Source organism: Monodelphis domestica, chromosome 5 (assembly GCF_027887165.1).
Source record: "Monodelphis domestica isolate mMonDom1 chromosome 5, mMonDom1.pri, whole genome shotgun sequence".
Taxonomy (NCBI): domain Eukaryota; kingdom Metazoa; phylum Chordata; class Mammalia; order Didelphimorphia; family Didelphidae; genus Monodelphis; species Monodelphis domestica.
In genome coordinates, this window is record NC_077231.1 from 256,583,017 (window position 1) to 256,727,195 (window position 144,179).

The 144,179-nt window shown below is 35.3% G+C and overlaps 1 protein-coding gene and 1 long non-coding RNA gene across 3 annotated transcripts; both read right to left on the bottom strand.

The window, feature by feature from the left end:
• Positions 1 to 9,908: 9,908 nt before the first annotated feature.
• On the bottom strand, positions 9,909 to 117,023 carry WAC (WW domain containing adaptor with coiled-coil). 2 transcript variants are annotated; one of them, XM_056800063.1, is made up of 14 exons: positions 116,517 to 117,023; positions 116,117 to 116,153; positions 114,254 to 114,446; positions 74,340 to 74,452; positions 66,229 to 66,344; positions 64,160 to 64,272; positions 58,897 to 59,205; positions 27,884 to 28,129; positions 24,026 to 24,148; positions 23,541 to 23,689; positions 20,560 to 20,678; positions 16,853 to 17,039; positions 15,504 to 15,631; positions 9,909 to 11,369 (listed from the first exon to the last, which is right to left on the bottom strand). In XM_056800063.1, the coding sequence occupies exons 1-14, from the start codon at positions 116,555 to 116,557 to the stop codon at positions 11,300 to 11,302; spliced, it is 1,944 nt and encodes a 647-aa protein (XP_056656041.1). In that variant the 5' UTR covers positions 116,558 to 117,023; the 3' UTR covers positions 9,909 to 11,299. The 2 variants fall into 2 exon arrangements, with proteins under 2 accessions (XP_056656041.1, XP_056656042.1); XM_056800064.1 differs by having other exon boundaries at positions 116,555 to 116,637.
• A 12,768-nt stretch (positions 117,024 to 129,791) lies between these two features.
• Positions 129,792 to 142,084, bottom strand: LOC130454633 (uncharacterized). The gene is made up of 2 exons (XR_008912417.1): positions 141,500 to 142,084; positions 129,792 to 141,092 (listed from the first exon to the last, which is right to left on the bottom strand). It is a non-coding gene; the product is annotated as an uncharacterized LOC130454633 (long non-coding RNA).
• Positions 142,085 to 144,179: the final 2,095 nt, after the last annotated feature.

Here is a 144,179-nt window from a genome sequence, read left to right on the forward strand (position 1 = left end):
AAAGAGCAAGAATTAATAAAGCAAAGCCAAAATACCAAGAAATTAGAAGAGAACATAAAATATCTCACCGACAAGGTGACAGATCTGGAAAATAGAGGGAGAAGAGATAATTTAAGAATAATTGGACTTCCAGAAAAGCCAGAAATAAACACCAAACTCGACATAGTGATACAAGATATAATCAAAGAAAATTGCCCAGAGATTCTAGAACAAGGGGGCAATACAGCCACTGAAAGAGTTCACAGAACACCCTCTACACTAAATCCCCAAAAGACAACTCCCAGGAATGTAATTGCCAAATTCCAAAGCTTTCAAGCAAAAGAAAAAATCTTACAAGAAGCCAGAAAAAGACAATTTATATATAAAGGAATGCCAATCAAGGTCACACAAGACCTTGCAAGTTCTACTCTGAATGATCGTAAGGCATGGAACATGATCTTCAGAAAGGCAAGAGAGCTGGGTCTTCAACCAAGAATCAGCTACCCAGCAAAACTGACTATATACTTCCAAGGGAAAGTATAGGCATTCAACAAAATAGAAGACTTCCAACTTTTTGCAAAGAAAAGACCACAGCTCTGTGGAAGGTTTGATACCGAAAATCAAAGAGCAAGGAATACCTGAAAAGGTAAATATTAAGGAAAGGGGAAAATGTTTTCTTCTTCTTTTACTCAAACTCTCTTCTATAAATGGTTCTCACACAAAGATTCACATGGGAAGGGGAGGGGAAGAAAACTCCTATAAGAAGGAGAGGAAGAGAGGGTTTTTTACTTAAACCTTAATCTCAGGGAAATCAACTCTGAGAGGGAAAAACATCCAGATCCATTGGGATCTTGAATTCTATCTTACCCAACAAGGGTAGGGAGAAGGGAAAACCAAGGGGGGGAGGGGGAGAGGGAAAACAAAAAGGGAGGGTAAGAGAGGGGGGAGGGGGAGGGAAGAAAAAGGGAGGGACTAAAAAGGGAAACATCAAGGGAGGGGACAAGGGGGACTGATTCAAAGTAAATCACTGGACTAAAAGGTAGAGCCAAAGAAGAAAAGGTTAGAATTAGGGAAGGCTATCAAAATGCCAGGGAGTCCACAAATGACAATCATAACTTTGAACGTGAATGGGATGAACTCACCCATAAAACGTAGACGAATAGCAGAATGGATTAGAATCCAAAACCCTACCATATGTTGTCTTCAAGAAACACACATGAGGCGGGTTGACACCCACAAGGTCAGAATTAAAGGATGGAGTAAGACCTTCTGGGCCTCAACTGACAGAAAGAAGGCAGGAGTGGTAATCATGATATCTGATAAAGCCAAAGCAAAAATAGACCTGATCAAAAGGGATAGGGAAGGTAATTATATTTTGTTAAAAGGGACTTTAGACAATGAGGAAATATCATTAATCAACATGTATGCACCAAATAATATAGCACCCAAATTTCTAATGGAGGAACTAGGAGAATTGAAGGAAGAAATAGATAGTAAAACCATATTAGTGGGAGACGTAAACCAACCATTATCAAATTTAGATAAATCAAATCAAAAAATAAATAAGAAAGAGGTAAAAGAAGTGAATGAAATCTTAGAAAAATTAGAATTAATAGACATATGGAGAAAAATAAATAGGGATAAAAAGGAATACACCTTCTTCTCAGCACCACATGGCACATTCACAAAAATTGACCATGCATTAGGTCACAGAAACATAGCACACAAATGCAGAAAAGCAGAAATAATGAATGCAGCCTTCTCAGATCACAAGGCAATAAAAATAATGATTAGTAATGGCACATGGAAAACCAAATCTAAAACCAATTGGAAATTAAACAATATGATACTCCAAAACCATTTAAAGAAGAAATCATAGAAACAATTAATAATTTCATCGAGGAAAATGACAATGGCGAGACATCCTTTCAAACCTTTTGGGATGCAGCCAAAGAGGTAATCAGAGGTAAATTCATATCCCTGAATGCTTATATTAACAAACTAGGGAGAGCAGAGATCAATCAATTGGAAATGCAAATAAAAAAACTCGAAAGCTATCAAATTAAAAACCCCCAGCAGAAAGCCAAACTAGAGATCCTAAAAATTAAGGGAGAAATTAATAAAATCGAAAGTGATAGAACTATTGATTTAATAAATAAGACAAGAAGCTGGTACTTTGAAAAAACAAACAAAATAGACAAAGTACTGGTCAATCTAATTAAAAAAAGGAAGGAAGAAAAGCAAATTAACAGCATTAAAGATGAAAAGGGGGACAGCACCTCCGATGAAGAGGAAATTAAGGCAATCATTAGAAATTACTTTGCCCAATTATATGGCAATAAACACACCAATTTAGGAGATATGGATGAATATATACAAAAATACAAACTGCCTAGACTAACAGAAGAGGAAATAGAATTCTTAAATAATCCCATATCAGAAAATGAAATCCAACAAGCCATCAAAGAACTTCCTAAGAAAAAATCCCCAGGGCCTGATGGATTCACCAGTGAATTTTATCAAACATTCAGAGAACAGTTAATCCCAATACTATACAAACTATTTGACATAATAAGCAAAGAGGGAGTTCTACCAAACTCCTTTTACGACACAAACATGGTACTGATTCCAAAACCAGGCAGGTCAAAAACAGAGAAAGAAAACTATAGACCAATCTCCCTAATGAATATAGATGCAAAAATCTTAAATAGGATACTAGCAAAAAGACTCCAGCAAGTGATCAGAAGGATCATTCACCATGATCAAGTAGGATTTATTCCAGGGATGCAGGGCTGGTTCAACATTAGGAAAACCATCCACATAATTGACCACATCAACAAGCAAACCAACAAGAACCACATGATTATCTCAATAGATGCAGAAAAAGCATTTGATAAAATACAACACCCATTCCTATTAAAAACACTAGAAAGCATAGGAATAGAAGGGTCATTCCTAAAAATAATAAACAGTATATATCTAAAACCATCAGCTAATATCATCTGCAATGGGGATAAACTAGATGCATTCCCAATAAGATCAGGAGTGAAACAAGGATGCCCATTATCACCTCTACTATTTGACATTGTACTAGAAACACTAGCAGTAGCAATTAGAGAAGAAAAAGAAATTGAAGGCATCAAAATAGGCAAGGAGGAGACCAAGTTATCACTCTTTGCAGATGACATGATGGTCTACTTAAAGAATCCTAGAGATTCAACCAAAAAGCTAATTGAAATAATCAACAACTTTAACAAAGTTGCAGGATACAAAATAAACCCACATAAATCATCAGCTTTTCTATATATCTCCAAAACAGCTCAGCAGCAAGAACTAATAAGAGAAATCCCATTCAAAATCACCTTAGACAAAATAAAATACCTAGGAATCTACCTCCCAAGACAAACACAGGAACTATATGAACACAACTACAAAACACTCGCCACACAACTAAAACTAGACTTGAGCAAATGGAAAAACATTAACTGCTAATGGATAGGACGAGCCAATATAATAAAAATGACCATCCTACCCAAACTTATTTATCTATTTAGTGCCATACCCATTGAACTACCAAAATACTTCTTCACTGATTTAGAAAAAACCATAACAAAGTTCATTTGGAAGAACAAAAGATCAAGGATATCCAGGGAAATAATGAAAAAAAAACACATATGATGGGGGCCTTGCAATCCCTGACCTTAAACTATATTACAAAGCAGCAGTCATCAAAACAATTTGGTACTGGCTAAGAAACAGAAAGGAAGATCAGTGGAATAGACTGGGGGAAAGCGACCTCAGCAAGACAGTATACGATAAACCCAAAGATCCCAGCTTTTGGGACAAAAATCCACTATTCGATAAAAACTGCTGGGAAAATTGGAAGACAGTGTGGGAAAGACTAGGAATAGATCAACACCTCACACCTTCACCAAGATAAATTCAAAATGGGTGAGTGACTTAAACATAAGGAAGGAAATCATAAGTAAATTGGGTAAACACAGAATGGTATACATGTTAGACCTTTGGGAGGGGAAAGGCTTTAAAACCAAGCAAGACATAGAAAGAATCTCAAAATGTAAAATAAATAATTTTGACTACATCAAACTAAAAAGCTTTTGTACAAACAAAACCAATGTAACTAAAATCAGAAGGGAAACAACAAATTGGGAAAAAATCTTCATAGAAACCTCTGACAAAGGTTTAATTACTCATATTTATAAAGAGCTAAATCAATTGTACAAAAAATCAAGCCATTCTCCAATTGATAAATGGGCAAGGGACATGGATAGGCAGTTCTCAGATAAAGAAATCAAAACTATTAACAAGCACATGAAAAAGTATTCTAAATCTCTTATAATCAGAGAGATGCAAATCAAAACAACTCTGAGGTATCACCTCACACCTAGCAGATTGGCTAACATAACAGCAAAGGAAAGTAATGAATGCTGGAGGGGATGTGGCAAAGTAGGGACATTAATTCATTGCTGGTGGAGTTGTGAACTGATCCAACCATTCTGGAGGGCAATTTGGAACTCTGCCCAAAGGGCGACAAAAGAATATCTACCCTTTGACCCAGCCATAGCACTGCTGGGTCTGTACCCCAAAGAGATAATGGACAAAAAGACTTGTACAAAAATATTCATAGCTGCGCTCTTTGTGGTGGCCAAAAACTGGAAAACGAGGGGATGCCCATCAATTGGGGAATGGCTGAGCAAATTGTGGTATATTTTGGTGATGGAATATTATTGTGCTAAAAGGAATAACAAAGTGGAGGAGTTCCATGGAGACTGGAACAACCTCCAGGAAGTGATGCAGAGCGAGAGGAGCAGAACCAGGAGAACATTGTACACAGAGACTAATACACTGTGGTATAATCGAACATAATGGACTTCTCCATTAATGGCGGTGTAATGTCCCTGAACAATTTGCAGGGATCTAGGAGAAAAACACACTATTCATAAGCAAAGGATAAACTATGGGAGTGGAAACACCGAGGAAAAGCAACTGCCTGAATACAGCGGTTGAGGGGACATGACAGAGGAGAGACTCTAAATGAACACTCTAATGCAAATATTATCAACAAAGCAATGGGTTCAAATTTTAAAAAAGGCAAAAAAAAAAGCTAAACAAATGCTTTCCCTTCATTCATTCTTTTGAATGCAACAGGGAAGGAACCAGTGGATAGGCAGGGATGAGAGAGGCAGAAAGAGATGGATACAGAGACAAAGAGACAGGATGATTAAGGGGGCAATCTGCTGGAGCTCACTTCATTATTTGAGAATGGAACAAAAGAGTTGGGGAATGGGATAATGTCCTATAGCCAAAAGGCCAAAATTAGGCTTTGGTGAATAGGGGGAGGAGAACCTTGGGCTTTGCCAGTCCAGTGATTGCCAGAGCTCCTTGGATGGTGTAGGCTTGAAGTGAATTGGAAATATTTATTCAGAAATCCTCCGACTGCCAGTTGGAAATAGCAGATAAATTTATCATATTTAAGGTACTGTTGATCCTCACCTCCCTTGGCAGAAATGGACTGGATGGTGAAAAGTCCAGCACTACATGTCAAATTTTAGGAATTTCAGAAACTCAAGACTATGTGGAGAATAGATGAACTCCAGAAGAGCAAAGGTAAAAGAATTCAAACTTAAGGGGTTCACATAGCAAAGAAAGGAATGGAAGAAAATGGTCACCCTGAGAAAGTTTATAATGTTGGATGCCGAATCGTCATTGGTGGTCCTACAACAATGTCTATGGAATGGCACAAATGGAAATTAGATTTTGAGAATTTAATAGTATGGTTGCAGACCATCCATTTTTGAAAGTTTAGCTATGAAAAGTTTTGGGTTTTTTTAAGCATAGGGAGATGAGGGATCATCTTTCATGACAGACAAAAGTTGGAAAGAACCTACTGAAGTGACTGAAAAATGTTCAAGATAGAGGGTAAAACGGGTTGAAGAAGATCTAGAACAAAGGATGGCATCAGAAAATAGGAATGATGTTATCACTTGAGTGCTAGCATATGAGATGTTTGCTTGCTTAGGCTTGATGTGGTGGGCATGACGTCTAGTATCATCAACTCAGCAGCAGCCAAGTGAATGAACAGGCATATTCAGCTCAAATTGAACTGATGCCTTCTAGATGTTGGAATGGGACAGTTGGCAACAAGAAGTGTCAGACACCTGTCTCCAACCAGCACAGAAGAGGCTCTCATTTGTGCATGGATTAAGGGGACGGTATTTTGACTGAATAAGCCAGGATCCTCTTAATTCAAAGCCACAGTCCCCAAAGGGATACATGGAATGAGGAGACTATCAATGAGGTAGGATTCCTTCCATTCAAAAAACAGACTAACCTGTAATACAAGAGGTAAAAGATCTCTTCCCCACCTTTGAGGGAGCTGGTTAAGGAATAGGTTTGTATAAGGCCCAGAAGGAACCAAGATGAGCTTTTGACCTAACTTGAATGGCAGTACTGGGTGTAGCTTCAACATCCAAGCTTTCTGAGGTCTTTTCTTGACCTTGTTCTCGTCTCTTCCAGTCAAGAATAGCAGCCTCTTGGCTCTTGCTCTAGTCTTGTTTTTAGCTCTGGTTGGGGAAAAGGAGTGGCGTTTTCCATCAGTCCTCTCCTTTTCTCCTGGAATAGTAGGGGATTTCTCTGTGAGCAAATGTGGATAGAAGGCTAGTCTTTTGGCAGGAAAAGGAATAATCTCTAGGTTCTTTTCTCTCCCTTACTCATCCCCCACCCCCAGTTACAAAGTCCAAAAGGCTGCAGCAAGTATCAATTATTAATCCATTGCCACTTATTTTCCAGAAATATTAGGATTAGCCTATTTTAATTAAACAGGAATTTTGATATGGGCTTGCAGCACAATGCTAGTCCATTACCTTGATGGGACTGTTTCTTCTAGATTTACACGCTACTAAACTACAAAATTTCTAAACCATGTGCTTTTTGGATCTCATTATAGCAAGCAAAATTTGGATCATAGCCAATGCCTACCAGGTCTTAACTGGACTAGTCGCCTAACATTTTGTAGTCTACCCAACTCTTTTTGGCTACAAGAATAGATGAGAATATGAATACAGCTATAGTACTACCTTAAGATAGAGAGGGTACTAGGTGAAGGCTGGGTACATGTGACAGGCAAAGATATGGCAAATGTAATTTGATAACAATATCAATCAGGAGATACTTCAAGACTATCCAGTCTGCCCAGTACCACAGAGCAGGTCAATGACTGATAAGAATTAATGAGGATATTCTGATGATATATGACCCAAATCTACGCCATTTTGAATTGATTGACTCAGTCCCAGAATTAATGTTAAAGGCAAAAGTATCTTAACTATGAAGAATTATGCATTTACCCTAGGGTCTATGAATAGGAGAACCAGATTAATCTGTTTATTTCATTTTGCATAGATTGATGATAGCTCTTTCCTTGATCTCCTACTATTTCTAGTTTAAATAAAAAACAGAAAAATTGAGTTGCTTCAAAAAATTACCAGGCTTTAGGTATACAGGGATATAAGGAACTGTAATTATTTGTAAATCAAAGTGAAGTCCTAATAGAACATATAAAATAGGCATATAAAAGAAACTTTCAGTACTAAAGAAACCCAGAGTTGTGAGCAAACATTTTATTAAAACTATAGCTAAACTAGTAAATTATTTTAGCATTTTGGTGCATACTACCATACATAATGGACATCAAGCTATTACCTATGGTAAGTGACAAATACTAATGAAAAATATGTTTTAATACTAATTCATTGTCAAAATGTACTGAAATAATCGCACAACATAGTCAAAACATATTTATTACTTTTTAGTGTAATTTTATACACTCCATTACAGATACAAGAATATAGCCATATTTACAGGTAATTGAAAATAAATCAGCATTTTCAAACCCCACATCTAAAAACAATAATTTTAGGTCCTAACTACAATTGTTGTGGTATGCAGAGTGAATTACTTCTTCCCCTTAGAAAATAATTCCTTCAACACTAGGGTTAGGCTTATCAGTAGAACAAGAACTGATTTCTTTTTTTATTTTATTTAACTCTTTACAATCATTACTTCCTTCTCAAGGCAGGAAGTTTTAAGTTTTAGTGGAAGAATATGGAAAACAGCTGAATTTCACTAGTAACAAATTTTCTGGGGCACAAATATTCCATCGCTTGGATTAAAAATCCAAGAAAAAAAAATCATCCTATTTCTTTTCCTTGCCAACCCTACCCCCTAACCCTCCCAGAAAAACTTTTTTAAAATCTCTAGTTATAGCTTGATATAGTTTTCAGTTCTTGGGCAGTTGTAAAAACTAGGTACTCCAGAATTTATTACTAAAGATTGATCTGGAACAGTCTATAAGATTTTAACTTAAAAAAAAAAAACTGGAATAATGTAGAAAACAAAATGTTCCATTGCTTAAAAGAAAAAGGATGAGGAAATTTCTCAAGAAATCTTCCACAGAAAGGTCTTTAAAGAGTGAAAACAGAAAATCTCCACAAAATTCAACTTGGTTCCAATATCACCTAAAACTCTATTTTCAGTGTTTAAATCTGTATTAAGTTCCTTTAAATTTAAAAAAAAAAAAGTTCCCAAGGGCCACTTGGTAATTTTCTTTTTGAACTGTCAATAATGGTGCCCATCAAAATGAGACACACTAATGGCACTGGTGTGTAAATCCAAGACATCCACATAGGAGAAATAAAATGATGGTGATACTACAGATGCTGACAGATGAGCTAAAAACCAAAATGGGTTACTGTGACTATTTTAATAGCACTCAGATATTTCCAGGTTGCTAAAAAAAAAAATGCCACTGGACACCATGTCTTTAACAAAGATTTAGAGCCGTAGTTAAGACTACATATAAATTTTATGGAACTAATAAGTAAATTGGAAAAATATTCCAACTTAGACATTTTAATTTTTGTTATTAATCTTAAAAAGTATACCATTTATTCAACTGTAGGTTAGCTTTTTTATAGGTGTTGTGGTTATCACTTCATTTAGAGGCATGAACATAAATATATATGTAAATATGTGTATATGTATATACATATACACACACACATTTTAAAGGGGAGGTTACAAAGTGGCATAGGTCAATAAATGTTTCACATTCAAAAGCCATATTCAAATTTAGCTTAAATCACAAGAGAAATCATCCACTTCAATGAACATTTGTGAACTACATCACAAAATAAATTACCTACTTCTTTTTAGGAAAGGCACAGTGCTGAAATAGTAAGGAGTAACAGGTCTAGATTAATATAACTCTTAAAAATTACATTTGAATGAACTATTTCCAAGTCTAGTGTATATAGTACCAGTCTCAAAAGTATGAACATTTCTTGTAACATTTATTTTTTTGTTACAATCAGAATAATGGGGGGGAGGAGGGGAGAGATGGAGGGGGAAGAGAACGGACCCATAAAAACTACTTTGTACTCAAATAGCAAACAGTTTTCTAAAGATTCAATACAAATTTTAAATTTATATTACAACTAGGATTTTGTTGCATTTTTGATTACCCAATGGAGCTTACATTTAAAAATTTAATTAAAATGAAAAGACTGAACCTTTAAACCGTCAGAGACACTTGATAAAGAAACAGCTTAATGTATCAGAAACAAGTGATTCTGGTACTCTCAGTCAGTATCTCATAATGTAAAAATATTACATTAGTGTCTAACATATTAAAATAAGCCCTTGGTGCTGGCAGTTGTGAAAGCACATGAGTGTATGCCCCAACAGAAGAAATCTCTCTATGGAGAAAAGTATTTCAAGTTGAGATTTTGAAATAAAAGATTTTACTGCATACAAAAACTATTGAGATTTAGACATATCTGGCAGTGTCATGCTAATGCCATGTGAAGACTAATGAGGTTATTTTAGCAAAGAAAAAAAAGCCAAGTTGATTTTGTAGTAGCAATAGTTTCTTTTTTTATTTTTAATATACTTTAGGAAACAATATACAAAGCTGAGCTTTCCACCATTTCCAGATAACAGTGGGATGCTCCAATTACACAAATTTAGCGTTTTGTGATGGCTAAGAACAGCAGTCAGCACCAGACTTGAACAGTTAGCTACAACACAAACATCCTTCCAAATGAAATGTCATAATAGCAAGACAGGTAAACCAGGGTTTAACATATGACACCCTTGGGGATGTTCTGATCATTCTTGTTGAATGTCATATTTCATTAAATATTTTATACAGAATTTCTTGTTTACAAGCTAAAAGAAAACTTCTCTTGAGGAATTATTTTAATTAAGTATAAATGTTCAACAAGAATAGTCCTGATGAAGAATCCCCAAGTAGTCAAATTCTAATATGCACTGACCGAAGGAAATGAAAAGTAACCATTTTTTTGTTTTTGTTTTAACATGTTTATTACAACAGATACAATTCACATCTGACTAGGTTTTTTTTCCTCTTTCCCCTCCCACAACCATGTTCATTGGGCTATTTCCTTATATTTGAGCAATCAATGTACTTTCAGCACACATGCCCAGCAGTACTATTAAGTCCATTCTTACAGGGTGCAAATGGAAATACATTTCAATAATTTATACAAACAAGTGGGTTATGCTCAATCACTGCAATTTTAAGCTACTGTACACAGGAATGAAAAGATTATAGAAAAAGTGCCATAGCAACAGTGCCTTAAGAAAAGAGAAAATTAGAAGCATTAAAAAATGGATAAAATCAGATCTAGGATTTCAGAGGGGAAATGGAACACTGAAAATGAAAAACATTTCTCTGCAAAAACAGAAATGGAGAAGCACTGCTCTTGATTGGGTGCAAGTGTGGAAACAGTTGTTTCATGATATTTTTGTACACTGCCCAAACTGTTCCAAATTGTTGCAGCCTTAGACACAGATCGCCTGGCGCCTGCACTGTATTTTCGGAAATGCAAGATTTCTGAATGATAAATTAACCCCCAAATTTAAAAAAAAAAAAAAAAAGCTAATTTTGCAGACAGGTTTACATGTAAAAGGCTAGGTATTTAGCCACCTCAGCATTGATTAGTTTTGGATGTCTAAGCTCTGATACACATGGCTTCCCATGGCTTCACTCTACAAAACATATTTACAACGTGAAGAATACATCTACAAGAAATCTACATTTCAGGGGTTTTACAAATCAATCTTGTAGCTTCCCCTGAATTGACTTTCATGTCCCCATCCCCTTGTCATTTTCCATTGCCCAGCTTAACGGTCCAAAGTCTACTCAAATGCAGCTCAAAATTGTTAAGATTGGGCAACCAGTTCCTGTACTCAAAACCATGTGCAATTATTCACATCTTCACACCATGAAGGAATTCTGATTCTTTAGCTTTTCAAGTTCTTTAATTTGTTGTCTCAAAAATAGTATCCTGAAAAATAAAATAAAAGATTAAACTTATTTACCAGATATGACATTTTATTTATTCATCTTTGAATTACAAATAAAACTTCTTAGTGAATATACAACCTCATACACCACAATCAGAGAGTATCTGATAACCAATCAACCTATTAAGTATAATTATGTAAATGAATTGCCTGAGCCTTTTAAAGTATAGACAGTTTGATAGATGCTCCATATACTATTTCACAGTGTTGAAGTCAAAAGTTAGTACCATGATTATCAAACTTTTTTCTTAAACGAATTATATTGAAATACCATAGAAAATACAATATATATTGGGTATACTTGGAAGGCAACAATACAATTCTACTTAACCCACAAGGAATGGGTTAACTGTCTTTTCCTTTTCCCTCTAACCCTTCTTATTGAATCTAAAAATCATTAGCCTCCTTGACTACCTTAAATACAACATAGTCAATATGAATAAAATAATTCTTTTATAATAGGGTCCTTCTTTCAGAAATTTAATTACATTGTTTGGCAGAGAGAGCCCAAGACAACCTTAGGAAGCAGTTTGGGGTAGTAAAGGCCCAAAAAATCTCCGGTCAAATCTGTCCTTGAAAAACTTGAATTGATTGGCTTTGAATTTCTTCACAAAAGGTTATTTATTCCTTTTTAGTAGAAAGTTTGAGTCGAAAGGGAACATTCATTTTTTTCTCTTTAAATCATTAAGAGAAGTATCAATAAGCTTCATCAGACTGCTAACTATTACTGACACAAAAAAGACTAGGAACCCCTGCCCTAGGGGACAAAGGTTTTCTTTTTTTCCTTTTTTCTATTTTGGTTGCAATCCAAAGGCAAGAATTTATGCTCAAGGGAATTTCAGAATTCATTAATGCCTTTTAATGACCTAACATTGCCTTTACTTTCTTATTCACATAGCATTAGCTCTTCCTTACCTACAATCCAAAGGCCACACAATGGAGGAAAAGGTGAGGTTGATAGGAATAGTGGGTTTAAATTGTGGGAGACTCTTTCCAAAGAAGACAGAAAAAAACACATAGCAAAAGCCTTTTCTTTTGTTCAATGGGTAGGGAATAGGGAGGGAAATAATTCAAAACTGAAGAGGTAATATATTCAACAAAAATTTAAAAATCAGCAAAGAAAAACCCTCCCTTTTCTGCCCCATCCTTCTGGGCTTGCTTTCCCACCAAGGAAAACTACAGGGTTCACCAGAATCTAGTACTAGGAGGTGCCTGTGTTATCACATACATTTTCCTGGGAATGTAAGTACACAGTGTTGAGGAAAAAATAAAAGTTGAGAAACCAATAGCAAGTCCTGAGATGGGGTGGGGGTAAAGGTGAGAGGAGGGAGATTACCATACATTCTTGTGCCCTTGGCTACTAGAAGCAGCTCAGTCAATGCTATGGAGAGGCAGAAGAGGAAAAGTCACAGTACTGTCCAAGAAGATGCTGCCTTGATTAAGTATATACAGCTAAATGTTCCTATGATCCAACAGTACTGTAACTAACTCCTCACTACTTTGGAAACTTTGCCCACATTGACCACCTCTCCCTTCTTTTATCATCTATAAATATTCATTTTGTCATTTATTTAGTGGATAATGCTGTTATTTCATACATGAACACTTTTCTCCACAAAGCTTGTTAAAGGGGTGTGTGTGTGTGTGTGTGTGTGTGTGTGTTGTGTGTGTGTTGTGTGTGTGTGTTCAGGAGTGGGTGGTTGTCTGTCACGTAAAACACCTTTGTAAATCAGCTAAAATGCCCTGAAACAATGCAATAAATACTAAAAGCTCAAAAAAGAAAAAACCTGCTGAATCAAATGAAATGATTTTAAGATAAATTAGTTCAAGGAAAACAGCACAACAACTTCAATGAAAGATTTCTAGTTAACTGAGGTTAAATTTAATAGCTGGCATATTATCTCTGTATTTGTCTAATAAAAATGAACACCATTTAAATGCAAATTAGGACTAATTTTACATATCTCCCAGATACTTCAGTGCTTAGGGTGAAATATCATTCTTTCCTCAGTATACCACAAATAGCACATAAGTTTCTGTAATATTGTATTGTTTTTCAGTGTTCCATGATAAAATGGAATGCATCCGGAATCTTTACATCAAAGAAAAAAAAAACATCAAGCCTGCTTTTGTTTTACTGGAAGCATTTTTTAGAAAGTCAACAAAGTTTTATTATGCAACATTTACCTAAAATTCTTTGGTAACTTAAAGAGGGTCAGAATATATTTTACTAAATTGCAATATGCTAAAATTTCCACATGGTTTTAATCAAAAGGAGTGTGAATAGTGGCCTTAATTATAGAATCAGTGGATCTTACATTTGAAAAAACCCTATGAAATTTTCTACTCCAACCTGAAACAAATATCTAAAAAAGTAGTTGCGGTCAAATACACAGGTACAAAATGGAGCAATATGTTACATGGGCTCTCTTCATCCCTAAAATAAGCAGAAAGTCTGAAATTGGCATTATCTGTGTTCTCTAGTAAGAGTCTGCATATCTCAAGGAAATTCATAAAGTTGCTGTACAAGACAGACAACATATTTCATATAATGTTGATTTTGAGTTGAATTACATAAAAATAAAGGAGGCAATATTCTTAGTGGCATAAGATAAACATGTACAAATTAGCATGACCAAAGTAATTAAATTTATTGACTTATACAATATACCTTACAACTTTTCCCATCTTTAAATGTAAAAACGTAATGTGTCCTAATTTGCCACAATCATTTACATGATTGGGCATCAGATTCAAAAGATTGACACATATTCCTTAATTCTTCATCATGAAATGACACTTATCACATTGGATATTAAGCATACCTTTGATGAATAGTCCATTTTTCCAAGTCTAGCCTTGATTACATATAGCCCATAAGTTTTCATTGGGGTTTAAACCAGGCAAGTTCTCAGGCCACTGAAGCATCTTTATCTCCATCTCTTGGCATGATGTAAGGCCATGTTGCAATATTCCATTTCCATTTGGAAGTTATTATTATAATTCTGCTTCTTAATTTATGAATATATCTACCAGACTTTCTTATTCTCAATGGTAACAAGATTTCCAGGAGAACCAAAAAGGAAAAAAATCCCCAAAACTTGTTGGGATGGGTTGGGGTGGGGGGGGAATCAATATTTTACAGTCTGATGAAGATGCCCTGATCTTATAGGCTCATCTGGATGTCTTCTGACAAGAGTTCTGTTTAGGCTTGAATGAAAATCTGCATTTCATCAACAAAAATTTCCGATCTTTTACTCAACCTTCAGTTCTCTAGTCTTTATATTGTCTTGACTATAACAAAGAGTTTTTCCCCCCTTTACTGCAATGAGTAGCAGGTGAATTTAATTTAAAAAACAGCATCTTCTCACTACTCTTCCAGCTTCAAGAAGCCTATGTTGCACTGTAGAGTTATCAGGTTCCTCTGAAGACCTTTGCTTGTTTTCTGAGAATTAGACTCTTTTTCCGCAACAGTTTGTCAGTTGTTGGCATTGCCTTATGTTTTTGATGGTATTTTCCTTTGTGCTTTGATGTAACTGATCCTGTTTCATTGTGGGCTTGATCATTTAAATGCTTGACATCCCCACATCAATAGCAGCTGCAAAATCTAACAGTCATTGAAGTGTGCTCTCTTAAGAGCTATAATTTTTGCATGTTTCCTTGGAGTAATATCCATTCTTAAAAACCACAGAATTAAAAACATAACAAGAGAGCAATGAAACATGTGTATTGCAGGAAATTCAGAACTCAACTGAGACAACTAACAAATGGTGGAGAAATCAGCTCAATCTGATTTCAGGTGATCAATGACAAACGTTTTGAGTCAGCCTAATGTCAACGGAAGCACACACTCATGACCTCTGCTGTCACTAAATGACACCATATCAAAATTATGTCTCAAGTAATATACACCATTGTATAACTGAAAAAACTGTATAAACCTAAGTTTAGTTATGACAGTTAGAATGTTATTTAATTACTGGAACATGATAAAATTATGTCAATAGAAATTAGAATTTAAAATTTCAATAATTTATAATTTATGGCCATCAACTTATTAGAAACAAGGCATAGGATTTTTTTTTAAAAAAGACAAACACTATGCAAAATCTTACCTTTGCTCACGCAAAGTTGCTTGAATTTCACATACTCGGACTAAAGATCTTAAGTTTTTTAATTCAGTACAAATTTCTGACATATGAACACTTCCCATGTTATGAGCTTCTTCACGCAACCTTGATGCCTAAGTGTACATAAAAATTATTTTTACTATTAGGAAAACAAATGTTCTCTTACTCAAAAGTATTTATGGGGTTTCTCAATTATCAGCAATCTGTAACATGGGACTATAAAGTAATAAAAAGGATTATCAAAAGAGAGAGCAAAAGTTTACTAAGAAATATCTATGTTAATCATCTGTACATGAAAGAATGAGCTTCATTTTACAAATTCTATCTATTCCCCCCACCTCCAAAAGCATACCAGATGGGATTTTAAGAAAGAAAGATTATAACACAAGGAAATATAAATGAATGACAGGGTACCAGAGAGTCAATGGCTGTCTTTTGAGGTTGTTGAATATCCAAATTTCAAATAACTATTAAGAACCAAGATACAGGCCTTCATTTTGAAAGCCATATTCTCATTAATAAGCAACTAAAGAGTAACTCAGCGAGGTTGAGGTAAGGGGAGGAGAAAAGTAATAACTTTACCAGCTATTTGTAAAGACGTTCATATAGATACAATCAACAACCTCATAAATCCTTCTGATTATACATACATTTCCTTTGACCTCTTTTGAGGATTCTTTTCTCCTTCCAAGCTGTCCTTGGAATACATTTTAATACAGATGAAATAAATTGTCTATGAAATGATTATTAACAAATCCTACATATTCCAACTCTGCAATAATTTTTACATTTATATACTACTTCTCCACCTGCTCCATCATTCTTTGTAGCACAATTCAGATACCATCATTTTTATGAACTCTTTCCCAAAACCCTCACATCAGGAATGACTTCCTCCACTTTGAAGTCAAGTACTTGGCCATCACTGTTCTTATGTACCTGTATATTAAGTTATATGTATGTGTCACAACTCTACTACTAGATTTTAAGCAAGTAGAACCCAGATTGTCTGACTCTCTGTTTAGTGCTATTTCCAGGATAATACAATGCCTCCTTTAAAATGACCACATAGATATTCCACCCCTCACCCTACCCCATCTATATAATGAATTTAGAAACCTGTTTCAGTGAAGGTCAGGTCTTACATGATTTTCTTTTATGGATTTTGATTATATTAAATATAGTTAGAAATAATCAAGCCATCAAGCAATACTTCAAAATTTGTTTCTATAAAGAGCTTTATTTTTATAACAGTACTGTAGAACTGAACTTACTATTTTTTAGGTATTCACCCCAAGGATCTAAATATTCAGACATTCAGAACATGCACATACCTGTTTCTCTGCATGATCTGCAGGCCAACCTTGAACATGTTTTATAAGATTTTCATTGAAGTGTGCTGCTAGGGTAGGTGTTAATGAACATGTAGGTCGGGTAGATGAATTCTGTGGTACAACTGTTGCATTAGATGCATTACTACTAGAAGTATGATTTGGACCAGGAGATGGACTTCTCTGACTACTGTAAGATAGAAAGAATATTTCAGTTTGTTTCTAAAGAGTAAGGCATTCTGAAATAATCATCAAATGTCACCATAAAACACCATATATATTAAGCTCAAGAAAAACATAATTTACATAGAAAATATTTAAGACAAAAATGAGGATGCCGCCCATCGTACTCTATTTTAAATCTGTATTCCCTTCACTCCACTTTAAAAAGAGTGCTTTAGCCAAATCTCAATTTGAATGAATATCTAATTCCTTCAATAGAACATTTACATACAAATATAAATTCAGACTTTCTATGGCATTGCAACTAGAATTATTTTCTTCTTCTTGTTTCAGTCATGACCAATTCTTTGTGACCTCATTTGGGATTTTATTGGCAAAGATACTGGAATTGCCATTCCCTTCTCTAGCTCCTTTTACAGATGAGATACTTAAGCAAAGAGGGTTAAGTGACTTGCCCAGGGTCACACAGCTACTAATAAGTTTCTGAGGGGAGATCTGAACTCAGAAAGAGTAAGTCTTTCTGACTCCAGGCCCAGCACTATCCACTGCAGCACCTAGCTACCTCTTAAATGAATCCATTCCTAGTACCATCTTCAATATAAAAAGCAAAAGAATATGCCATCTTGCAAAAAAAATCCAACTTAGGGTAAAGGGGCAAAGATCCAAGTTGACAAAAATTTACTGAAGACACTAAGTAATCTGAAGAATTAGTCAACTAAAATTTCTATTGTTTTAATCATTAAAAAAAATTCAAATTCAGTTGAGTCTACTTTTTTAGAGCATTGTTTTGAATTAATAATGAAAGATTTGTGTGTCTGAAGTAGTGAGGGAGATGTTTCCAAATAGTATTGGTTGTAAAACAATAGATATTTTAATTAGACATAAAGATGGAATTCCAAATAAAACATATAAAATGAATAAAGCCTACAGTGTTTATTGGCATATTATCACCAACTTGGAGGCGCAAATAAGAAACTTTTTTCTCTGTGAATAATAGGTTCCCATATCTCTTAAGACTAGAAGAATCACTATGAAATCTTAAGAATAGCTGTGACCATGACCAATCACGGAGCAAAAATAAATGCTATGGTGATTATATATATATAAAAATATAGACATAGATATGGATAATAGATATCAGTAGTTGAAATTTAGCATTTAAGTTTATATATAATACACATAATTACTCAGGATCTTAAGTTATTGCTTTGAATATCAATGGATCATTATACTGATGAAGTATAAAAGTGCTGATTAATCGAAAATTTAAAATGCCAGAATGCTTTCTCTATACCACCTTTCAATGGTATGGACTGCTCATGTTTGAATCATTTAACTGGTTTTTTGTTTGTTTTAACCAAGGGTTTAAAAAAGGATCAAATGAGGGTAGATTTGAGCTCTAGATGGCAGCACTTCTGAAGACATTCCAGTTTTCAGATTCCCTTCCACCTTGCTCTAGGATGTACCCTCTATCTTCCAGCCCAACCCTTCATAAGCACCTTCACCAAAACAGTTGCCAGCCAGATGCCCTAGGTCAGCTCTCTGTAAAGACAAACCCTTGAGGGCAATGTTTACCTAGCTAAACGAATTTCTCAATGATTAACATATTTATACATAGTTGCCTGCTTGTTTAAAGATTTTCTTTTGTATTCTGAGGGCTTAACACTGTGCCGGTCATATATAGTAAGTACTAAATAAATGCTAGCTGTCTTATAAATGACAGCAATAGACCCACATAATTTCTATAATCAATAGTATACTGTGAAAAGGGAATTCTTTGTTCCCTTTGTCTATTCTAGGTTTATACTTGTGAAAGGGAGTCCTTTATTCCCTTTGTATATTTTGAGTTAACACACCTTTTGATTGAATTAACAAAAGCTTGAATAGGTGGAGGAGCTTGCAAACCACTTAAGAGAATTCACACCCTTTCAACTCAGTCAGCCAGGAATCTGTGAACTCTTTTGATGAGTATTCACCTCTCCAGAAGGTGACAAGAGGTTCCCACAAACACTGGTCTCTGGGCAGTGCTGAGCAATTTGGAAGCTATGATTGGTCCTTGTGAAAAGGGGAAGGGACAAGAAGTCACTATAAAAATTCCTGAATTTCTGGGGCTAGGGAAGTCAACTCCAAGGTAGTCATTTCAAGGAAGGTCTGCTCAAGGAAGAAAATCAGCCAAGAGTCACCTTCAGTTTGAGTCATCATCTTGACATGCTTCTTGGAGGGAACTTAGGTAAGTGGATAGCTGGCTTTCCCTTCCTGTCTTCTGGAGAGTTTAATTCCGGTTGAAGGTCAACAAGCCCTGGTTGATTCCAGCATCAGAGCAATTATTTGGTTAGATATAGGCTAATGTCTTCTCTACCCTTTTGTATTTCTCTGCGTTCACTCTTTCTACCTCTTTTGTAAATAAAAGCTATTAAAGGTAATTTTTTGGCAACCATCACTATTATTTATAATCTTCATATATTTTAGTCAAACCATTAATTTTTAACCCTTACATTTTCAAGACTTGGTACAAGTCCTGGTTCTACCACTTTCTAGCCAAGTGACCACAGACAAGTCAAAAAACCTTTGGAACTTCAGTTTTCTCAATTATGAAATGTAAATGATAAATATAGCTACTTTCCTTCACAGGGTTTTTGCCAAAAGGGTGCTTTATAAGCTAAGGTACTACAAAAATATAAATAACCTATACTGTCATGACATTTAATTAATTAAAAATATTTTTAAGTATGACCAATATATTTGTTAGACATCTAATAATAAATTGCAGAGAAAATACTTATTTTTTTGGTAAGAAGGGAAGGGGAAGTAGATTTAAAAAGGAAAGAAATGAATTGATTTTTAAAGGAAAAGAACAAAATCCTCAATTCCTGGCAACATTTATGAGATGATTTTCATATATCCTGATGTAAGTTTTACTCTATTATGTAAAAACTAATTTTTCTGGTATTACACTAATGAACAGTTAGTATTAGCCTTTTGGTGTCACTGAAGTGTAAAATGACACTTAAAAAAAGATGTGTGATAGCCTTGGAAAGAAATTTCAAAGAAGTTCTGAAAAAAAATATTATTAATGAAATATGTAGCATCTCAACAAATATATTGTGAAAGGTATGGCATTCATTCAGATGTAGGAGTTCTGAGAGGAAATGCTTGTCCAAACTATCAAAGCTACTGGGGGATCTGAACTGTTGGCTTCTGCCTAGCTGAGGTATGGAATTTCAACTTGCTTGGTTTCTCAAAAAGGTAATAGCAAGATCCCATAATAAAGATGCTAATGATACTATCCAATGTTCTGTGTATATCTACCAGCCTTTTAATTCAAAAACATACATTTCTAGTTGATCGCACAAAATTTTATTATTTTATATTTTAGAAATTGAATAGTCTTCCAAGCAAGATTCAGCAAACTATATGTGTGTGTGTGTGTGTGTGTGTGTGTGTGTGTGTGTGTGTGTGTGATGAATAAAACAAGGTCATCTTAAATAAGAATAAAACAAAAGATAAAGACACAATGTTAAATATACCTTGACCGTTGAAGACTCCTAGGAGATGCTGGTTCATGACCTTGTTGCTTGTCAGCAGTTACTGGCTGCTGAGAGGCAGACTGGGAGACTGGTCCTTGCTTAACACCTGGAGTACTAACCTAAAGTTCAAAAACATGTTTAGAGTGTTCTATCACTTATAGGCCACAAAAATGTAAACTAAGGTCAGCAAAAGAAGAAATTGATGATGACGTTGATAATGGTAAACTCTTATTTATAATGTTTACTCTGAGCCAGGCTGGCACTCTATTACATGCTTTACAATTATTATCTCATTTGATTCTCACAACAACCTTGGGAGGGAAGTACTGCTATTATTAGATGAGGAAACTAAGGCAAACATGGTTTAAGTGCCTTGCCTAGGGTCACACAGCTAATAAGTATCTGATGTCATATTTGAACTCAGCCTTTCCTGACTGTACAATAGAGCTGCCAATAATTAAGTCTTTCTAACTTTAAGCACAGTTTGTGCCCAATTTAGATAGAAATGTGACTGGCTGCAACATCACCATTATGTGAAATGGAAAAAAATAATTCTCATTATACCTCACTTGGTCTTTCTTATTAAACATTCCATGATCTAAATTAAACATGATGAAGGGTACAATAAGTATAATACAAATCTTATGAACATAGTTTTTGACTTATGTTAATGGTTTGAGAAGACATTATATAACACCTAATTATGTACACATGGATTGTCCTTCCATTTTGGGTAGTGCTTATATAGTTTCAAACATATTACAGGAGTGTTTTAACAGTAGATTGACTAATAGAAGAAATGGAATTATAATCCTGATTCTGCCATTAAACAGCTGTATGATCTTGGCCAATTACGATTTTCCTGAGCTTCAGTTTATCTTTTTAAAAGGAAAGAATCGAATTAATGTTTTCCAAGATACTTGTTCGTCTCTGAAACTGCATTACCTAAAGAATCACAGTTTTCATAGATTCCAATAATTTAAAGATAAGTACTGAAAAATATTAAGAAGCACATGGGACTCAATTGTAAATAAAATCTACTACAGAAACATGTTTAAGTTTAATCATCTAAATACTAGTCCTCTTAAGAAAAATTAAAATTTTAGATAATCTATTCTACACTATTGATTTTGCAGATGAAGATAGTAAAGAACTCAGAGAGATTAATTCATCTGTCAATAAAAAAGGAGGCTATTTCTCACATGACCACTTATAATCATTCCTAATCCTAAATATCTCCCAATGCATTAGTGTATATTGAAAGAGTTCGACTCAATCTCAACTCTGTCCTTTACTATACATGGTACAAACATTTAATCTCTCTAGATCTTAAGTTTCCTCATCTGTAAAATGAGATCTTCTCAGTAAATCTTAAGATCTTATGAAATAATTCTTTTAAACCTAAAACATGGGTGTAACCGACCATTCTCTTCTAAGGCAAGTAATTATTCATATTTTTATAACCTCTAGATCCTAAACTCAGCAAAATTACACTTTTTCAGATTAAAAAGTTTTAGTGAAATTTGCTTATGGGAACTTGAGATTATTCAAAAAGATGATTCCACAAATGAACTGTCTGCTGAGTTTAAGGTAAAATAAAGAAATATTACAGAATGCTCAGGCTTTGCAAGAGTTAAATCTGGATGATCTTTTATGAAGTCAATTCTCCTTTGTGTCTTGTTAGATGCATTCAACTCAAGGTTTTTTGTCTAAAAGAAATGAGTTTTTTGACTTCAAGATCAGGAATCTGCTCTTCTGTGGAAAATACTCTTTACTATCAACAAACTCCTAACAGTGTAGACAATTAGATTTCAGGTTTATTCAGGGGCAGATTCTGAATTTGATGTAACTTCAACTGACAGAAATTGTACAAAGGCAAAATAAAACTAAAAAAAAGTTAAAGGTTATGAACCAAATTTAATTAGAACACCAAGCTTTTAAAATAAAGTTTTAAATAATACTCTCCTAACATGTTATTCATGTTTTATAATCACTCATAACTTGTTTTTCAAAGTAATAAAGTAATAAAAATTATGAGAGAAGGGGTTACATTTTGGAGCTACATGATAAAAATTAATGGATATATATAGATTTGGGGCTTTATAACTTATTAGAACCAACAAAGTATCAATAGTGATATTTCTTGGTCACCAAGGCAAGAATGAGCATGACCAGGCCTTTCTTATGAATGCAAGTTCATTGAGGAAATTTCAAAGTTTTCTAGAACTCTCAGTGAAATAAATGGTGGTAAAAAACAATAACCTGGATTTTAATCAAGATTTTGCCACTACCTAGCTATGTGACCACAGGAAAAAAAATCACATAAATTTTGTAACTCAGTCTCTTCAACAACCAAAGGAGACCAATGAACCAGAAAGATTGATTTTTCTGCTGGAAGTGTCACATTCACTGGTTCAAACTCCTTTCATTTTATAGGTGAGAAGAATGAGGTTCAGAAAGACTGCTCAAGAGCACAGTTAGTAAATGGCAAACCTAGTATATAATCCCACTCCTCTGCCTGCATAGCCAGTGCCCATTCTCCTATTTTCGGCTCTCCTTGAGCTCTGAACTTTAGGAAGCCTATTTTCTTTGTTCCTCCTCTCAAAGTTACAAACTCCTTCAATAAAATACTATGAGGAAAGGAGTTCTGGATGTAAAAGAGATTTGGCATATCTCAAGAGCCAGAATGTCTACTGCTTCTCAATCCCATAGTGAGAATCCCAAAAGACTGGCAATGCTCTAAAGATCTTCAAATATTTCTCAGCTACCCAAAATAACACCTCTATGTTGAATTTTATGCCACTATTTCCCTCTGGCTTGATGGGTGCTCTCTATTTGGGTTTCATTTTATAGAGGTTATCTCCTACAATCAAGAGATTTAAGAATGCATAATTAGATTCCAAGAAATAATATTATTTTTCTCCAAAGTACTAACCAACAAATAATCACCACAACTTAAGCATACATTTTAAAGAACATACCTTTGGCTGTGATGATACAGGAGGTGTATTTATCAAAGGTTTAATAGGAACTGTGTTAGTTTGAGGCGTGCTTATCCTTGGGGATACATATGACCTTGGGGATGAGGCATCAGATGTTAAAGACATGGGAGACTGATTAGAAGGCTGAGCTGCAATAGAAGAAAAGTATTCTCTATAAATACATATGAAAATTTCTATTTTGAGTGACATATCTAAAAACAATTCAAGTTTCCAATAAATTTAAATCAGGATGGGCTTTATTATGTATATTATATATAAAAAGGAATACAGAATAGCAAAATGAAAAGCAAAAGACTTTAGCTAATAAAAATCCTCAAATAGGCTAGCTATCTAAATGCAACTCTAGAAAGTAATGTTACATATCACAGGGACTTCTTAAACCTAATTTAAACTACTTATTCACACAATATGCAATGAAATCTAGAACACAACTAGGAAAGTAAAGTTCTTAAGACTTTAAATACCTTGTGTAGAAAGCTGTGCAGCTTGAGAAATCAAAGAAGTTATATTGAAAGCAGATGGTCCAGCAGTAAGAATCTTATGGAGTATAGACTGCAGTGAAGCTTGTGTCACAGCTGCTGTAAGAACTGAAAACATCCAACCATTATTATTCCCAAAGCTAAGATTTTAAAAAAAAAATGATACAGTTCACACTTCACTAAAACAACAGATTTCAATAAATACACAAGTTTTGGGTAATACTCATGTTTTTGACTGTCAGCCTGCTAAATAGCCGACTACATTGCTGGTGTAAATTCACTGTAAGTTTTTAATAGGATAAAAATCCATCTATCTGGGAAATTTTTTCTAGAATAGCCATTTCAAGTGTATTTCTCAAGAAATGACAAGCAAAAAACCAAACAACAACAACAAAAAACCCAAAACAAAACAAAAAACCCAAAATGACTAAAGTGGAATCTAACATTATCTAGCTACAAGAGAAGAATGATTTTTAAAAGTTTTATTCATGCCTTTTAGTAGACATTACTTGATAAACAATATCCCCCCTATCAGCCAGTCTTTCCACAATCCCTTGTCAAAACAAAACAATATTAAGCCAAACCAACTGACAGTGTGTGATACTCAAAGATTCATATAGTCTTCCATTTTTCCTAAAAATACAAAGAGGTCCATTTCTCTTCATTTCTTCTCTACGCTAAGCTTGAATATTAAAATTATAAGACAGATAACTGGCTTTTAGTGTTCTTTTCATTTATGCTTTAATAGTCAATGTAGACACAGATTTTCTGGTTCTTATAAGTTCATACAAATTCCCATGTTTCTCTGAATTACTAATATTAATTTTCTTATAGTACAATATTACACTTGATCCATATAATACGATTTGGCCATTCTCCAATCAAGGGGACCTCATACTTTGTTTTCTGTTTCTTAATGGTACAAAAAGTGCTACATTTTTATACATAAGACTTTTCTTTCTATCTGGTTTATGCTTAAACTATGGCATCTCAGGGTTATCAATTTTTCTTGCCCAACTCCAAATTGTCTTCCAAAATAACTTCAGAGTTCTGTCAATATAGTGATTCATAGTCTCTTCAATATTGACTATATCTGTTTTTTCTAACATTTACCAATTTCCTATGCATGAAGTATAATTTCAAGACTGATTTTGTGTGTGTACATATAAGAGCCTGTAAGAGATATCTACCAGAGACATGTGATATATTTCCCCCTATTTGATACATGTTTTCTAGGACCTGATCAGGGAAGAATGATTCCTCTAGTCACACTCATCTACAGGCTCTCCTGCTACTCTCCTTTAACTTTTTAATATAGTACTTTATATTTAGGTCACATATACAATAACATATTGTGGTACAAACTGTCAATCTCAACCTATTTTCTGATAAATTTCCTTCCTCTTTTCCCAATGGTTCTTGCCAGATGGAGAGGAACTAGATGAAGTCCAATATAAAATTTCGAGGCAACTATAGAGTATAATAAGGATTTTGTTTTCAATTGTGAAAGGATGAGCATATTTGAAAATAGAAGGGAAAAACAGTGTATTGGGAGAAAGGGTTTATCAGGATTTTTTGCACTAATATTCCTTAGATTTAATAAAGGGGTATGTTCAAGTATCTGGAAAAATGACAGGATACCTCTATTTTTGCAAATACAGTATATAACAGGGCCCCCTTTATCTGTGGTTTTTTTTCTTCCCTAATTATTTCAGTTATCCATGATCAATCACAAAATATTAGGTACCAAGGTACACATGGTACTATGGTTTCAGTTACTGGCACCTGTGCTAGAGATCTCCCACCCATTCTGCTTTCACTTTTGCTTTTTAAAAGGGGGGGGGGGGGGAGGAAGCAGGAGGGCGTGGGGTTTGAGATTATGTTCCTAAAAAAGACAATGACACATTTTAAAAACACACATAAAATAGAGAAGAGAAGAAAATGAGAAGAGGATACAAACAAGTAAAGCTTTCTCAATACCACTGAACTAAGGCCTTAGTTATTTACTAGCTGTGTGGTTCTGGGTAGTCACTTAACTTGTCCATGCCTGGGTTTCCTGATCTTTAAAATGGGATAATAATACCTATCATTCAGGGTTGTTGTGAGGACCACCTCAGAAAATATATGTAAAGTGTTTTGTAAACCTGTGCTAAATTTAATATATACTTAAACGGAACATTCAAGAGTTTTGAGGTTTCATGTACAATGTCCTTTTGGTGTCTTTTGTAGATATGAATGTTTATTGATGCTTTTCAAGTATGTAATAAAAAATGCCCAAGATGGCTGTGCTAAAAGTGTGAGTCATCTACAAAGAGATAATTAAACCCGTGGGATTGACACAATCATCCAGGGAAGTATATAGAGAGAACACAGCTCAATGACAAATCATTCTGGTATGCTCAGTTAGGGCTTTATATATGGACAATGAGTAAAGATGACCGAGGAGTAAAATTGGTAAAATGAGAAACAGGAGAGAGGAAGGTCAAAAACCCCCAGAAGAGAGAGTATTCAGGAGGATTAGATGGTAAACAGTGTCTAATTTTGAAAAGTATGAGGACTTGGGGGGGGGGGGGGGGGGAGAGAAGGGGGGGCAGGGAGTTTAAGTTTAGCAATTAAGAAGTCATTGGTATATTTGGAGAGGGCAATTTCAGAGATGAGTGATAATGTCAAGAATCAGATTACAAAGGATCAAGAAGTGAATGAAAAGAGAAGCAGAAGGATAGAAGAAGTGAAAACTATTCTCATTAGGAGTTTGGGTATAAAGAGAAGATATATGACAACAGGAAGGTGACTTTTGAGAATGGCAGTTGTTTGGAGATAGCAGGGGTGAGGACAATAAATAACAGAGTCAAGGCATAGCAGCTAAAACCTAATTTTGTTCTCTGAGATACTGTGAGGTTTGAGACACAGGACTACAAATGATATACTCTAGGTCAAGAGAAGGATAATTATCCTGATCTACAAGAGAGGGAACAACAGAACCTAAATAGAAACTATAGGATACTGAGGCTTACTTTAATTTCTGCAAAAGTTCTAAAACATTTCCAAAGGGCTAATTAAAAAAGAAAGTTACAGAAGAACAAGCATGACTTAATCAAATGCACATAAGACCATTCCAGAATAACCTTCTTTCTTTCTTCACAGGGTTATTAAAATGGTAGGTCAATGGAATGTTATATACAGAATATACTTAAGAATATTTTATAAAACTAACTTATACTATTATTTTAGACAAGATGGATCTTATACTATTATAGACAGATAAATCATGACAAGTAGGATTCAGAACTAGATAAAAACCTGAGTCCAAAAAACAGCTATTAATGGTCCAATGTCAAATTGGAATAGGTCTCCAATGGAGTTCCCCACAGATCTGTGCTTGGCCCTGAACAATTTAACATTTTAATTAGTGATGTGGAAAATGAATGTTTGTCAAACTAAAATATTATATAAAGCTAGAAAGGAAAACTTCTAGAAGTATGGAAGAACCAAGATATGTAAGGAGGTAGATAAGAAAATACTAAAATTCTGAACTGAACCTAATAAAATGAAATTAAAGCAAAAAATGTAAACAAAGTCTTAAATTGATTTTGCAAATACAAGTCAGGAAATATATTGAAATAGGAATTCATCTCAGTAGACTTAAAATTTAATGAATCAACACATTTGATAAGGCAGTCATAAAAGCGAATGTGAGAATATACTAAGGTAGTATGTAGGACTTGGATAGTGATGGGTTTTAAGCACCCTGCTCTGGTTAGAGTATTATATCAAATTGTCCCTACTAAATCATTTTAGATTGTGCAAGTTAATTTTTCTTTGCATAAAATATTGTTGTCTTACCTTCATTTATTTTAGATATGTCCACATTAGAATTATTAAGCTGCAAGGTGGCTTGCAAAGCAGGAAGCAGCTGTCGAAGAAGATTTGGGTCCTGAAGTAATGGAGGTATTGGTGACTGTGGAACAGGTGAAACAGGGACTGTGGAAGCAGATGTTGGAGGTGCAGAAGTGGGATTTAGCCCAGAGGCAGATGATGTGGAAGGAGTTGTGCAAGAATGGGATACAGATTTATCTCCTGATGTAGATTCTAAATGCAGAGAGATGAAGAAAAAAATAGTTATTCCTGTTAGCTCATAATTTTTCACACATTGAATAGAGAGGATATTAAAGTCACTAAAGGATTTCAATAATTATTAACACCTAATATTCAGAAACTAAACAAAAAGACAGTCATCTTATCTATCATTTTAATATTTTTAAAATATTAGCATTTTAATACATTTAATACATTAAAATCCATGTATTTTTAAACAATCTTTCCTATGATTATAATCAATTCTATTAACAATAACAATAAAAAACAAGCAGTTAAATAAGTAGGGTGGCTAAAATCCTTTTAGTCTACTTAGAATATAAATTTGCTATTAAATTTTTATCTGAAAACTAAAAACTGAAGTCTGAATTAAGTATCCAGGGAGTGGGAGAGGAAAGGAAATTATCTCTATCATTGGTTCCAACTCTAAAATCAAATAGTTCCATAATCTCTTATTACTCATTGGTGGATTCCAACTCCACTACAGGAGAAAAAATGGGCTGAGGGCATTAATGAAAGAAATTAATGAAAGAAAAATGAAAATGTAGGCAACTTAATGAAAAGAGTGACTGTATTTATATTTAAATGAATTCAGATTTACTACCAAAGAAATTGTTTTGAATATGCAAATAGAGGTGTGATTTCATTGATGCGGACATTTCATCTAATGATGATCACAAATTACTCATGCCTGCCCTATCTGATAAAACTCTAGCTCCATAACTTCTATCTGCCTTCCTAATTTGCAGGATGCTTTCCAACAGTTATCTCTTGCATTAGCTGCACAAACTAATTATTCTTCAATACACAACTTTTATGACAACCAGTTTTTCTTTGAAGTTTGTTGTTGTTCAGTCATATCCAACTCTTTGTGAACTCATTTGGGGTTTTCTTGACAGACAATCAAGTGGTTTGCCATTTCCTTCTCAAGTTCATTTTGCTCAGAATTGAGGCAAATAGGGTAAAATGACTTGCCCAGGGTCACATCTCCTAAGTGTCTAAGGCCAGATTTGAACTGAGAAAGAAGAGTGTTCCTAATTCCACTGTATCATTTGCTACTCCTTCTTTGAAGTTATCTGTTGATATCAGCTCACATTCATCACATGAGTTTTTATTACTAAGTAATTCTGTGGTTTACATACAATCCCACCAAAGAAATGGTATTGGACCAACAAGCTCTTCTATTCAAAGAGAAATTTTCATTAAAGGTGTGCAATTTCCCATATATTATTGCGATAGTTATGTATGTTCATCTAACTGCATTCCATAGTTCAAACAAGCATAAACTTCATTTTTACTAGGCTGTTTGGCCCAACTAATTTTTAATCAGCTCATACAAAGGATGCAGCAAAACTCTGGGACGAACAAAGCCAGCATGTTATCGTCTGGCACAAGAAACAGGTATGAGAACTTCTCTTCTAATTTGTCCTCTGCACTGGATCTCCTTCATTATAGTGGAAAACACACATGGCAAGCATTTATCTCCCAGTTGTATTGCTCACCTGATTTCTTTAATCAAAAGTTCAAAAAGATTATCTGTTCTTATATATTTCAAGGAATATTTAATGCTCTTAATGATCTGACATCTTGTTAGAAAAGTCTTTAAGGTGACATTTTGTTCTACCAATGGTCTTTTAGAATCAACAAAAGCACTGAGATTTGATATTCTCTCCCATGTTTCAATCACTTTTGCAATAATATAGTGCACTATTAATTGCAAAAACACCTATTCACCGATACTCTGAACAAGAAAGACTCAAAGAAGTTTATACATTATCCTAAAAAAAAGGATATAAAAGGGAAATGAGGCCTATTGGTGTGTGGCTGATGATTTCCTATCAGTTGGGGGGGGGGGAAGGGGGGGAATGGTTGTGATGAAAGTCCTATCATAAAAATGCCTGAGATGTTCTTTATCCCCTCAGTCAAACACCTTAGAGAATCAATTCATCCATGCCATCATTACTGGGTCATACCTGGCATATATTTTTTTCTATTTATATTTCATCCCTCCCTTTGGTGTCATTTCTCCTCCTTCCATAAGTACCTAGCAGTGACTCTAATTAAGAAAACTGACATGGTAGCACCACTTTCCTCAGGGGCCAAAGTTTGTGATAAATTTTTTCTCCAATGCAGTAAAAACAATCAGTCCTCACTAAAAAAAGGAAATAAAAAAATCATTTTAAAAGTTTTAGGCAAATAGAGGGAAGCACCTCTCCCCCAAGTCTCAAGAGAGTCCAATGAGAAGGTTGGTAGAGTCAGATGTCTGTTCAATGGCAACAAGAAATATTTCATTTGCTACAGTTTTATCTCACCAGGGATGCTTACCCAGAGCCAGCAAAAATGAGCTGAATAAGGTGGAAAATATTTTAGTGATCACTTTGTTCAATCTATACTTAAATATCTCCTTTACAACCTATAAAACAAGTTTATATCTTAGCCTCTGAAAATAACTAAAACTTATGGATTAAATTCGAGTGTAGATGCTAAAGAGTATATTTGACAAGATCAAGAGTCTTCAATCTTAGTCAAAAAATACAGTGACTTCATTATGGTATACACAGGAAAGAATGGTGAAAAATATTGGAAAATAGAGTGAGATTAAGAAATAAAAGATTTTAAAATCTTGTAAATATCTCAAATTCTGTTTGTAAACGAGTATTTTCTTCAGTTATAAAAACAAAGAATAATAAGACATGGCAAGCAAGCAGCAAAACTGATTACAAAATATTAACTGGAAATAATAGGTTACCAAATTGGAATCATTTCCAAATTTCTAACTCTGTATACAAAGGCAGATTAAAGACCAAATCCACGAGGATCAAAAAAAGGCAATTACAACAGCTTTAACTGAATCCTTCCACCAAAAACAGGGAGAATACAGTGTAACAACAGATATTGTCCTCAATTGAGAGTTAGGAAAATCTGGGTTCAAATACCATCTGAAATACTTATTAGCTCAAATCACTGAACCACTCCAGACTACAATTTCTAAATGTCAACAATCAACTGTGAGTATTCACTATCATTACTACCACAATCTCTGGAAACACAAAAAAAAATAAATGAATAAATTTCAGGGGGATGAAATGGCATCAGAGAAGATGCACAATGAATATAATGGGGCTGTAACAGATTACCAACAGTGACTTGTAAGAAATAAGTAGAACAAAGGAACTGGGAAACACAGGATGGGAAAGGTAGTCATACAGTAAGAGTGAGGGAAGACTGATGGACAGCTGGAGGGCTTCAATGGTCCCTACAAAATGTTAAACATTACAGCATTTTGTAGAACACCGCAAAACAAAATGGGGTGATTTTAAAGGAATGAGGTATAGTACAATGGAAAGAACATGAGAATTGAAGGCAGTTGGGTAAATAAAAGTAAATGCTTTGGGTACCTTGGACTGCTCCATAAATGCAATTTTACTATATTACTACAAGGATAATCCATTTTAAAATACACATGAAAATGTATAATTCAAGTGTATTATAGAGTAGGAACTAAAAACAAAAACTTTTAAATAATTGATAAGCTTACAGTGGTGAGAAAAACAAAAAAAGAACCTTACTGAGGGCAGGTAGGTAGCTCAGTGGATAAAGCCAAGCTTGGAAATGGGAAATCTTGAAGTCAAATCCAACTTCAGGCACTCCCTAAACTGTGTGACCCTAGGCAAGTCACTTAATCCACTGCCTAATCCTTATACTTATACCTCTTCTGTCTTAGTACTTAGTAAGGATTGTTTGTTTTGGTTTGGGTTTTTAAACAAAAAACATTGCTGCTATTGTTCAAAATATTTTAGCAGCATAAATGGAACTGTTTTCTCTTTGTTTAGATCTTAACAAATTTGCATGTTCTGATTTTTACACAATGAACTAAGTATAGTGGTGATCTGGCTAAAGTATTATCTAAAAACACTAAAGTTTTAAACATGATATTGTTGTTCTTGCAAGATTTTTCAACAATTAGGCCAAAAAAAACTGGGGCAAAAAAGTCTTTTGAAAGCCATTTTAGTCTTCCATGCCTTCTTATTTCACCACCAAACAATGGGAAGTGATAGATGGGTAGAGCTTCTCAAAGTGCATGATTTCAAGATCAAATGATTTTAATTTGAAATCTCCTTCTGCATTATCTCACAATAAAAGTATCAAATGATACTAATACACTTATAATCTATGGCTAAGGTTTTCTTTCTTAGTTCTATAGAACTTCTTTTCCCAGAATAAACACATTTAATTCACAGTAAAAAATTCTTGATTAATAGATCTACCTTTGATTATTGTCTACAAAACATCAGGATATTTGGCTAACTCATCCTTAGCTATAATAGTCACTGAGAACTCTAGTAATTCTAACATTATGCAACTGAATTTGATATTTAAAGTAATCAGAATAAAAAAAACACATTTAGTAAAAGCTTCTTCACTATCTCACTACCTTTGATATAATTGAAACTTTTATCCAAATATCTGCTCCACTAAGATGTTTTTGATGCAATCTTCTATCCAGAGGTAAAAGATGTTCTATTTCTATAAGTATGCTACAAAAAAAAAGCATTTGCAACTTTGACTTTATTTTGCCGGTGTGTTTTATAACATTCCATGTTCAAATATTCTGATATCTTGTCCCATTTTAGAGATATTATGGCTATGTAACTACTATTCAATTATATTCCATTTTTGTTCTGATGTGATCAACAAGCTTCTTTTTTTATTGGTAGTGTTTCTATAGGAAATATTCTTCCTTTTGTTCATTTTTTCCCAAATATATTACCAAATGATGGTAATATAGAATGCAGCAGCAAAGCATATTCATATGGGCTAAGTAGTAATTTCAAATCCTTTAATTTTGATTATGTTTAATGAAAAAGTTTCATCACAAACAAAACTAATGTAACCAGGATTAGAAGGAAAGTAGAAATCTGGAGAAAAAAAATTTACAATAAATTTCTCTCATAAAGATCTGATTTTTCAAATGTATAGAGAACCAAATCAAATTTTAAGAATAAAAGTGATTTCTCAATTGATTAATGGTCAAAGGGTACGAACAGTTTTCAGACAAAGAAATCAAAGCTATCTATATAATCCTATGGAAAAAAAGAGAAATGCACATTAAAACAACTCTTGAGGTACCATCTCACAGCTAGCAGATTGGCTAATATGAAAGGAAGGGAAATGATAACATTGAAAGGGATATGGGAAATTTGGGTCACTAATAAACTGTTAGCAGAGTTCTGGACTGATTCAAGCATTCTGGAAAACAATTTGGAAATATCCCCAAAAAGCTATAGTTATGAACACCTTTTGACCCAGCAATACTAGTTAAGTCTGTACCCTGAAGAAAGAAAAGAAAATGGAAAAGGATCTATGTGTACAAAAATATTTAGAGCAGCTCTTTTTTTGTGATGGTGAAGAATTAGAACTGAGGAGGTGTACATCAATTTGGGAATGGCTTTAGAAGTTGTGATATGATTAAATAACATGGTTTATGATTAAATACTGTGCTATAAGAAATGATAAGCAGAATGATTTCAGAAAAATTTGGACAGACCTACATGAACTGATGCAAACTGAAGTAAGTAAAACCAAGAGACCAAAGACAATCAACTATGAAAGCTTGGTTATTCTCAACAATACAATGATCCAAGACAATTCCAAAGGACTTATGATGAAAAAAGCTATTCGCCTACAGAGAAAGAACTGATGTTGTCTGAATGCAGATCGAAATATACTATTCTCACCTTATTTTCTTCATATTTTTGGTTTTATGATTTTTCTTCCACAACATGATCAATATAGAAATGTTTTGCATGATTAATCATGTATAACCTAGATCAAATTGATTACCATCTCAGAAAGGGAGGAATGAATGGAGGTAGAGAAAGAATATGTAACATAAAATTTTAGAAAATGTTAAAAATTGCATAATTAGAAAACACACACACACACATATATATACAGAAATATATCATCTATTTAAAATCTTTGACTCACTTTCACATGTCCTATTCATTGAATTTGGGCTAACATTAAATGAGACATGGTATAATTTTATAATTTGCACTAAATTATATTTCACACTATTTTAACTTGCATTAATCATAAACTGGCTGAACTATTTATTAGTCCTGCTACTGCTATGAGGATATTTTACTTAAAAAGGAAAGACTGAAATTTTAGATTTTTCATATGTTAAGAAATAATGACCTTAGTCAAAATATTTATCCCTTTCTGCATCTCTCCATTTTCTCATTGATGAAACAGGGGTAATAATGCTTACCTTGTATTAAGAGATTATTCATTCTGATATAGGGATAAACTAGAAAGCTTATACAGTTCTTAGGAGAAAATGCTTCATTGCAAACACCCGGATCTCTGCCATGCATGGCAAAATGCTTCATTACAAACACCCGGATCTCTGCCATGCATGGATAAGAGTCAATGAATGACAAGACAACCAGAGTGCTGCATTTGTAGTTTACAAAACATTACATAAATGTCAGCTATCATTATGATTATTAATATTATTATTACAGTATGATTAAGTCTACACCAAAAGAGTAGATGGAAATGTGTTTACCAATAAGAATAAGATAAAAGATAGGGCAACAGACCTAGAGAAAGGAGTCCTGGATTCAAATATGGCTTCAGACACTTACTAGCTATGTGATCTTGGGCAAGTCACTTACCCCCCAAACACCTAGCTCTTACTGTACTTTTGCCTTGGAACCAATACTAGTATCAATTCTAAGACAGAAGATAAGGGATTCAAAAAAAAATTATGTAAGCATATTTTTAGAATGAATATACTCAAATTATCCAGAATGATTGTCTGCAGTATTAATTACCCAGAAAGGTGTGTATATAGAAAACCAAACGCATAAAAACAGAAAGTTAATGTAAGGATTTGTTCATGTGATTTTTAATAGAGGAGAATTTTATTAAGCTTGTATTAGAAAAGAATGGGGAAAAGAAAATCAGAAGTCTAAGGCTTAAGAGGTTGGAGGTTGAAAAAGAAAATTCTAAGGAATGAAGATTATTGCAAAGGCATGCAAATGAGAGATCAGGTGTCATGTGTAAAGAATAGTAAAAAGAATAGGAAGACTAGACAATGTGAAAGAAGAATTAGAAAAATTTGAAGAGGCTAAGTTGTAAAGTTTTAAATGCCAAACTGAGGATTTTTTTATTATAAAAACCATGGGAACCAGACTCAGTCAAGCCTACACTTTAGAAAAAAAATTTTAGCCCCAGGAAAATAATATCTAATATAATATAAATAGTCCCAAAACACTAAAGATAATTTTTATAAATATGATTTACATAATGCCAAAGACAACTCATCTAATTTAAGCCTTGCTGGCCTCTCCAAATAGCAGCAGAAGCAATAGCAACATATTTCCACTTAAACACATACACATAGCATATATTAGGAACACCATCTGCCAGTAGTAACTATAAGGTAGGAAAGGCAGAGCACTTCTTTCCAGTGACTGCCCAAATCCCTGCCCTGAGTGCTTTAGAGACAGAGATGAGAGAAAGAGACACACAATAACAGAGACAAAGACAGAAGAGGGCCTTGCTCTTCCTGCAAAATTCACAAATTCCGAATATAAAGAGCTGCTGGATACAAGAAGATTCCTAGAACCTGTTGCCACTGCTTCCACTTCACTACTCCTGAGTATGTTTTGTCTTATAATTGTCCCTAAATAGAAAATGAGAAAGAAGGGAGAGAATTCTCATATAATAAGATGCTTTGCAATTGACCAAGAAGCTGCAGGGGGATTTGAACAAATAAGTTTCACCTATCTTCTTGGAAATAAGAACCTTTCTATATATTTAAAATCTCTCAATGTTTCAGGCAACTAAAACTTAATATAGAATATTTGCATTGAAGAGGGAGCTTTCATCACCTGCAACAGTTTTCTACATCAAGAAAATCAGAGCTCTAGAAAAAAATGCATAAACATATAGCTGTATAATTGTCCTTGCCAATTTGTTAGAGCAAAGGATCTAAATTAGTAGAAAGCTAAAATATTTTTTAAAATGAAAGGGATTAAATAATATGCATTTAAAACAGTTTGATCCTGACATATTCAAACAAATCAATAAATATTGAAAAATAGGCAATGGACAATAGAAAAGATACCAATTTTAACAAAATCTTGATCTTTAACCAATGTAAATCAATTGCCACAACAAAGAAGCCATGAAACCGAAGTGTGCCTGACTTAGCAAACACCTGAGTTACTTGCCAAAGACAGGGAGATGGCAATCAAAGGGAAAACTAGTTTAGAAAATAAACATGTAGAATCTTACAAAGAAGGCTGATAAAAGATTATGAATAACATCACCCAAAAAGCAAAGTAAAGTAGTGGGCTTTACAGTCAATTTACTGTGGGCTCTACTGTAAGTAAAACTTAAATTGCAAAGTCAACCCAAGTAATCCCTAGAATATATGAGTGAAAATTAAAGGCGGGCAAAAGAATAAAAGTCATATTTTTAAAAATTAATGAGCAATCACTTTCACTATCCAAGACAATAATATCAGTTTTAGTTGTGTTTATACAGGAAGTCAAAATGTTACTAAAGAAAACAAAGATGAGAAAAAACAAAACTAAGTGTACAGAGTAGGTCTGTGCTGGAGAAAACACAATTGTGAAGCTGTGAAAATCAGATGTTGATGTGGGAAAAACATCAGATCTCATAAAGCACCCCTCCAAAAAACACTGAGAGATGCTATCAACAATTATAGCATTTTTCTTGCCTATTTCCCCCATATACAAAGCACTGGCACATATAAAGAGAGCATCCTTCATTAACATACTAGCAAAGAAAAAGGTAGGCTTGTGCCACATTTTTATCATCGTACAATTGATTAAAAAATGAAAATTTAAAAGTCTGTTAATGTCATTGTTAACTATAAAGAAGCCTTCAATTCAGAAGACCCCTCCAAAGACTTTGCAATAAGGCATGAATCATAAATTCCTTGAAAAATAGAAAAACTGAAATATTCAAATCACTTATCTCAAAGTTTACATGAACATAAAATAGGTAAAGACACTCTCGTCAAGAGTGTTAACCACCAGGATAGAAACAATTCAGAGAAGAATCTAATTTACAGAGGATTTTCTAGGGATGGTGAGGTCTACCAGATACTATTGCTAGCAGATGCATGCTAACTGTATCAAGTCCCAAGAATTTGGCTTAACCATACACAATGGGAAAAGCAAATGGATAGACCCCAATTATGGCAGTCTATAGAAATTATCAACAAAACTCTTCATCTTGTATAGAGAGTTAAAATGGGGAGTAAGTTGAGTCCAAAATTAAACCAGGAGGGTGAGATGGATTCACCTTTAGGAACCAGCAGTTTCTTCAATAACCTCAAAGTTTTCCCCAAAAAGTCCATAAAAAAATAGTTTGTCCATCTTGCTGTCTGCCTTCAAAACATAGAACACAGTTTCCAAAGAATCAAAAAGCAGTATGACAATGGACAGCGTCATGCTAAGTATGAAAAGGCTGCAAAATTTAACAAGTAAGTAATATCAAAGAAGGAGGATGGCTAGTAGTCGGCATTGATGGAATCATATTGACAATACCATAAATCTTTGAGTGTGTGTGTATGTATATATATGCAACACAGTTATCCTTGGATATATATCCCTTGAAATCAAATTATCAAGCTTCTCTATCTGTCAAGGGCGCCAGCATCTTTGAAGGAACCTGTGATCATCAGCAACTCTTCCTTCTCCCCACTGAATCTCATAAATAACCATCAGATGTCAATTCTATTCCAGCTTCATAATTGATTCTCTCCCAAGTCACCTATCACCAAACCTGATGGTACTTTTTCAGCTCTATTTCATCATGCAGCTGCTAAGTGGCACTATTGACCCCTTGCTTTTCTCTCCAGGCTATCTGGACAGTACTCACTTCTGTTTTTTTCTTCTACCTGCCTATCAACTCCTTGATGGTATCATGACTCCCCTCCAAATACTCCACAAGGCTCTATCCTAGACTTCCTAATCTTTTCTTTTCTATACTATTTTCTTCAGTTCTGATGGGCTTAGTAATAATAATTCTAATAGTAATCACTGATAAGGATAACTCAGATTTGTATATCCAGCTCCAGACTTTCTCCTCAGCTTCTATTACATCACCCATTAATTACAGGGCACTTCAAAAGAGATGTCCATGAGATATATTAAATGTAACATGTCCAAAAGTGAACTCATTATCTTCCCCTACAAGCTTATTTCTCTAAAAGGTACCACTGCATTCTTCTAGTTTTCCATGGTAATAGTTATCTTGGCATTATTTTCAACTCCTCACTATCCCTCATCCCACATTTCCAAAGAGTTGCCATTTTTCTACTGCCATAGCTTCTCCCACATCTAACCACCCTTTTTTTAAAGACCATAGTTGGAATTCTTTTTTAAAAATTATTTTATTTTCATCCAATTACAGGTAAAAAATTTTTAACATTCATTAAAAATTTTGTTGATGGGACAGCTGAGTACCTCAGTGGATTGAGAGCCAGGTCTAGAGAGGGAGGTCCTAGCTTCAAATCTGGCCTCAGATACTTCCCAGCTGTGTGACCCTGGGCAAGTCACTTCACCCCCATTGCCTAGCCCTTACCACTCTTCCGCCTTGGAACCAATACACAGTATTGATTCTAAGACAGAAGGTAAGGGTTTAAAAAAACAACAACACTTTTTTTTGTAGTTGAGTTCCAAATTCTCTCCCTACCTCCCAACCCTCCCTCCTCTCCCTGAGATGGTAAGCAATCTATTACAGATTTTACATGTGTACTTATGTAAAACATTTCCCCCATTAGTCATTTTGGTACTACTTCTCTTCATATGGCTATCACCTTCATATGGTGCTTATCACTTCTCTTCTATGTTATTTTACAACAGAATCCTGATTGGTCTCCCTCCCTCTTCTGTTCCCATTTCAATCCATCCTCCACACTGCTATCAAAGTAATTTTCCTTTAGGATAGGTGGTATCATATATTTTTTCCTACTAAGTCAACTCCAATGCCTCCCTTTCGCCACTAGAATCAAATACAGACTCTTCTGTTATTTAAATTGTAATGCCCTAAAGAAAATTTCCTTAACCTATCTGACTTCACTGAAAATTATTCTCTCCCTCCATTCTCTGTGATCCAGTCAAACCAGATGTTTCTCCATTCCATACTCAGAACATTCCATCTCCATTTCCCATATCTTGGCACTGGCCATTCTCCAAACTTGGAATATACCCACTCCACATCATTACCTTCCAGAATTATTTTCTTCCTTCAACATGAAGCTCAAAGCATTACCTCCCTCACAAAAATTTTCTGTTCCCCTTAACTGCTAGTGCCCTCACTGAGTACTGCATATTTTATATTATCTTTATCTTTATTCTGTGGACATATGGGTGGTATTCATGCACACACACAGACACATAAACTTGATGTGTAGACTCAACATCTCAGTCTATTATATAGTACATGAAGTAAGAGATATAGCACTAAATAAAACAAAGATGGAAAAGGCAGTCAGAACAACTTAAGTACATACCACAGAGATTTATGCAGGAGGTAATAAGTGAATGTTGATGAATTGATTCTTAAGGAATCTAAAGGATGGGAATATACCAAAGGTAGGGGAAAATGTGAGATGATAAAATGACAAAAAAGTGACAGTAAGACACTACTGATCCATATTCTTAATTTTCCCATTTTTATGAAATGTTAATGAAAATAATCTACACATAGATCAAATTATATTTGAGGAAAATACCAAAGAGGACCAAGAGACTTTAAGAATATTATGTAACAGATCATATCTTTTCAGTATTACAAGTTCCTGAAAGGTATAAAGAAAAACCAGAGCCTGACATGCTTATTGCCAATAAAAACAAAACAAAAAAAAATTATTTCAGTCAAAATGCAGCTTGTAAGCACTTCTCCAAAACAGTATTTTTAAGATCATTATTAAGATCATACAAGGCTTTTAAAGAAAATTATAACTACAGAGATAACTCTGGTTGAAAATCAATTATGATTTACTATCAATCAAGGAATAAAATAAGGATATGAATGCTCGCCTTGTTTAACAACTCCTCTATTAACATCAAGCAGGGAATATATATGTTGGCAAAGTTTGCCACCATCATGAAGGACATCCAGCACAGAGTCCCAACAGAAGAAGGATTCCTTAGAGATGGTGGTCTTGTAGATGCTCCTGTTTGTGGATGATAGTGCGTTGACTGCATCAAGCCCTGGAACACTGCAGAGCCTCCTAAAAGAAATCCACAATCACTCAAAAGAGTTTGGCCTATCAGGAAAAAAACAAGTTGATGAAGACTATCTCCTCTCTAGTTTATGATGTACTTAATGGCATGAACTTCCCATAAAACTGACTAGACAGATACTGCAGATGGGCATCATGCACTACAAGAAAAAAGAAGAGAAGAGGCTGCATTTTTGATGATCTGAATGTTTATCAAAAATACAGCACATCTTGAAAACACCACTCCTGTTTTTCTAAATTTCTGAAAAACTATGATCACCAATGAATCAAAATTATATGTCACTCAAAGGTCAATGAAGATACACTATGTGTAAACAACTGGCAGCATATCACTAATTATATAACCCACTGGTCAAGGTAACTGTCTCATTTCTCCGAGTTCAGGTGATCCAAGCATCTCCTCCACCCTTACAGTCATACTCAAGTACTAATACATACATACATAGAAGTCCTTCATTCTAATAACCTGCATCATCGTTCCACCACAGAGAAACAGCTTAGCATCACAAAAGGAACACTGGTTTTCAAGTATGAGGACCTAAGTTCAAATCTCAGCTTTGACACTTACTTCTCTAGATCCCAATTTCCTTATCAGTGCTATACAGTCTCTTATGTTTCAGAGTTGGACTCAATGACCTCTAAGATCCCTTCTAGTTTTAGATCTATGACCTTATCTCAAAAAATGTTCACCATTTTGAAAATTTCTAAATCTCTGATCTTTTGTTATCTTCCATGACACCCAACCCCAATACAAACACTTGATTATATATGTATATCTAAGAGGGAATGTAATTACCCTGGGTCTAGAGACCTAAATTCATTTTTTAACTTAAAACCCTTACTTTCTGTCTTAGTATCAATTCTAAGACATGAGTGACAAGAGCTAGGCAATAGGGTTAAATGGCTTGACCAAAGTCACACAGTTATGAAGTATCTAAGGCCAGAACTGAACCTAGGCCCTCCTAACTCTAGGCCTGGCTTTCTATCTACTATGTTACCTAGCTGCCCAATTCATCTCATTCTTCTTCAGATAGAAATACATTAGTGGAACATAGGATAAGGAATTTATATAAGGGACCCCTGAAGTTGCCTACTAATTTCCCTATTTTAAAAAGGAAGGAGATAAGTGTCAGTCACACAACTAGTAAATATATGAGGTAGGATTTGCACCTACTTCTTTTCTTCCTGATTCCAAGTCTACTGCGCTAGTCATTAACCATAACATATTGTTTCTCTATTGTTTTCTTTCATCTCTCAAACCAGTTTTATAAAGAACTGTTTTATAAAAGCAGGATCATGATCACTTATTTGTAGACCATGGCATTATGGAAGTAAAACTAGATGTGAGAAGGCCAAAGCACAAGCCTGACTCAAACAATAAGCAGAAGTATGACCTTAGCTCAGAATGTGATATGCCTGTTCAGCCCTAATATTATCAGAGTGGGTCTATAAATATTTCTTTTAAATCTATACTGCTCATGATGGAATATTATTGCACAATAAGAAATAACAGGCAGGATTGGTTTCAGAAAAATCTAGGAAGACTTAAAAGAACTGATGCAAAGTGAAGAATGCAGAAACAGAACATGTTGTACACTGACAATAATACTACATATGATGACCAACTGTGAGTGACTTAGCTATTTTTTAGCTATTTTAAGCAATTCAATGAATCACGAAAAGCTCAAAGAAATTATGATGAAAAATGCTATTCACCCACCTCCAGGAGGGAAATCATCACTAGGAATTTGAATGCAAATTGAAAGTTTTTCTTATTGGGGGTTATTTTACAACATGATTAATATGAAAACGTTTTGTGTGACTGTACACTATAATCTATATGAATCTATTTCTCAAATGGGGAAAGGGGGGAGGTTTGGAATCCAAAATTATGAAAAAACAAAGTACAGAATTTTTCTCAGAGTTGCTTGAAAAAGGAAATAATGATCAACAAGTACAAAAACCAGAATTTTCCAGGTAATATAATGATGGAGTTTAATTAGTCTCATGCCCTAAAAGAGATAAAACTTGTGATTCTACTTCTTATTAGTTTATTTTCAAATTATCTTGTTATAAAACCATTGAGCTATTCATGAATGTTGCACTTTTGCCAGTAGGGGGAGCAAATTACCAAAGAATGATTCGTAAAATTATTTTACAGATCCTCAGGCATGAAAATCTATCAAAATTAGATCATTAACAGTTTCAAACATCAACAAATTACTAGGTTGCATTTTTTAAATTGCCTGGAACCAAAGCAATATGTTAATTCTATTTTATTATTTTGGATATTACAAATTTGAGTTTCCTATCCCCAGGTCTACAACAAATAAGCATTTTGATACTTGATCACAAAAACCACCAGAGAAAGACTGAAAAACCAGGTGTTCTTATGGTTTCCACGAATGTGTTTTAATATTTAATGCCACAAAAAGAGGTTAAGAACTTTATACTGCTATCCTCCAGCAAAATATAAACTCCAAGAATGCAATAACTGTTTCATTTTTGGTTTTGTCCTAGCATCATGTCTTCATAAAGTATACAGAAAGCATTTGACAAATGTTTGCTGACTAATATATTTGGTTAATTTGATGAAATGTTGCTTTTTCATGTTTTTCATTATTTATCCCCCAGATTAAGTCACTTGGAAGGGAGCAGCAACACACATTCAGGAATATATAAGTGACATCACTACAAATAACAATTTAAAATTCTGAAGTATAAAAGAACAGGAAAGTGAAAGAGACTGGCAAAGTAGAAAGTGGTGAATTCAGACAAAGGAATCTGACACATGTTGCTTTGGGGACCTTGGGCAAAGACACTTTATGTCCCAAGTACTCTCAGAAATTCTCTACAACTCTTGCAGTTACATAACAGCTGCTGACTTGCATTGGAAGAGAGCATTTTCTTATTTTAAAGTGCTATTATTATGTCACAGTAAGCCAATTATGGAAATGATTCTTTTTTAAAGTTTCTAATACTATTCAAATAATTTTTCCTTAAGACCAGTTTTATAAACCAGTCACAAAACGATTCTAAAAATGCTATTCTAATGTTTCTAAGCACATATTAAAAAAAAACCCTCACACTATAAACACCCAAACTATATTAAAATGACAACTGATAACTCAATTACCCACCTTTATGAAGAAATATAGTTTATATATAAAGGTTTTTAAATAGAAAACCAGGTTTTCTAAAATCTGGTTTAAGAACACTAAGGAATCATAAAGTTAAGTTCTACAGCTATTTTAGAGTCTTTTGGTGCTGAAATCTTTTCTACCCAAGAGGTCTTGTCTTTCTCAGGATGTAAAATTTTCTGAGACATTTTAAGAGAGAACTAAATTATGAAGAAAAGTCATCCTGTGGCAACACCTGGCTTTCCTTTATGTTGAAGTAAGAGTATCAGTAATAGGATGAAATTTTGACAACACAACTATAAATTAAAGTTTATACAATAGGATTGGATTATTAAAAAAACTTTTTTTTAAGCAAGCCAACCAGAAGCTAGTGCCTATGTTTCACAATCTCACCAGAAAAGATTCTTGTAGAGGAAGAAAGAGAAAAACAAAGTCTGTTTCCATATCCATTATCATGCTGCTTCTTCAAAGAAAGAGAGGCTGTCATCTGATATCCCCTCTTTAGGGACAAGACTAGCCATTTAATTTTATACCATTCAACAATAACACTATCAAAACTCCAATGGTATATAAATCATTTATCATTAAAAGGGCTATTCAGTTCTTTTCAGATTTTTGAGGGGTTTTATTGCCAGTAAGTGCAATTGCACAGCAGTGCAAAAAGACTTTTTTGCCTATGTTGTAAAGCAGGGGATTTGGAGCCTGAAGATCTGTATTCAGAATCGGGGTGCTATTTTCTATCTATATGATGTTGGGCAGGTTAGTTTATCTCTGGGTCTCAGTTTCCTCATCTTTCTAATGAACAGTTTGAATTCCAAGAGGTCTATGATCTCTCCTCATTTTCCCACCCAGCTCTTGTATCCTGAAGTTATTTTGAGGAACTTATTTTTAATTATTTCATATTTTTAGAAGAATGGTTCTCTGGGAGAGGGTTGTAGAGACAATGGGAGATACAGATAATCAAAAAGAATACACCAATATGAATAGTTTGGAATTTATAGCAACTAAGGGTACTCCCATATTGCTGAGATCACATATCCACTGAAATATACAAATACTAGGAACAGTGAAGTAGCTCAGTGGATTGAGAGCCAGGCCTAGAGGCAGGAGGTCCTAAATCCAAATCTGGACTCAGATACTTCTTAGTTGGGTGACCCTGGGCAAGTCACTTAACCCTCATTGCCTAGTATCTCCTTTACCAAAGAAGAAAGGTAACGGTTATATACTTTTTTAAAAAGTAAGTTTAAAAAATTAGGCAATTTTCATTCAATAGGGATATTAATTTATTTTTTAAACAGGAAAGATAGAGCAATACAAGACTACATATGGTTCCCAATTTACATACGTTATAAACTAAAATTTGTTAACTTGTTTCTTCAGAATATTTTCATGCCACTGAGATCTTAAAGGCTTCCTGATTCTATTCAATGTAAAAAAACATTTTATGCCTGCTTTATATAGTGCTAATGATTCACAGATATGTAAACATTAATGAGAGATTGTTAGCATCAAAAAAGATGAACTTCCATTACAAACAGCATTTAGGATCACTGAAAGCACAGTTTGCTAATGTAATCCAACCTACTTATGACCTGTTATCCATAAAGCATCATATATATTTGTGGCAAGTTCTATGTACAATGGACTGACCATCTAATTATATATAATACTTTGATTAAGTTGGATTTTTCATCCACTTATTTGCCAGTATGGGATAGCAAGACCAATCTATTTTGAATGTTCAAAATGCTCATTGAGTAGTTCATTAGGTTACCAACAAACCTTAAAAGAATTCCAAATGTCATTAATATTTGTTGTCATCTCAAGCTTTGTGCATCCAACCAACCAAGTGTCATCATCATGTAGAAGCACCGAATATGCTTAACCCTTTCTGGATTTGTACAGAAGTTCAATGAAATAAACACATAGATCTGGGGTCAGTGAAGTCTATTGCACAGCTCCAGGCAAGGATACTCTTTACCTATTAGTTTCATTGTATTATTTAAAATTTTAAAAACCTTTTAGGTTAGAGATCCATACAAAAACAGACTCTGGGCTGTAGTTTCCCTGTCCTCTGTCCTAATGCAGATGCAAACATAATGAACCTGTCTCTCCTTGGCTAAGCTAGTTTAGGATGTACTATGAATCTACACACTTGTGTACACATTTGTTCTCTCTCTCACAAACTTTCCCTTGGACTACAATTAAAGAGACATGTGTTGATTTTATTTTTACTTTCATCTGACCATTTAATTTTTTTTGGGTGTTGCATGCAGCTGGGGGCAGGGCATGGCAAGCAATGGGAAGCGGCACAGTCTCACAGTGAACACACGGATCATCTTTTCCTTTCGCTACATAACTGGCCGATCTGCTTTTACATTCATGTGTAACATTATGTCACATTGTTGTTAATATACTGTAGCCTAATTAGACTCCTTATGTGTCTCCTTTGAGCAGGATTTACATGGTACTCTATAAGTCTTCCTCTGAATAGCAAAGGGAGAAGAAAAAATATTAGACTGCTTCATTCCTTAGTGCTTCACAGAAGAAAAAGTTATTGCTGAGAATAGGTGGTAACAGAAATAAAAGAACATAGCTCAATTCTTTAGCACTAGGTTCACTGATCAAACCTTTTGAAACTTTTTAGGGACCCTGTACCATACTCCACTCCCAGACTGTGAGCCTGTGCCCACCTCCCACTGCTTGCCATGTCCTGCCCCTAGCTGCATGCAATGCCCAAGGCAGAAGGAAGGTCCCAGGACCCCTCCCACCCTCTCCTACCCTCCACCCCCAACTATACCGCTAAGCCTCCATCAATAGTGGGAACCTCTGCGTGGGCAAAGGCGCTGATCTGGAGGGAGTACCTTGTGGGAAGAGCTGTGCCAGACTCAGTGTCGAACACAGGCAGCAGCGAAAGAGCTGGAGAGGGAGCGAACAGCAGGCAGCCTGGTCACTGCGGCTGAGACCCTCCATATTGCTCAAGCCTTCCAGGAGATTTTGGCCTCAGGGCTCATCTAGCCCAAACTCCCTCACAGACTGTTGGACTTTAATTTAATCCAATAAAAATCCTCCAGAGGACAGTGAATCTCAAACTCCAACACCCCTCCCCCACAGACTACAGGGAGAGATCTTCTGTCAAAGCTCCAAGAGGGGAGACTGACAGAAACCCCCCAAAACAAAAAAAAGAGAGAGGAGCAAGAGCACAGACAAATAAGGGGAGCAAAGGGGTAAATATCAGCAAACAACAGAAAAAGAAGAAATAAATTACAATCGACAAGCTTCTGTACAGGCAACGAGCAAAGAGCAAACAGAACAGAGGGGGAGGGATCAGCAAACGATAAATCAGAAATCCCAGCGAATTGGACACAGGCTTTGGAAGAACTCAAAATGCCTTTAAAAACACAATTAAGAGAGGCTGAAGACAATTGGGAAAAGAACTTAAAACTAAGATAAGTCCTCTGGAAACAGAAAATAGTATCTTGAAAGCCAAAATCAACCAGCTTGAAACTGAGGTAAAGGAGATGAGAGATGAGGCAAAGAGGATGAAAGATGACTCCAAAGAAAGTTAGACAAGAAGGAGGATAACGAAAAAGCCAGGGGTGAAAGACAGTCTTTAAGAACCAGATTACAACAATTAGAATTAAGTGACCTTACAAGGCAGCAGGACACTATAAAACAAAACCAAAAGAAATGAAAAAAATTGAGGAAAATATGAAGCATCTCATTCACAAAACAGAGGATTTAGAAAATTGTTCCAGGAAAGATAATTTAAGAATCATTGGTCTACCAGAAGACCACGACAAAAGAATAAGTCTGGACATAATACTACGGGAAATTATTCAAGAAAACTGCCCCAATATCCTAAAACAAGAGGGAAAAGTGGAGATTGAAAGCATCCACAGATCACCTCCTGAATTTAATTCCCAACTGACAACACCCAGGAATGTTATAGCCAAATTCAAGAACTATCAGACCAAAGAAAAGATATTACAAGCTGCCAAGAAGTCATTCAGATGCCACAGAACCACAGTGAGAATAACGCAGGATCTGGCTGCATCTACACTGAAACACCGAAAGGCATGGAATATGATATTCCAGAAAGCAAGGGAACTAGGTCTACAACCAAGAATCAACTACCCAGCAAAACTGACTATATTCTTACAGGGGAAAGTATGGTCATTAAACAAAATAGAAGAATTCCAAGAATTCGCAAAGAAAAGACCAGACCTGAACAGAAAATTTGATGTCCAAGCACAGAACTCAAGAGAATCATCCAAAGGTAATTAAAAAAGAGGGAAAAAAGAAAAACAAATCAAAACAAAAAAAATTTTTAAGAAACTCAATGAGTTAAAATATGTATCCCTATAAGAAAAGAGGTCATTGGTAACTCTTAAAAAGTGTTATTATCTGGGCAGCAAAAAAAAAGTACACTTAGAGGGAATAATGACAAACTGTATAGGATGAAAGGACAACACATAAATAGGTAAATAGATATATGCATGCATAAATACATACACATGTGTATGCTTGTGTGTATATATATATATGTATATATATACACATATATATAACTAGAGCTTAAAAATAGGTTAATATTAAAAGAAATGGGAAAAGAAACAAGTGGAGGTAAATTTATATGTCACAAAGAAGCTCAGGGTGAGAGGGAGAGAACAGCAATACACTGGAAGGGTAAAGAGGTTGGAGATAGGAAATACTCAATTCTTATGTGCTTTGAAATTGACCCAAAGAGGGAAGAAAAATTCAATCCATTGGGGCAGAGAGTAGATTTGCGCCCTATAGGGGAATATAAGGGTAACAAACAGACTAGTGGGGAGGGAAGCAGTACAAGGAAGGAAGGGGGCAGGGGTTAATTTTAGAAAGACTACAGGAAAAATAAGGGAGGGGGGAATAAGAAGGGAGGGGGTAGAAAGGGAAGTAAAATAAGGGTGGGAACTAGGGAGACTGATTAAAAACAAACATTGGTGTAGAAAGAAATAGTGAAAGAAGAAAAGGCAGGAACAGGAGTAGAAATCAAAATGCTGGGTTATACACAGCTAGTAATCATAACTCTGAATGTGAATGGAATGAACTCACCCATAAAACGCAAGTGAATAGCAGAGTGGATTAGAATCCAAAACCCTACCATATGTTGTCTATAAGAAACACACATGAGAAAGGTAGATAAGCATAGGGTGAAAGTAAGAGGGTGGAACCAAATCTATTGGGCAGCAACTGACAAAAAGAAGGCAGGAGTCACAATCATGATATCCGACAAAGCCAAAGTAAAAATAAATATAGTTAAAAGAGATAGGGAAGGTAATTACATCCTGATAAAAGGCAGTATAGACAATGAGGAAATATCTGTACTCAACATGTATGCACCAAATGGCATAGCATCCAAATTTCTAAAGGAGAAACTAGAGGAGCTGAAGGATGAAATATAGAAAAACGCTACTAGTGAGAGACCTGAACCTCCCTCTATCTGAACTAGATAAATCAAACCAAAAAATAAATAAGAAAGAGTTAAGAGAAGTGAATGAAATCTTAGAAAAATTAGAGTTAGTAGACATGTGGAGAAAAATAAATAGGGACAAAAGGGAATATACCTTCTTTTCTGCAGCACATGGTACATTCACAAAAATTGACTATGTATTAGGGCACAAAAACATTGCAAACAAGTGCAAAAGAGCAGAAATAATAAATGCAACTTTCTCAGATCACAATTGCAATGAAAATAATAATTAGTAAGGGAACAGGGAGAGGTAAATCAAAAATTAATTGGAAATTAAACAATATGATTGTCCAAAACCAATTAAGGAACAAATCACAGAAACAATTAATAACTTCATTGAAGAAAATGGGCATGGAAATTAAAAAACTAGAAAGTGAACAAATTAAAAATCCTCAGATGAAGACTAAATTAGAGATCCTAAAAATCAAAGGAGAAATTAATAAAATTGAAAGTCAAAGAACTATTGATTTAATAAATAAGACTAGAAGCCAGTACTTTGAAAAAACAAATAAAATAGACAAAGTACTAGTCAGTCTAATTAAAAAAAAGAAAGAAGAAAACCAAATCGACAGTATCCAAGATGAAAAGGGAAACATCATCTCTAATGAAGAGGAAATTAAGGCAATCATTAAAAACTATTCTGCCCAATCATATGGCAACAAATATGGCAATCTAGGTGATATGGATGAATACTTAAAAAATATAAATTACCTAGACTAGCAGAGGAAGATATAAATTACCTAAACAACCCCATATCAGAAAAAGAAATTGAACAAGCCATCAAAGAACTCCCTAAGAAAAAATCCCCAGGTCCAGATGGAATCACATATGAATTCTATCAAAAATTTAAAGAACAACAAATCCCAAAATTATACAAACTATTTGACAGAATAAGCAAAGAAGGAGTTCTACCAAATTCATTTTACGACACAAATATGGTACTGATCCAAAAACCAGGCAGGTCAAAAACAAAGAAAACTACAGACCAATCTCCCTAATGAATATAGATGCAAAAATCTTAAATAGGATACTAGCAAAAAGACTCCAGCAAGTCATAACAATGGTTTTTCAGAGGGCAATTTGGAACTATGCCCAAAGGGCGACAAAAGAATATCTACCCTTTGACCCAGCCATAGCACTGCTGGGTCTGTATCCCAAAGAGATAATGGACACAAAGACTTGTACAAAAATATTCATAGCTGCGCTCTTTGTGGTGGCCCAAAACTGGAAAACGAGGGGATGCCCATCAATTGGGGAATGGCTGAACAAATTGTGGTATATGTTGGTGATGGAATACTATTGTGCTCAAAGGAATAATAAAGTGGAGAAGTTCCATGGAGACTGGAACAACCTCCAGGAAGTGATGCAGAGCGAGAGGAGCAGAACCAGGAGAACATTGTACACAGAGACTAATACACTGTGGTATAATCGAACGTAATGGACTTCTCCATTAGGGGCGGTGTAATGTCCCTGAACAACTTTCAGGGATCCAGGAGAAAAAAAAAAAACACCATTCATAAGCAAAGGATAAACTATGGGAGTGGAAACACCGAGAAAAAGCAACTGCCTGAATACAGAGGTTGAGGGGACATGACAGAGGATAGACTTTAAATGAACACTCTAATGCAAATACTATCAACAAAGCAATGGGTTCAAATCAAGAAAACATCTAATGCCCAGTGGACTTACGCGTCGGCTATGGGGGGTGGGGGGGAGGAAAAGAAAATGATCTATGTCTTTAACGAATAATGCTTGGAAATGATCAAATAAAATATATTTAAAAAAAAAAACAATGGTTTTTCACTATGACCAGGTAGGATTCATGCCAGGAATGCAAGGATGGTTCAATATTAGGAAAACCATCCATATAATTGACCATATTAACAAGCAAACTGACAAAAATCACATGATTATCTCAATAGATGCAGAAAAAGCCTTTGATAAAATACAACCCAATTCTATTGAAAACACTAGAAAGTATAGGAATAGTACAGCCTTTCCTAAGAATAATAAACAGTATATATCTAAAACCATCAACTAATATCATCTGCAATGGGGATAAACCTGAAGTCTTCCCAATAAGATCAGGAGTGAAACAAGGATGCCTATTATCACCTCTATTATTTAACATTGAACTAGAAACACTAGCAGTAGCAATTAAAGAAGAAGAAATTGAAGGTATTAAAATTGGCAATAAGGAGACCAAGCTATCACTCTTTGAGAATGATATGATGGTCTACTTAAAGAATCCTAGAGAATCAACCAAAAAGCTAGTTGAAATAATCAACAACTTTAGCAAAATCTCAGGATACAAAATAAACCCGTATAAGTCATCAGCATTTCTATATATCTCCAACCCATTTCAGCAGCAAGAATTAGAAAGAGAAATTCCATTTAAAATCACTGTAGATAATATAAAATACTTGGGAATCTATCTGCTGAGAAAAAAACAGGAACTATATGAACACAACTACAAAACACTTTCCACACAATTTAAAACTATATCTAAACAGTTGGAGAAACATTGATTGCTCAAGGGTAGGACGAGCAAACATAATAAAAATGACAATTCTGCCCAAATTGATTTACTTATTGAGTACCATACTCATTAAACTCCCAAAAAAACTTTTTTACTGAATTAAAAAAACCATAACAAAGTTCATTTTGAAAAACAAATGATCAAGGATATCCAGGGGAATCATGAAAAAAAAAGCAAAGGAAGGAGGACTTGCAGTCCCAGATCTCAACTATAAAGCAGTGGTCATCAAAGCAATATGGTACTGGCTAAGAGACAGAAAGGAGGATCAGTGGAATAGACTAGGGGTAAATGTGCTCAGCAAGACATTCTATGATAAGCCCAAAGATCCCAGTTTTGGAGACAAAAATCCACTATTTGATAAAAATTGCTGGGAAAATTGGAAGACAGTATGGGAGAAATTGGGTTTGGATCAATATCTCTCACCCTACACCAAGATAAACTCAGAATGGGTGAATGACCTGAATAGAAAGGAAAATATAAGCAAATTAGGCAAACACAGAATAGTATACTTGTCAGATCTTTGGGAAAAGAAAGACTTTAAAACCAAGCAAGAGCTAGAAAAAAAATAACAAAATGTAAATCAATAATTTTGATCATATCAAATTAAAATGATTTTATATAAACAAAACTAATGCATCGAAAATTAGAAGGGAAGCAACAAATTGGGAAACAATCTTTATTATAAAAACCTCTGACAAAGGTCTAGTTACTCAAATTTCTAAAGAGCTAAACCAATTGTACAAAAAAAAAAATCAAGCCATTCTCCAATTGATAAGTGGACAAGGGACATGAACAGTCAATTTTCAGTTAAAGAAATCAAAACTATTAATAAGCACATGAAAAAGTGCTCTAAATCTCTAATAATCAGAGAAATGCAAATCAAAACAACTATGAGGTATCACATCAAACCTAGCAGATTGACTAACATGACAGCAAAGGAATGTAATGAATGCTGGAGGGGGTATGGCAAAGTTGGGGCATTAATGCATTGCTGGTGGAGTTGTGAATTGATCCAACCATTCTGGAGGGCATTTTGGAACTATGCCCAAAGGGTACTAAAAGACTGTCTGCCCTTTGATCCAGCCATAGCACTGCTGGGTTTGTACCCCAAAGAGACAATAAGTAAAAAGGCTTGTACAAGAATATTCATAGCTGCGCTCTTTATGGTGGCAAAAAATTGGAAAATGAGGGGATGCCCTTCAATTGGGGAATGGCTGAACAAATTGTGGTACATGTTGGTGATGGAATACTATTTTGCTCAAAGGAATAATAAAGTGGAGGAATTCCATGGGGACTGGAACAACCTCCAGGAATTGATGCAGAGTGAGAGCAGCAGAACCAGGAGAACATTGTACACAGAGATCGTTAAACTGTGGTACAACCGAATGTAATGGACTTCTCCATTAGTGGCAATGCAATGTCCCTGAACAACTAGGAGGAATCTACGAGAAAAACCACTATCCACATTCAGAGGAAACACCGTGGGAGTAAAAACACCAAAGAAAAACTGCTTGAATACATGGGTCAAAGGGATATTATTGGGATGTAGACTCTAAATGAAAATCCTAGTGCAAACAACATCAGTGAAATAGCTTCTGATCAGACACAAGTAATACCCAATGAAACTGAGCATCAACTGAGGGCAGGGTGGGTGGAGGGGAGGGAGGGAAATAAAGTGAGTACTGTAACCAAAAAATTAAATTAAAATTAAAAAATAAAATAAAAAATAAAATGATAAAGAGTATTCCCTCCAAAACCACTGTGAGTGTCCTCCTTATATAATATTGCCTGATATTGTATATGATAAAGAATATATGTATATTCTTTGTGAGACCGAAAGCTTTCATAGTAAACTATTTGCTTTTTTGGTTTTTCTATCATCAGTACCTACGATAAGGTATAACATACACATTAAAAAAATACGTATAGTCTGAATGACTGACAGACAACTAAAAAGAGAAATAAGTCTTTATGATCACGAATGAATATTAAGCTTGTTTTGTCAGAAAAAATTAAACAAGAGGCAAAAGTTGCTTGGTCTGCAAAATTAGAAAAAGCATTGGCAGGGACATCATAATTTATAAAGTCCAATCATCAATTAAGTACTCCCTGTACCATGCACTCTAAGCCAATCCTTTCCCATAAAGCTTTTTGTTATACTATTTGTTTTTCCCTTAAGATTCTTATCCTTGGATCTGGCCTCTTAATAGTCTTTTAGGTTGTGCAAGTTAAAACCAAGAATTCGTCTTTGGTTTAGAGATGCCACCCCAATGATTTCCTTTTGTAAAAAACATTATAATTTACAATGTTCCTAATTATTCTCTTTATCGTCTAATTTCTTAATAAAATAATTTAAAATTTTGAAATTGAAATGCTATCAAATTTTTGGGGAGGAAGATTTGTAGAGAGGTAGAATGATATAATAGAAAGAGTATTGGATGTGGAGTTTGGAAAAACTAGAGGGAACACATAAAACGTGAAGAATCAAGTGGACTTTGGTTCAAATTCCACCTCTGAGGTTTTACTACCAGTGAGGCCTTGGGTGAATTATTTAACCCCTCTGGACCTGAGTTTCCATACCTGTAAAATGAAGGATAGCTTCTCTAACCCCTTTTTATTGAACAACTCATTTGTCCTCAGTTACCTCAGGTAAAACATGGATTAGTAAATTCTGTGTTGCCCATCTCACAGTGTTGAAGAAAACAATATTCAAAATGGTAAAGAGTGACTGGATGAGAGAGAGGGAGAGAGGGAGAGAGAGATATCAATGTAGCCATAAATGGCTATGACAAACTATAAAACAGTGTTTCTCTAAAAGTTGCCAATACTTTATATCAGTAATGGCGAACCTTTTAGAAGCGAGGGTGATATCCTCAGACATGCATGGAAAGGGTTAGCCTGGTCCTGTCTCCCTCTGGCTTTCTAGTAAGGAATTCTGGCAAACTGTGTTGGGATGATGGCGGGAATGCACAGAGGACTCTGAGTGTCCCCCCCCCCACACCCCGCACACATCCCATAGGTTTGCCACCACAGCTCTATTTCTGTCCTTATTAGAAAAGCAATCCCCCTATAATCAAGGATGAAATTGCTAGCAAAGCTAAATAATGAATTTTTAAAAATGTTATCCTAATAGACTTTTCAAATAGCTGCTCTACAAACTGAAATTTTCCATCCCTATTGCATTTTGTCTGCATTCCATTTAGCCTTGCCTAAGTCATTCTCTACTCCAATACACCTCCAACATAACCTCCTAGGTGATTTTCCTTTCTAAAACCCTGTTCTAAACATGTCCGTCCATGAACTCCAGTGGCCCCCAATAGACTCAAAGATCCAATACTAAAATCCTTTGCTTGTTATTTAAAGATCTTCATATTATGAAATTTTCATACACATCCATTCTAGGATTCTGTTTCAGCCATTCTGATAATACTTGCTGTTAATCCTCACATAAGAAGATGCACCTCTTGTCTCTCATTTGAGGAAATTCCTCTTCCCCTTCTCCAAACCTCTCATTTCCTAAAAGACTTTGTTCCTTTACCACCTTCTGAATAATTCTAAAATTTTAGCTGACTTACTGACCCCCTTTCCCAAGGTATGGTCTTTTCTTATTCACCACCAAACAAGAGTTATGCTTGCTGTCCCTACTTCATTGCATTGCAGATTAACTCCTAAAACTCTCCATCATTCCAAAGAAACTACTTTCTCTTAATTTCTGAATTGGTAAATAAAATATTAACCCTTCAATTTCCATCCAGATTAATAGCAGATTAGCAGCAGCATCTCAAATTACTGGCCATCCCTTTCATCTGGATATAATTTCCTTTATTCATTTATTCAACAAGCATTTATTAAGTGCCAGCTAAGTGTTATAGGCAATACTCTAGGTATCGGGAACATAATGACAAAAATAAAACCAATTCCTGCCCCCAAGGAATTTCAACGGAGGAAAAACTACTTATGAAAAGGGAAATATAAAGTCAAGTGAGCTGAATGTAGGATAGAGAATGGAACAATTAGAAACTTACAAAGATAGGGATAGGTCTCCTATAGAGGTACAAAATGAAAAAAGCTAGGGATTATACAAGACATAGATAAGGACAGAGAATATGTCAAGCGTCAGAGATGAGGTTCCAAGGAGTTAGAATGTTGCATATGAAGGACAATACGTAGACCAATTTGCCTAGAACGTAAAAATGGATGAAGAATGTGTGATGCCTAAAAAAGTAGGTGGTCTAAATATCAGGTTTGTGTTTTGATTTAGAGGTAATAGTGAGCCTCTAAAACTTCTAAAGCTGAAGAAGCTGAGTAAAACTTGTGTTTTGGGAATATCAATGCAGCAGCTGCTTAAAGGATGGATTTGAGAAGAAATGGAATAATTACAAATGAATGTCTAAGTGTTTTGTTTGAATTAAATGATTTGATCCTCATCAGTCCTGTGGGGTGTATGCTATAAATAACAGTCTTTTTACAGAGGAAACCAAGATTATGTCCAAGGTTACAAAGCTATTTATGGAGTTTGAACTCTAGCCTTCCTGACTTTCAATTAACCACTCAATCTAGTACAGGGAAATCAATTAGGAAGTTATTGAAATAAGTGTGGATAAAAAAGTAATGAAAGTCTGAACTAGACTGAATAGAGAAGAGACAGTTGAGAGATGGTGTGGATGCAGAACTGACAAGATTTGGCTATTGATTCAACGAGGAAAAAGAAGGAAGAGGGGAGGATAACTCCTGAGTTCATAAAAAAGTTCACTGAAAGGATGGTAAGACCCTCAACACTTAGTTTCTGTGACATGAACTCAAAGTCTTTCTGAGCACTCCTCAAAAGACACTATATTTGACCTTTCTCTCTACTCTATTTGTAATTTCTCCCTTTCTGATCTGATTCCTTATGGCTTCAAATATCAAAAGTATCCAGATAGGACTCAAACGGATATCTCACTTCTGTTCCTCATGCATCCAACAATAACATTATTAAAATTGAGCCCATCTGCCTCTATCTTTGCTTTATTAATGTTACAATTATCTGGACAGTTATTCTAGCTTGTATAATTGGAGTCATCCTCAAAATATTTCCTGGGAAATTATAACCAGGTGTTTTTAACATCAAATCCATTGCTCTCAAGTTCCTATTAAATTTCTCAGCCTTCTCAATCCTAGCATCATATTTGTTTGTATCTTTGGCACTTATCACATTTTAAACCCATAGTAAAAGTTCATTAACTCTGAATACAGGACATCTAATATTCCAGATATGGGAAAATACAAAATCCATTCATTTAAAAAGTAATTCTTCTTTCGATACAATATCCCTGGAAGATCAACTTTCTAATTGTAAAAAACTATTTAGAGTTAAATGTGATCTTAAATGAAGCTAAACTATGGATTATATTATAAGGAAAGATAATGTTCTTTCTTTCAAGTCCACATAGGAAAACCTAAGCTAAGGAGATGACCAAGAAGAAATTCGGGGAAGGAGAGAATGAAGAGAGAGGAAATCCTTTTTAATGAATAAGTAAGAGTGCTTTGTGTTTTCAATGTTTTGTTCATAAATGAGTAGCTCTAAAGTGAGTGGATATAATTGATACCTCTTTAGTTAGCAAATTTTTATTCTCTACTTCACTATAAAAAATGTTAACAATAACATTTGTTAATATAAATTAAGCAATGGTTAGCTTGAGTAAAACTACAGATTTATGATTAATTCTAAAATTTCCTACCAAAATTATCTTAACCCCTCCCCCCCCCCCCATGGAAATCTTATCACAAGTTTTTCTCCCAAAGGTTCAAATATAAGAAAACTAAGGAAATATTTTGGTAACCAAGAAACAAAATATAGTCAAAGAATCTCTGTAAAAAAAAGGAAGAAATGATAAAACTTGTTTTATAGACTTTGGTTTCCAAAGTGCTCTGTATATGTATAGATGGTAAATTTAAATTTTACTTAAAATTCTGGCATAAAACAGGAATGTACTATCACTAAACAATTTTTGGTAGATAAAAATGTACTTGGTACATCATATTATTATGGAACCAATACCATTGCATGGTAAATATTTTTAAATATCATGGGATTATTTATTAATAATGTGGCATACATTAAATGGAAAGATAAATCTAAAATAATGGAATTAATGTTGTATGTTGAATAATACATTTGAAAAATAAAAGGCAAGATGGAATGAATTATATGAGCAAAGATTCAGTAACTACTTCCCTCCATAAATGCTTCCACAATCCCAATACATATAGAATTACTCTTATCATTTACGTTGGATATATACCCTCACATTTCTTTATTCAATGCTTTGCAGCCATTCTTTTTTTTCTTTTAATTCTTACTTTCAGTCATGGAAACAATACTAAGCATAATTAGTAAGGGCAGGGCAATTGTGGTTAAGTGGTTTGCCCAGGGTCACACAGCTAATAAGTATCTGGGGTGAAATTTGAAGCCAGGTCCTCCTGACTCTAGGCCTGGTTCTCTAGCCACTGAGCTACCTGGCTGCTCCTTAAAGCCATTTTAAAAGTATTTTTACATACAATGTGCTTTGACTATAAAATGAGACCTCCTTCCCCTGGCCCCATCTCACATTCATAAAGTGTCATGTCTTTCTGGACCACAATGATAGCCAATGGGCAGAAATACTATTTGTTATTACTATTATTATTGTTGTTATTATCCCAAAACCTAATCATGGAGTAGGTATAGATTAAGGTTTTACCAACAAGTTAATTTACTTCACTGTTATGTCTTATACTTTAATCTAAATAATGCTATTTATTAAATTTGTGTGCCACTTTATTAGGATATCATGTCTATTCTCTAATCTAAATATTGTGAATAAACTTATGTTAAATATTATTCATAAGCTAATTATAATAAAATACTTTGAAATTGTGCCATAGTCATCTATTATTAAAATTTTTGATTCCTGAAAAGTTTGAGATGAAACATTAATGCAATTCTAGAAGTAACTGAAAATGTATAAACCTGAAAGGTACATTCATTCTGTCTTAGCAGATCATTTAAATTAAAAATAGCCATTATGAATTGAGTTTAAAAAATTTTAAATGGTTCAATTAAATCAATGTTGGTTTTTTTAATGCATACAGCTTACTCTGTAATTGAATGGTTAAGTCACTCTAAAAGACTTCTTTTTCTTTGTTAAATTTTAAGAGAATTCTTAAACCAAATGGAAATCTTACAGTAACACCAGAAATTCCACTTCAACGTGCAATATCTAACAACAGAGGTCATATCAGGCATACCTTTTCTTTCTGTTTTCTGTGCAGGGATGGAAGATGTGGGTGTAGGCAGTTTTGATAAAGTAGATGCTCCATTAGCATCAAATGATTTCTTTGGCTGGTGATCAGATTGTAGAGGAAATGGACTAGAAGGAAGAGTGCTTGGGGTAGCAGTTGGATGAACCACTGGTTTGATGGGGTGCTGTACTGGCGTAGAACTACTGTGAGTCTCTGCTCTTGGCAGTCTGTAGTCTCTGTCATTGTGTCTGCTTGTTTGAGACAAAATATTCTGTGGGAGCATACTACTGGCATCACTGGAATGCTTGTCTTCCACTTTTGTTCAGTTCGCAAAGGAATGTTGGAATGAGGGGGAAAAAAAAAGATTATGTTAGAAACCTGGTCTTTAACAATGACTAATTTAGCAACATGCTAATACTTACATTTCCTTATAAAACTCCAACTCTAGTTAGCTTCTGAAATTCTACCATCTTCATGCAAATTCTCAAAGATTAATGGAAAAGTAAGTTTCAACTATAAAACACACACCTTCCTCAAATCTACACTCAAATATCAAAATGTTTTCTCTAATTTACAATACGTTTTCTAAATTTTGAGAAATATAAATGTAAATTATTAATAGATATGTGAATTATTTTGTGGCTATCTCTGAAGTAAAAATATTCTAATCATTTTTAATTTAATAGAAAATATAAACACATATGCTTTTTCAACATAAGTGGACCCTCCCTAATTACTGATTAAAAACAAGGCAAAACAAAACAAAAACCAGAGGACACAAAAATATAGATGATACGACTTTATTACTGGCCCTACTAATGATCCCCCCTACTACTATATAGTTCATTTTAGCATACATTAAGAGATAACTGTTTCTAGATAACTATTTGATAACAATATATTAAAATAAGCAAATTACAAGAATTTTAAGATAATTTAAAAAAAAATTAAATGTAAATCATGGAACACAGTAAAACTACCTGAAAATAGTCTGAATCAGTATAATAGTCTGAATCAAGATAAGGTTTTTGTGCCTAGCAACCAATGTTTAAAAATTGAATACCTCCATTTTGAGACACTACCATAACAAACAATTTGATTTCTCACTAAATACTCACATGCCAAGAAGAATGGCATTTTCAGGAAATAAAAATATTCATATTTATAAAAATACAAAAGCTTTTGCGTGACAAACTCCAAGCAGTTATTTCTAACTTATCTACAACACTATTGGCTAACTCATTTAGTTTAATATCATCCTTGCTAAAATAAACTTTCTTGATTTAAGATTAAATGGTGTCCTATCTGCTCTCTACTCCACCCCATTCCCACTTTCAATTCCTGATGTCCAAAAACCACAACAAAAGAAATGATAAGGCATGGCTTCACACACATATAATCTGGTCTGAACATCAATCTGCAATCTTATAAATAGCTCTTAGGATGTGCACAAGATAAAAGATGTACCCAAAGCACTTTAATATGTATCATATAATTTTGTGTGAAGTTATGAACTGATATAGCAATCAAAAAAAACTTCTGATTATACATTAAGTGACCAAAGAAAACTTATTTAAAGCTATGAAAGAAGATAAGTAAATAACAGAATATGTAAAAAGCAAGCCAATCTACCTATTGAAAAAATGGAGTTTTATTAGTTAGTAAATGAACAAATAGATGAGCAAATAATTATGTTTACTGTGTAGATTGTTATCCTAAAAATGAAATGTAACTATCCTGTTACATAAGGAATCTAACTGATTCTCCAAGAGATAATTTTCCCTAGGCAAATGGGAAAGTGGTATTTCAAAGACAGTTTTCCCAATACCTGGTCTAATTTTCTACATGACTGTTACCTTTACTGATTTACCAAACAAAAACTGTTAGGCCGCAAATATGCTTAGCTATATATAAAATTCATTTACCCACTAAATATCAGCCCAATTAATTATATAAAAAGAGTAAATATGTTCTAGTTAAAATTTTCACATTATAATACCGCAAAGATGTGCCATTTCTTCCAAAAATACATGTAGGTGAACCAAAAATTGGGCAGGCAACAAATTTTAACCACACAAATTTCACTCATAGTTCTAGAAAATAATCACTATACTGACTGAAAAACTGAAGAAATTACTTTCTATAGGACATATTAGATGAGAAATAATGAAGTTGAAGGAGAAATTATAGCATACCTGCATCATTTGCTGGCTAAAAATTACACATTTTAAAAAATGCTTCAGACTTTTTAAACACATTCAAAGTCTTTTTGGTGTTCAATTAGGCCATGTTATTATAAACAATTATCACTTCCTATACCATAGTAAGGAAGAAGGATTAAAAATTCCTAATTCTCTGTGTAAGAAAGATAACATGGCATGGTAGATAAAGCTGGCCTTAGAGAAAGGAAGACTTGGGTTCAAGTTCTTACCTCTGAAACTCAGGAGCAGGGGGTGACCTAGGGTAAATCAACTTCTCAATGTCACAAGTATCTCTCCAAGACTTAAGTGGTAAAGAAAGAACCAGCAAGGACTACGCCTCTGAAACTACCGGTCTAATTTTTACCCTTCTGTTTCTATGCTTAGACACACAAATTGTAAGCGTCAAGTACTTAGAATTTTGAACCCCTACTATGTAGATGAAGGAAGTAGCAGGTTGTCCTACCAAAAGTTATGCCCATAGGATACTTGTGGAAGAAAGCCAAGAGAACAAAGTGGGAGAGAACTTTTTTTTTCCTTTCTTATACTGCACTAACACTGTACAAAAGAAACTGGTGACCTCAAGCTTCTCCCTAAACTCTAGATCTTCTACATAGGTCTATATTTCATAAAAATAAAGTTCCAATAAGAACCAGGAGAGCATTCCCATGCTATTTAAAAGAGAAAATGAGGACTATGTTCTTTTTGTGAATACAATCTGAAACACATTTTTTATCTATCATTTTCCTAATTGCACATCTAATTTAGAAAGAAATAACCTACATATCATACACACACACACACACACACACACACACACAATGTTCAAGTGTAAGCAGACTAAAACACACAGGTTTTTCCAAAGAGAGTTATTTTAAAACATATCTCCTAATGTTTAACAAGAACAATTTTTGTATATACCTTAGTTTAGATTAATGTTAAAAATTCAATCAGTACAGTTAATGTTAACATAAAGCTACATAGTTTCTACCTACACAACAGGATTTTACAAGTGATTCTTTAAAAATTAAGTAACACCAAAAACAACAAAATACTATTTAGTCTGCTTTCTTAGATCTAGAATTCAAATTTCTGCCAGTTTTTGCGCAATGGAATGACCAAATGAGAACATGAATTACTTATTTAATTATGTTGAATAAATTCTTCACAAAAAAAAATAATAACAACTACTGTTATACGTTCAATGATTAAATATTACCACTAGACATGTTCAAAGATGAATTTCACCATTAGCACAAGCATACTTTAATTTCTAGAAGTCCAATTGTGAATATAAAACCCTACAAATGCATTTTGCAACTTTTAGATTTATTCATTCATGGGATTTTCCTAAAGAGCAAAGAAGATAATATAAATGAATGTCATTTATGGGTAATTGGTAGACAGCTGGGTGGCTCAGTGGATTGAGAGCCAGGCCTAAAGCCAGGAAGTTCTGGGTTCAAATCTGGCCTCAGACACTTCCTAGCTGGGTGACCCTGGGCAAGTCACTTAAACCCCACTGCCTAGCCCTTACCACTCTTCTGCCTTGGAACCAATATACAGTATTGATTCTAAGATGGAAGGTAAGGGTTTAAATAAATGAATGAATGAATATGGCTAAACCAAAGTTACTTGTTTATTTTTCAACTCTCAGAACTTAGAATAAGCTACCAGGAGGCCAAAACTATTTGTACCACATAAGACTTTTTTATGGAAAAGAAATAAAAAAGTATTACTATTTTGATCCTCTTAAATTTTTTATTTACCACCAAAAAAAGAGCAGAACACCATTTTAGCATTGCCACATAATTTTTTGTTTTTTAAAAAAAATGTTTTTAGCCAAAAGAGTAACATTTTACTTTGTTTTTTAAACCCTTACCATTTGTCTTTGAATCAATACTGTATATTGTTCCCAAGGCAGAAGAGTGGTAAGGGCTAGGCAAGAGGGGTAAGTGACTTGTCCAGGGTCACACAGCTAGAAGGGTCTATGGCCATATTTGAACCCAAGACTTCCTGACTCCAGACCTGGCATGCTGTCCACTGAGCCACTCACCTACCCCAAGAATACTGTTGTAAGAATTTCCAGAACTGTCTTTCCTCATCTCTATCTCTCAACTTGATTAAAATCACATTCTTATTTTGTAAACTCTTATTGGGTTAAAGTACTAAAGATGTCCCTTGAATAAAATACTGAATGTGTTGGTGGCCCTTCAAGGCTAGAGTCAATTAACTGTGGAACAGCTTTAATGTGAGAATAATTTGGATTTTTTCAATAACTATGAGATTCAGTTTTCTGCTATCTGGATTTTTTTAAAAAAGGTATCTAGTATCACTATCATTTAACATTTTTCATGGCAACATTCAGAAGGAGTTGACCAATTCTGACAAATTTTTATACAACATTAAACTGTCTAAAAAACAGTTTGAAGTGCTGCTCAGCTTACTATTTGTAAACCATATAGTAGCCATAATTTTTTTATTGATTTGAATAAAGCAGGTAAAGGTTATACTGTGATACTGATAGCACTTAAAAGCAAACACTTGATTGAAGTTAAATTCCCAGGATATTATACTGGTAGGCAAATTAAATTCCTAGAATTAGCATTATTAACAAATCTAGGGAAAAGATTCTATTACAAAAGTACATGTATAAAAGTCTATCCTTGATAATCTGCTGGGCAACATAATACATAAATCCACTTTAAGATTTTCCCAGATTTCCGAAATCTAAGAATTTGTCATGTAGGAACTAGTATTGCTAGAATGCTATGTCATTATTTTTAAATCACTATCTCCAGATTTGAATGTCAAATGGTTAAATGGGGGTTTGGGGGGAGGTATATATCCTCTCAGGAATCTATTACACTAAGCTGTATGTGTGTGTACGCGCACATGTGCACACACATTTGCATATACATTCAGGTTTTTGTATCTACACACACCTCCTATACTAAGAGAAAGGCATTATATACTATTTATATATAAATGTAAACACATACATATTTGCAAAGTAAATAAGTTTAGAGAAAAGTAGAGCTATACAGACACTGTTTCACAAAAATAATACTTACTTCCACCTGCAAACCCACTTGTGGCTGTGGTTTGCATCACCTCTCTTCTGTAATCCCTATCTTTTGGGAAGCTGTTAACTGCCATTTTACTTGCTTCTTTTTGTCTCTGCTCTCTGAAGAAAAAAAAAATATGCACATGCCCAGTAAAAATTGAATGAAGAATATTTAGATCTATGTATTACAAGTGAGTTCTGAACAAGTTAAAAACTGTTCACAGATCTGAAATAGCACACTGGCATATAGGCATTTGTGTACATTGATTTATTACAGCAAAGTGCAGAATGTAGAGGTAATAAATTTAGCTGTAGTTCAGCTGGGATGAGGAAAAGGTAGGAAACAAAAGTAGACCAACATTCTTTTTTAGGTTGCTGCAAGATCACACCCCACCTTTTTCATTACCAGTCCATTCCCATTACAACCAGTTCTAATGAGGTTCACCCTCAGCAGCATATGTACAGATGATACTACTGGTCTTTCACAGCTATTAAAGGATAAGAAATAGTACTACTGGATTTTTTTTAACCCTCTATCCAATCCTAAGTTTGGGGCATAAATTTTGAAAGCAATGATTACATTATGCTTTATACTCAAAAGATAAGGAATCAAAAGGAACTTTACATATATGAAAAATCAGGTGAATGACCCAAATGGCTTTGCCCAAAAGCACACTGCTACAAGATAACAAAGCTAAGACTACAATGAGATTCACCTATATCCCAGTCCTGTATGAAGGGGAGCCCTGAATGGAGAAACAAATGCTACAGATTAATGTGAAATGAAAACAATATTTACTTTATTTGAATTCCTTGAGAAACAAGAAATGATTTTTTTTTCCTTCATCACAACTACAACAGGAGAGTGGGGAATTAAGGAGAATACCTAGGCCAAGAAATGTTTATAAAGAAACTATGTTGAATCTATAGGAAGAAATATTTTTATCCTGGAACTGAATGAAGGTGGGAACAAAATTTTAAACTCCCAGGAATATGGAAATGTAACTTAAAACACACTTGAGAACAGAATAAAATTCTCTATAAATTCAAACTATATTGCAATTATGTGGTTCTTTAAACAAAGGCAGTATTTGCTTATTTAGGTTAACAGAGCAAATACTATGTTTGGTATGTCAGTAATGGCACCTGAGAAAATAAATATGCCTGCAACTATATTTATGCTCTTTAAAATAATTAAGAGTGTGATGCAGTTTTTCTCATTTTCTCATTGGTCTTGCCACCCTACTCCACTAAGACTTCCTTTTTACATACATCATCTCAATATTAATTGGAAAGAAGACCAATTAGCATATAAAAATAGAATTAAAACACATAATACTAATGAATATATGGAGCAAGGCTACCATCAATTAAAAGTTAAGCTTATTAAGTATTGACAATTCCAGAAAATATTATAGCAGAAAATATTAATGTACCAAAATAAGTGCTTTCATTCAAAGAATTGCTTCTAGGATAGGAGCTTTTCTCCAAGACTTTCTTTTAAATCATATTTTCTAAGGAAGTATAGCCAGATTGCTCTATAGCAAAAATGAATAACATGAAAAAAGGTATTAAATGATAAAATTTGTACAACCCAGTGGAATTGCTTGTTGGCTCTGGGAAGGGGGAGGGAAGAAGGAAGGGAAAGAAAATTAATCTTATAAACGTGAAAAAAAAACTTAAATAAATAAAAGTATAAAATAAAAAGAATTATGACCAAGGACTATCCATTGGGGCCATTCAAAAAGTGCTGAATAGAAAGGCTTTATACTAAAAGTTGTTGGGGCATTGAAAAATAACCTGCCCAGAATAAGTCAGGATGTGTGGAAACAAAGCCCAGAGTCCCTTGACAGAAATGGCTTTCTTGCTATATAAATCCAAAGGCTGCCTTTCTAAAAATGTAAGCTCAAGAGCATATGGTTCATCTGCACTGTCAGAAAATATTTCTTCATTTAAAATGCTGTCTGCCAAGGAACTATAAATTCAACAGGACAGTGGTGTTCATAAACATAATATTTTAATCTACAGGAAAACATAAACATTAATGCTTCCTTTAAAAGTTTAAAAAAAAAATACCTTTCAAGCCATTCTTTTGGTTTTTCCCACTGTGAAACTTCTGTTCGACAGTTGTAGTAGTACTTTTTCCCAGAAGAACTGATGTGTTCAGACCAGTCATCTGCAGAATCATAAGACTAAAAAAGAAAAAAATCCACATGCTTAAGAGGTTAAGATATAAAGAAGATCAATTATCATGTAAAAATAGAAAATCACATATAATATATGGAACAAGGCTGCCTTCAATTAAAAGTTAGGCTTATTAAGTATTTAATATCCTTAGGTAATTCCACAAAATAGGATACAAAACAAGTTCAAAGTTAGTACACTCCTTAGCAGATTAGCAGTAATTTTTTTTAAGTGATAAAATACAACTTTCTTTAAAATAAAATATTAAATAAATATTAAATGTTCTCAATGTTATAGCTACAGTTTTCTGATTGCTTTTAATAATGATATATCCAAAACACTACATTCATGTTTCACTAACTAATCTCTCCTTCAAATACTTTTTTGAAAAATGATAAGGTAAAACTGGTTCTACAATCATGAAAGGTAGAATTATTAAAAAGCTCAATTTCATTACTGATCCTAGATTTATTACTATAGAAATTAATAGAATACTCTTTAAATTTTTTATGTCAAAGCAAAAATTTAATAGCTATTAGATTCAAAACTGGGATTGAACATTTCTTAATAATAACAGTTGGCTGAAAAGACTACACTAAAATTTATCCAACTAAAATGGGAGCAGATATTGAAAATAGGTCGTATTCATGGGCTGTTCTCGTCAGGAGCAGCTCCATAAATCCGATTTGGTCCCAAGTCACTGCCTATAAGAGGCACTAAAGAATGCAGAACAATTCAGGAAATGACTCTGGGGCTTTGATTTAAAATGTCCTATCTGGTTCAGTGTCAGAGCTCAATTGTGTGTTAAATTTGAGTTTCATTGAGAATCAGATACTCATTTATGTAATTGTTTAAGATGAAGGATATGAAATGCTATTATTATTTAGTCTAATCTCTTTGTTTTATAAATGCTAAGTGTGAGGCCTAGACAGGTTAAGAAACTTAAGAAATCCCCTAGGTCAATAGATAGTAGTGACAAATCTAAGATTCAGATCCAAGTTATTCTCCAAATCCAACACTTTTCACATTTAAAAGACACATAAAAATTTTTAATCTATCCTCTCTATTTCATAGATTAAAAGTCAAGACTTTGAATGTTCTCTGAATTGTTTAAAATTAGAGACGGACAGTATCAAAGCTGGTGGCAGAATCCAGATCATTAGTATACATAAGGCACATTTTCTTTACATTAAATCACTTTTACTTTCCCCACTATAGAAAACACAGCCCAGTTTTTAGGATATTATTATTGTTAATTCCTCACACTGTCCACCTCCCAGATTAGATCAGGGTGAAGATGATAATAGACAGTTCTCTTTTTAAAATGACAACCAACATCCTCAAAGATCCTTTTTATTTCACAAAGTATAATACTTTCTATTCTACATGTGACAATTAAAAGGAAATTGTACTTTCTTTATTCTAGTAGGGAAACAACTGCTTCTCCTACAGACGTCTGTAAATGCCTTTAATGTTTTGAAACTTCCCAAACATTTATTCCTGATTTATTCTTCGTCCCTTGAACCTACAATTGTCTATGTTGAGGGTAAAAATAAACTATACTCCAAAAACATAGATCTCTCCTCTTTTAAAGGTACTACAGATTGCCTTTAATCTAAGGGCAATTTGAAATCTAAAAAGTAATCACAAATGAAAAATACCTTTAATATATAGTACCTCATTCCCTATTCTTCCTAGTTATACCTTTTTATCTCCTCTAAAAGTCATCATGGAGAGAGGAGGAGTCAAGATGGTGGCTTACATGCAGCAAAAGTCCAGACCTCTGAAAATCCTTCCACACCAATCAAAAACACAGTCCTTGGAGAGGACAGAAAACCAAATCTAACAACAGGACAGAGCTGGGGAGCACTCCTACTAGATTCAACTTAAAAGGCATAGCCCAACAAAGCCTGAATTCCTAAACACTCGGGTTCAAGGGAAGGGAAGAAGGAAGGTCCTACAACCCCTCCCTCACCTACAGTGCCGAGTCTCCAGGGAATGGCTAGAGTCTCTGGTTGGGCAAAGGCTCTAGTCCAGAGGGAGAGCCTTGCTGGCACAGCTGTGCCAGGCTCAGGGCATTGAATACAGGTGGCAGGAAAGCAGCTGGAGGAGAAGCACAGAGAGGGCAGCCTAGTCACAGCCAAACACTCCATTTTGCCCTCCCACGATTTCTTGAGGTTTTGGCCTAAGTGCACATCCTGCTCAGCAGATCTACTTCGCCCTGGCTTAATCTCATCAATAGGGCAGTTAAGGATTCAGCGAGCCATTAATTAAATTAATATTATCAATTAATATAATTACATAAATATAGATAACTAAATTAATAAATTAGAATATATTTAATTTAAAAAACAATTAAGAGGTGCCGATCACAACTGGGAAAAGAACTTAAAAACCAAATTGAGTCATCTGGAAACAGAAAATAGTGTCCTGAAAGTCAAAATTAACCAGCATGAAAATGAGGCAAAGAAGATTAAAGATGACCTACAAAGAAAATCAGACCAGAAAGATGACCAAAAATCCAGGGATGAAATTCAGACTTTAAAAAAATAGAATCCAACAACTAGAAGCAAATGACTTCACAAGTCAGCAAGAATCTATAAAACAAAATTAAAAGAATGAAAAACCTGAGGAAAATATGAAACACCTCATTGACAGAACATCAGACCTTGAAAACAGATACAAGTGAGACAATTTAAGAATTATTGGACTAACAGAAGATCATTACATTCTTGAGCATGAAGGGAAAATGGAAATTGAAAAAAATGCACAGATCACCTCCTATATTTAATTTCAAATTGACAATGCTCAGGAATGTCATAGCCAAATTCAAGAACTACCAGTCAAGGAAAAAATATTTCAAGCTGATAAGAAAGCTGATAAGAAGTCGTCATTCAGATACCATAAAACCACAGTTAGGATAACACAGAATCTGGCTGCATCTACACTGAAGGACTGGAAGGCATGAAATATGATATTCTAGAAAGCAAGAGAACTGGGTCTACAACCAAAAATCAACTACCCAGAAAAACTGACTCTATTCTTGCAGGGGAAAGTATAGTCATTTAATAAAATAGAAGACTTCCAAGCACTCATAAAGAAAAGGCAGAAAAAAAAAGATAGAAAATTTGATACCCAAACAAAGAACTCCAGAGAATCACCAAAAGGTAATTAAAAAAAATTTAAAAAGAAGAAAACAACAACAACAACAATAAGGAACCCAATAAGTTAAAAATGATTTGTATTCCTATAAGAAAAGATAATATTGGTAAATTAAAAATTATCACCTGGGTAGCTACAAGAATTATACTTCGAGAGACAGTGACCAACTGTATAGGACAAAATGTCAAGATAAATATATATGTATGCATAAATATATATAAAACTAGAGGTAAAAAAAGAGATTAATATTAAAAGAAGACCAAATGTGGTAAATTTATATTTCATAAAGAAGTGCATGGTGGGAGTAGGGGACAACATCAATGCACTGGAAGGGCAAAGAGATTGGAGACAAGAAATACTTAATTCTTATGTGCATTGAAATTGACTCAAAGAGGGAAGAACAATCAGATCCATTTGGGCACAGAATTGATTTGTGCCCTATAGAGAAGTAGAAGGGTAACAAATGGACTGGTGGGGAGGGAAGGAATACAAGGTAGGGAGAGTGGTGGGGCAGGGAGTTTAAAAAGACTCTCAAGAAAAATAATAGGGGAATAAGAAAGGGAGGGGGAGAAAGGGAAGTAAAATAAGGATGGAAATTAGAGGGATTCATTAAAAACAAAACATTGGTATAGAAGGAAATAGTGAGAGAAGAAAGGGCAGGACTAAGGAAATCAAAATGTTGAGGAATCCACAGGTGGTAATTACAACTCTGAACATAAATGGAATGAACTCACCCATAAAATGCAAACAAATAGCAGTGTGGATTAGAAACCAAAATCCTACCATATGTTGTCTATAAGAAACACACATGAGGCAGGTAGACACACACAGGGTAAAGGTAAGTTGATGGAACAAAACTCTATTGGGTATCAACTGAGAAAAAGGCAGGAGTTGCAATCATGATTTCTGAGAAAGCCAAGATAAGAATAGATCTAATTAAAAGAGACAGGGAAGGCAATTACATCCTGATAAAAGGCAGTACAGACAATGAGGAAATATCAGTACTCAATATGTATGCACTAAATGGTATAGTATCAAAATTTCTAAAGGTGAAACTAGTGAAGGTCAAAGACTAAATAGATAGTAAAACTATATTAGGAGACCTGAAACTTCCTCCATCAGATCTAGATACATCAAACCAACAAATAAATAAGAAAGAGGTAAAAGATGTGAATGAAATCTTAGGAAAATTAGACTTAATAGATATGAGGAGAAAAATAAATAGGGACAAAAAGGAATACACCTTTTCAGTAGCACATGGTACACTCACAAAACTAATCATGTACTAGGGCATAAAAACATGGCAAACAAAAGAAAAGGAGCAGAAATAATAAATGCAACCTTTTCAGATCATAATGTAATAAAAATTATAATTAGTAAGGATATAAGGAAAGGCAAATTAAAAAATTAATTGGAAATTAAATGATTTTCCAAAATCGGTTAAAGAACAAATCATAGAAATAATTAATAATTTCATTGAAGAAAATGACGATGAGACAACCTTTCAAAATCTATGTGATGCAGCCAAAGCAGTACTTGGGGAAATTTATATCGTTGAGTGCAAATATTAACAAATTAGGGAGGGCAGAGAACAATGAATTGGGCATGCAAATTAAAAAACTAGAAAGTAAACAAATTAAAATCTCCAGATGAAAACTAGAGATCCTAATAATCAAAGGAGAAATTAATAAAATTGAAAGTAAAAGAAGTATTGAATTAATAAATAAGACTATAAGCTGGTACTCTGAAAAAAAAATAGACAAAGTACTGGTCAACCTAATTTAAAAAAAAGGAAAGAAGAAAACCAAATTAACAGTATCAAAGATGAAAAGGGAAGCCTCAACTCTAATAAAGAGGAAATTAAGGTAATCATTAAAAACTATTTTGTCCAAACTATTTTGTATTTATTTGGCAATAAATATGGTGATCTAGGTGATATGGATGAATATTTACAAAAATATAAAATGCCTAGATTAGCAGAAGAAGAAATAGAATACTTAAATGATCCCATATCAGAAAAAAAACTGAACAAGCCATCAAAGAACTCCCTAAGAAAAAATCCCCAGGGCCTAATGATTTCACAAGTAAACTCTATCAAATATTCAAAGAACAACTAATGCCAATACTATACAAACTATTTGACAGAATAAGCTAGGAAGGAGTTCTACCAAATTCCTTTCATGACACAAATATAATAATGATTCCAAAGCCAGGTAGGTCAACAACAGGGGGAAAATATCTATAGACCAATCTCCTTAATAACACAGATGCAAAAACTTTAAATAGAATGCTAGCAAAAAGACTCCAGCAACTAATCAAGTAATCAAGATAAATTCAGAATGAGAGAATGACTTGAATATAATGAAGTAAAGTATAAGCAAACTAGATGAACACAGAATAATATACTTGCCAGATCTTTGGGAAAAGGAAAGATTTTTAAGACCAAGTAAGAATTGGAAAAAAATTTAAAAATGTAAAATGAATAATTTTGATTACATTAAATTAAAAAGTTTTTGTTCAAACAAAACCAATGCAACCAGAATTAGAAGGGAAGCAACAAATTGGGAAAAAATCTTATAACAAAAAACTCTGACAAAGGTCTAATGACCCAAATTTATAAGGAGCTAAATCAATTGTACAAAAAAAACAAACCATTCCCCAATTGATGAATGGGCAAGGGAAATGAATAGGCAAGGGACATGAATAGGCAATTTTCAGATAAAGAAATCACACTAATAAGCACATGAAAAAATGTTCTAAAATCTCAAATAATCAGAGAAATGCAAATCAAAACAACTCTGAGGTACCACCTCAAACCGAGCAGATTGGCTAACATGACAGCAAAGGAAAGTAATGAATGTTGGAGGGGATGTGGCAAAATTGGGACATTAATACATTGCCGGTTGAGTTGTGAATTGATCTAACCATTGGCAATTTGGAACTGGTACCAAAGGGCGCTAAAAGACTGCCTGCCTTTTGATCCAGCCATAGCACTGCTGGGTTTTTATACCCCAAAGATATCACAGGGAAAAATACTTATACCAAAATATTTATAGCTGAGCTCTTTGCAGTGGCAAATAATTAGAAAATGAGGTGATGCCCTCCAATTGGGGAATGGCTGAACAAATTGTGGTATTTGATGGTGATGGAATACTATTGTGCTCAAAGGAATAATAAACTGGAGGAATTTCATGGGAACTGGAAAGACCTCCAGGAAGTGATGCAGAGTGAAAGGAGGAGAATCAGAAGAACATTCTACAATGAGACTGATACACTGTGGTACAATCGAATGTAGGGGACTTCTCTACTAGCAGCAATGCAATCACCTAGGATAATTTGAGAGACTTATGAGAAAGAACACTATCCACATTCAGAAGAAAAAATGTGGGAATAGAAACACAGAAGAAAAACAACTGCTTGGTAACATGGGTTGATGAAGATATGATTAGGGATATAGACTCTAAACGATCACCCAAGTGCAAATATCAATAATATGGAAATAGGTCTTGATCAATGACACATGTAAAATCCAGAGGAATTGCGTGTTGACTACAACAGGAGGTTTGGGGGACGGGAGAGGAGGGGAGGGAAAGAACATGAATCTTGTAACCACGGAAAAATATGCCAAATTAATTAAATAAATTTCCCAAAACCTAAAAAATAAATGAATGAATGAATGAATAAATAAATAAATAAGTCATCTTGAAGGAAATAAGAAATAACAACCCTAGATATAAATTAGCTTTGCCACCAATTACTGCCTAATTCCAAAATATTCACTTTTTTCTAAGAAAAATCTCACACTTTTTAAAAACTAAAGCTTAATGATATTTGCTAAATTAAGCTACAGGGTATGAGTCAGATACTTTTATAATTCTTAATAACAATAACACTGGGTGATCCCAACTATTACTTCTCAGCTTATTTTATCAATGATTCTGACCCATCCATTTCACAAATAAAATAATCTCAGTTTCTCTACCTTCTTTCCTCTGCCCTTCCCTCAAGAAACAGAAGTCTCCTTATAACCAACTTTTTTTTTTTAATTAATAGAGAAAAAAGTCACAATATCTGTGGAGCTGGTTATATCCTCTTAGGTAAATTGTTATTTGGTGACCAAAAAGTTTTAATGTGATATCAGAAAGAATCATCATACAAAAAATGAACTTGAACAGTTCATTTCTATATAAATGCCTTTCAATATATTTCCAAGGCAGAGAAGGAAAAAACATCCATTATTTTCAAGTCTTGAAGATGGCAAGATTTGTAAGTACATAAAGAAAGATTTAGGATTTAGATATCTTCTTTGTATATTTTTAGGCAAAAGTTGATTTATAGTCATTTTTAAAAATCCTCCAGATGTTCTAAAGTACATATATTGGACATATAATTTATTATTCTGAATTTCTTTTCAAAATAAAATCCTGGAGATGGGTCAACAGTTGCATATTTCTTGGGGTAAAATATTAGAATAAAAGACATTAAAATAATTTAAGAATAAGTTTACTATCTACAAAAATAATTTCACAGCTCTCAAATCATTCACCATGATTCTAGAGACTTTCATCTAAAGCATGAAAATAGACTATGATTCAGATAGACTTACTAATGTACACTCAGTTACAATACTACTGAAATAACAAAATATTACCTTACTTCCCAACTATTTGGCCTAAACCTAATTCCAAAGTTTTGAACAAGTTATTGAATGAAAAATTATCTTACAAGTAAAGAATTTACATAATGTAAATTTTAAAAGTCTTTTGCTAGACAAGTATATTTCATTTTTCCTGGTACCAACAATGGAAGCATAATTTTTACCTGGGTCACACTATACTTACTGCGTCTGAAGTTTTGCTTGGATTTGGATTATTGCTTGGATTAGAAGAATGTGAATTTGAACTATGAAGAGCACTGTGGTTATGTGAATTTTCTTGTGGAGAGTAACTGGTCCCTAAAAAAACAAATTATATTTCAAATTAAGTTCTGAGAAATATAAAATTTCTCTATATTTTATTATAATCCAATGATTTGCAAACCAAATTTATAATCGATTATTATCCACAAAAAAATGCATTATGTATACCCCTAAATTAACACATAAACTAAGTTAGTTAAAGTATTATAAATATGACATAATTAGAAATATTTACTTGGTTCATATATATCATGTAGTAGTAACATACTTTGGGGGGAAGCTCAGTTATAATTTCAAGGAATCTCTTAACTAGCAACCTTTGTTTGATAGCTTTGTTGTGACACAATTGTACTATAAGAACATCTAAATTTCCCAAACAGATTGACCAAGGAATCATTACTCACAATATAAAATTATTTACTTTATAGATTGATTCAACTATAGTATCTCTTTATATTGTCTTTAATGATTTAATTTACCCCTCAGATTTTAGAACTTTTACAGAAAGGGGAAAAGCTGTACTAGAAATGCAATAAAAGGAATTAACCAACAAATATTTATTAAACTTTAACTTTGTATATAAAGACACCATTAAATGCTATGTGGAAGTATAAAAAAAGCAAATCCTTGTCCTCAAAACAAGTCTAAAAGTTAATAAAAACTAAATTATAATCCACTTGAAAATACAAAGCATAAACTCAACAATCCAACGAACAAGAAATTTCACCAGGAAGACTTTATTGACAAAAATGTAGTTCAGACATTTATTTAAATATAAATATATTGAGTATCTAGCTGAGATGGCTAGAGAAAACTTTGTGAAAGAACAAATTGATAATATATGGGTAAGTAAACTAAGCAAAGGCAGAAAAGCACAAGTTATATTTGAAGGATAGCAAGGCTATCTGAACAAAATTTTAAAAAGAGAGAAATGAAAGATAACACTGGAAAAATAAGTTGGATCATATTTTATAAAGTTATTGTACTAAGTTTAAATGTTATTTGGCAAGCAACTATTTCTGAACAAGAGAAATGGGAGCAACAAAATCATGATTTATGGCAGTGTACAAGCCTGATTACAAAAGGCAAAGATGAGCTAATAAGTTATTGTACTACTTCTGGTATGAGACAATTGCACAGCACTATACTAATGTAATTATAAAACCTAACCATATTATGGAAATAATGCTCCTATATAAAAAGAGAAGGGTTCCAAAGTGTTTATAAGACTAAAGTTTCATAATAATTACTCTAAATGGCATTTCAATCTTTGTCTATCCTTCCTCCTCACCCTTTTTTAAACCCTTACCTTCTGTCTTAGAATCAATACTATGTATTGGTTCCAAGGCAAAAGAGCAGTATGGGCTAGGCAATGGGGGTTAAGTGACTTGTCCAAGGTCACACAGCTAGGAAGTGTCTGAGGCTAGATTTGAATCCAGGACCTCCTGTCTCTAGGCCTAGCCGCTTTCAATCCACTGAGCCACTCAGCTGCCCCTAGCCCCGCCCCTTTCTTATTAAACCCCAAGAGTTAGCTGACCTGTTCTTTCCAGTGGTACCATTTATGTTCCTGACCATTGTTCATCTATATCCCTGGCCTATTTCACAGGAAAATAATTTTCTTAAATTTCCCTATCACTTTGTCATTGAAGAAAATATATCAACACTTTGGTAGCAATTTTAAATATACATACAACACACATACACAAAACAGAAAAGTTCCTCATAAATCCATAATTTTGAGTTTGGGGTTGCTAATGTTTTACTTAGTGGTGAAAAAAAAAGTCAGAAATGCATGTTTCTAGATATACAAAAGAATCGAGTAATAGGCTCATCATTATAAATTTTATTCCCCAAAATGCTAATCTGGGGGTCCTCTCCATATGAATAGGAGATAAAGTGGTGGTGGAAGCACAGTCTTTCTGAGAAACACTAGAAAAATGGCATCAGTAGAAAGGGGTAGGAAGAAGTTGCTGATTGGTTTTTTTTTTTAAACCTGTTTTTCTATGAATCCTCCACAAAAGATCCAGCTAATTAATGGAATTATTTCTAGTGTTTTGTTTTGTTTTTCAGTAATTCCAAAAAGTCACTTAAACCATTAAGTATAAAGTAGTAAACGGCACTATTACAATGAGTAGCAATGTCCAAAAGAGGTGAGCTCAGCCACACCAAATGTGTATGTGTGTCTATCTGTCTGACAATAGCACTTAAGAGATATGTGATTAATTAATCAGAGGGAGGAAAAATTAAAGTCAACTCCCACTATCCCCACCATTGCCTAGTGTAGAGACGACTCTCACCTACATAACCATACCTAACTTTCACCCACTATAGTCTAGCATTCTTTACCTTGCTCCTACTCTAAGGGCATTGACCATTCTACACAGTTCTCTAACTCAAACCCATTTTGCCACTAAGAAAATTTATTCCTTCGATAACTTTCACCTTCAGCACATGGACCACTTTGTGGTGCTCTTCATATTACACAATCCATTGGGCATTTGTTTAGTATTTCAGTAGTGTCCCCATTTGGAGTTTTTCTGGAAAAGATATGTAAGTGGTTTGCTTGTTTCCTTCTCCAGCTCCTTTTACAATTGAGGAAAACTAAGTCCAAAAGGGCTTGCTTAGGGCCAGAGCTAGTAAAGCATCTAAGGCCAGATTTTAACTCAGAAAGTCTGACTTCAGGCCAGGTGTTCTATCCATTGCTCTACCCAGCTGTTCCAGGACCATCTGATGCTACTTCCCCCATTCATTTTGAGTGGGATAGAGCAAATTCTATAGGACAAGCAGGAATGCTGAGTTGGACTCTACATTACCTTTCCCAAAAATCTTTCTTCCCAACTTTTCTATGTCTATGAAGGGCACCACCATCCACTTCACATGTCCTAACTACTCAGTTTTACTCACCCCACATATCAAAGTCATATTTTGATCTGACCGTGCTCAATAAATTCCAGTGCCTTCCCATTAATTCTCATCTCCCCCTAGGCTTCACTTTAAACTACTTATACTGCACTTCCCGCCCCCTTTTTCTCTGGAGCTTTGGTACTTTTGTCCCCATCTCACCTCACTTTTCACCTTCTTATTAAGAGTTCCGTTTCCCCACCTCCCTTTAATAATTTAGTTCTTTAAAAAAAACAAAAACAAAAAAAAACACACCTTGCTTTTCATCTTAGAATCAATACTGTGTTCCAAGGCAGACAAGCGAAAAGGGCTGGACAATGGGGATTAAATGACTTTCACAGGGTCACACAGTTAGGAAGTGTCTGAGGTCAGATTTGAACCTAGAACCTCCTGTCTCTAGGCCTGGCTCTCAATCCACTGAGCCAGTCAGCTGTCCCCTAGAATGTAAGTTCTTGAGAGTCTTTCTTCTCCTACTTGCATTCCCAGTGCAAAGAATGTGGTAAGCTTTAAAAGCTAGCTAACTGACTGGAGCCAAAAATACATTCTTCTGTTTATCATTTTAAGTTCTTCACAACCTAGTTCTAACCCAATTTTCTAGCCTTATTTTGTACTACTTCTCCCCTCCCTCCTCTTTCTTCCAATCTTCTTGCTACCTCTCACTATAATACAAAAACACACCCAAAAGATCCAAAAAAGGAATAGAAATTCATACACAATACCATCCATTAAGCACATCTACAAAAAAGAGAAATGGGATGTATTAAAACTAAAGAGATTCCCTTTCCTTTTTTTTTTGGCACTGTGTATGGTGAATATCAACATAGAAAAGCATGACACCCACTGAAAAGCTATTGTGTTCACTGACTACTATGACCTAGGTCTTATTACACTGAATATCTTTCAATAAAAAAGAAATTCACTTGTTTTTGTTAGCTACACCAATCAAACAAAATGAATTACTAATAATTAGCATTTACAAATCTTTCTGATATGTGTATTTTTCAAAAATAACAAAGTACATTTAATAACTGTTCAACTTGTTTAATACAATTTTTATAACTATGTGTGTAAACAGAATATAGAAAGAGATACATACACATTTATTTTTATATTAAGAGGTTTGTGCTCAAAAGTTTTTAAAGATAGGGTATATGATTACAAAAGTTTAAAGATCATTAGCATAAAGATGAGATGCTGGACTGTCAGGAAGATTTGAGTAAGAATCCTGCCTCAGACACCATCTGTGTGATAGTTCTGTGAAAGTTACTTAACCACCTTGAGTCTTGTTCCCATACACAACTTCCCTAATGGGAAGAACAACAAATCACCATAAAGTTATGAGAATTGAATGGGATACTATGTATAGAACATATAAATCCTCTATATAAATGCCAAATATTATTAAATAGGCTATTTTGACACTCATTCCTAAGTTTAAATGAAAAATGATACCTAAATAACAAGTCTACCAAAAAAAGCCAAGTGATCATGCTGCTGAAAAATTCTTTTTCTATTTTTCACAGATGTTTGCTTTTTCTTTCTGGCCTTACTTGAGTTTACTAGAACTATAGACTGAGCCCTAAACTCTCTCCTGAGTGCCTATTAAACAACCAGATGTCTTATAAGCCTCTCAAACAAATCATTATCTTTCAACAGAAACCCATAGCTCTTTCAGATTTCATGATTTGTCAAGAGCAGTATTATCCTTCCAGTCAGAAATATTCACAATGTAGGAATCATCCTCCATTCCTTACTCTCCATAACTGACACTACTCCCCTCTTCACATCATGAACACCTAATCATCTTCCAAGTCTTGTCAATTTTTTTCCAGAACATTTCTCACACTCCAACTCTTCTCTTAACCCACAGAATTCTCACATTTCACCTGGACTAGTGAAACAGATTAATGGTGGAAAACTTCCCCTTCTTAACCTAGGCTCATTAATTTTGAACTCACATATAACTAAAATTATGTGTTTTATATCTTATAACTATGTCTCTATCCCTTGTTTGATTAAGAATTAAAGGGCTGGTATAGAATCACTTGTACAGTTAGGTGTTTGTCTTGGCAAAAAGGGCCACTTCTTTGCGTGAAATGAGAAGACAGGATAGTCACACAGGAGGCTTGTGACATAATGAGAAAGAGGGGAGAGAAAAGGAAGCTCTCTGAATACGGATGGATTGTTTTAAAGAAATCTGAGAACGCTTGTATGAATTGATGTTGTCAAGTGAGAAAAACCAGGAAAACAATTTATACAATAACAGCAATATCTTTGTTATTGTACAAATAAATAAAAAGACAAACAACACTGAAAGACAAAGGAACTCTGATCAACACAATTGTCAACTACAATTCCATAGGGTTCAAGATGTAACATGCCACTCACAGATAAAGATAGATCATAGAATCAGATTATAGATTGAGACTATTTTTTTTTAACCCATAACTTTTACTTTGAATCAACACTATGTATTGATTCCCAGGCAGAAGAGGTGAAGGCAATGGTGGTTAAGTTACTTCCTTTAGAAGTGCCCAACTATCTAGCCCATCTTTATTTCTTTAGAGAAAACAGCTGGTGAAAGTACCGGGACTGAGGTTCTATCTATCTTCGCAGATTAATCTTTCTACCTCAATTAAAGAGCATTATTATAACTAAAAAAATGAAAATTAAAAAAGACATCCTAGAATGTACACTTCTTGAGGGTATAATTTCATTTTTGTCTTTGTTATCTCTAGCAATAAATAGTACAGTGAGCAGCACATTTACTGATTGAAGGAGCCTATTACCTTTTAATTCAGGAATCCCAAAGCTAGGTTCATACCCCTAAAAGGTCTTATATATTCACCAAAATATTATAGCAAGTCATTGCAGTAGCGAAGAATTAAAAATACAAGAGACAACTACTGTTGAGAAATGGAATTTTACAACAACAATCAAAACTGAACTTTATGCAATTATAATACCAAGTTTAGATTGAAAGAAAAGATGCTAGAATAGATATCTTCTGAGAATGGGAGAGGGTGGGAGTAAAGAAGGTATCATGACAATATTACTATTAGTAGTTTGTTTTCTCTTTTATTTTTTAAAATTTGTAGGTTAATCTGGATTATGTACTTCATAAAGGCTACATATCTTCTTCAGCATTTTTTCTAATATAATGATTTTGCAATAACAGAAATACTAAGTGACATTACTGTATTATGTAGAGATTTTACACATGACATGACTATGCCCCATTGTACTTCATCAAAATAGTAAATGGGAGATTTTTTCAGAAGGTAAATTTTATATCTGTTAAAGGGTTTCCCTTTGATAAGCAGCTGTCTCTGATGCATGTGATGATCATAAAAGATTTCTTCAGAGAGAACTGTGTTCGATAATCAGCCAACCACCAATAACAAAATAGTTATAAAAATGTGATCCAATCTTGGCCAAAGGTGTTCTTGCTTGTTCACAAATATGTCCTATACAGAAGTCCAAAAATTCCCTATAGCAGGTTTCCGCTCTGCTTGCCAATGGCACTATGCTGACTGTACCAAGCCCCATATTAATATAGATAGATACTTCAATTAGATCTATTTGGAAGGACTTAATTGTCTCTAGGAAAAAACTAAGAATGTAAACTGCAGTAACATGCAGTTGGTTAGACTTATTCTAGTACCTATCTTGAGTTACAGAATAGCTGGTTCCTGACATAAAACATCAACTTTTTTAACACCAATATTGTTCCAATGATATTATAAGACTGAGAGAAATATGAAATATGACAACCTACATAGATTTAAATTTTCAAGTGATCTAAAGAATGATGAAGAGAGACATATGAAAGACAAGCCCCAAGTGGTGGCATGGAGTATATGTAATCCAGTAAAGTAAGAAGAATGAAAAATAAAATTGAACCTATCAGGAAGCAAGATTACAAAATAATAGATAATACAGTCCAAATGCTACATGAATAGCTAGAGGGACAATTCTGGTATGTTATGTAGCTCCTTTATGAAGGATCATGGGAGTACAAGGACAAAGATCACAGAGAGTATGAAGACCTATTAGTTTATAATCTTGCACCCCTGGATGGAATGCTTATGTTGATGAATGTTGATGAAACTACAGAGTAATTAAAATATTTAAATATTTTAAAGACAATACTACAGCAATAAATCTTGTCACATAGTAATTATAAAATTATGTAGTAAGGAAATTGTATTGTCCGGGAAACAAGCAATGCCAGTGTAGCTTCTATTTCCTTTCATTCGTAGCTTTAAATTTATTAATTACTATCCAGTCAAAAAAGAAGCTTCAAATTTCCACCATAATAGTCTAAATCATTAAAAATTATCTACATTTTTTTCTTGTCCACAAATTCTCAATATGAATGAATGCAGTCTATTAGAATACACAAATTTTACTAAATAAAATTGTCACTCCTCCAATGTTTATAAAATGATGCTTTAATATTAAAGATGTATCAGAACGAAGCCTACGATTGCATATTAAAATCATTTAATTCATCAAAAAGCCACTTTTTGGGGTGTCTCAGTATATGACATCTAGTTAAAATTCCATGAAAATGGATATATCAAAAGGAAATTTCTTCTTAAAATGTCCATCAATTATGCCCAAAGAGCTTTAAGAGATTGCATGACCTTTGATTTGGCTATACCATTGCTCGGTTTGTACTCTAAAGAGATAATAAAGAAAAATGTTTGCACAAAAATATTTATAGCTGCGCTCTTTGTGATGGCAAAAAAATTGGAAAATGAGGGGGTGTCCATTGATTGGGGAATGGCTGAACAAATTGTGGTATCTGATGGTAATGGAATACTATTGTGCTGAAAAGAATAATGAACTGGAGGATTTCTATATGAACTAAAAAGACCTCAAAGAACTGATGCAGAGTGAAATTAGCAGAACCAAAACAGTGTTCACATAAAATGAAACACTGTGGCACAATCAAATGTAATAGAATTTTCTACAAGCAACAATGCACTAATCAAGAACAATCCCAAGGGATTTATGAGAAAGAATGCTGTCCATATCCAAAGAAAGAACTGTGGGAGTAGAAACTCAGAAAAAAACCATGACTGCTTCAATGGGTATATATGATTGGGGGTTTTGGTTTTAAAAGACCACTCTATCATCACCTCCCCCAATCTAGCCAATGAAATAAAATATATAAAATAAAGTCAGTAACTAATATAAATTTTGCTTATCCACAAAATACCTTATTTCAAAAATATGAAAACTTTGCAATGTTATATGACAGAAACCACAACTATTATATCCAGCCATCATAATGAATGTTTCGACAATCTATGATTTGAAATGTTAATACAGTGCAGATCTGCAATTTAGCTGAAAATGTTCTTAACTTGCATTGGCTAAAAAAAGTCATCACAAGAGAGCCATATTTCTGGCCATTAGCCTCTTAAAATTAATGGGGACACCACGGCACAGAGCAGACATTAAAGCCTACTGGCACCTTCAACATTTCTCGCATCTCCCCAAATGTCAATCAACAAGAACACTATCATTGAGTAATGCAGAAGGAAAGAGAAAAGCAATAAAAGTTAGGGTTCTTCACCTACAATAACCTGAAATGAGCTTTCCCTACAACAGCAAGCTAAAAATAGATTTGTTACTGACAGTAGGTTGTAAATTCTAAATAAAACACTTAAAAGTCCCTCTGGAAAAAAAATAATTTTATTAACCGTAACATCAAAATCAAGTTACAAAATTAATTCATTTCCAAGTGTTTTAGAATTCTGATATTTTCTTCCAAAGGGTTTCAATTTTTTAAAAAATTACAAAACTGTGGAGAGGAAAGATAAGGCAATGGCTATGTTTTAATAATAGCTAAATTATATCAGATTTACTTGTTCTTTTCTGCCTTTTTTGCTTTCATAATATGCTGAACTCATCACAGATTAAATTCTCAGGCTAGATCTAAACAGGCAGGTTTAGGACTACAAAATTTAAAAGGATGTCTAAAGAGCCAATGTAAATACAATATTTTAGATAGCCTTATCATTTCTTTTTCTTTAAACATGTCTCGATTAACTAGTTTACAAATTCCTTGTTAAGAAAAAAGTAGCTTAATCATTACCATGATTCCAACAATGTGATATGATAACACATTAATAAAGATAAAAGGGATAAAACATTATCCATATTCCTTATCCAACTACCCTTTATCCTATTCTCAACTGCTTCCCATTTTCAAATCTAAAAAATCTAATATATCTAATCTAATATCTAAAAATCTAATAATAATTTTAAAAATCTAGTGTTACTCTGACAAAGCTAAAAATTTGTTGGGCAAGTGAATACTTTGGTTTAAAAGATTTTCTGCATAAAGAAATAATAATAGTAAATTCAAATTATTTACTTAAAACAAATGTCTGTTAATAGAACTTGAAAGCAAGATTTAGCCTATCTACTTCATAGATTATTACTGTTGTTCAGTCACATTCAACTTCTTGTGACCCCCATGTGGGGTTTTTTTGGCAAAGAGTCAGGAATTGTTTACCATTTCTTCTCCAGTGCAAAATTAGGGTAAGTGGCTTGCCCAAGGGGTCATATAGCTAGTGAGTGGCTGAAGCTGGATTTAAACTCGGGTTTTCCAGCCTTTGGACCTGGTGCTCTCTCCACTGAGCCATATAGATTGCCTTTACTTCACAAATTCTCAAATTTTTTTAAACATTCAAATGCCAAAAATTAACTTGTAGAAATGTTTCTCCAAAAGAAGAGAAATTTTCCCTAAGTAAAATATTAAAAGAATATTCTTACCTTAGAAGAAGCTTACCCTAAATTATTTAAATTGAAATAAACATTCTTAAGCATTAGTTCCCTTTTAAAGCACATCGTTGAAATGGGATTTATCTCCATCCCACTTCAGAAATTAAATTGTGGAATAGCACTGTTATTTAAGGTTCAAAATTTAAAAATGGTTGAAATTAAGCCTTTAACATATATTTAACATAAAGTGTTCTTTCTGCAATACAAAATTAAATCAATAAACATCCAATCAGTTGCCAAGCTTCATCAATTCCAACTAATACCTTCTCTTCTTTCACCATCTGTCCCCCTTGTCTCAATTCACATAGCCACAATTCTACTTCAGCCCTGAATTACCTCAGGCCTAGATTAGTGTAATAGACTCTCTTTTTATACCTTCCATCTTAGAATTAATACTGTATATTAGTTCCAAGGCAGAAGAGTATTAAGGATTAGGCGATGGGGATTAAATGACATGCCCAGTCACACACCTAAGGAAGTATCTACAGTCAGATTTGAACCTACAACCTCCCATCTCTGGCTATCAATCCACTGAACCATCTAACAACAGTTAGCTCATCAACCAGTTTCTCCTCTCCTCATATTCTATAGTTTCCAAAACAAAGGCATAAAACCATACTGCTCCTTTGCTCAATCAATTTTGGGGGCTCTCCATTTCCTTTATATAAAAATGTGAGTTTCTCTGGCAATTTTAAAGTCCTTCACAATATGGTTTGAAGCTACCTTTCCCAGATGACACCACAATGTCTTCCATTGCCCCTCAACTAATCCACTCTATGCTTCAGGCAAACAACTTCTTGATCATCCCTTCTCTCCACTGGTCTCTCTCCTCTCTTATCTATCCTTCATACAGCAGCCAAGTTGATATTTCTAAAGCTCAGATCTGACAATGTCACTCATATGTTCAAAAAGCTTCAGTGACTCCCTACTACCTCTGGAACTAAACAAACTCTTCACTTTGACATTTAAAGGTCTTCTTCGTGATTTAGCCCCAATATCTTTCCATCCTGATCCCACTCCTCCACTTCAGAAATCCTCTTCTATATTCTAGTCAAAACTGGTCTTCTTGTTTTTCTCTATCAGGTCCTGCCTCTGTGCCTCCCCACCCTTTCCCCTCCAATGCCTTGGAATGCTGTTCCCACATCTGGCTCCTCTTCATCCAGATTTTACTGCCCATTCCCACCACTGAATATTAGTTCTCTATATTTAAAAAAAATCTATATTCACTTACCTATGAATGTTATTACTTGTCTATCTTAACACCCTCACCCCCAACCCATCTCCCTTTAGGTTCAAGGATTGTTTCATTTTTGCATTTATAGTCCAAGAGCCCAGCAGTCAATGGCACAAGGGGCTTAATACAATGCTTATACCTGATTTTCTACATAAGAGAATATTAAGGAAGAAAAAATATGGCAATTAAGCCCAGTTGTATGTTACTTCATTCTTTAACAGAATAGCCTAGCACAAAATAATTCAAAATGGAATTACCAACATGAATTTAACTGACAGTTAATAGCTACTCTATAAAGGCAATAAAGAGCTATTCATAGGGCAGCTAGAATCTCAAATTAATGAATGATCATCTAGGATACAGCACACAAAGAAGACTCACTGGTCAATATTTTAGGGTTTTTAGCCACACCCCCACAAAAATCAAAGACATCATCATCATACTTGGAGAGTTGGAGATAACAGCAGAGATTATAGTCTCAATCCTAATACAAGCAAAGTAAAAGCAAGAGAGCCAAGTTGCTCAAGGATTCTGGAGCTACATAAAAGAGTTTCTTGGTGAAAAGGCAATTCATCATATTCATTATATTCCTCTCTTCACAATACATTCTTTTGCTTGTTTAAATTACTAAAGACCATAACAAACTACCTTGTATACTAAAACCCAATTATAATTATGGCTACACCCCTGACAAAATACATTGGCAAAGGTAGGAAAATGGTTTCTTTTAAAATTCATATCCAATGTAGAGTCTCCAATGTAACATATGCAATGTTTATCAAAAAAGACTCCATACCAGAAAAAAGAATTTTCTAACTCTAAGCATAAACATGCATAAAATATTAAATAATTAAGCAAGTAATAGTTAAATCATTGATTGGTGATGATTTAATATATAATTAAATTGTTGAAAAGTACCTCTTGTGCTATGTCCTTTGGTGCCACTCCCTAGAAGTTCTATGCTTTACTTAACCTTGCTCTGTTTGTGATTCAATAGAACAAAAGTCTCTGGAGAGTATGGATAGTTTTGTAATTTGCATTTGCTTCCCATTAACATGTGCCTGGCACAAAAAAGGTGTTTAATAATTGCTTGCTGATGAAGACAGGAAAGCAGGAAGAAAAACACAGAAAAACAAAGCTGGGCAAAACAGAGAAAAGAAAAAAAGCAATGACTGAAAGGAAGACATGCCCTATGCCTAAAAGAAATAAAGGCAGGAAGAAAAATGCAAAACAGAAGTTCCCAAAATATTTATATGTCAAGGTTAATGTGAAAATTTCCAATTCTATCCAATCCAAATAATATGACAGTTGTCTAATTGTGGCCTGGATGTAAGACACTGGATTCGCACAGGGAATGGTGAGATAGTTCTGGCTGGTTCTGCAATGTTGGAATACCTTACCAAAAGATAACAGGGGAAGCATCTTTTAGTTTGCATTCTTGAGGAACAACTTTGCTAAGTACAGATTCAGAATCAAAAGGTCAAGGATGATCACTAGAAACATAAATCCAAATACAAATACAAAGCAGTACTCTGATTTCTAAGCCCTTCCTGTTTCTGTAGAGACCATGGCATAGCAGCTAAAAAGGAGATGGACAGGTGTTACAAAGCAAGTAATTTTTAATCCATCTATAAACCTTAACTTAGGTTTTATGATACCTCTAAAGGTGAAATCCTTGCCCAATGGCCAGTGGACATAATTCTTCAAAATTGAAGTTCATCAATGTTAATGACATAAAAAACAACCAAGAAACTGAAGATAAAAATAAGTCAAAGAAAAGTTCACCTCTTGTTCTTGAAATAGGGCAAAAAAGGGGTAAATTTTATTGTGTTCAAGAAGCAACAAAAAACATTCTTTATAGGACATCCAATCGCCTCATATTGTGGCATCCACAAATATTTATAAACTGATCACTGTAAGGATTCTAGATTATACAGTAATTGTTGCACATTATGATGACAGACTAATTCTATTTATAATTCACTAAGATTTTCCAAACTAAAAACACTATATATAGATTGCATTTGGCAACCTTAATACAAAGGTGAGAAGCAAGATCATTAGGAATATATTGGATGAGGGCAACGAGGTGGCTCAGTGGATAGCCAGCTTGGAGATAGAAGGTCCTGTGTTCAAATCTGACCTCAGACACCTTTTTCCTATGTGATTCACCCCTTGTATAGATCACTTAACCCCAACTAACCCTTGCTGCACTTCTACCTTGGAACCAGTACTTAGTATTAATGCTAAGCTGGAAGGTCATGACTTAAAAAAAAAATGTGAGATGCATTTTCTTTAATTAAACTTTCTAGCATTTCTATAATTTTTTTATTTTAATAACAACTCTTTAGGGTTGTTATTAGTCTTCATCTAACACTGAGATTTTAACTTTTGGTCCATGGACAGATTTCAGAAGGCTAGTAAAGGTGGTGGAAAATATTTTCAGTTTTACTTTCAATAACTTCTACCTGAAACTTGTCATTTCCTTCAGTTATTTAAAAATACTATTCTGAGGACTAAGAGTCTATGAGACAAAAAAGATTAAGAATCCCTGGCCTATAGTATCTCCATTTACAAGCGAGAAAAGAAGTTAACATTCTCGAACTTGTGATCACATCCTTGGGGATCACAGCCAGAAGACCAGGTAGTGCAAAAATAGTAGTCACAAATACCAGGAGCTTACCAAAAACCCTATCAAATCTGATGGACATTGTTGCAGTCACTTCCAGCTAGGTAGAGACCTGTCTAGGCCAAAAGTTCTTATCTGTCACCTTTGATTTCCACATTTTAATATGTGATTTGATCAACAGACTAAAACAGCTCAAGTTGGATAGGCTTATCAATTAGAATTCCTGTTCAAGGCAGTACTCAGTGGATTGAGAGCCAGGCCCAGAGACAGGAGTTCCTGGGTTCAAATCTGGTCTCAGACACTCCGGAGCTGTGTGACCCTGGGCAAGTTACTTAACCCCCTTTGCCTAGCCCTTACCATTCTTCTGCCTTAGAACCAATACCTAGTATTAATTCTAAGACGGAAGGTAAGGGTTTAAAAAAAAGAATTCCTGTCCTCCTCTGGCCATACCAAGTAATCAAATAGCACAGAATCTCAAATTCAGAGATTGAAATGATCATTTAGTTCAGTAAAAAACCACTTCACAGATAAACTGAAGTCCAGAGCTATTAAATCCCTTCCCTAAGTTTCATATAGGAAGTTGAATCTTTCAATGGCTCAATTCCAAATCCTTTCATTTAAAATTCAGTGCTCTTTTCACTGCACTAAGCATTAGAAGTTGAAAGGTGGGAAATTTACTAGTGGATATACCAATTAAACCACAATTTTAATTTTGAAGAGTCAGAGTTTTGTTGCTTGTTTTCAGAACTTCAGTTTAGCCTTATTCCCTGTCCTTCCTCTGTTTTGCTGAGGGATTCCCATTTATAAGTCCAAGTAATCCTTGGAAAGGGATACATAGCTTGAGACAAAACTTAGGCTACCCTCTAAAAGGGGAAATGGGATACATTTGTGAAATAAGCAAGGAATCAAAGAAAAACTTGTTCAAAGCAAAAGTTTTTATAGCATACATCTGCTTCTCTCGTAACTAAGCAATTCAGTGGAAAAATTCACCCATGGAAACATCTCAAATACTACTTATAAGATTCACATGACACTGGGACAAAGACATATATTGATCATTGTTCTATAATCTATCTAGCTACATAACTCTTATATGCATTTCCACAAAAAGATGGTGGAACCAAGCTACAATTTAATGTAGAGGCGCAGCAAGGTAACTCAGTAGAGAGAGCCAGGCATGGAGTGAGAAGGTCCTAAATTCAAATTTTGTCTCGGACACTTCTTAGCTACATTACTCAGGAAATTGCCTAGCCCATAATGTGCTTTGCTTCCTTAGAAATGATACTCAGCATTGATTCTAAAACATTAACAATTTAATGTAGAAAAACTGCAGTGCAATTGGCTAACATGAGAGCAAAGGAAAGTAATGAATGCTGGAGGGGATGTGGCAAAGTTAGGACGTTAATGCACTGCTGGTGGAGTTGTGAATTGATCCAACCATTCTGGAGGGTAATTTGGAACTATGGCCAAAGGGTACTAAAAGACTGTCTGCCCTTTGATCCAGCCATAGCACTGCTGGGTTTGTACCCCAAAGAAATAATAAGAAAAAATATATGTACAAGAATATTCATAGCTGCGCTCTTTGTGGTGGCCAAAAATTGGGAAATGAGGGGACACCCTTCAATTGGGGAATAGCTGAACAAACTGTGGTATATGTTGGTGATGGAATACTATTGTGCTAAAAGGAATAATAAAGTGGAGGAATTCCATGGGGACTGAAACAACCTCCAGGAATTGATGCAGAGTGAGAGGAGCAGAACCAAGGAAAACATTGTACACAGAGACTGATAAACTGTGGTACAAGCGAATGAAATGGACTTCTCCATTACTGGCAATGCAGTGACCCTGAACAACTTGGAGGGATTTATGAGAAAGAACACTATCCACATTCAGAAGAAAAACTGTGGGAGTAGAAACACAGAAGAAAAACAACTGCTTGATTACATGGGTCAGTCAAGAGGGATATGATTGGGGATGTAGATGCTAAAAGATCATCCTAGTGCAAACATCAACAACATGAAAATAGGTTCTGATCAAGGACACACATAAAACCCAGTGGAATTGCACGTCAGCTACAGGAAGGGGTGGGGGAAGGGGAGGGAGGGAAAGACTATGATTCTTGTAACCAAGGAATAATGTTCTAAATTGACTAATAAAATAAAAAAAATTTTTTTTTAATTAAAGACAGGCCCAATCCATCCCCGTGGCATTTCTGTGATAAATTATTAAAATATTTTAAATGAACTCATTATCATTTTTTTAAGAAACCCTTTACCTTTGGCTGAAACAGAAAAATTGTGTAATTTGACCCCCTTGGTTTTAATAAAAGTTTTATCATTTTTAAAGTTTTCTCTTTTTAACTCTAGCTGTGATTTGTAGGAAGGTAACTGGCATTGAGGAACCATTTTGGAATGTTGGAAGGAGGAAAGAGTGGCAGTTGGTGGAGAAAAGGGGCTTGTGGGAGATAAGAGCTTTGGAAGTGGTCTTTTCGAGGAATCTACAAGAAAAACCACTATCCACATTCAGAGGAAACACTATGAGAGTAAAAACACTGAAGAAAAGCAACTGCTTGAATACATGGGTCGAAGGGATATGGTTGGGGATGTAGACTCTAAATGAACATCCTAGTGTAAACAACAACATGGAAATAGGTTCTAATCAAGGACACAATACCCAATGAAATTGCACATCAGCTGTGGGAAAGGTTAAGTGGAGGGGAGTGAGGGAAATAAAATCAGTATTGTAACCAAAAAATAAAATAAAATAAATTTAAATTTAAATTTAAAAAAAAAAAGGAAGTGGTCTTTTGCCTTGTGGACTTGAAAGACAGGAGTGAAGGACCTGAGCTCAGCACCCCTGGATCTCTGGATCACTGATCAAAGAAGCAAAAAGAACAACTGCTACTGAGGGGCGCTCTACCCCTGAACCTCACGGGGGTCACCCCAAAGACCTGTCCCATACCATTGCCTTCCCAAGAAGGACACTAGTGAACTGTTTAGAGTAGGCTAGTAAAGTGAAGTGATTAGAGAGAAAAAAGAAAAAGCTGAAGCCTGAGCTTTTTTGCTTACCTAAAGTGAGAAGTGACAAACTGCTTAGATAGTACTATAGGGTCTCCTGAACCCTCTGACCTAATCCCTCCACTGTATCCTAAACAAATAAAACCACCCCTTTGGTACTGGGGTAGACTGGCTATTCAGCCTTGGCTAAGCAAAGTCAAGAGCAAACAGGGACATTCAATGCCTGCCTGACAGGACTGTATGTCCAGAGGAGGCTTCTTTGGTCTCAGGCACCAGCCAAGTCCTGAGGGCAAGTCAACATCATAATCCCATAGAAGCCCACTTACTGAGACATGGCCCCTGTCCATCCCTGTCATAAGGTGTGAGGGAGAGGGAAGACTATACAGACTTTCTCCCAGCTCCAGGCACTCTTTACCCTCTACACTAACTCTCCTTATCCCTTCACCTCCTTTCTCTGCTCTTCTCCATCCACCTTATAATCATAACAGTTTTCAGCAGTATAAGGAGTTCCCCCAGTAAGAAACTCCTTCCATCAATACAGGTCAGCACATGCTTTGTAACTCTGAATTTTAACAAGCTGTCTCAGGCCCTGAGAGGTGTAGTGCTTTGCCAGAGTCACCTGAAAAGAACACATCAAAGCTTGGGCTCAAACTCGAGTCCTTGCTAATTAGGGTCAGCCCTCTTCATGCTGCCTTGGGAATGCACTAAGATTAAGTGTTTTAAAAAACCATCATTAAAAGGTTAGCTACTTGTAAAACTACTCAATACAAGGCTAAGTCCCATTTGTATTGTCCTTTACCTGAGGATTCTGTTACAATGGGGGAAAATTAGGCCATCTGCACAAGTCACACAGTTCTTCCAGGAAAGATTTCAACTGAACTGAATCTTTTGAGACTAGTATTAATATGAGCTATCAAGCATATTCCCACAAACATTTGTTTAGCAAATGTTCCAACTAATGGCTCTCTTCTAACCAAAATTAAGAAAGAACACTATGACCGATGTTCAAATTATTCACATAACTAGTCCTTACTTCTAGTCCTGTCTCCATCCTATGGGTAAAAAAGGCAATTATCAAAAAGATGATAGCCCAACAAGTGCTTAAGAAATAAAGTTTATGTTAAGCCAATTTCTTTTTCAAAGGGAATGTCAACCTTATTGGTTATTTTAAACTGTCTAAATGTACAACTAATCATTCCTCCATTTCACTGTCTATGCAAGGATCAGCTTCAGGACTACTATACTGTATCAAGGATATATTATAGAGAAGCCTTCTACCAGCCACCTAACTACAAGGTATCAAGAAGAGAGCACAGTTGCTCTGAGTCATGTCTGCAGCAATGGCTGAGGTAGGTGGGAAAAGGCCACAGCAAATAGGCAAAAACACAAATCACGAGTTTTTCCTTTTCTCTGGAGTATCAACCTTGGCACTAGTAGAAAGGTGATTAATTTTGCTCTTGCAGTACTGACATCATGAAACTGAAATAAGAATTTTAGAATTTAACATATGAAAAGGACTCTATCATGATGCTATAAGCCCTGAAACCAAACAAGACCCTCCAATGGAAAAACATTCTCAACAAAGTAGCAGTCTTCTTTGCTTCTTTTCTTCCAAGTATCAACACCAATATCAATATCAATACCAATATCCCAGAGTTGACCTACTACCAGAAAGGAATTAGGATGCACTCCATTCTAACATATCAACAAAAAAGCACAAAAGTTCTGAATTCTGCTTTGACCACCTGATGTTTTTAATCTAATTGTGCATTAATACAAGGGAGGGAATACATTATGCTTTGTGATACAACATCTAGGTAACTACAAAACAAATAGATTATCATGGGAGACTATCTGCATAGACAAAAGCATGGTAACAGAAAAAAGTTGTAATGAGACGAAGGAAACACAAAATTTGACAATGATGTATCATGAATTTGTTATATTTAATAAACATATCAAAATCTACCCATCTAAATAATGCTGAATCCTTCAAAATATTCACCTTGGGAGTCATGAAACATTTTAATAATGCTGAAAAGGTTCAAACCAAGCTTCACAAACTTCCCATTTAGAAATGCTTTCCACTTTCTAGTTATATGACCCTCAGCAAATTACTGAACCTCTGATACCTAACCCTTAATGCTCCTCTGCCTTGGAACCAAAACAAAATATTGATTCTAAGATGGAAGGTAAGGGTTTAAAAGGGGGGGGGGGGGGGGACAGCTTTCAGAACATGTGGTATATTTTTTGTGTATATAGAATCCGCTCCACTCTCCCCCCCCCCCCCCCCCAGCTCATCTTCACCTCATTGCATGTCTTGATGTCAAGTGAACACTCCAAATAGAGGTCACAGGTGAAGAGCCCTAGGAACCATGATCTGGAACTAAAGGTTACAGTAGGTCCTTGTTCAAGAGAAGGGATAAAGGTGTAGGGAGAAACACACCCACTCCCTATATTCCCTTGGAGGCAGTGGGGAAATACTATGGCTGAGAAAGGCAAAAACATGGTCAGTTAGGTTAGATTAGGATTAAATCCCTATATATCTGCTTTCTCTATTTCAAGTAATTATTAATAAACTCTGTGGAAAATAAGAACTTGGAGTTATTCATTTAAATCTAACAGTTTTTAAATACCCTCAATGGTAACAAAACTTCACCTTTAAAGTACTTACAAAGATTTGATTTCAGAAAAAAATCTAGAAATCCTTCAAAACCCAGTTTCACAAATAATTTCTTATGTACTCAAACTGCACAATATGGGTATTGATCAAAGTACACTTAATATGTGATCACCCAGACTTTGTATGAAAAGTATCTCTAAAGTGGTCCTTTCTATCTCTGAACAAATATTTAACCAAAATACATTTTACTCTAACTTCTATCCCCTCTGGGGCTAGGCAGTTAACGTTTTAAAACTTTAACTCAGTAGAACTGAGCAAAAGAAGTTTAATCTTTCTACACAATAATCAGAAAATATATGAAGATCACAATCATTAGGAGTATACCCCCTAAGATTATAATTTATCTCCTAAGTCCAAGAAGATCATCCTGATCATCCTCTTTCAGGCTATCAATGTGGCTCTTAAAATGGGGTACAAAGAATGAGATAAAATACTCCAGGAAATAGTCCAATCTGAGGATTATCACTAGATCACATTAGTTATTAAACTATATTATGACCCAATTTCACTCATATTGAGCTGATATTTGATTAAACATCTAAATGTTTTGCACATAAACTGCTTTCTTGGTCTCATATTCCCCCATTAGATTTTTTTTTTTAAACACAAAGAAAAAGATTCTTATAGGATGGCTAGAAAAAAAGTGATAAATTTAGGTGTCCCAAAAGGTATCACAAAAAATAATTTTATAACACAAATTCTACTTTGTCTTTTAAGAATTTCACCTGTTGGAAAGCAGTTGGTGGCTCAATAGATTGAGAGGCAGGCCCAGAAATGGGAAATCCTAGTTCAAATCAGGCCTCAGAAACTTCCTATCTGTGTGACCCTGGACAAATCACTTAATTCCCAGTACCTAGACCTTACTGCTCTGGAACCAATATACAGGATTGATTCTAAGACAGAAGGCAAGGAGAAGAGAAGGTGGGGGAGGGAGGGGAAAAAGGAAGGGAGGAAGGGAGAGAGAAATGACCAATTGTTTCAATTTTTTTTAATTTTTGATTTGTTAATGACAATTATTAATATATTAATGACAGGATTTATTAATGTCATATATTAGCTATCCAAACCTGCTATTTAGCTGGAATAGGCCTAAAGATCATCTCGAAGGAGAAACAATTGAAGGAAAAAAATGTTTCACCTAAATTCAAAAATTCAAGTCTTCAAGGACTTGAACTATCTAGGATGATTTCTTGTAGAAGAGGAATAGACATGCTCAGATTAACCATAGAGGGCACTGATAAAAATATTGTAGTTTTCCCAAAGGACAAGTATAAGAGACCTTCCCCAGATTTGTAGGATTTAGTGGTAGAAGAAACTTTAAGCATCATGTCATGTCAATATAACAAAAATGACAATTGTACCTAAAGTAACATACTTATTCAGTGCAAAAAGTAACAAAATTCTTCTGAAGAACAAAAAGAATATCAAAGGAATAAATAGGGAAAATACATGAAGGAAAGTAGGCTAGCCATATCAGATTTTAAACTGTATTACAAAGAAGTAATAATCAAAGCACTCTGGTGCTGGCTAAGAAATAGCCAGCTAGATGGCAAAGTGAATTGGAGGATCCCAGGTTAAAATCTGACCTCAGACACTTCTTAGCTGTATGATCTTGTCACTTCACCTGTTAGTCTCAGTTTCCTCGTCTTTTTTTCTTTTTTTAAAACCCTTACCTTCCATCTTGGAATTGGTTCCAAGGCAGAAGACTGGTAAAGGGTAGGCAATGGGGGGTCCAGTGACTTGCCCAGGGTCACACAGCTGGGAAGTGTCTGAGGCCAGATTTGAACCTAGGACCTCTCATCTCTAGGCCTGGCTCTCAATCCACTGAGCCACCCAGCTGTTCCCCTCAGTTTCCTCATCTTTAAATGAGGTGGAGAATGCTAAAAGAAACCACTCCAGTATCTTTCCTAAGAAAATCCCAAATGGGGATCAAAAAAGAATCAAACACTTGTGGAACAATCAAATGTGATAGACTACTAATCACGTTAGTTACCAATTAGTATTGCTACTAATAGCAATACAACAATCCAGTACAATTCAGATGTCTTATGAAAACGAAAACTATCTGCTTCCAGAGAAAGAACTGTTGAAGTAGAAATGCAGATGAAAACATATGATTTATCACTTGCTTATATGGGTATATTTTGGGGTTTTGGTTTAAGATTCTTTGCTTACAAAAATGAATAATATGGAAACATGTTTTGTATGATAATGCATGTATAACCCAGACTGCATTGCTTGTTCAATGCAGGAAGGGGGAAGGAAAAAGGGAGGGAGACAATATTTATAGAAAGTTTCTCTGATAAAAATCTCATTTCTCAATCATGTAGAGAACTGAGCCATATGTATAAATATACAAGCTATTCCACAATTGATAAATGGTCAAGGGATATGAACAGGCAATTTTCAGCTAAAAAAAAAATCAAAGCTATCTGGTCATATGAAAAAATGCTGTAATTAATTTCTGATTGCTGAAATGAAAATTAAAAACTCTGACGTACCACCTCATACCTATCAGATTAGCTAATTAAGGCAAAAAGAATGTGAAAAATATTAGAGGGTATGTGGAAAAATTGGGACACTAATACACTGTTGGTGGAATTGTGAATTGATTCAACCATTCTGGAGAGAAATTCAGAACCCCAAAGAATCATAGAAATGTGCATACCATTTGACATGCTAATAAAATTACACGGTCTATATTCCAAAGAGATCAAAGGAAAAGGAAAAGGGATTATTTGTACAAAAATATTTACAGCAGCTCTTTTTGTGGTGGCAAAGCAGAGGAAATTGAAGGGATACCTATTATTTGGGAATGAATGAACAAGTTGTGATTTATAACTGTGATGCAATACTATTATGCAAACAAAAACATAATGAGTAGGCAGCTGGGTGGCTCAGTGATTGAGAGCCAGGCTTAGAGAGGGGAGATCCTAGGTTCAAATCTGGCCTCAAAACACTTCCTAGCTGTGTGACCCTGGGCAAGTCACCCCATTGCCTAGCCATTACCACTCTTCTGCCTTGGAACCAAGACAGAAGGTAAGGGTTTAAAAAAAAAAAACAGCAATGAACTCTGAATGATTTGGCCATTTTTGGTATGCAAAGATCCAAGACAATTCTGAAGGACCTATGATGAAAAGTGCTATCTGCCTCCAGAGAAAGAAGTAATGTGATTATAACCTTCTTTCATAAAGATCTTTAATAAATACAAAATGATAATTATTTCAAATAACTTCTTATTACTTTGAACATATGATTTAGCTTCTTAAATTTAAATCTCTCAAAATGAACATTTTAAGCAACTATGGCTGATAACTCAGAAAATTACCTAGAGCAGTGGTTCTCAATCTTTCTAATGTCGTGACCCCACAATACAGTTCCTTATGTTGCAGTGACCCCAAACCAAAAAATTATTTTGGTGGCTACTTCAAAACTGTAATTTTGCTACAGTTATGATTTGGAATATAAATGCCTGATATGCATTATGTATTCTCATTGCTACAAATTGAGAGGTTGAGAACCCCTGACCTAGAGGAAAATCAATTAGATAGATTTAAGTCCTACAAAACTACATGATTTTAGAAAAATAATCTATCTGCTTTAAAACCACATTCAGTTATTACTATTATGCCCTTTGGAACAAAATCAGATGTAATTTTTTAAAGTCACTTATTCAACAATAGAAGATGAAATTATTTAAATTCCATAATTTAGAGGTTTAAATAAAGTAATTTTCCCCCTCAATTACATGTGGTACTTTTTGGGGGGTGTAGAAATGTAATTTGTCAGTGCAGGAAATCTCCAGAGTGTAAACTCCATTGACTTCAGGTAAAATAGTTTAACACTACAGTCAGTATGTGTTTGAGGCAGGAGTTGAACACTTCCCAATCCCAAAATCAGTCCCCTATTGCTTCACAAGTAGTATTGAAAAGGGATCCTATGCCCATGCCACCTTTCCCATGACACATTTTCTAATTCATCTGTCATTAAATTTTCTTTCCTCCTACTTCACATAAATCCTTCATATTCTTTTGTGCAGTAACTGTTTCCTAGTGTGTATTTCCATATAGCTGTCTCACACTTCAAACCCCATCCCACCCCTATCCTGATAAATCATAAACTCCACAAGGAGGGAGATCAAATTATTATGTTTATTTATCCCAGCAATCACAATGATGATTTCTTCATACAGCAGGAGGAGATTAATAACTGTGTAAGTAAATAATGATATTTTTCACATCACTTTTGACTCTAAGGATACTTGTCTCCCCCCAGAGACTATAAGCTCCTTAAGAGGTCAAAGAATATGTTTCATTTGATATATTTGTAGTACCATCATCTAGTTCCTTGCCAGTACATAGCAGGAACTAAATAATTATTAACTAAACAAGATTGAGGTTTATTTTGCCCTGCTCTATCTAGGGGGCCCTAGACATGCTCCAGATTTCCAGCACCTATAAACCTTCCCCTCACCTACATTTGAGAGGGTAATCAAATCAATAGTGACAATGCTACTAGAATGGGCTTATCACATCATTTTCTCTATGGCTCTAATTCACAACCCCTATGATTTCCCAAACCATCATGTCTCTAAATGTGTTGTCTCGCTCTATCAGAAAGTAAATCCCTTGAGGGCAGGGCTATCCCCTTTTGTATTTCCAGCTATTATTACTATTTGGCTTATAGTAAGCATTTGCTAAATTTATTTTAGTAAAAATATTATCAGGGGCAGCTGGGTTGCTCAGTGGATTGAGTCAGTCCTAGAGATGGGAGGTCCTGGGTTCAAATCTGGTCTCAGACACTTCCTAGCTGTGTGACCCTGGATAAGTCACTTAACCCCCATTGCCTAGCCCTTACCACTCTTCTGCCTTAGAATCAAAGACAGATGGTAAGGGTTTATTTAAAAATATATATATTATTATCCTCATTTTACAAAGAAACTGAGGCTTGAAAAATTACAAATTATACAGGGTCACATATCTGCCAAGTATAAGAACTGGGATTTGAGGTTCTGACTTCAAGTCAAGTGATTTTTCTATAATAATAGGAACAAGATTAACACATTAAGCTACTTTGGGTGCTATGGGATGGCTTTACTGAATTATTAAGAAGGATTTTTAATCTTACTTTTAAGTTTACTGCTTATATATTAAATGATGCTACTAAAATGTTTAAGGGTTCTTGAAAACAATTTACTATCTAGTAGTTTAAATAATTTCTCTTAATTATCAAATATTATTTGGTTAAATTGCTCTTTCACCAATACTGCAAATATGAACTTTAGTTCAGCCACCATAAGAATTCCAAATTTATAATTAGTAGTGATAATATATCCATCAAGAAATAAAATCAAATGCTTAACAGAAAGAGAAAAACTATCATCACTTTCATAACCTTTTAATGTAGAACACTATTTAGAAGTTTCATATAGCATGTGTATGTTAGTAAACATAAAAGGACACAGCTAGCAAACATCAACACAGTTTGCTAAGTGAAGAAAATCTATAACAAAAGCAGATCACAGCCTATCTATGCTTGTGTACTAACAATTTCACAACGGAAGCTTTACCCAAGATATGATACCAATAGAGTTCACATGACAAGCCCATCATACATTTCTTTGATGACAACCTTTATCTTTACTCTGGTTCTTCCTGGATTGACATTTCTTATTATTAGATTCACCTTATACTCACACTATAAAACCATCCATTGCCTTAAAATTGATACTTTTTTTGAAAAAGGGATTTACTACAGATAGTAAGACATTCCAGATGTTTGATTCTGTCTTCAGAAGACACTATACTGGTTGCAGCCACACCCTAGAATGCTGCAAAGTGCCTTGAACTTCTTGAATGAGAAGTGTTTAGCCTAACTATCCACATAAAGGACAGAGAATGCCTATTGTCCAGGCTATCACATGCAGGTCAAGGAATAACCAATAAAGTTTATACTTCAGTATTTATCATATTTGTCCCAGACACATACTACTTAAGGACAAGTTGGGACTAGAATTATAAAGGAGGAGAAAAACAGTTTGGATTGCCTATGAGAAAGTACAAAGCTCCTTTAACGATCCCAAACTTCTCCCTAAAAAGTCCATTGTTTTCAAAACTCTACCAGCATTATGATGTAGCTAAAAATCATATAACAGTACAGACTCTGAAAAAGAAAGCATCTTCAACAACTTTTTTAAAAAACAAGAATGGACTTTAAAAGCATCTCTTTATTGAAAGCTAAACCGCTGAAAACAAAAAATGTTTAACCACTTAGTACTTTACATTCTAACTGGGCTTGAACTACATGGTCCTTTGTCCATAGCAATATATATTTTTTTTAATTTTAGGAAGAACTTGTCTAAACTAATGATTTGCTTGTAATAACCAAGTTCTTCAATTACATGAGCTACAAATAGTAGCCCCAAATCTTCATGTTTCCTATTTTCATGACAGCTGATTCCTTTCCCTTTACTTTTTTAACCTTCCTTTCAAAAACTCAGATTTAGGGCTAAAAGGGGACTTACAGATTTCTAATCTAACCCTTTTCCCTGGACATTCTTTAGCTTTCCTAAACATTTTTTCTTGAGATCCAGCATGGAAACTGCAAATCCATAATTTCTTAAAAGGATATTAATATACTTCCTGATTTTCTGATTTATTTGTAAATATTTCTTCTGATAATAATAGCCAAAGTGTTTTGCTGGTCTTTTGGGCAAAAGCAACAAAATGGAACCAAGTCCTCAGGCAACAGTTAAAATGATCCTAATATCCCTTTTCCTTGCAGTTCAAAGCACACCAACTTCTATATGTACTTTGATTATTTTTTCTTAATCCTGACTCAGTTTGAAGGATCATTTCTCACCTCTTTACCCACTCACAACCTTAAGATAACTCCATATAATTTACCTCCAGAATCTTGGAATTTTATTATCCAAAAGAGCTGTTTTGTATAAGCCTGGAGATTCGATAGTCCATTGCCCATTTGAACTATTTATTTAGACATTAAATAATCCAGTAATGGCACTGATCATGGAGGAATAAAAATAAAAATACATTTCTCTCTCTCTCTCTCTCTCTCTCTCTCTCTATATATATATATATGTAAATGATTATTCCCAGTTACATTTTGTCATTCTTCCTGTTTTTAGCCTATCTGACACCCAACTGAGTCCCAAGATTCTCCTACAAGACAAATAATTGATCTTCCTCAGCCCTTACTTATTCTTTCTTGTCCCTGACTCTGCATTTTCTTTCCCCTTATATTTGGTCCTACTTTATGCTTCCCAATCAAGGTATACTGGATAATAGTTGGCTTTATCAATTCTGAGCAAGGCCAAAACCATCACTTCTAAGTAAAATTCAGCAGGACAGACTAGTGAACTGGTCCTTATTCCTCTGCTCTACATGAAGATTTTTATTTCAAGTCTAATCTTACCAATAAGCAAAGTTGAGGGGAAAGCAATGGATTCCCCTCTACTAACTTAAAACTACTGCAAAGCCATATCCATTGGGAATATTGGGCAAAATATTTATTGTGATTGGTTGGCAGCAGTGGGGAATGAATAAAGGTTCACCAAAAGAGAACAAGCATATATCAATAGCTCCCATGTGGGCAAGTATTTTACTTCTAAACACCATCAAACAAACGATAGGTACATCTATAGAAGTGAAATGTAACCCCCAAAACATTCAACTTAAAAATAAATGACAAAACAAATCCTTTACCTCAGATTCCCATGAGCAATGAATTATATTTGTAGTTATAAATCTCAAAGATGATACAATGTATCCCATTAAACAGAATTTCATGCTGTGCCAATTTTTATACAATTCAATCCCTAAAACAGATTAACTAAAATAGCAGTCCTACAAAAGAGAGATCCCAAATCTAACATTTTTATCTCGTTTAAATCAGTTTAAAGGACTTGAGAAAGGCATAACTTCTGTTATATTGGGAGAAATTTGTATTCTCTAATAAAAAAAATCCACTCATCAGGAAAAGTAGAGGAATAAAGAATTCTAAAACAGTTAGGTTGATGGAAAGCTTTTTGATAAAGTACTTAAATGGAATACTATCATAGCTTCAAGTTCCCCAAAGAAGTCCACTCATGTTTTTACAGGTTCTCAGGAATATTTGCCCTTTATGTCATACCAAATAAACACTTTAAAATCCAGGGCTAAGAAAAAGCGTGATGTAGCACAAGATTTAATATTATCACCAATTTCCTGAATTTATAGATCTTTATAATCATTAATTATAAAAATGATCTATGATTCATAAAAATACAAAATATGAAAAGGATATATACCAAAAAAGAAAAGGATACTTTCTAAACATTGTAACCCTATCGTGATGTTACAGTAAAACTTCACTAGTTAGCAAATTCAGAAAAGGAAAGACTTCAGTTATATAAATTTTCCCAATATTTGATTTTTTCCAAGGATATACAACAACAAAATCATAGAATTCTAGTTTTGTCAATGAAAGTTCAAATTTCCCAAAGAAAACTATTTTATCTACATCCTTCTGCCTAACACCAACCAACAAGCTTCTCTATCATATATTTATTGCCTATGCCTGAAAATGTAGTATTGCATTTCTAGTCCCTCACCTCTCTACATTACTATCATGACAAATCATTTTAGAATTTTACTTTACAAATACACTACTTCTTAAAAATTTAATAACCGTCATACCAATCCTCCTAACTCTAATAAAAATCTTCCAAAACAAGTTTTAATTGGTATTACTTTAGGTTAAGGGTAAACCCAGCATCAAAGGCTGGGTAGCTTTCAGGAGTTAAGGCACCAAAGAGGTGATCCTTTGCTTTACTATACACCCTTTTGTCCTAAAACATGACATCTGCCTTTCAAGATAATGAAAGGACTTATGAAATGAAATGAAAGATAATGAAAGGACTTATCACAGTAGGAATGTAAAATACACTTAAGGGAAGATAAGAAAATTATGTAAGATTATTTCAACAGTATTTACTAGGAATATAAGTGTCACCAAAATCATATTGCTGGACGATTTTTACATTCACTCTGGACATGCCAATGTTTTAATGCTATCGCTGAATATTCTTTCTGCCAGATTTGATGCATGTTAGCTATCATTTAATAAGAATGCATAAAATATCTACTATGTGCAGAGATCAAATGAAATAACACAAAAAACCTGTGACTTAGGAGGCAACATATCAGTGTAGAGTATTGCTACTTAACTATTTCAATGGATCTCACTGACCTCAGTAACCTCACTGACTAGGACCCTCCTGCTCCCAAGACAAAATACAATTCATCCATATCCTTTTAAGACCATGGAAGATTTGTCTGTCTTCCCAATAATCCTTCAACAAATAACATATTTGAGACTTTCCTCTAATGATTTTACTATTTTATGGATCCTAGTCAACATTATTCTTCAACTTTTGCCACATGATTGTAATGAGCGAAGTCTGGTATATTAGCATAAAGGGCAAAATTTAGTGTCAAAAAGATCTTGGTTCAAGTTCTGCCTCTGTCAAAACTTACTAGCTATATGACCATGACCGATTATCACTGCCCAAGTAATTCTAAGACTACAGATAAATTGCCAATTAGTGAAGAAAATCTCCACGTAGACAATTCCTTACACTAGTGAAATCTCAGGTACAAACTCTTGTATGCATGTGTGTAGATATGTATGAATGTATACATAAAATTACTATCATTATATAAGATATAGTACATTCTCTGACAAAAGGCATATATCCTCACTTCCCTCCTACCTTCCATATGCTGCTTCTTTAAAACCCGAGTTTGTTTCCTCCTCCTCCATGAAACGTTTTAGGATATTCCAATCCAGTCATCTTTACTTTTCCCCTATAAACTCATAGCTGCCATTTCTCCTACATTATTAGTCTTGTGCTGGTTTTTAACTTTTGTGGTGTTCAATTAACTTCTCTTCGAAAATAGCAAGCATTCATACTTTTTGCTTCTCATATTCCCAGGTTCTCTCCATAAACACAGTGTTAAGAACATATAAGATACCTGAAAAAAGGCTGCATACCTGCTTCATAAAACATTATTGAAGAAAGTTATGCTTTAATGCATGAATTTTTAAATGCTTCTTAACAGCCTCGAGTATGATGCTTTGCACATAGGCACATTCATTCTACAATACAGCCTACAATCTTGTCAGTGAAAGAAGAGCTTGCAGTAATGATATCTTGAATATTTAAAGTACTAACATATAAGTAACAAATTGGTAAGCCTTAAAAAAATCTAATTTATATGTAGAATTCGGGCTAATGATTTTCACATTAAAGTAACCAATATTTAGGAAAACAATTATAGTCATAAGCTCAATTATTAAAATGGTCCTGGGCTAAAACAAACTCTTCAATCTTTTTAATTCAAAAGTTATTTTGTGTAGTATGTCCAATTAAGCCCCTACTATGCACCAGGCACCATGCTAAGGTCACAAAGAAAAGCAGGACAGTCCCTACCCTCAAGGTGCTCATAATCTAACAGGAAAAATAACTATGTACAGATATGCTATATATGGAAATCAGGGATAATCAACAGAAAGAAGGAGCTACAATTAAGGAAGGTTTTGGAAAGGTTACCAGTAGGAGATGGAACATTAGGAGGATAAGCATTCCAAGTGCAGATGATCGTCAGTGAAAATGGCCAGCTGGGAAGAGATGGAGAGTCTTGAGGAAGGAACTGCAATGAAGTCAGTATCAAAGGATCTAAAGTCCGTGGGGGCAGAATGGGGGTGGGGAGGGGGGGAAGGAGGAAAGGGGGGGGGGGTTTACAACAAATAAAGTTTTGGAGCATCTTAGAATCTTGTATGTTTCTGGAAGTGACAGGGTACCAGTGGAGTCTATAATATTGTGGGTTTTTTTTAATTTTATAATCCTTACCTTCCATCTTAGAATCAATATTATATATTGGTTCCAAGGCAGTAAAGTGATAAGGGCTAGGCAATAGGGTTAAGTGACTTGCCCAGGGCCACATAGCTAGTAAGTGTCTCAGGCCAGATTCAGATTATAAAGATTACCCTAGCAGCTTAGTCAGAAACGGATTGGAGTGGAGAGAGACCTGTGGCAGGCAGGCAGACAAATCAGCAGACTACTGTGATAATCAGGGATGTTAAGATAAGGATCTGCAAAAGGGAAGAGGCAGATCTGAGAGATGTTTCATAGGTAAAATCAATAGATCTTAGCATGTAACTGAAGTAAAAGAGAGGGATCTAGGATGATGCCTACATCGAGAGCCTAGGAGCTTAGGAAGATGACAGTGTCCTAAATGGTTATAGAAAAAGTGTGAATTTTAGTTTTACTTCACCCAGCTTAGTCTTTAGAATTTTAGCAACCAAGGAATGTATACACTCCCACTTAAGGATTAACTATGAGGAGGATGGTCTGTGACTGACACGTGCTAGCAAGTGACAAATCAGAAACAACTGACAAACCCCGTGGGCTGTCTTAAGCCAAGCTTAAGCTACCATTGGTACATGTGAGACACAGGAAGTGATGTAAAGAACTGACTATATATTTCATGTCACTTTCTGTGAAGCGCAATCTAGGCAGCATTGAGAGCTCTGCTGGAGTTGGCCTGGAGGAGCTCCTCAGACTGCTTCCTTTTAGATGGTCACGTGGTGAGTGATAAGACTGATTCCCCTTTCCCTTGGCTTTCTGGAGAAGCCCTTGGCTGAGGCCCCTGAACTCTTGCCTGGCTCAGACCAGGCCAGAGCAGTTCAATTCCCCTTTCCTCTTCTCCTTCTTCTTAATTTCTTCCTTCTATTATAATTAAACCACCATAAAAATCCCAAACTTACTTGAGTGTTTTATTGGGATTAAATTTAAATCCCTGGCGACCACTAATATATATTCAGTCAACAACCCTAATTTTTACCCTTCACAGTCAATGAATTCTGTTTTGGACATCCTAAGTTTAAGATCTCTTTATAAAGGACAACCAGTTTTATATGGCCAATGGACAGCTGGAAATAAAGAGACTGAAGCTCAGCAAAGAAGTTCGGAATGTATTAAATAGACTTGAGAATCACAGTATAGAGATGAAAATCAAATGCTTGGGATCTGGTGAAGTAGTATAGAGAGAGCCAGAGTCTAGGTGGGACCTGGATGAAGCTAAGGAGCTAGAGAAGGAGTGGTCAGATAGGTAGAGGAGGACAAGGAGAGTATAGCCCCAAAAACCTAAGGAGAAAGGAGTGTTAAGAAGAGAGTGATTAACAGTGATGGCCAGAGGTCAAGGAGGACTAAGAAAAAGACATTGGATTTGGCAATCAAGAGATCACTAGTAACTGTGGCAAGAGAAGTTTTACTTAAATGATGAGGTAGAAGTAAGAAAGAGTCTAATGAGTTTTACTGAATTCAGAAGTCAAATGAAAAGAAAGTAACAGGGAGAAAGGGGAGAGGGATGCACAGCTAGGTGAACTCAATGGATTGAGAGCCAGGCAGGGGGGAGGAGGGGAGGATCAAATCTGGTTCATTTCTTGGCTGAGTGACTCTGGGCAAGTCATTTAACCCCCATTGACCAGCCCTTAGCATTCTTCTGTCTTAGAACCAATATACAATATTGAATCTAAGATGAAAGATAAGGGCTTTAAAAAAGAAAAAAAAAGTTACCCTATCAAGAAGTCTAATTCCTCAGAATTTTCCCAGTGGCATACACTCTCAAGGCACAAAAAGCAAACTGCTAGGAAGACCACCACCAGTAACTGAAGGCATAAACTTACATTTGCATGAACAAATAACAAATATAGCTCTGATTTATATAGTATTCACAAGATATGAAAAATGCTTTCCTCAACCTGTTGAGTAAGTCAAGAAAAGTTTTTAAGCCACATTTGTGAATTCTTCTTTTGGTCTGCTTTTTATTTTGGTCATACAAATCACATTTTGAAAAAAAAGCATTAATTAAAGAACAAAAAAAACTAGATTTTAGTACAAGGTTGGTTACTCTGGTCAAGCCATTTTTCTTTTATTTTTCTTATTAAACTTTACCTTCTCTCTTAGAATCAATAGTATATAACCAGTTCCAAGACAGAAGAGCAGTAAAAGGGCTAGTCAATTGGGGGTAAGTGACTTTTTCAGGGACACACAGCTGGGAAATTTCTGAGGTCAAACTTGAACCCAGGACATCTCGTCTTTAGGCCTAGCTCTCTATCCACTGCCCTTTCTTTTATTTAAAATTAGAATCTTATCTATCCATTCTACCCTTCAGGGATATAAAAATTAATAATGTGAAAACACTTTGAAAAGTATGCAGCACTAGATAAAAAGTAGTGTTCTCACTTTGTAATTTTAAATTTACATTTCAGAGGGCCCGTAAGCTGGGTGGCTCAGTGAATTGAGAGCCAGACCCAGAGAGAGGAGGTCCTGGGTTCAAATAAATGTGACCTCAAACACTTCCTAGCTATGTGACGCTGGGTAAGTTACTTGGCCTTGGCCCCCGTTGCCTAGCCCTTACCACTCTTCTGCCTTAGAACCAATACGCATTATTGATTCTAAGATGGAAGGTAGGGGTTTAAAAAAAAAATCCCTCCTTTCTATGGAACTATCTCATTCTCTCTCAGAAAGACTTAAATATTACTAAAATTTTGCATGAAGTACTTTCAAAAAGCCCTACAAGCAAGGTAATTCTCACTCAAACTAATTCACTCCAAATTCACATTTGTCAATCCTTATCTCAAAGTGCAAGTATAACTGATATCACTGATAGTAATTGATAGCACACATTCTTAAGTGAAATTTTTTCTTAATTTGCTGTTAAGAGATAGTTCTGATATTAGATATGTTTCTACATAGATCTCTTTTTTTTTCCAGCATAGAATAAGGTAATAGTCTACTGCATTAAGCTGCTGTGAACTTTTAAGATTTATAACTTTAAAATCTTTAAATAAATGGCTTACCAAAAACTACCAAAAAAATTCTTTATTGATGACTAAAAGTATCAAGTTATTTTTATAAATATAAAGCTGCCCAGCTATCAGAACACCTACAAAGATATTCGATCATTCATGTATTAATAAAGAACCTACTTAAAAATAAGTATGGTTGATTTACTATAAACCAAGTGTTTCTTTGTCAACACATCATCAAATAGATAGTAAAAGTCTATGTTCAATGGACTTACATTAAAACCAAAAGCAGGCACTAGGAGATACACAAATCATAGTGCTAGGAACCAATTAGCAGAAATTTTCTCCAATTAACCTATACAGCTTACTGAATACTAATAGGTTAATTAATAGCCATACAGAGTAGCTTAACGTTTCTAATAACTATTCCAAGCATAATTTTCAGTAAAACAATCTGTCCATCTAAATAAATAGGGAAAAAATCTGAATGCAAAATTTAGCAAAGCCAAAGTTTCATTGTAATCTTTCATCATGATAAAAGCTGAAAAAAAAATCTTTGGAACATAAGTTCTGGCAGGTTTTAAACCTCTTTGTGAAGTATAGACATAAATGTAGCCTACATTTAGTGGAGAGACAGGACAGATAAATCTATATAGGCTCATTTCTAAAAGGTTAACTATCAGATGATTATTTTTGGCCACAGCTATGAATAAAGTACTACCTTAGCCCAAGGATTAGCATCACCCACAAGACCGCTGGCCCTGCTTCAAGCTCATCTCCCATAGCCATCATTCAGCAAAATAGTTTCTGCAGAGAAGAGAGCCAGCTATCCCCATCAACTGCTGACCAATAGTCAGTCACCTTTGGGGATAACTAAATCAGCCTTACTGAAAGAGCCAGGCACCTTGAGGGAAAGGAGGCACGCACCATGTGCCAACACACTTAAACCACCACCATCAGCTCACCCAGTGACTCTATTCAACCCTTGATAGAAACAGCTCAGGGTCCTTAGCCAAAGATTCCTGAGAATAGTTGTACTGCCCTACCATCCTCATGACCAACCACTCTGTCCCTGTAGTCATATTTGAGGGGAATAAACCATGTAAACAAGGAATCTATCATCCTTGCCACTCTCAATGCCAACTGATGACTAACATCAAAGCAAGAAACCCTTGTAAAGATTCAACCTGACAACTACTTCTCTAAATGTTCTGATCCCTGCCTCTTTAGCAGCAAGACTTAGAAAAGAGAGTTCCTGGCACGGAAGTCCTTGACACTGTCAAATAGTTCAACATTAGTGGAAGAAATAGTTTTATCAGGAGAAATGACATTACAAAAATTCCTTACTATCTATTTTGCTGATATACTCTGAAGACCATGAAACTTTCTATCTGACTTGCTACTTAAACTTGTGCTTTCTCTCCCATTAACTGAGAACTCCTTGAGAAAAAGCACTATTTCCACTTTTTTATTTGTATTCCCAAGTGCTTAGTAAGGGGCTTTGTATATTTTTGTTCACTCACATCCAACTCTGTGTCCCTGTGGTCCACAGCGTGGCAATACTGTCCAGGGATTTTCTTGGCAAAGATACTGGAGTGGTTTGCCATTTCTTTCTCCAGTGAATTAAGGTAAACGGTTAAGTGCCTTGTCCAAGAACAAGTAGCTGAGGCTGGATTTGTACTCAGACCTTCCTGCCTCTAAACCTAGCATTTAAGCCACTTAAGCAGCTTCCTAGCTGCCTCTTGTATATAATAAATGCTTTAAAAAAATACTTTTACACTCATTCTAAAGCATAAAGTGAATAAAGAACTTGCATTAATGATATCCTGAAACCTTTAGAGTACTACCAATGCATAAGCAACTAATCATTAAACCTACGTGGTATTCATGATGATGATCTTCATATTTAGGCACCAATGTTTAGGAAAACAATTCTAGATATAAGCTATAATTATTAAATAGTGGATGGGTGAAAAACTTTAATTTTCCTAAATCATAAGATTTTTAGTGCAGACATGTCCAATTAAAGCTCTACAAGTTAAGTCTTTCATATAACAAGCTACTTTTAAAAACCAAGTGTACATAGAATGGACCTTATTTCTTAGAATCACAGATCTAGTCAGAAGAGCTCTTTTAAAGGTTACCTAATAAACCGCCTTTTTTTTTTTTAAACATTTAAGGTCTGTGAGGACCTGAAAGTGTAGGTGACTAGCCTGATGTCATAGACTCCCAAGTGGCAGAGCAGATCCAATCCAACTTCCTTTCCACAACATTATAGAACTTATTATTTTGCCTTACTAAAAATGTTTTACAAATACTCCTAAATAAGGTTCCCCCAAAACTTTTATTAAAATTTCCAGTAGTTTCTTCTAAATCCTGAGTGGAAAAAAAATTACCTGCATCTTTAAACTGTATATGAAATACAATAAGCAAATGTTCATGTAAATGGTAGATATTAAAATTGGAAGGGACCTTAAAGATTCTCTACTCTACCTTCCTCATTGTATAATTGAGGAAATAGCCCCCAGCCATTCAATTGACTAGCCCACAATCACCTAGCATGTCAGCCATTATTCAATCCCAAAAGCTATGCCATTAAAGAACAGGGTACAGTACATTCAAAACGCCCTGATGCAGAGCAAGAACTGACTCAAAAGAAGGACCTAAAGTCCTAATACCATATGTTCCTATTTTATGCAGCCTCTATTTCAGTGATTTACAACTATCACATGGAAATTTTAGGGCATCATGGAATATGTCCATGGGTATCTCAAATGAAAAGAATTATGGTTAATATGTTTATTTAGCATCCAATATTGCAAGGACCAAACACAAATTCTAATTTTAAAAACTTGCATAGGTTTCATAAAAACACCAGTATAATCTCTACACTATCTGGAAATTTAAAGGTCAGGTAGAAACTAAAATCACATCTGTTTAATTTACTTTGTATCTCAAAGTCTAAAAATCAAATAGGATAATATCTTTTTTAATTTTGCAACTTTTTGTTTTTTAATTATTTTTAATTCATAAAAGTAGATTTTTTTGTAGCAATGGAATTAAACAACATTATGAATGATGGAGCAAAGAGTATAGGTAATTAAAACATCACTTCAGTTAAAAGAATTTTACCATAATTTGATCTGTTTTGTTCTTATATTTGAACATAAATTATGGCAGTCATGAAAATCATAATCATCAGAACATAGTGAAGCCTCATTTCCAGACTGTCAAAAGTGCCCAGTGTTAAGGGAAAATACAAGAAGCAACTATAATTTTTAAAAAACTGCATCTTAAATTAATTACTGATGTGTTAGTAGTATATGTAGTGATAAAATGCATTCTCCCTTCCAATCTCCCTCATTTCCAAACAGTACAGAACTAAATGATTTTCAGTGTTTTTCTATGTTAAAATGCAAATGTCCTTTCTTAAGTATCTTTAAGAGGTTAGAGGGATACAATGTATACTTCCCTGAGCAAATGTATATTGTAAATCCATAAAAAGGGCATTCTATAAAGAGATAAAGAATATTAGATACACATGAGATAGGGATAAAGACATGGTAAAGATGTATGTAGACCAAAAGGGTGCTGGGGGTGAAGGAGAGTTAAAAAAAGAGGAAAAGAAAAAGGAGAGGAAACACTGAGACCTGAATACTCATAATTCATGATGCCCTGATCCAGAGCAAGAACAGCCTCAAGAGGACAGAACTAAAACCATAGTTGGGAGAGACAACATAGGATTCCTAGAAATAGTACCTGTTCAATTGCAAGAAGTCATTTATATCAGAAGCCAATAAAGGACAAATATCTGAGGCCCAAGTAGCAATGAAACATTCTCCAAAGACCAAAGGAAGGGTTTATTAAATAGTTCAACTAGAGACTAAAGGTTGGACAAATCTAAGGACCCACAACACCCAAGGCTCAAAGTCTGACAGAAAGGCCTATAGACTAGAGGGACCAGTAAGAACAATGAGAGGTTGAGAATATTTAATGCTCTACAGCTATAGAAAGAGAATTAAACAATTTAAGGTCTCTTTTTTTTTAACCTTAATTTTATAGTTTTCTAGGGAAGGGAAACCTTGCTTATACAAATGAAGTGACTGAGTATGTCAGTTTTTGAATGGATAATATAAGAGATTACAATCAAGAGACAGGTTTGGGGCTTTTAGCCTTTGATTTCTTAAAGTAAAAAGAACTATGTTGAGGGCAGCTGGGTCACTCAGTGGATTGAGAGCCAGTCCTAGAGATGGGAGAGCCTAGGTTCAAATCTGGTCTCAAACATTTCCTAGCTGTGTGACCCTGGGCAAGTCACTGGACCCCCATTGCCTAGCTCTTACTGTTCTGCCTTGGAACCAATATATAGTATTGACTCCAAGGCAGAAGGTAAGGGTTTTTTTTTTTATTTAAAACTTTTTTTTTTTAAAGCACTATGTTTGGGGACAGCTGGGTGGCTCAGTGGATTGAGAGCCAGGCCTAGAGATGGGGGGGTCCTAGGTTCAAATCTAGCCTCAGACACTTCCCAGCTATGTGACCCTGGGCAAGTCACTTGACCCCCATTGCCTAGCCCTTACCACTCTTCTGCCTTGGAGCCAATACACAGTATTGACTTCAAGACAGAAGGGTTTAAAAAAAAAAGGCACTATGTTTCCTACCATCAATTGGACTAAGGTATCGCACCTCATTTTCTTGCCAAATACCAACTACATTTTAAGTAGGAAACATCCAATGGAATCTCTACTTTCTGGAAGAGGAAAAAGTTGTGATGGGTTAATTTATTTATTGAGATCTTTGACAATGCACTCATAAAATTAAAATGTTATCAGTTTAAATCATTTATGTCACTAGACTTTTTAATTCCATATGAAAATGCTATTTAAAAAATTTACTCATGTACTTTTACTCCAATTCCTTCTTCCACTTTTTAAAAACAGCTACTTTTCAAGTAATCAAAATAAATTGTTACTCATAAAGCATAAAGAGTCTATCCATAAGTAGCATAAGGCTTATAATACCCAATACATAACAAAATGGAAGTACTATAAAAGGCAGAAGGAAAAAGAAAAAAAAGTCTCTCTAAGGACACTTCAGATTACTCAATTTCCCTTTTGAATATACACAAATTTATTTTCACATCTTTCTTTTCAATATAACATCTGCCTGTAGACACTCAAACTTGTTTCTATCACTATCAATTGTGCAGGCATTACTTCCACCCTATCAAGTAATGTTAGAACTGCCATTAATACTTTAATGTCATGCACAACTAGAAAAATGACTGGGACAAGAACCTATCAAGATAAGACAGTTGTTATTAGCCTGAATATACACTGGTACCCTTTGGAAATGGAAAAGAACAATCTTTGTCAGATAGACTAGAAGGAATTTTTGAAAACATGGATTGGAAACAATTGAAATGGTCAGGTACTAAAGGTTTTCAACTTGTATAAGTAGTTATGTAGATCCACATTAATGAAATTATAGGTTCACCAAGCAAAAAATACACATTATTAAAAATTTAGTGGTAGACTCCAAAACTTGAAATGCCATAGGGAACAAATCTCAAAACTAGTAAGACCTAGGCTCAAGTTCAGGTCTGAAACAAACCAACTTTGTGGCCCTATCACCTATTATAATTCTCTTAAGACTATAAACTATAGAGGTATTGACCTATACCGACAAAGAAAGTTTCAGGTACCAATAAAATCATAGATCCTACCCCTATCAAACTTTTATACAATTAAAAGAGCATTAACTTGTGTGATGATCTTATTCATCATTGGTTAAATAAAACAAGTTAACCACAACACAGGGAAAAATAAGCATTTAATTCACTGAGTACTTTAATCACTCTAACTGAAATTTCAAGAAAATTAAGACCGGAAATTAATAATAGGTAAGCTGAGTGACAATAAAAGTATATAGAACCATCTAAACTAAGCAGAATTTCTGATGCAAAAATCTTAAATAGGATACTACGTTAATAATTCCAACATTGTTTAAAGCTATATAACTGATCGAATAAGTATAGAGAATGTGGCCATTCATTAAAATATGAATTAGCACTTCATAAAATGTTATATCCATAAGGGAAAAAAATAACATCTGCAGGGCAATGAAACAAATGGAAAATAAGACTGAAAAATGTTTTCAGTGTTAAATTGAAAAGCTACTTCTTTTATAAATCTTTTACATTTGACAGATACTTAAAGTTTTGAATTGCCTATGAGCATTTAAAAGTTATCAAAAAGATATAAGATTGAACTTGAATGCTTTTAAATAAAACAAGTAAATTCTTTCAAACCCAAATAATCATTCAAATTATTTTACACTTTTTTAAAAAAATTGTGAAAAGACTGGACCTATATATTTTTGTGATTTCAAAGTAATAATAGCTCTTTTCTATATCTACCCCATAAAGTCAATTCCTATCTTCTCATGTCCCAAGTGATGAGGATACTTTTATAGTTACTAAGATTCTTCTTAAGGAAACTAATAAGATTATAATTTCTAAATATACATCTTGCATCTAGATAAATTAAAGGATCAAATTATTCTGACAAGAAACAAACAATGATGAGATAAACTGGCAAGATTTACCAGTAATAAAAATTCTGTTCCCTATTTCATAGATTGTGATAGAGCATACTGAAAAAATTTCAATAAGCATAAGATTTTTTGAAGTAAAAATACTTACCACCATCCCTCTCTCTAACTCTGTGAGTATGCACGCTTTTTGCTTTACTGTGACCTGTGCTGTCACTATATTTTTCAGGACTATCAGATCGTCGCAACATTTTATTTGGTGGTGAAGGATCTGTGGTGTCTCGCATTTTTTCATGTCGGTGATCGCCACTACTGGGGTGACTCTTCGATGAATATTTAAGAGCCTGTAAAATATCATACAAAAAGCACAGACCTTTAACTTAAATCCTTAATTATGTTTTCAACTTACATGAAATCTAGTTTACTATTTCATTAAATTTCACAACTTTATATTAACAAAACCTAAGTTTTAAACCTAAGTTTTTTAACTCTGTGATTCAAAATAATAATACATATAACTACTCCATGAAATAGTTTAGAATAGTTTCTTGAAAAAATCTTGGGGCATAATTCCTTAATAAACCTTTTGAGGAAGGATAAGGAGAGAAAAAGACCTTATATAATCAAAATGGTAGAGCCAAAAGGGACTCAAAGGTCATATAGTCCCATCACTTCATTTTACAGATGAGGAAACTAAGTTCAGAGTTTAAGTGACTTATTGTCCCCACATAGGTAGTAAGCAATATGGCTATGAACCCAGATCATTATACATATTCAGCATTCTTTCCACTGTTCCACAGTGCCTTCCTCTTGTCTACCTACTCCAAATTATCTGGATACTCTGGCATCTATTTAATTCACATTTAGAAAGTTAAAGCACATAGGAAATCAACAGTTAAGTACTAGGCCATCCATTTCTGTCCAGAAATGTTCTATATGTACCCTAAAACAGGCACTAGTGGATTTCATTTAAAAGAAACCCTTTAACCACAGAACCTCATTGTTGCACATGCAGAAAGGAGAGAGTTAAATGACCTTTCCAAGTCTGGTAAAGGCCTCCCTCTCTAACTCTGGAATCCTATGTTACTAAATATTTAATTCTAAAGGTAAATTAAAATGCAAAGGAAATTTTTGAAAAAGTACTGCCTTTACAACAGAATCAAAGACTTAACTTTTTCATTAGAGAATTAACTAGATCCTATGCAGCTATTATATATACAATTACATGAGACACAATCTATCCTTTGATATTTTCAAAACTAATAGTATGCTGTGTTACAAATGAGCTTCTAGAGTATTTGGTTTAAGGTATATAAGAAGTCAATAAATTTTCAATTAACAGAATTAACAGGGATTTGATCTCTCATTTAGACCCCTAAGTGACTTTTGACAGCTGTCATCCACTTCTAATTGTTATTAAAAAGTCATCAGTTTAACAAAAAGCAAAAGGTCTATTCTAAATAATTTCTGATGCCAGCTCAGTAACTGCTACCCTGAAAAGGTACCAAGAGACCTAAAACACCAGGTATATCAGAGTATACATCCCAAGTTTCCAAATCTGGTTCCTTTAGAGGCAGTTGAAATCTAGTCATTAAAATGGACTGGGGTTAAGAATTTTGAAAAACTAGCATAACTATGAGAATCAACTAACCCTTTTATTTTTTTTAATTTCATCAGGCTGACATTCAAAACAACTGCACTCTCCCCAAACGTTTAAAGTCCTGAGGCCTCAAAAGTCACCCTCCCCACCTAGAATATCTAAAATGGCCTTCCCGGTTCTTCTAGAGAAGTCCCAAACCGCTGCTCCCCCGATCCCGGGTTGGAGGGCAGTTGTTAGCAGAACCAAAGCCCGGGTTTCTTGGGGTTCCCGGGGGCTAGTTTCGGGTTCGTTGCCCCGCAGGGCCTGCGCCGACGGCTGAAGCCTACGCTCGAGTAGCAGCAGTCAGTCCCTCCCTCCTCCCGCCGGCCCCCTCCGCCTTCCCCGCTGTCCCCTCCCCTAGGGCTCGGCTGGTACCTGGTAGGGCTGCGAGTCCCCCCTCCGGTCGTGACAGCTGAAAAACAGGAAGGCAGACAGCGACATTAACACCCAGTGAGAGGGAGGAGAGGGGGGGAAACCACCCCCCCACCCCACCCCCGGGATCCTGGGCCTCCCGGTCCCCGAAACGAGCCGCCCATAGGCCCGGGCCGTCCGCACGGCCGCGGGGCGGCGGCGCCGATGGCCCCCGGTAGCCCGGCCCGGCCCGCAGCCACCCCCGCCGCCTCCTCGCAGGCCGGCCCAGATCGGGGTTAACAACAAAAATGGCGGCTCAGCCCGAGCTAGATAAGGAGGAACATCCCCCCCCACCCCCGCCCGCCGCCCCCGGCGCGGCCCGGCCCCGGCCAGAGACAGACATAGAGAGAGAGAGAGGATTTACCCATCACTGAGTCTCTGCTGTTTCCTCGCATACATTACCATCAATGCCCGGCCTGTGTGTGTGTGTCGGGGAGGGGGGGAGAGGGGCCGCGGGAGGCGGGAGACGGGCAGGCGGGCGGGCGGGCGGACGGGCAGCGGCGGCGGCGGCGGCCAGCACCCCCTCAGCGGGTCTCAGCGCCGCTCCGTTACTGGCGCCGGCGCTCTCGGGCCATGTCCCTCCCCCGGCACCGCGCACACGCTCGCTCTCGCACGCTCGTTCGCTCGCCCTCTCGCTCGCTCCGTCCGTCCCTCGCTCGCCCTCTCGCTCGCTCTCGGCGGGGGCAGCGGCGCCAACTACACCGCGGCAGCGGCGAACCGGGGGTAGGGGGGGAGAAAGACGCGACCGGCTCGGCCCAGCGGAGAGCGACGGCTTCCTCCGCCTTCTCCGCCTTCTCCGCCTCCTGCTGCTGCTGCTCCTCCTCCGCTGCCCCCTCCTCCTCCTCCTCCTCCTCCTCCTCCTCCTCCCCCCGCCGTCGCCGTCGCCGCTGCCGCCGCCTCCTCCTCCTCCCGCCGCCGCCGCTGCCGCCGCCGCCGCCGCCGCCGCCGCAGTTGGTGCCGCCGCCGCCGCCGCCGCCGCTCCTCCAACTACATCCGGGCAACTCGGACGCCACCGCCTTCGGAAAACATCGGCAGTTTCCGCCGAGCCCCTCCTCCCGTAGCGCTTCCTCAATCTCCCCTCCCAACCCCGTTCCCGAACGCCGACGTCGGGACACTTCGGCTCTTTACGGCCTTCCTCTTCCTCTCGGACCTGGCTCGCCTTTTCGCGACCCGTTGGCTACTTCCGGTTCCGCCGCTCCCTCCTGACGCATACGTTTTCTTTTTTCCTCCTTTTTCCTTTTCACCTCCCCCCAGCTCTGCTCTTTCGACTGCGTTTGAGGCCCAGCGGTGGCTTCGGTGCTTACCCAAAAGGGCGGCTAAGCTGCTTGGAAAACGGTGGGTCCCGAAATAAGACACCAGCTACACACCCGGAATTGGCCGCTTTTGGAGGAGGGGCTGGTGGGTGCTTCGGCTTGGCGAGGGCAGGTGGGCCTGAGCGGCCCTGCTTGTGGGGGCCGGGGTCACTCCGAGGGCTGGGAGGACATTTCTCCCCGCGAAAGAGAAACCCATTGCATTCTCCCCCTAACCATATACAGCCCTACCCTGGCTTCCAGCTCCCGGGATAGATGAGAAACTCGGGGCCGGGGCCCATGTGCGCCCGGGGCCTCCAAGTCCTGCCGCCAGCGGCTGAGCAGGTGCGTGGCCGCCGGGGCGCCCCGAGTAGCGTGGAGGGAAGGGAAACTTAAGAAAACTAGGCAGGTAAATTTGGGAAGAGGGAAGGAACAGCGCGAGACCGAACCTACACCTAGGTTAGGGGAATGCTTTTTGACATTAATTTGTAAACCGAAGCTAGGGCTGAACAGAGCCTTATTACCGGAGCCCAGTATCATCTTCTCTTCTCTCCGAGCTGCCGCCCCTCCTACAACCTGTCTCAGACTCCCTACTTTACTCAACTTTTAGGTCTTCCTTCTTTATCTCTGTTTTTCCTCTTTTTTCAGATGTGTTTTAAGAAAAAAAAAATCCAATTTTAGTCGTGAACATGCTCAACATGTTCAGATTTTGTTTGTAAGATCCCATTCTTTGAGCTTTTTGAGAGTAAGAATGAGGACCCCCCCCCTCCCTCGTTCTTAGAGTGAGCAAGAATTGGTAGGATTTTTGCCTTTTTCTTAGTTTCCCTGATTTGAAAAAAATCTCAACGTTATTTGTTAAGCAGAGCAGGAGTGGCTGAGCAGGTCCCAGTGGGGTGGAAGTTAGAAGTGGTTACCCTAGAAAATAGATGCTGTTGTTATCCCCAAGGGAGTTTGGAGAAACTTGAGACAGTCAAAAGTTAAGTGACTTGCCCAGGGTCTCAATTTACATTCAAGTCTTCTGATTCCAGGCCCAGTGTTCTATCCAATGAGCTACCCAGTTGCCTAAGAACCATTAAAAAACAAATCAGTACCATAATTTGCTAATAACAGTTATTAGGACCTATTTAGAAGGTTGCAGATCTTAGCTTCCTACAAGTTATCATTATCCAGCTAATTGCATTTATCTTTGTATTTCAGCCCATTATCTACTTTGTCCAATCCAACTAGGCCAAGAGAATCGGCAAACATTTATTGATCACCATCAGTGAGTCAGGCCCTGGGTTAGGTGCTGGGGATACAAAAATAAAAATGAAAATTTCTCTGCCCTCCAGGAACTTAATTAATGTCCTGGACCTGAAGTCAAGAATATCTTAGTTCTAATTCAACTTTTAACATTTATTTGCTTCATAATCCTTGCTTGATCATTAACCTCAGAACCTTGGTTTCCTTATCTGTAAAATGGGGCCAATAAGAACTGTTGTGAGGACACAACTATCTAATAGCTAACATATATATAGTGCTTAGAAGGTGCTAGGCACTGCTAAGCATGTAAAATGTACCTACCACAGAATTGTGAGGCTAAAATGTAAAATTTCCTATAAATGGGAGTAACTTCTACAACACAGTATTAATGGAACTTCTCAATTTACAAGGATCTTTACCTTCTATAAATAACCTGTTGTCTGTATTCATAATTGTTAAGAATAGTTTCTTGTGTTCTCAATTTCAAAAGAATGTTTTTTTACTTAGGTCAGCTTTTGGGATAGAATGGAAAAGCATTCTTTAAGTGCTAATCCCAGTACTAAAAATTAATATCTAATAGCTAACATGTATATAGTGCTTACAAGGTGCCAGGCTCTGTGATAAGCATGTGATTATTACCTCATTTTTGGTCCTCACAATAGTCCTTATTGGCCCCATTTTACAAATGAGGAAATTCAATCAGATAGGCTAAAGTGACTTGTTCAGAGTCCCAGAGCTAGAAGGCATCAGAGACCAGATTTCAGTTCTGGTCTGACTCTACTCTGGTGCTGTCTCCACTCCTTGGAAATGGTTTCCCAGCTTGAAATGAGCTTTTTATTCGATGGAGACAATGCATACAGGAGGGTACAGTTTCGTGACAGCTACAAAGTCAAGGTGATAATGAGGGTCTAGCAGGCAAAGCAACAATGGAGAAGACTGTGAGGAAGAACAGCAGCCTAGGCTTGCAAAAAAAAAAAAAAAGGAATGTTCCAGAATAACAGTTTAAAATCCTGTAGTTTTGAAAAGAGTGCTGAATTTGAGGGCCAGAAGACTTGAAATACACACTTTGTCTAGCACCTACTTTATGGCCCAAGGGCAAATGATTTAGACTTCTTTAAGCCTTTTTAGCTATAGAATAGAAATTAATACCTAAAATACCCACCTCACAAGATGTTTTTATTATAAAGGCATGGGTCTTTCTAAGATCAGGCAACACATACTTACCCTATTTCCACCCCTTCGTTACAGCAGAAGACCTAGCCATCCTTTTCTGAGAAGACTAAGGCCATCTGAGGAGTAAACTCCCTCAGCTTCCCTCTTGCATTTCTTAAAATTACTCAGGTATCCTATATTTCACTAAGGTTAATCCATCTTTTTATACTATTGATTCCATTCCCTGAGCTATTTCCAGAATCTTGCTTCCACCAGTCTTCTCATTTATTTTCTATTTTTTTATTCTGAACTTAACACCTAATGATCATGTTCATACATAGTTTAGAACAGAAAAAAGAACTGTTCACTGCAAATCTCTATCGTATCCAGCTTGCTTTTATTTAAGTATGTAATAAAATCAGCACACAAATTTGAAAGTTGCTCTTTTCTGTAAATCTTGATCTTCTCTATTCTGTCCTTAGTGTGAGTGTGTGTTTGTGTTTTCCCAAGTGCTTCACAATGAACTTTGGGAGAGGGGGTAGCACTCTATCCCAGTTTCTCCCACTTCCTTACATTAAAAAAAAATTGTAACAAAAATGTATAGCTAAACAAATTGCTAAATTGGCAATGTCCAAAAATGTATGTTCTTTTCTGCATCTTAAGTCCACTATAATGTAAGGTCAGGAACTGCCTTTCTTATTTGCATTTATATCTACAGTTCATGGCACAGGGCTTGGCACCTATTATGTATTTACTAGATGTTCCCTCTAACCTCTCAGCTTCAGAGAGACCACACTTTCTAACTTCACTGATCCTCTTAGTCGAGATTGTTGTTTCTGTCAAGACCAACTCTTTGTGACCCCTTTTGGGGTTTTCTTGGCAAAGATACTGAAGTGCTTTGATTGACATTTCTTTCTCCAGTTCATTTCACCCTGAGGCAAACAGGGTTAAGTGACTTGTCCAGGATCACACAGCTAGTAAGTGTTTGAGATTTTAACTCAGAAAGATGAATTCCCAACTTCAAGCCCAGCCAGCCCTCTTCTCTCCTGTGCTACCTTAGTTTGTCTTTGGTCTTCTCCGTCAGTAGACACTTTCCCTTTCTTGCCAGTGGCTTCCCACTGCTTCAACTACCTAATGACTCGTAAATACTTCCCAAATCTATCATTTCCATAGTATTAGACATTTCCATCTAGATATCCAAGTAGCACCTCCACCTCACCATGTCAACAATTATCTTTCTCCATAAGCCTACTCCACTTTGACGTCACAATCACTGTCAGTAGAACCATCTATCTCCCATATTTGAAATCATGATGCTATCCTTCATTCTTTTCCCCCACTTCTCACTTTCAGGTGCTCAACATGTCCTACAGGCTCTACCTCTGTAGCATCTTTTGTATCTACTTGTTCCTCTCAATTTCCACTACCACTTCTTTGGTTTTGTCACTCCTTTGTCAAATCTATGACTTTCCAAGTAAAAGTCAAATACCTTTGAGACCTGAAACCACTGTACATTTAAAGTTTTATCTTCTATTCTCTCCACAAACTCTCCACTTAACCCCTACTCCATTCCCAGTCTTTTATGACCTCTGCTTTTGCTTAGTTTAATATCTGGATTCCTGGAAAATCTTCCCTCCTTCCCCTTCTGTTGAATTTCAAGCCTGCCTTTCAAAAGTTAAAATCCTCTCAAAAGCATCCTTGTTTTTGCTCTTCTCTCTCCCCTCCAAAAAAAAAAAGTCCCTAGTGAATCTCATAGCACCTAAATTTTCAACGATATGATAAACCATATGATCTCTAATTTAATAAATGTTTATATATTATTACATAATTTTCATGTGTAGAAACTGTTTTAAGTAAACTTCACATCCCATCTAGCACTCCTCAAATCATCTCCTTTCCTCTGATCACATCCTGTTTCTCCCTGAAGGAGCAAATCCACTCAGTTTTTTAGTTCCCCACCTTGGACCAAACATACCTCACTCATCACTTTCTAACTGTTCTGAGCTCGGTAATAAAGACTAATGTTCTCAATTGCCATTGTGCCTGGAAAGAATTTATCAGTTGTCTCCTTAAGATCCATTCCAGGATCCCACACCCACACCCAGCCCCTCCCATATTTGTGTTTATCCTCTTGAGGGAAGAAGTTCTCTTTCTTAAAGGAAGATAGGTATCCCAGCAGTGAATAGAGTGCTGAACCCAGAGAGTCATCTGAATTTAGTTGTGGCTCTGTGATTCTGGGCAAGTCACTGACTGCCTCTTTTCCTTATCTGTCCAGTGAGAATAGTAATAGCACCCACCTCCCCAGTTATTGTGAGGATAAGATAAGTGTAAAGGACTTTTAAATGTTTTAAAATGCTATATAAATTTTAGTTCTTTTGTTTTAAAGTGCTTACTCTTTAACTTGATCTTTTATCTCAGACCTAGAGGACATATAGTAAGCTGTGTGCCTGGCACTGGGTATATTCCCCTTCCTCAAGGAGCTAATATTCCATTTGACAGTGCTGACAATTGGCACTGCTGGGGCTACTAAGTTTCTATGTCAGAGACTTGTTTAGATTTGACAAAGGATAGGAATGGGGGCTGGGCATGTAATCTCATGTCAGTAAATCAGTGTGATCTGCCTTTGCACTGAGAAAGTTGTCCCCAGCTTTCATTTGTTGCTGTCAACTTCAAAGGAGAAGCAATACCAGGCAAATTCTCAACAATTAGCCAGCTGCTTATTCATTTTATTGTTAATATCAGTATTGAATTATAGTGGCTAGAACACTAGAACTTGGGTTCAAATTATACCTCAGACAGTGTGTGACCTGTGTTAAAATACTTAATCTCACAGTCTCAACTTTATCAATTTTTTTAATCTACCTTCTGTCTTAAAATCCATTGTATCAGTTCCAAGTCAGAGCAGTAAGGGCTTGGCAATTGGGATTAAGTGACTAGCCCAGGGTCACATATCTAGGAAGATTATGCAGTCGTATTTAACCAGGACCTCCCAACTCCAGTACTACCCAGCTACTTGACTAATTGTAACACCTTACATCATTGTTGAGAGACTCAGATGAAATAATGTATACAAAGTATACAACAAAGCATGTTGCAAATCAAAATGACTATAAATTTTTTATCAGCAAAAAATCTTTGAAAAATTATGCAACTTAATTCTTTACACACAGATTTGTTTTTGTGAAAATTTCTTAATATTTACTGGTTTTTCTTGAAAAGCTATTTTTCCTTATTTTTAAAGGACAGTCCTTTTGAAAATAAAATTTTAATCTATATGAATAAAGAGTTATATCTTAATCATTTCTCTATGTAATCCTTCCAAACTATGCTTTAAAATATATAAATCATTCAGTCCATGATGGCTTATATCTTACATCTTAGCCACAATGTTTCATGTCAACGTCACACAGATGCAAGAAAAAAATAAACCTGACACCGTTAATACTTATCTTCAGAGCTGAAGCTAACAGAGTAGACCCTAAGTAATATTGTCAAGTTGTTTTTATCTTATCATTTTCCTCTTTAGAAATGACTTCTTATTTACCACCATTCTTCTCCCTCCCCATTTTGTATTTAACTACCTTATATTTATTTGTATTCTCCTTATATCTATCTATCTATCTATATACACACTTTAGATTGTGAGCTCTTTGAGAGTAGGGATTGGTTCATTCTTTGTATATGCACATAAACATTTATTGATTGATTACTTTTCTCTTATCCATTAGTACAAGAAAAGATTTTAGATAATTTGTATTCATTTATTTATTAACTGATTATGCTCTAAAGTGAGTGAGTTTTAGTATACCTGTTAACCTTACTCAGATAATTCCATTTTAAGCCCTTTGGATTATTGGATGAAGGTCCTTATTCATGGTGAAAAGCATTTCAGGCAATAGGAAGCAGGATGGAAAAAGGTTTGGGGGGGGTCCCTGGAGTCACACATTTCTGTTATTACTCATTAGGTAAACCTGATTTTGTCATTTTATAAGTGGGACATAGATTGGAGTGGGGGAAAGAAAATAGGAGGGTTGTCAGAAGGCATAGGGTGGATCTGAAAAAGAATCTATTTCTTCTACCACCATCTCAGGAGGCCCCCTACTTCTTACTAGAGAATAAGTCAAGGACTGACCTGACTGCAGCTGCTAGAGGCCTATTTCTGGGAGCTTCTGGAAGTAGAGGAACATGTGTATCAATCACTTCTAGCCTCGAGAGCCAGGCTACCCTGACATAGATTTATCCCCTTCATTCAATTAAAAATATATTTCATGCCTGAACATAGTACTAACCATAATACTTCCCCTCCAATCCAATTGCCCCCAAAACAACCAAATCAACATTTCTTCTAATACATTTGAATATTTTACATTCTATTTTATACTATAATGCCCCTTTTCTGACATCCTAAAACAAATCATTATTGCTCTTTTTAATCTGCCTCCTGTAAGAATACAAGTTCTCTTAATTTTTTGCCTTACTTGGTATCAGATATTTTCTCCCAATTCAATAAAAAACCAGAATTAAACATTTCTCTCTACAAGCTTAAATTCCTTACAGATGATGAGAGAAAAGGTAAAAAATAAAAAATACTGATTCAGTTAACTTAAAATGGTTTTATAGCCATGAGGGCCAATCCCTGAGAGTCACCACTTCTTGTATATACAGTGTATTCCCCCAGATTTTTAGGTTCACCTTTTTCAAGAAGCACAAAGACTTTTGGGGTACCTTGTAGAGTAAACTATTTTTTACAGTTATGTCATAGCACCTGAGGGATTGGGAAAAATGAAAAGTTCAGGTACTCCTAATATTAAGTCAATCTAGCTAATTAGGTATTGAAACTTTTGGTTTTCTCAACTTGGTTATTCATCTTTTGAAAAAGCCTAACTCAGTGCCTTATAATGCTGACCCTAAAATTTTGAAGACAAATACCAGAAATATTGGCTCTAGTAGGTCTTAGCAAGATCAGCTTCAAGGATAGTTCTGATAAAAGTCTGTTTTGTTTTGTTTTTTACAATAATTTTTAAAATTTTCAAGTTCCAAATTCCTCTCTTCCTCCTAGAGCTCTTTGAAAAGACAAACTTGATTTTACATAAAGTCGAGCAAAACTATAAGAGGGAAAAAACTATGAGACTGGCTGTAAATTGATAATTTTATTAAATCAAAAGTAGTAAGGGAGAAAGATAGAAAAATAGAAGAGAGAGATAAAGGTTACATTCTTGTTTACTCCATTTAGCTTGCTAATCTATGGCCACCATTAGGAGAAGTCTAGCTAGCAACAAACAGGGAAGGGAAGAGATTCACTCAATTCTACTCTTGCTTCAGTTTATCAAACTTTTTCTCTGCCCACTAACTCTCACACAGCCTGTCTGGGGAGCCAACTGTGGCGTTCTATTTTGCCTGAGCTGGGAACATCCACTCTGCCCTTTGTCTAGTGATCTTTTTTGTTTTTAAACCCTTACCCTCCATCTTAGAATCAGTACTGTGTATTAGTTCTAAGGCAGAAAAGTGGTATGGTCTAGGTAGTAGGGGTTAAGTAACTTGCCCAGGGTTACACAGGTTGGAAGTATCTGAGTTCAGATTTGAACCTAAGACCTGTTTCTAGGCCTGGTTCTCAAGCCACTGAGCCACCTAGAGCTCTCTATTGCTGCCTTTTTTCTGGCTGCCATTCTATCCTCCTGATCCAGTTCACTCAATTATTTCCTTCATACAATCCTTGCCTCTGGTCAAATTCAGGTTCCTACCAGGTGTGCAGCCCCAGAAAAGGGGGAGAGTAAATTTTCTTCACACAAAGCTTTTTCATATTAGCCATGTTGTAAAAGAAAACAAAGACCAAAAAAAAAATTAATAAAGTATAAGAAGTATGCTTCAATTTGTATTCAGACTCCACTACTTTTTTCTTTAGAGGTCAAAAGCATTTTTCATCATGAGTTCTTTGGAATTATCATGGATCATTGTATTGCTAAAGAATAGCTAAATCATTCACAGTGAGTCATCATACAATGTTGCTGCTACTGTGTATAATGTTCTAATTCTGCTCATTTTGCATCAGTTCATGTCTTCCCAGATTTTTCTAAAGCCATCCTGCTTGTCTTTCTCATAGCACAATAGTATTCCATCATAGTCACATACCACAACTTGTTTAGCCATTCCTCAATTGATGGACATCCTCTTGATTTCCAATTCTTTGCCACATAAAAAGAGCTGCTATAAATATTGTTTATAGGTCCTTCCCCCTTTTTAATCTTGAGGTACAGACCTATTTGTGGTACCACTGAGTCAATAGGTGTGCACATTTTTATAGCCTTTTGGACATAGTTCCAAATTGCTTCACCAACAGTTCTTTAGTGTTTTTCCACATCTCCAACATTTCTCATTTTCCTTTTCTATCATGTTAGCTAATCTGATAAATGTGAGGTGGTACCTCAGAGTTGTTTTAATGTTCATTTCTCTAATCAGAGATTTAGAGCACTTTTTCGCATGCTATTTATAGGCAGTTTTCAGATAAATTAAAACTATCAATAATCACATGAAAAATGTTCTAAATCCCTATTGATTAGAGAAATGCAAATCAAAACAATGCTGAGGTACCACCTCACACCTAGGAGATTGGCCAATATGACAGTAAAGGAAAATGATAAATGCTGGAGGGGATGTGGCAAAGGTGGGACACTACTACACAGCTGGTAGAGTTGTGAATTGATCCAACCATTCTGGAGGACAATTTGGAATTATGCCCAAAGGGCTTTAAAAGAATACATACTCTTTGATCCAGCAATACCACTTTTAGTTTTATACCCTAAAGAGATAATAATGAAAAATATTTGTACAAAAATATTTATAGTCACACTGTGGTGGCAAAAAAATTGGAAAATGGGGGATGTCTCTTGACTGAGGAATGGCTGAACAAGCTGTAGCCTAGATCAAAGAGAATGTGCTGGAAAGGTAAGAGAAAGCTAGTTTAGGAAGGTTAGGAAGGGCTTTGAATACCAAACAGAGTTTTGTATTTAGTCTTGGAGACAATTATGGTCAGACCTGCATTTTAGGACCATCACCTTGATGGCTGGACAGAGGATGGATTGGAGTGAGGAGAGCACTGAGGTGGCAAGGGCTCACACTTAAGAGTGCTGAATTTAGACATAACTCACATGTAACCATTTATAAAAGATTCAGTAACATAAGAAAACCTATAGTTTTTAACTTTTCTAATCAGTAAACTTTTATTAAACACCTATTAAGGAGAAAGTGGGCATCATATCTGAGAAATGTTGCCATTAAAATCAATACACCTTAGCAACAAATTGGATATGAGCAGTGAGGGATGGTGAAGAATTCAAGATGGCTCTTAGAGTATGAATTTGAGGGACTTGGAGGGTAGTGTTACTATAATAGGGAAGGTAGAATGGTTGAGGGAGAAAGATAATGATTTCTAATTTGGACAGAATAAATTTAAGCTGTCTACTTGACATCCAGTTTGCATGTCTGAAAGGCAGTTGGAGATAATAGTTTGGATATCAGTGGAGAGATTGGGGGAGTATAGGTAGATTTGAGAATCATCAGCATAGAGCTGGTAATTAAATTCTTGGGAGCTGATGAGATCACCAAGTAAAGTAGTATAGGGGGAGAAGAGGGCTTAGGACAGAACCCTGAGGCCAGCTACACTTTTGAGGATATGATCAGGAGGAGCATCCAGCATAGGAGACAAAAGGATTGGTCAGATAGGTAAGAGGAAAACCAGAAGAGAGTTGTGTCCTGAAAACAGAGAGGAGGGTATCAAGAATGAGAGGATGATCAACAGTATCAAAGGCTGCAGATAAGCCAAGGAAAATGAGGGTTAAGAAAGGACCCTGGGATCTGGCAACTAAGATCAGTGGTAATTTTGGAAAGAGCAGTTCCTAGGGAATGTTAAGGTCAAAAGTCAGATTGTAAGAGAGGAGAGAAAGTGGAGGCACTTGTAGCCCAACTTTTTGAGGAGTGTAGCCACAAAGAGCACAAAAGCTATAACACAATAGTGGAGATGGAATTTTGAAACGGGGTTTTTCGGGATGGGAGAAACGTGGGCATATTTATAGGCAGTAGGGAATGAGTCAGTAGTCAGGGAGAGATTGAAAACAAGTGACAGAAGGGACAATCTGTTGGGGAAGCTGGGATGAAATGGGATCCCTTGAACAAGGAGAGAGGTTAGCCTTGATAAGGAGTTACACTTCATTGTGTGAAATGGGTGAAGCAAGAGATAGAGAATGGCAGATGGCATTAGAGTGATACAAGATGGAGAAGAGGGAGCTCATGGCAAATTGCTTTTTTTCCTGTAAAATAGGCAAAGTTCTCAGGTTAGGGGAGTCAGAAGGTTTGAGGAGGGATGAAAGGGTTTAAGAGAAGCTGCTGTGTAGAGTGGGATAATGAATTGATAAGCAGTTATAAAAGGATTGACTAGCATCAATGAGGCCCCCAGTTGAGGAGTAAAAAATCTGTAGAGGACCCAGTCAGAATAATTGCATGGTGTTTTCTACCTTTGTTGAGCAGCACATGGTCAAATGTCAAGACAGTAGTAGGAATGATGCAAGGCTGAGGCTTTGCAGTTGGTAAGGGGATCAAGAGAGAAAGATTATAAAATGGATTTGGTTCTAGAGGTCCAGAATTGAGGGGTCAAGTGATTGGAGAGTAGGAATTTATAAGGAAAGGCAAAGGTAGTAGTGAAAAGCCAGTAGATTATAGATGGATTCTGGGATTTCAAAGTTCTTGAATATGGTACATTTGTAGGTGATCACAAGATCAAAGACCATCTTTGTGTGTGGCTGAGGTGTGGTGAGCTCATGGTTGGTGAGTAGATTGAGAAACTGAGTGGTTTGGGTATTTGACAGACAAATCACCCTCTGCTAAAGGCTTATTCCAGTGCCTTATAGTGGTCCCAAGTTGTTTTGTTGGGGGGTTTTTTTCAAACCAAGTCTTATCTAGACCTAAAAGTGTAGTATCCACTTGCAGGCCTCTGCTTTCCTCATGGAATCTTCTACTTGCTCATTTTCTGATCTGGACTGTTTTGCCCCTCCCCCACCCCCTTATTGGTAGCTTTTTGTCCGTTCCTGAGGGTGTATCACATTGGCACCAGACTTCCTTCAGACCTCCAGTGGGCTTTTAGCCCTGCTGTAACTCAGAACTCCAGAGTAATATAATCAGAGAGCCCTGACCTCTCTAGTAACAGGCACTCCAGGTGTGCACCACCACACCTGGCCAATCCTAGTAACTTGAAGGCTATTGCATGAGATTTATAGGCTTTTACAGGTCTTATAAGCATAGATTAAAAGGCTAAAGAATGGGAAAAAAAATTAGAAAAAACTTGAAGTGAGATGGCTGTACAAAAAACCCAACTGATTAAAAATGATTTTTTTTTCATATATTGTTATTCTGTTAGTAAGCTAGCATCATTCTGTCTTGGATTACATGACCATAGCTACTACATTAATCCTTTCTTTCCCTTACATCTGTCTACAAGTTTTATTTCTTGATGCCTTGGCTACATTTTTCAAAAGTAAGTGTTATTAAAAATTTGACATTGAATATCAATATAAAAAACTATATATACTTATGGTTTACATTTAAATCAGCTCAAAATTTTAAATTATCAAAGGGGTTTTTTTTCAGTTTTTCCATCAGCAGGTACATTTCTTTATGTACTAAATTATTCATAGAAAAGGGAAGAAAATGCCAAATAGTTCCTTTCTATATACTTCTTTAAGATACAGGGAGCAAGGCAGCTAGGTAGAACAGTGGGTAGAGCACCAGATCTGGAGACGAGAGGACCTGGGTTCAAATTTAGCCTTAGCCTCAGACACTTCCTAGCTATAGGACCCTGTGCAAGTCACTTAACCCTAACACCTGGCCCTGCTGCTCTTCTGTCTTAGACTTGATACCAAGACAGATGGTAAGAGTTAGAAAGAAAAATAAAACAGGGAGTAACCATCTTCAGAAATTCCTAATAGTTTATAGCATAAATACTAATCTTTGTCAAGTTGGTAATCAAACTTTGACCAATACTTAAAAATTCAAAGCAAATGACCATAAACTAGTGTGCTATAATAGCCGAGACTAACCCTAACACAATGAGGAGCTCAAATATTCTGAGCCTGAGTACCAAAGGTATTGGGCACTGGGGATTAGTGAGTGAGTGCCTGCTCTACATGGGGAGTGCCTTCTGCATAAACTTTATCATCACCATCTTGCCATAAGTCAACATAACTAGTGTCAGGAAAGAACTTTTTATAATTCTCCTGGAAAGACCCAAATACCAGTTATTTATTTGCTGACCCTAGGTGCTTGAAAAGAATTCCCTTTTTCCTTCTCATGCTACCTGTCTCCCCACCCTATTCCTTGTATTTGAAGATCTTCAAACAGAGTCTTACAGATGAGTTGAACATGTTAGAATGGACATTCCTTTCATGTATGAGTTGAACAAGTTGACCATTGAGATCCCTTCTGACACAAATTCAGTGATTCTCTCTCTTCGATAATGTGCTACCACTGCCCATAGTCTCCCTCTTTCCCAATCTATCTGCCAAATATACCTGCTAATCTTCCTGAAACATGTCATATTATTCCCTTGCTCAAAAATCTTCAGTGGCTCTCTAATGCTTCTAAAATAAAATAGAAACTCCTCAGCCTGGCATTTCTAACGTCTTCCATGCTTGAGCTCCAGACATTTTTTTCATGTATTCCAATCAGACTGCCTCAATAGTTTTTGAACAGGATGTCCCACTTCAATCCTACCCTTGTCCCTGCAATGAATCCTTTCTTCCCTTTAGAATCCTTATCTTGAACCTGATTCACAAAGCCTTCCCCAGTCTCCCCAGATGTTAGTACTCTCTGATGGAAATACTTTGTATTCATTTGTCTTTGTATGCCATATATCTCATAAGTCAAATGTCAATACCTTAAGAACAGGGACTGTTCACAGAATTTAGGTTAGGTATCTTAGTAGTCATCTAATCAAACTCAACCCAGAACGAGAATCTGCACCATAACAAAAATATGATCATCCAGAAGGAACTGTTAGGAGTCTGAATGCAGAGCAAAGCCTACTATGTTTCACTTTATTTCTTTCATGACTTTTTTCTCATATGTGTGATTGCATATCTTCCACAACATGATGAATATGGACATATGTATTGCATATACATAGGGAGGGAAAGAATCCCATAACTATAATGAGTTATTATGGTGGCAGTGATGCTCAAGACACAAATGCAGAAGAGAATGACTCCAAAGCATTGACAAAAATGCCTCAGAGAAAAACAGCTTGGATCAAACACAACTAGAATTTCTAGAAGAGGTGAAGCAATAGATTTGGGTTTAAAAAAAAGAATTTTAAAATCTTTTTATAAGTGGAATGAGAGTTCTTGAGTGGGGAAAAATGGAAATTTTTTGGCACAAGAGGTACAAAACCTTGCCCAACAAACTTCCTGAAAATTCAAATCGACCAACTAGAAGTCAGTGACTTAAATGAGGTAAAAAGAAATGTTAAAAACAAAGACAAAAGGCTGAAAAATGGAAGAAAATGTAAGGTGTCTCATAACAAAAATAACTGACCTGGAAAACAGATCAAAGAGAAAAGAAATTAAGAATTACTGAACTATATAAACACCATAACCCATTGGGGAGGAGGGGGGAGTGGTGGAGCTTAGACATAGTATTTCAAAAAAATGTTCAAAGAAAACTGCCCAGATCTCTTGGAACTAGAGGGCAAAGTAGAAATAGAAAAAGAAAAAAATCCACTGGTCACCTGAAAAAGCCTCAGAATGAAAACTCAGGAACATCAAAGCCAAAATCTACAACTTCTAAGTCAAAGAAAAAATACTGCAAGCACCAAGGAAAGAATGCAAGTACCAAAGAGGATCATCTACATTTAGCAGTCATCACAATAAAGCAACAGGAAACTTGGGACATGATATTCCAGAAGGCAAAGAATATGGACTTGCAGGTAAGAATACTTAACCCAGCAAAACTGAACATAATCCTATACTATTTTAAAAAATAGATTTTAAGTGAAATAGAGGATTTCCAGGCATTCTTAATGAAAAGACCAGAAACGCAGAGAAATTTTGAAGTTCAAACACAGGAGTGAAGTATAAAAAAAAAGTAAACACAAATGAACAAAGTACTAAATAAGGATAAGCTGCTTATATTCAAATATGGGGAGATGATACATGTCATCCTCCAATTTCATAGGAGTTTAGTTAGGTAAGGCCTTAGAATAGTCTTGTTTAGTTGGTGGGGGTGAGGGAGGGTTAACCCTTATCTCCTGTATTGGAATCAATACTAAGTACTGGTAACAAGGCAGAGAACAGTAACTGGTGGGCAATGAGGGTTAAGTGACTTGCCAAGTGTCACATGGCAAGAAAGTGTCTAAAATATAATTCAAACCCAGGACCTCCCATCTCTAGGCCTGGGTCCCAATCCACTGAGCCACCTCACTCCCCCCACCATGTTAACTTTTGATGATCTTTTTAAAATTTTAATTTAGTAATGTAATTGATAAAAAAAATTCAATTCCCTCAAAAAAAAGAAAAAGGGCTAAAATTTACTTTTTTTAAACCCTTGCTTCCTGTCTTAGTAACAATTCCAAGACAAAAGAATGGCAAGAGCTAGGCCAATGGGATTAAGTGACTTACCCAGAGTCACACACCTAGGAAGTATCTAAGACCAGATATGAACCCAGGTCCTTTTTAACTCCAGGTCTCACTCTAGTCATTGAACTGCCTTGCTGTCCCCAAGTCTTGATGATCCAAAGAAAAGAATGGAAAGAGAAAAGGAAAGAAGAATATACTGGTGCAAAAATAAAAGGAAGGTTGGGGGAAATTATCTTACATAATCAAAATGCATAATTAAACAGCGATACAGACATGAAGGAGGAGTTGGGAGAAGTAACTGATACTTGAACCTCATTCTCATCTAAACTGGTGAAAAGAACAAGGAATATACAAAAATACACAGAGAGTTGGGTACAAAAGTCCATTTTACTCAATAGGAAAATAGGGAAAGGGGAGAGAAAGGGAATTAAAAGAAGAGTAGATTAAGGAATAGTGGTGAATCCTAAACAAAACAAACTAATAATACACAAAAATATTTATAGTTCTTTTTGAGGTGGCAAAGGATGGGAATCTGAAGGGGAATCCATAAATTGGGGGATGATTGGACAAGCTATAGTATATAAATTTGATGAACTCTTCCCAGCATAATCACTGCTACCACCTGACAGAGATGTGAAGGACTCAGTATGGAAACTGAGAAATTGTTTTCTGGACATGGCTAATGTAGAAATTTGTTTTGATTGACTACCTATGTTTGTAATGGGTTTTGTTTTTCTCATGTTCTTAATTGAGAAGGAAGATGAGAAGGCAAATCTTGTCTAATTAAGATACATAAAATATTTTCTAAAACATAACTTCCCAATACACAGTAATAAATGATCATAGTAATCTAGTGTTTGAGCAATGTAAAGATCTAAGCTTTGGGGACAAGAACTCATTCTTTAACAAAAATTTCTGGGAAAAGTAGGAAGTAGTTTGACAGAAAGTAGGTATAGACCAATATTTCATGTTATAAACCAAGAAGATATGTTCAAAATGGGTACATGATTTAGATATAAATGGTAATATAAGCAAATTAGGGGAGCACAGACTATAATAAAGGAAGAATTTATGACAAGAGATATTACAGCAGTTTTCAGAAGAAATCAAAGCTATCTATAGTGATGTGAAAAAATGCTCTAAATCCCTACCAATTAGAGAAATGTAAATTAAAACAATTCTGAAGTACTACCTGACACCTAACAGTTTGTCTAATATGATTAAAAAAAGAAAATAAATGTTGAAGGGGTTGTGGAAAAAATGGGACATTGATGCACTGTTGGTAGAATTGTGAACTAATCCAACCACTCTAGAGAGCAATTTGGAATTATGCACAAAGGGCTATAAAACAGTCCATACCCATTGTCCCAGCACTGCCACTACAGCAGTTTTTTTTTCTTTTTCTTCCCTTTAATCTTAAGGGACAGCTGGGTAGCTCAGCGGATTGAGAGCCAGGCCTAGAGACAGAAGTCCTGGGTTCAAATCGGACCTCAGATACTTCCCAGCTGTGTGACTCTGATAGACAGAAAACAGCTGTTTTAAATCTCAGCAACAGGACTCTAAAGTCCTGGCTGGAAGAACTGTTTCTAAATATCCTTTCCCTTAAGGAACAACTTCCTGGATTAGGAAAAAAAAAAACCCTGTGGAAAGTTTGTTTCTTTGCCCTGCTCCCCACGTGTTTTGTGAAATTACAAAATATATATATAAAAATGAGTACTACATTCTTTGACAATTATATGGCAGCTGAAGAAGTAGGGGCATTGAGGAATGAAGGATACCTCCAAATTTTTATATTAATAGGTACTGTCATTTTTGTACTCCTCAATACTATATTTAGAGATGAAAAAATAAAAAATATTGAGGATAAAATAAAACAAAATGAGGATAAAATAAAACAAAATGAGGATAAAATAAAACAAAATGAGGATAAAATAAAACAAAATGAGGATAAAATAGAAAATATTGAGGATAAAATAGAAAATGTTGAGGATAAAATAAAAAAAATGAGGATAAAATAGAAAATATTGAGGATAAAATAGAAAATATTGAGGATAAAATAGAAAAAATTGAGGATACAATAGAAAAAATTGAGGATAAAATAGGAAATATTGAGAATAAAATAGGAAATATTGAGGATAAAATGCAAGCCCAATTAGAAGATCTAAAAAGTTTCTTACAGGATCAATTGGCAAACAACCACTCTACCAGAAACAGACCTGTTTCTGAACCTTTGAATGAGGAAATTTCCTTCCCTGAAATAGAGATGGAAAACACCTTCCCTATAGCCCAGTTAACAGACTGCTTCTCTCGTGTAGTGCAAATCTTGTCTGAATTTAATCCCCAAAACCCTTCCCCTGCAATTCCAGCTTCTCATGTTCCTTCTCCTACAGAAAACCAAATTCCAATGTTACAAGGGAATCACTTTAAAAGACTGATATATATTAAGGTCGCCCAAACCCTTCTCTTAACTTCTCCCCCAACTAGATATGGCCCCATTAATGTAATAAAAAAATCTTCTCTAGATATCCAACATCATATTGAATGAAAATGACTATGTTAGTTCTTGGATGAGGATGGTTCTTCCTATAAATATTATTCTCTGTATACCAGTGGAAAGACTTGAAAAACTCTGGAGAAAAGATAGGAAAAGTTTAAACATACAGTGCAGTTAAAGGACTACAAATTTACTAATTGTGAAAACTTCCAGATGTTAGAGAAAGCATTTAGTAGGCAAAAGAATATGGTAGACCCCCCTCCTCTCATATTCTGTTTTCTGGGTCTAGTGTTAGCTACTTACTTCTTTTCAGTATTCCAGATGATATCCTGTCAGAGCACGAACTTTGTTCTTAGTTTGCACAAGGCAGTGAAAGCTTCATTTTATACTGGGCCAATAAACTAAAAAGAACTATTTACTCTCATCACTTTACCAGGCAATTAGTGCAAACTGTGAATTCCTCAGATACAGGTGTAAGAGAGGTGCAGATAAAAACCAAATTTCCAGCTATTTTCAGCTTCATGGTACAGCTTTCTTTTTTATTTCCATTGTGTTTCCGGTCTGATTTTGCTTTAGCCTCATGTTGGATGTGGAGCCCAACTTTGACACTCTCTTAAAAAATGTTAACATCTTAACATCTCTTCCACAAAATGACTAATAGAGAAAAATGTTTTCCATGATTGCATATGATCAGATCTCTTACCATCCGAGAGAGGGGAGAGGAATGGGAGAAAGTACTCAAATTAAAAATGGGAGAACTCAAATTAAAAAACAATAGTAAAAATCATTTTAAAATGTAATTGGGGGGGAACATTTTTGATGTACCATCTTGCAGACATTTGTGTGACACAGGACACTGCTGAGATGCCTGCCTGTACTGAAGAGTCAAGAAAACCTGGGTTTGCCTCTTTTAATCTCCCTGAGTCTTGAAGTCCTCATTTGTAAAATGGGGGTAATAATACTTATCAAAAAAACTTTCCCCACTTGTGGTGAGCTTGAATGAAATGATGTATGTAAAGTGTTCCTCAAACTTTTAAAGTACTTTGTAAATGCTAATATTTACAAATTACTACTATTTATCAATATATGTATATATTTATTTTGTTGCTATTATACAGTATATAAGCTATTTGCACAGAATATGAGAAATATGTGAACCCAAAAAACTCCATTTATAACCATGTTTAATTATTATTTTTAAAGTCTTGTTAGAAAAAAAAAATCATCTGTCTACCATTATAGAACTCAAGTTCTAAAACAGTGTTTCTCAAAGTATATTTCCCAACTCCTGCTTTTCTGGGAAGTAATCCAAGGTGCTTTTTTGAGGGGGAAAAAATGAGGAAATAAGTGTCATGGCAGACAAGCTCACAGAACAAACCCACCGTTCACCTTTAAATCTGTGTCTATCTCCACCTGCTGAGAACTGAGAGTTGCAGCCTCATCTCAGGATACACATACTGTGGCATCCAGGGCCTAGAAACCCATTCCCATTATAGGGCATATTCCTATTTTTGATAAAACAATTACAGGGTACAAGGGCCTGACTGCAGGGAAGAAATTAGAGTGGTGTGCATGGGGTTTCCAGAAAGTGGTGCTGCACCACTACTCTGGAGTCCATTGCTCTGGTCATATAATTTTCACAACACAACCTAAGAACTTAAAGGAAGAAGAAATTGGAGGAGGAACTTTTCATTTCTACCTTCCTCTGAGGCCCTTTGCTAAAATTGCAGGAAAAATGGAAAGACCAATAACCACTAATGGGAGCTACCATTTCTAACTTATTTTTTAAAGTTCTAGTGATATATCATTCCTCTATTTCATAAAAGGTCTTATAACAAAGAAAAACAATTAAGCAAAACTAATAATACAAGACATCATCTGAAAACATACAACATTCCACGTTTGTAGTAGCCACCTACAATACTTCTATTTGGGGTTTTCCCTCCATTTTTGTGTTTTGGGGAGGTTTGTTTTGTTTTGGGTTTTTTTGGTATCTCAAACCTTCCTTCCCCTCCCCACAGTAGAAGGTATCTGGCAAACAGATATGTATATATAGATCATGTCTTTTGTGTTTCCACTTCCCAGTTCATTCTCTGGAGGTGAACATTCATAAGTTATTCTTTAAATATTAAGTCTGTAGCTGAATATAATGTTCTTTTCGTTCTACTCATTTCACTCTTCATTATCTCATGCAGTTATTTCCAGGTTTAAAAGAAAAATCATTCTGCTCATTTTTTATGCCACAGTAATATTCCATCACAATCATGTACCACACTTTGTTTAGCCATTTTCCAACTAATTGACATCCCCCTTGATTTCCAGTTCTTAGCTGTCACAAAGAAAACTACTATAAATATTTTGGAATATAGAGTTTTCTTTCCTTTTCCCTGATGTCCTTGGAAAATAGAGCCAGCAATACTATTGCTGGGTGTAAGGATGTACACAGTCATAATTCTGGACGTAATTCCAAATTGCTCTCCAAAATGGTTGGATCAGTTCATAGTTCCACCAATAGTGTATTAGTGTCCTCACTTTTCCATGTCTCCTCCCATGTTTGTCATTTTTCTCTTTTGTTATTTTAAGCAATCTTATGGGTATGAGATGATATCTCAGAAATATTTTGGTTTATATTTTCCTAATCAGTAGTGATTTAGAGTATTTTTCATGTACCTATATATGGCTTTGATTTCTTTATTCAAAAACTGTCTCTTCATTTTTTGCTTATTTATCATCTGGGGGTTGGCTCCTATTCCCTTAAATCTGAGAAAGTTCTCTCTATATATTTTTATATGCTATATTTCCCCAAATTTTCTGTTTTCCTTCTAATATTGGCAACTTTTTTTTGTACAAAATCTTTTCAGTTTAGTGTACTCATAATTATCTATTTTTCATCTCAAAATGCCCCATCTTGTTTACTTGTTTTTTTAATGAAGAAAAATCTATTTTCTCTCCCTCCCATCATAGACCACTGAAAAAAAGAAAAAAAAGAAAAACAAATTCCTTGTATTAAATATGTACAGTCAAGCAAAATCAGTTCTCATTGACTATATTATTTGTGTGTGTACATATGTAATATGTTATAATATTGCAGCACATGTTACATTATGTTTCAAATTTATCTTTTTCTATACTCTGCCACCCCTATCACTTCTCTGTCAGGACATAGAGAAGTAATTGTATGTTTCATTGGCCCTCAGATTTATGGATGGTCATTGTATTGGTCATAATTCTTACAGCTTTAAGAGTTGTTTGCCCTTAGTGTTGTTGCTATTGTATAAATTGTTCTGGTTCTGCTCATTTCATTATCAGTTTATATCTTTAAAATTCTGTTTTTCTAATATGATGTTATAGTATAAATTGTTCTGCTTACTTCACTCTTTCTGTATGTGTTTTTGAAATAATCTTTTCCTCATTTCTAACAGCACAATTGTATATCAAAAGTTAGCCATTCCATTAATAGGCCTCTCTGTTTTCCCTTTTTTTTTTTGCCACCACAAAAGGAACTGCTGAAAGTATTTTTGTATGTATAAGACCTCCTTTCTTTTTATTTCTTTGGGATATAGGCCTAGCAGTGGTATCTTTAGGTCAAAGGGCGTGTACTGCCTAGTAACTATATAATTCAAATTGCTTTCCAGAATAGTTGTACTCATTCACCGGTCAACCAACAGTATACCAGTATTCTTATTTTCCTTCAGCTCCTCTAACATTTATAATTTTGTCATCCTTGCCAATCTGATGAGTATGAGATAGAATCTCAGAATTGCTTTAATTTGCATTTCTCTAATTAGTAATAATTTGGAATATTTACTCATATGACTTGATAGCCTGCGTTTCTTATGAGAACTGCCTGTTCATATCTTTTAACATCAATAGGGAATGGTTCACTTATTCTAATAAATTTGAATCAGATCCTTATACATTTTGAAACTAAGACTTTCATCAGAAAAATTTGATGCAATGATTTTTTATAAATATTTTTTCCCTTTTCCCCTTAGCTTAATTTGAGTTGTTTGTGCAAAAAAAAAAATTATGTAATCAAAATGATCTATTTTATTTTCAATGGTTTTTCTTTTATACATAAGATCTGATCATTAATTTCTTCCATGCTTCTCTAATTTGTGATTTAATCTTTTATATCTAATGTCATATCAATTTAAATATTATCTTGTTATGTTACTAGCTTCTGGTTGAAATCTAGTTTCTCCCATATTGCTGTCCACTTTTTCCAGAACTTTTTTTGGTCAAATAGTTCTTATTCCAGTTGCTGGTATCTTTTTGTTAATCAGATATTAGGGTACTAGCTGTATACCCAATCTTTTCAACTAATCTGTGTTTTTTAACCAGTACTGAATTATTTTGAAAATCACTACTTTGTGGTTTAATTGAGATCTGATGTAGCAAGGCTATCTTCATTCCCATTTCTTTTCATTGTTTCCCTTGAGATTATTGACCTTTTTTGCCTCCATCTGAATTTTGTTCTTTGTAGTCTTATAAATTTTTGGTAGTTTGATTAGTGAGGCAATGAATATATAATGTAGGTAGTTTTGGTTTTTTTCGTTATATTGATTCATTCTATCCATGAACAATCAGTATTTTTTCCAATTATTTTTGTCTATTTCTGTAACCAGTGGTTTGTGGTTGTTATTTATATAGTTCTTATGTGTATCTTAATAGTTAAGACTCCCAAGTATTTTATGTATCCTGTTGTTATTTTGAATGGAATTTCTGTATCTCTTCCTGCCATGTTTTACTGGTATTATATGAAGAACTGATGATTTGTGTGGATTTTATATCCTGTAAGATTACTTGAAGTTATGTTTAATTGAAGTAATTTTAAAGTAAAGTTTGTTGTAAAAATTGAAGTGATGTTTAATTGACTTCCTAGGGTTTTCTAAGTATGCCATCTTCAAAAAGTGATCACTTTGTTTCTTATTGACATATGCTTATTCCCTCAATTTTTCTGAGTCATATGTCAAATAGAAGTGGTGACAATGGATAAATAGTCTGATTTAATTGGAAAGGATTCTAGTTTAATCTCTATTTCATATACTGGTAACTTTATTTGAGATATATGCTATTTATTATTTTAAGATTTTTTGTTCTTATATTTAATAATTTTAAAAACAAAAATCAATATTGCATTTCATCCAAATCTTTTTCTATATTTATTAATATACTCATATGGATGTGATTTTGTTTTTACTATAGTGATTTAAGTTTATAGATTTTCTAATTAGCCAAAAACCTACATTCCTGGCATAAATCCAACTTGATCATAATGTGGCATCTTTGTGATTTTTTTTTTAGCTTTTTGGTAATTTTTATTTTTAAAATTTTGCATCACTATTTATAGAGATATTGGTCTAGAAATTTTTTTCTTTTTTTGGTTTATGTGTCAAGGCCATATCTGTGCCACTGAAGGAATTTGGATACCTTCTTTTACCATTTTTGTAAACTATATAATATTGGGATTCTTCTTTGTCAGTTTCGTAGATTACAATTGTGAGTCCATCAGGTCCTTAAATTTTTTCTTTGGATGTTCATTTATGGCTTGTTTAGGTTCTTATTCTAAAACCAAGTTGTTTAAATTCTCTATAGTTCTGTTAATTTGGATATTTGATTTTTTGGAAATTTTTCATTTATTTCATTTAAGTTTTGATTTTGTTGGAATATAATTGGACAAGACAATTTTTGTTAACTCCTTACCTTCCATTTTAGAATCAATACTAAGTGTTGGTTTCTAAGGCAGAAAATTAGTCAGGGCTAAGCAGTTGGGATTAAGTGATTTGCCCAGGGTCACACAGCTAGGAAGTATCTGAGGTCAGGTTGCACTCAGGACTTTCTATGTCCAGGCCTGGAGAACCACCTAACTGCCTAGGCAAAATAATTTCTAATAATATCTTTTATTTATTCTTCATTTCATTTCTCTTTTTTCCCTTATTTTTCTCTTTTCTCATTTCTAATCTAGTAATTTAGTTTCCTTCTTTCTTCTTTTTTATAAAATTAATTTTATTTTTTAAAACTGGCAGCTCTTCTAGTTTTCATCTTCTCTCCACAACTTGGTATACTCACAGATTGTAGGCTGAATCCCAAAAAAGCATTTACTACTTAGGGTTCAAGGCACTCTGACTCTGTAGTCCTCAATCCTAAAATGAGAGTGCACATGTCTCCACTGGTGTACTTACCCAAAATAGTCAGCCAGTAGATACAATTAACTGATGGCATCATAAAGACAATATATTGCAACATTCTCCCCATAAACTAGAGACACTCTCTCCCATAACTGCATACATTGTCAGTGGGAAGAGTAGGCACATATATAAAGCCAATGGGTAGAGAGGTACAAACATAAATAACCAGCATGGCCAAGGTACCTCACACCGGTAGCACAGCAGAGCCAGAATCAATTTCCCTTTCTTTGATACCCTTATGCTATTCCCCCCACACCCCCTATAGTATTTCTGCCAGGCACATTATTCAGATGGGCTTCCTTGACCAGTCCCTTTCCATTTTTCAATTCTGCATGTCTAGGGGCACTCAATTCCCAACTCACAAATGTTCCATTCCTCAGGACCATCTCCTCCCTCTTCTCTCAGTCCTATCTTCTGCCAGGTTATATTCTCCTACAAGGCAAATACCATTCCTTTAAGATTCCTTAGTGGGAGTTGGCTTTGGGGAGGAAATGATGAATCTCACTTCTTATCCTTCAGACTAGGAATTATTCCTTCTCAAGCATTAGGTTCTTCCATAACTATCTCTCTTCTTTGCATCTAGGAGTTACATGCTTCAGAGAAGTACCTTGCTTCAGCTACCTCTCTAAAAATTCTATGCAATGATCTAGGACAATCCCAAAAGACTTATAATAGGAGAATGCTTTCCACTTCTAGGGAAAGAACTGTTGGAGTTGGATAGATAAGGATCAAAGCATACTAACCTTTCATATCAGTGTATTTAATTTTATTTTAAGATTTGAGTTATATATGAGTGTGCTCTTACCAAAGTGACCAGTATGGAAGTGTGTTTTGCATGCTAATAAAAAAAAAAGTTCATTCTACTTTTTAAATGCCACCATGGCTGTTGCCTTTCCTTCATCCAGCCAGTCTCTAACCATCCTCTAATTTCATCAAACCAGACTCAGCACATCATAAAGGAGCAAAAGAATATAAAATAATTTCTGTTGCCTGCCTCAGTCGTTTAATCAACTGGCCTAGAGAGAAATTGGGATGCCCTAGTCAACTTTTCCTGACTGGTCCTGCTACAACAAGGTCATAGATTTAAGAGATGGAAGGAACCTCAGAAGCCATCTAGTTCAACTATTTTACAGATGAGGAAACCAGAGCCAAGAAAGGTTGAGTTATTTAAACCCAGGTCACTAAATCCAAATCAAGAAACCCTTTTCACTGTACTTCACTTCATCCCCATTACACCATTTTTATGGTACTTCATTGCTTTCATTGTCTACATTTTCTGTATTTTTTTTTGTCCTTGCCATTAGGCAAACCATTGAGTGCAACAACCAAAACTTATTTTGTTTCTTGATGTAGTTTCATAAAATATGATTACCACCCAAAGGGCGATAAAAGACTGTCTGCCCTTTGATCCAGCCATAGCACTGCTGGGTTTGTACCCCAAAGAGATAATAAGGAAAAAGACTTGTACAAGAATATTCATAGCTGCGCTCTTTGTGGTGGCCAAAAATTGGAAAATGAGGGGATGCCCTTCAATTGGGGAATGGCTGAACAAATTGTGGTATATGTTGGTGATGGAATACTATTGTGCTAAGAGGAATAATAAAGTGGAGGAATTCCATGGAGACTGGAACAACCTCCAGGAAGTGATGCAGAGTGAAAGGAGCAGAACCAGGAGAACATTGTACACAGAGACTGACACACTGTGGTACAATCGAATTTAATGGACTTCTCCATTAGTGGCAATGTAGTGTTCCTGAACAACTTGGAGGGATCAAGGAGAAAAAAAAAACACTACCCTCAAGCAGAGGACAAACTGTGGGAGTAAAAACACCGAGGAAAGGCAACAGCTTGACTACAGGGGTGGAGGGGATATGATTGAGGAGAGACTCTAAATGAACACCTTAATGCAAATACCAACAACATGAAAAAGAGTTCAGACCGAGGATACATGTGATACCCAGAGGAATCACGCATCGCCATTGGGAGGAGTGGGGGAGGGGGAGGAAAAGAAAATGATCTTTCTTTCTAATGAATAATGTTTGAAAATGACCAAATAAAATAATGTTAAAAAAATAAAAATAAAAAAATAAAATAAGATTACCATGCCTATGAACTATACTTAGTACAAGTTTAGAGCATCTGGAGAAGAGTCCTGTCCTACTCTCACATCTTTGTGTTCAACTACTGTCAATATCTTCCTGCAGTATTCTCCAGAGCAGTTCTTAAGCCTTTTGTGTGTGTGTCAAGGACTTCTTTGGTGATCTGGCAAAGCCTATGAGCCCCTTCTCAAATTAATTTTTCAAATGGATAAAATGAAATACAAAAAAAAACAACTTAAAAAAAAACCTTACCTTCTGTCTTAGAACCAATTGGTTCTAAGGTAGAAAAGTGATAATGGCTAGACATGGGGATTAAGTGTCACACAGCTAGGAAATATCTGAAGACAGATTTGAATCTAGGACTTCCCATCTCCAAACCTGGCTCTCTATCCACTGAGCTACCTCACTGCCCCAAAAGAAACCAATTATATTGATATATGGTTATCAGAATATGTTTTAAAATCTGTGGATCTCAGGTTAATAAACCTTGCTCTAGAAAAATTAGACAAGTTCTTCCTCCTCTCTTCAAATATACCCCAATGGGATGAATAATGTTACACCCGTCATATCCTTATGAGTATCACTGTGCACCCAATTCTTTATAGATGGAGGAAAAGATACTAAAGGGCATAATTCAAAGACGCCAGTTTAGGCTGGATCTAATGCAAACTCCATCATTGTTTTCTCAGGTAATTGTGGTGTATACTGTTCAAGGCCCCCAGAATAATGACCCTAGACTGATACAAATACCTGTAGACACTTCCTTCTCACAGCAATGTGAACATAGACATATAAACACACCCTATATAAAGTGAAAAATCCAAACCTCAGTATTATTAAGTTTTGCCACTGAAACTACTTCCCTCAGTTATTTAAAAATATTATTCTGAGGAGTCCTTAGGCTTCACCTGAATGCAAATGAGGTCTGTTACACACATACACA

Bases quoted from the DNA above. Each gene is read 5' to 3' on its own strand.
- WAC (XM_056800063.1), bottom strand. From the start codon at position 116,557: ATGGTAATGTATGCGAGGAAACAGCAGAGACTCAGTGATGG. The intron at 66,345-74,339 runs GTAAGTATAGTG...TTTCTTTTTTAG, and splicing joins CAAGCAAAACTTCAGACGCA to TCTTATGATTCTGCAGATGA. The intron at 24,149-27,883 runs GTAAGACAACAA...GGATGTTTTCAG, and splicing joins CATATCTAAAATAAATGAAG to TTCTTACAGCAGCTGTGACA.